At 39.4% G+C, this 109967-nt stretch overlaps 1 protein-coding gene across 2 annotated transcripts; it reads right to left on the bottom strand.

The window, feature by feature from the left end:
- Positions 1–13835: 13835 nt before the first annotated feature.
- On the bottom strand, positions 13836–87056 carry rps6kc1 (ribosomal protein S6 kinase polypeptide 1). 2 transcript variants are annotated; one of them, XM_084091120.1, is made up of 16 exons: positions 86852–87036; positions 86245–86280; positions 85771–85891; positions 85394–85509; positions 53070–53163; positions 52286–52345; positions 34370–34720; positions 32105–32226; positions 30534–30626; positions 29488–29535; positions 24304–24436; positions 23018–24211; positions 21199–21288; positions 15616–15698; positions 15312–15407; positions 13836–15158 (listed from the first exon to the last, which is right to left on the bottom strand). In XM_084091120.1, the coding sequence occupies exons 1-16, from the start codon at positions 86951–86953 to the stop codon at positions 15057–15059; spliced, it is 2841 nt and encodes a 946-aa protein (XP_083947246.1). In that variant the 5' UTR covers positions 86954–87036; the 3' UTR covers positions 13836–15056. The 2 variants fall into 2 exon arrangements, with proteins under 2 accessions (XP_083947246.1, XP_083947247.1); XM_084091121.1 differs by lacking the exon at positions 52286–52345 and having other exon boundaries at positions 86852–87056.
- Positions 87057–109967: the final 22911 nt, after the last annotated feature.

The raw sequence follows: 109967 nt of genomic DNA on the forward strand, positions 1-109967 counted from the left end.
TATATATAGATATATATATATATAGATATATATATAAAGATATATATATATATATATATATATAAAGATATATATATATATATATATATATAAAGATATATATATATATATATATATATCTTTATATATATATATATATATATATCTTTATATATATATATATATATCTTTATATATATATATATATATATATATATATATATATCTTTATATATATATCTATATATATATCTTTATATATATATCTATATATATATATATATATATCTATATATATATATATATATCTATATATATATATATATATATCTATATATATATATATATATATATATATATATATATATATATATATATATATATATATATATGTCTTTATATATATATATATATATATATATATATCTTTATATATATATCTATATCTTTATATATATATCTATATATATATCTTTATATATATATCTATATATATATATATATATATATATATATATATATATATATATATATATATATATATATATATATATATATATATATATATATATATATATATATATGTCTTTATATATATATATATATATATATATATCTTTATATATATATCTATATCTTTATATATATATCTATATCTTTATATATATATATATATATCTTTATATATATATATATATATATATCTTTATATATATATATATATATATATCTTTATATATATATATATATCTTTATATATATATATATATATATATATATATATATATATATATATATATATATATATATATATATATATATATATATAAAGATATATATATATATATATATAAAGATATATATATATATATATAAAGATATATATATCTATATCTTTATATATATATCTATATCTTTATATATATATATATATATCTTTATATATATATATATATATATATCTTTATATATATATATATATATATATCTTTATATATATATATATCTTTATATATATATATATATATATATATATATATATATATATATATATATATATATATATATATATATATATATATATAAAGATATATATATATATATATATAAAGATATATATATATATATATAAAGATATATATATATATATAAAGATATATATATATATATATATATATATATATATATATATATATATATATATATATATATATATATATAAAGATATATATATATATATATATATATATATAAAGATATATATATATATATAAAGATATATATATATATAAAGATATATATATATATATATATATATAAAGATATAGATATATATATAAAGATATAGATATATATATAAAGATATAGATATATATATAAAGATATATATATATATATATATATATATATATATAAAGATATATATATATATATATATATATAAAGATATATATATATATATAAAGATATATATATATATATAAAGATATATATATATATAAAGATATATATATATATATATATAAAGATATATATATATATAAAGATATATATATATATATATATATAAAGATAGATATATATATATATATAAAGATAGATATATATATAAAGATATAGATATATATATAAAGATATAGATATATATATATAAAGATATAGATATATATATAAAGATATAGATATATATATAAAGATATAGATATATATATATATATATATATATCTATATATAGAATAGAATAGAATAGAATCGGGCATTTATATAGCGCTTTCATATGTACTACTGTACACCCAAAGCGCTTTACAATCATGTCAGGGGATCTCTCCTCAACCACCACCAGTGTGTAGCATCCACTTGGATGATGCGACGGCAGCCACAGTACAACGGCGCCAGTGCGCTCACCACACACCAGCTATAGGTGGAGAGAGGAGAGAGAGTGATAGAGCCAATTCAATGTAAGGGGATTATTAGGAGGCCATGATTGGTAAGGGCCAATGGTGTGTGGCCATGACACCGGGGTTACACCCCTACTCTTTACGAGAAATGCCATGGGATTTTTAATGACCACAGAGAGTCAGGACCTCGGTTTAACGTCTCATCTGAAGGATATATATATCTTTATATATATATATATATATATATATATATATATATCTTTATATATATATATATATATATATATATATCTTTATATATATATATATCTTTATATATATATATATATATCTTTATATATATATATATATCTTTATATATATATATATATCTTTATATATATATATATATATCTTTATATATATATATATATATCTATCTAGCAACACACACACACACTGTGACTAGATCAAATTCACCATGGATGTCCTTTTTATATTTTTTTAAAGTTTAGTTTTTTAAATGAAATACCCACAGATATGAAATGCAAATTAAAAAGGCAGTTTGTGTTCTCGTAACACATTCTTTTATGTGGTCTGTGACTCATAGGGGTCAGTGATTCTGCAGGGTCTCCAATAAGTATTATAGTTTATCTCAGTTGCTTTGGTGCATTTCTCAGATCACACCTGAAATCACATCATCTTGCACTTGTGCACATCATAAAAGCAATTTCTCATTTTATACAAATTGCAAATGCTTTGGTACATTCATGCAATTCATAATGTACAACTGTCTGCTGTTTCCTACATTATCAACTCTTTATGTCATGTTGATCAAAAAATAGGCCTATTATACTAGTTCCTTGCATAAGTCATTAAATGCAAAATGGCTGACTAGTTGTCATAAACTGTTAAGCATGTTTTCAATACATTTCTATTACACTTTATTTTGTAAATGTGTCCTGAATTGATGAATTGCGGAGGTGTATTTAGAATTTCACTAATGAAGGAAAAAATGAATTGATATAATAAATAATGATGAAATGTACCAAAGCAACTGTGATAAAAAATTAAGGATTCAGGAATTTTATACAAAATTTAAGAGGGAGTCCTGCTGCTTGTGAATTTGACAAGATCAAATTCACCATGGATGTCCTTTTTACATTTTTTTTATATTTAATTTTATTTGTATTTTTTATCAGCGAGCAGAAGCACTTTGACAGGAGGATAGAAAAACAGTTAAAGCAGAGTGGCAAGCCATAGGGGAGTCATCATAATTCATAAATGGTGTTGATAAATAATGTTTTTGTGAACAAAAATATTGTCTCTTTCTTATAAAATGACCCTTGGAATTTTAGAAAAGGGATAAATTGTGTTTGTCTTCATAAAATGCTATGTAGGACACTGTTTTGTAGCTGTATGACGACCAATAGAGAATAGTACAGCAGATATTCAATCGAGAATCCATATGATTACACGGTGCTGTATGTCTAATGGGATAAATATGTTTAATATCTAATTGTAACTTTATATAAATTCACAACAACATATTTCACTCAGTCTCCTGTATAAAAACATACAGTGAATATTCTATTAATTATTTTTATTATTTTTATTATTTTTATTATTATTATTATTATTACTACTACTACTACTACTATTTATTCAATATTAATGTATTCAATATTCAATGAACTATTCTACAGTAGGTCATATATCATTACTTGTCATCTGATCCAACTACGTGTGTTATTTTTTAATTCATGAAAACAAAGTCTTCTGTATAGGCTGAGTGAAGCCCAACCTAATATCTAGAGATATTTTAATCCATAGTGCAGTGCAGATTTATACTAAAACGTTTAATATTTAAATTAACAAAAACCACAAATTCGGGCAAAATCTATGAACGGGACGGTTATTAATGTGTAAGTTTTGAGCGTCGATTTAATGGTGTTATTTCGCAGTATATCCCCCCTACTGGACGCATCAGGAACAGCAGGGGCGTAAAACTGCTAGGGGCGTATATCTACCGGCTCCAGGTCTGCAGCCTCCCCATATAGCCTCCTGAGCCAATTTCACCTCTTCCACTTTTTGTTGCATTCTAAACGTTTCAAATTTGCGTTCTTGTTCTCGCTCTTGGCTTTTCAATTTCTGTAATTCAAGTTGTCGGTCCAATTCACGTTCTTTATTTTGTATACTAAGGATTTCTAACTGTTGTTCATAGGTTAACCTGTTAGGATCTAACAACGCGTGAGGTGTCGAACAGTCTAAGTACCTTCAGGTGTCACCTCTTCATCAGACTGTGTCTCTGAAGTCAAAACTAACATCTCTCTTAATTTCTCCTCTACAGCCCCTCGCAGAGGTTTTACCTTAGTACTTTTTGTTAAAGCCAATTCAAACTCGAAATGTTCAGCTACTTTAAACAATTGCTCTTTTGAAAGACGCTCTAATTTACCCATTGTAGGAGCAACAATAAAATCCTGTAACAAATCCATTTTAATTTTACTTTACTAAAAGAACGTTTGAACAACAAAGTATGTAATACTCACCAAAGCCAACAGTTCACACTTCAACTGCCAGAAAAATTTGTTAAAGCCACCCCGTATCTAAATAATATACATACACAACTAATTATACTCAACCCTGGTCTTCGGCACGCCCACATGCAGCTCAACTGCTCAGTCTACCCGCGTCCGACGCACCAAAAACAACAAACTAAAATAACAAAAAGCGTTAAGCGCTCTTCAGCCTAACACGGGGTTATTTTTTGGCTTATGCAGTCTAAACCGCAACATCTGAGCAATTTAGTGTAACTATTGGACAATTCTAACTCTCTCTCTCCAGTCCAAAACCATTAACCAAATCAAAAATACTTTCATATGGCACTCCCCAAAACTTATTTTACCCAACCAATAATTTTACCTAAAGAATAAACCAAACTGTAATTTTAAAGAATTACCCAAATCACAATTCTAATAAAAGAATCATCCAAATCACAACTCTAATTAAAGAATTGTCCAAATCATAATTGTGTGTGAGAAAGTCAGCATGTCCACCAAGCAGCGAGACCAGCAGAGACCAAGCCCAATTGTTCCTCTCAAGGGTGAGAAAGCCAGCATCTTATAAGCAGCATGGTTAATCACCGTCAATTTTCCACACCTGCGTAGAAGCATTTAACCTGAAGACACAAAAAGTGTTACCTAGAGACACCTACTGGACAAAACAAAGCACCACAGCCCCTTGGATCGTCACAACATATTTATATCAAACTCTTATAATGACACATAATTCCTAATAGTTATTCAAGTAATATTATTTGAATATCAATATTCAATATTAAATAAGTAAATAAATAAAATAACAAAAAACTAGAAATAAAAGGGAGGGAGGGTTATATAAAAATGTAGTTAATGTAGGCTAATATATATTCCTTTATTTTATGGAATATTCTTTGATTTTAGAGTTGCACATATCTTTTCAAAATGTATACATTTGTTCTTAATGTCATGTTATCCTCTCCATTATGTACTTTAGAAACTAAATCTACTCATTTAAAACTGGGGATTCTTGCTTTCTCCAAAAAATTATTGCATTAAAAGCTGTAATTCTCAGCATTCTAAATAAGTATACATCATGTTTATTAAGTAGCATAGGTCCTATACCCAAAACTATATTTTGTATCTTTATATAGGCTATTTAGTTTCTTAAAAAAAATCTTCCCTGAATTATACTTCTGTTCACTGAAGTACTTCTGTTCGCTAGAAGTTCACTGCAACTTATCCAACATCCTAAAGATAAATTATTATAATTAGAAGATATTTCTAGTGTTATAAAATATCGCATATTAATTTTCCAAGCAAAATGTATACATGGATTTCTCGGCGACGTCATCACTGCTTGCGCACGCAACCAGGAGGCAGAAAGACCCGCGGTCTTCGTACTGGAGTAAAGGGTTTAGGCTAGTAGCATAGTGGTGGTATTGTCGCTAAGTCAAAATACCAAGGAGTTGTTGCGTAATTTATTTACATGCAGGTCTATCTGTTGTGTTTTATCTGCTCATTTAAATTATACATGTTGCAAGTAATTCCAAATCTAGGCAAATGGAAGAGTGGGACAGAAGGAGGAAGTTGTATTAGCTGCTATATTCTTTATATTCATAATTTGACGAGCTGCACGTGACCACATATAGCACGTAGTTGTATGCATCAAGGGATTTGTACGCTCTAATCATTTCTCTTGTATACACACTTGCTTGAATAAGATAATTATGGCTATATATCAGGCCATACAATTGCTGGCCACTTCTTGTCATCCACAATCCAAAGATCGTCATGTATTGCGTAGGGATCCGGCAAGATCTCACCATTGCTGAGAGTAAGTTTTATTTATTCTTTTTGCGGCGTAGTTTTTCACCTATATTTAACAGCGCTTCGTCAGAAGTACAAATACAACAGCCGTTTTTTAAATCCTATCCAATGGTTGAAAGGAAAGGAGTAAACACGGTCACTAGGTTGTGACGGCTGTCAATCAAAATGTGGAGCGGTGTATTCATTCCATGTGTTTCCTGTCAGAAAACAAATAGATAATTTGGTAAATTTAAATTTAACAGAATTTATCAACTTGTTGCCTGCTGTGGTTGTTTTAATTCACATCCTTTCTAAAAAATATGAACGTTTTTGGTTTAATATATTCTTAATATATAAGACTGTCAATGATCTAATTTCATGTTTTATATTTTATTTGTTCATTGTTTATTTTGTTGGGTTTTAGTTGGAGTTGGTCAGAACTGTTTCAAAAATAATAATAATAATAATAAATTATATATATATATATATATATATATATATGCGCATGATGCCTGCTGCCTTTGGGCTCAGTGATGTTGAATTTAAATGACATGTAAAATAAAGACATGTTATGTTACATAGTGATGTAATGGTGTTTTCTGGAAGGAAAGGAACTAAAGAACAAAGAATTTTTATCAGCTGAAAGGCAGAATACAAATGTTTTTATTAAATTAGATAAACATTATATAGGCCTAACAGTTTCAGGTTATGTTTTGGTGTTGATAACATGTCCCACATTGTCCCACACAAATTTATAATCGTCCCACATTTGGTTTGTTTGATGGTGGTCACCCTAATTACATTACTAACTTAGTCTAACATGATAATTCATACATACATCACAGTATGTCCGGATTTTGATTCGTAAACAGTTGGACGTTTTACATAATGTTATATTAATATGAAACACAAACAAACAGATCCAACTCTGAAATTGCAGTTTATTATTGAGTCAACAAGAAATTACAAACAATGCGAAATCTACGTTAATTACAATGTTCTTTTACAGAACTCGGCATAACAGCTAGCGGTTTTCTGCCTCCTGAGGGTTGTTCCATAAAACAAGATTAGAATACAAGCCAGGCTTATTTTGGTTAGTCAGACTTATTGTCGGTGGATTCTGTTTCATAAAGCAAACTTAAAATAGTTCAAACTCAGTTACCCTGGCAACTTATGCTGGGAAACTAGCCTGGTCCAGGGCAGGCTAACTGTCAGGCTAAGCCTCAGCTGTTACACGGATCCTCTAACACTGACCGACAAGAACACAATGATATTACCACTGACACTCTCTCATACCATTATTGGACTTTATTAACCACTATTAGTCCAAAAATAAATACACAGTAGGGTTGCGCGATATGCTCCATTTTCATATCGTCCTATCGTCAGCCTGTGAGATCGGCGATACACGATATTATCGTGAGGGGGCGGGGCTTACTTATTTGATTATTAACTTGCTTATTTACTCATCAATTTGCTTGTTTTATTACTTCGTTTTAAATGAGAATCTTTTTTCTATTTTGCTAGCAAAGGTGGAGTGTTTATTAATAGGCTAAATCAGGTTATTTCCTGGTATAGTGAGGTAAAAAAAAGATCCTAATCATTCTTGTATCTGACTCGGAGTATTTCAACATGTCAGCGGGAAATTTACGGACACACATTATCCTCTCATGCCGTTACAGATCTGCAGCATTTTGACTGTTTGACGAGATGTGAACACGTTTTAATTTCTTGATTCAAGAAAGAGTCGGAGTCTGCGATATATGTCCTCCTACCAGTGCTCTCTCTGTCTGGATGCACTTCACATGCGCACCGCACTTCAATAACGCAGGTGTTAAATGCCGGGAGAAATCAGAGGCAAAAATCTAAAAGTCGATCGGTTATACGCCGACTTAAACTTATGACTTGACTCTGATAAAGGAAAACGGGTTAATCCGTTTACATGACCACATGCATTGTCAGTTTATTCAGCATAATCGAGTTAATAACGTGCATGTAAACGCGCTCAATCCCTGAAAACGAAAGCAGAAACGGACTGAGCTTTCGCTGCATTAACGGCGCGTTCTCTCAGAGTCGACGGTGGATAACGGTAGGCTACAGCAACTATCTTAATTTACTGGCTGAATATTTCTCTTGTGGACTTACATTATTAAAAGCGAAAAAATTAGAAGAATATTTCTTGTTAAACAAGTTTGAAGTTGCTTGTGATTTTCACAGATGGCAGAGTTTCACAGATGCTTCGTGAACTAAAGACTTTTATTAGGCCTAGGCGGCCTATATCATTTTATTGATATTATTATTATAATTAATATTTTGTAATTGTATTGTTTTTAGTGTTATTCGTGTCATTAAATATTTTGTTAATGTGCTATGGAAACAAAATACTGACGAACAACGATGCCGCGTCTTCATCTAGGCTCTGTATAAAAATTATGCGTCTGTTAAAGCACTCTTGACAATTTGTGAATGGATCACCTTGCAATGAAATTTCGTTGTGGGATGTAGTTTTTGTTTTGTCTGTTTTAAAAACATTTTCTTTGAGGAGTCCTCATACGCGCGTGATATGGCGCAAGTGTGGTTATGTGGTGATGTCGTTATGAATTTAGGCAAGGCAAATATAATTGTAGTTCCTAATTAATTTAATAACTATACTAGCTTCATAATAATAATAATGATTTAATACATTAATGGAAAAACGAGCCAATTATCGTATTGATATCGTCAAAGGCATCTGTCATCGGCGATATCTCGGTCTATCGTCGATACACGATACTATCGTCTATCGGCACAACCCTAATACACAGTATACAGAAAATCAACTTAAATAAGGCTACAATGATAAATTAGACAATATAGACACATATATATATAGGCCTAAATACAATATATATACTACAGGTTTTCTTTTTTTACTGGCTGAATGTTTTGTGCCCAAGATTTAATTAGATTGTTTTAAAGATTTATGAATACATTTCTCTGGTTTTGTTTGGCAGCTGTAGTACATGTTTATGATTATTAGAAGAACATTAGAACACAATCTAAAAAAAAAGCTTTGTAATGTGTAATGCAGAAGTTAAAATCACAAAATTAAAAATAAATAATTACAAAAGCACAGTATAAATTTTAACTGATAAGATGAATCTGAGCTTAGTAACAGTATATTAGCCTACATTTGATTTACCCCATTAAAATAGTCCCTTTACAGTTATTGCTATCATAAAAATACACTTATAGGTTTAAAATTCTAAATAAGGCACATCTAATGTCCAAATAACAAATATTTTTGCATATATATATATATATATATATATATATATATATATATATATATATATATATATATATATATATATATATATATATATAAAAATGTACTTTACTGTGTCTTTCAATTCAAACACATTTAACACAATTATACAAATTGACAGTTCATCAATACATCATATTTTCCCCCAATAAATATTCCTTATTTTTCCTTCTACTTTTTTTCTTTTGTGATAATACCCACCAACACACATGATTAGAACAATAACCAAAAAGTACATAGACACTTTTACATATGATTTAAGGGGTAAAAGACAAAAAACAATAAATAAATATGAATAAAAATTTAACATTCACATATTTATATCAAACTCTTATAATGACACATAATTCCTAATAGTTATTCAAGTAATATTATTTGAATATCAAATATTCAATATTAAATAAGTAAATAAATAAAATAACAAATAACTAGAAATAAAAGGGAGGGAGGGTTATATAAAAATGTAGTTAATGTAGGCTAATATATATTCCTTTATTTTATGGAATATTCTTTGATTTTAGAGTTGCACATATCTTTTCAAAATGTATACATTTGCTCTTAATTTCATGTTATCCTCTCCATAATGTACTTTAGAAACTAAATCTAACCACTCATTTAAAACTGGGGATTCTTGCTTTCTCCAAAAAATTATTGCATTAAAAGCTGTAATTCTCAGCATTCTAAATAAGTATACATCATCTTTATTAAGTAGCATAGGTCCTATACCCAAAACTATATTTTGTATCTTTATATATTTAGTTTCTTAAAAAAAATCTTCCCTGAATTAGGCTACTTCTGTTCACTGAAGTACTTCTGTTCGCTAGAAGTTCACTGCAACTTATCCAACATCCTAAAGATAAATTATTATAATTAGAAGATATTTCTACTGTTATAAAATATCGCATATTAATTTTCCAAGCAAAATGTATATTTTAGTCAGAATTATTGCGCTCCTATTTGGCGCGCATGCGCGCAGCAGCGCTCGTTCAATATGAAGATTAGCAGCAAAATGGATACATTTGCATGACTTTCTAACATTTACAGATGGAGAATATAACTGTAAAATGTAAGTTTTGCACTGAGGAAAAAAAAAAACGTCACAAAGGCATAAAACAGCACAAAATATACGCTGTTTGATGGTGGATCGATCTGATCCACGATCGACCTCTAGGGCTGCTTCAGAAACGCGTGCACACGCAATTATCTAGACTTGATAAACCTGGATCAAATTAGTGAGATTGCGTGAACTTCAATTACCTTTTATGGAACCACTTTAGCCCCAACTTATTTGTTAGGCTCATTCAAGTCCGGTTTTGGAGTTTAATCCCCGCTTTTCTAAGCGTCTTTTATGGAACAACCCTCTGGATGCGCGCGCATCCGGTATTGTTTGTATACAAGAAACCCGTGTATATTTTAGTCAGAATTATTGCGCTCCTATTTGGCGCGCATGCGCGCAGCGGCGCTCGTTCAATATGAAGTTTAGCAGCAAAATGGATACATTTGCATGACTTTCTAACATTTACAGATGGAGAATATAACTGTATAACTGTAAAATGTAAGTTTTGCACTGAGGGGAAAAAAACATGTCACAAACGCATAAAACAGCACAAAATATACGCCGTTTGATGGTGGATCGATTTGATCCACGATCGACCTCTAGGGCTGCTTAAGAAAACCTGGATCAAATTAGTGAGATTGCGTGAACTTCAATTACCTTTTATGGAACCACTTTAGCCCCAACTTATTTGTTAGGCTCATTCAAGTCCGGTTTTGGAGTTTAATCCCCGCTTTTCTAAGCGTCTTTTATGGAACAACCCTCAGATTTGTGTGTGTGTGTTTTGTTTCCTTTCATTTCATCTTTGGTCTTCGTCGAGAGGGGGAAATAAAAGAGTATCTTTTGTGGAAAAAGTCTTCTCATTATTGTAAGAAATCACGGAGTTACAGATGCCAAAACCGCCAGATGAAAAAAAAGACTTTATTGCTGGAGACAATAAAGCGATACCTGCAGAACATCTAACAACCTCAGTCAAGACTCTCACTTTTATAGTTTCTTACACCTCGCCCCCAACTTTGCTCGGCCAATGAGCGTTCATTAGGTCATTTTTAATTACTGTTTACCCATCCTCCCCAATCATTCATCTCTTTTCTTGACTCCATTCCTAATAGTGGAGAGCAATCACCTGGTTTATCATCAAAGCAACATATATATATATATATATATATAAAACTATTTTACAGTGTCATTTGCATTAGTGCGCTAGATATATAGATATTCATATCAAAACATCTGATATTCCATTTTTGGCTGGTGCAGCTGGCTGGGTGTTTTGCTCAGAGCTGCTGAAGTGAGACATAGTGAACTCTGTGACCTGAGGCCTTCTCTGAGTTTTACACTACAGGCACATCAAGAAATACACTAAATATTCCAATAAATAACTGTTCTTGCCTTGCGGACATTCATATACTAAGCGGACATTCATATACAAATTTTTTTTTTGACAAAATTGTGAGAATAGAGATATTGAAGTATGTAGAAGATAATTTAGATCCACTCCAGTTTGCGTACAGAGCAGGGAGGGGGGTTGAGGGGGGTTGAGGTTAATCACTCTTGTACACTTAGTAGCCCAACATCTGGAGACCCCAAAAACAAGGGCACGGCTAGCTTTTATTGATTTCTCATCTGCATTCAACACAATCAAGCCACATGTATTAGCCTAAAAATTAGTTTGATTATTTAACCTTGATCTTAATCTAGTAGGATGGATCGTGAATTTTTTATCAAATAGAACCCAGTGTGTGAGAGTCAACAGTCTGCTTTCTTCTAAATTATGTTCTTCTATTGGCTCGCCTCAAGGGTGTGTTCTTTCCCCTCTTCTTTTTATTTTGTATACTAATGATTGTAGGAGCACATTTGACAATAGGTATATGTTAAAGTTCGCGGATGATACTGTGATTGTGAGTCTTCTTGTAAATGAGGAGACATCTCATGGCCCAGTGGTGGAGGATTTTGTCTCCTGGTGTGCAAAATGTAACCTAAATCTAAATATATCAAAGACCAAAGACATGATCATAGATTTTGGAAAATCTGCCATTTCAGTCTCTCCTACTGTCATAAATGGAAAAGATATTGAGTTTGTGGATGAATATCGTTATCTGGGTACAGTTATTGATAATAGATTAAATTTTAATGCTAACACAGATGCCATTTGTAAAAAGGTTCAGCAGCGTATGTTTTTCTTAAGAAAAATGAACTCTTTTAAAGTATGCTCAGTGTTAATGACACTGTTTTATCGGAGTTTTATTGAATCCGTAATTTCTTATTGTGACATGGTTGGATTGATTGTATTAGCCTGTCCAACAGAAATAGAATAACCAAACTGATAAAGACTGCTTCGAAAGTGATTGGAGTTCAGCAGATACTGCCCCAGGACATTTTTAAAGGACGTGTTGTTAAAAAAGCCGTTGCGATAATCAATTGCCCAACACACCCATTACACAAAGAGTTAGTTATTCTTCCATCAGGACGTAGATATAGAGTAATGGGAGGGAGAACAAGGAGGTTTAAGAACTCATTCATACCAACTGCTATTCTAATGTTAAATAATCTGTAATCATGAGTGTTTATTATGTGAGTGTTTGCTATGTGAGTGTTTTTTGTGATGTGCAGCACCTGTGCAAAACCAATTTCCTAAGGGAAAAATAAACTCGAACTGAACTGATACTAAGCGTTGCTTACACTGTCGAGGAAATCCACTGGATTTTCTTTCCTGGTGAAATTGAGAGAAACTCACTGCACAAACAATTTTCCTGATTTTAATTTCTTTGATTCTGATTGTAATTAACAGAAGGGAAAAGAGGTTATACAGTGAAATAAGAATTTAACATATGCTCAAAAGGATTTAACTAAAACGATAGGTGATACAAATATTAATGATTAAACTGAAATCTTAAACTTGAAGTTAAACTACAGGGTCAAATTAGTACTTAAAGTTCCATGAATTATATAATCTTAGATGTGAATTTCAGATAACCCTTCTTTTTCCAGTGATATTCCTCTGACTTTTTCTCTTTTGTAATGTCGCTCAGCCATCTCTCTTCCCCACTGATGATTGGCTAGAAGTGTTGTGGTGCTCGGTTCGATCCACTTTTAACAGTGTTTCTCAGAAATCGCTTGCTGCACCCTTTAATGTAATACTCAAAGTTAACTGATTCACAAGTGCTTTTTAAAATAGCTCTCCATTTCATTGAGCTCCATAGTTGTATTTGTCTGCAAGAATATGAACCATCCTTGAGAAAGTAAAACATCAAGTGAAAGAACCAATAAGCTCATTGACAGAGCGTTTAATAAATAGAGCATTAGATGGGTTAGTGAAGAATATTTAGTGACGTAATGATAAATCTGATCAATTTAAATCAAGCAATCGCATCAAATGTGTTTTAGCCCATGCTAAAGATGTTCATGCAATGAAATTTGCCAGCTTCTTTTTATAAAACACACTAAATTAAACACACCCACACAAGCAGTTGGATTTATATACTGTTACATATAGCAGTGGTTCCAAACCCCGGTCCTGGAGGATCCCCAACTCCACACATTTTGGATGTCTCTCTAATCTGACAACCATTTCAGGTCAGTCACCTTTATTTATATAGCGCTTTAAGGCCAATGACAGTTATTTTTCATAAAATGCTAAATCCAACGGCCAACCTGGTTGCTTGTGTTTGTTGGCGCTTGTCTTTGAACTGGCCTTTATACAATACAGATTATTTCAAAGCAGCTTTACAGTGATAATCAGGAAAATTATGCATTTCGGCTATTGTTCAGCTGAAGTCAGTTCAGTGTTGATTCAGTTCCGTTGTAAAGATACTCAATTCTTAAATGAGTTCCTTTCATCTATAAAGCAGTTCTGTAGAAAACAGTGATGTTAGGAACCACGTTTAGGCTGCATCAGAAATCGCATACTTTTCTACTATATAGTAGGCAAAAAACAGTATGCGACAAAAGTAGTATGTAAGAATTCACAGTACTCAAAAGAGTAGGCAAAAAGTACCTGGATGACCTACTTCTTCCGGCGAGAATCAACACAACTGACACTGGTAGGTCAAATAATAATGACAACATGGCAAATGTAGTATGTCCTTATTGCATTCACACTACACAGCGGCAGTGAAGTAATTACTTGTTCAAAATAAGTACATACTCAAGAGAGTATGCGATTTCGGACGAAGCCATAGTATTGATAGTTCTCATCTGTTATGAACAGGGACACATCCTCAAACTCTTCCTATTATTTCAAGTGGCTCTTGAATCTTAATTGCTAACCCTGGTTTAAACATTTATTTTTATTTATTTTGAAAACAGTAACATCCATTTTCCTCTCACTGCTATAGACTTCCTCACTCAACAGTGAGCTTTGGCCATTTGTAGGCAAGAGTATTTGTGAAATAAATGTGTCCTGCAGCATTTATGACATTGTTTTTGTACATATAGACACATCTCAGACAGTTTAAATCTTTCATCTCATACTAGTAAAGCATCTGATAGTTCAATTGGTCCAGTTCACATGAGAAAAGAAAGGATGAGCCTTAATATCCTCCACACCGGCTACTCCCGCGCCAAGCCGCTCCACTGGATTATACTGCAACAACTACAGACAGACCGACACAGAAAAAGAGAGAGAGATCATTACAGTCAGACTATTTCTTTTAGGCAATAGCTTGAGCCTTGCCCAACCACTTCTGTCACTGTGTAATCTCACTTCTGGTTGCATATATAATTTTTCCACCATGGTAATATGTACCTGTTCCAGCAGAGAGCGCGCCTCCTCCGACACAAACTCTGGGATGTTTAGGGATGAGTGTCTACCAATGCCAGCAGGATGACACTGATATAGAGACTAAACACACACAGCAAACTACACATGAACAACAACAAACTTAAACAATAATAGTGTTAACCTTTAACATTAAGATGTTGAAATTACATGAAAATACAATTATAACAATACAATTATCCCTCCAATATAATTTCACACTCAATCCAGTGCATACATTCTTTTTTTAAATTATTCACTGAAAATTATTCAAGTGTTGAAATACTCCTACCTTTCCAACTATGAGCTCAAATAAAAGGGCTCCCAAACTCCACCAATCACACGCTAGCGTCTCCTCACAGATTCCGCCCACTTCTACATGTCATAGAGAAAGAGAAGTTATCGTAAGTGCAACAAAATATTCAGAAGATGTGTAATAGGTGTAAGAATATTAACTCATAAACCAACCAAATTAGTAAAGTAGCTTTATTGCTACTCATCAACAGCGTATAAATAATTAGCACAATCAATCGACATTACCTTATGAGGCAATAAAGCTCCTACTTGTGAGACAAGAAGGTATTACAATGTCACCATGCTGATAGAAAACAAAATATGGAAGGACTCAAATCCAAACAAATACTAAACATTAAAAAAAAAAAAAAACAAAACTAACAACCAACCAAATGCTCTTGTTTCTGTTGTACCAGTGGATAATCTGAAATGTATAAACATTCATATGATTTATGCATGGTACATGAAAAAAAGGAATTAAATTACATAAAAAAAACAAAAAAAAAACCCCCACAACGGTTGAGTCAATGACTTTATATTGCTTGTATGAAAGCTCTTCATATACTAACAACTAATATTAACTGAAATTAAAACTGAAATAACATTACAAAGTCATTCACTACTATCTACTGCACAGTTGCATTCCATCGTCTTTGACATCTTTCCACTTTGGTATGACAAATTAAGATTTTCCCTCTAGTAAATAAAAACTTCTTTGAAAATACAAATTATTGACATGACATGAGAATTTGTGCTGAGCCCAGAAGCCCTCATTGTGATGTAGCCCTCAGGAGATGCTAGAGGTCTATCTCTCACGGTCTATAGCTCTTACTTTGAGATTGCATATAACACTACTGTCTAAGCTGTGTAGGACTATGCCAGCACTCAGTAAGTCTTAAATGGCTGTGGATGCAGAGCTGCATACCATGGCGGTTCTGCAGGTGTACCGTCTTTAATGCGCATGTGCGTTCTCACAGGTTAGCGTTTTTAAAGTTTGCGCAGAGAGAACTTAAGAGTTTTCTGTTAAAACGGTGTCGTGTTAGCGTGTTAACTAATGATCGTTGCGACGGAAGTGAATCAATCAAAACTAACTTTAGCTGGACAATAACTTTATTCGAGAGCTGCTAAAAAGCCAAAACAATCTCTGTTACTTTAATTTCCTATTATCACTGTAAAGCTTGACTTGACTTAAGGACTTACGATGAGAGGGCTGGCTTTACTTCTGAGGAAGTCAAGAAGACCAAACGGGTGATTGATCTGGAGGTTAGTGCCACAAAGCACATAACTCATGCAATCTGTCACTTCATGGCCTTACTCCCCTTCAGGCTTAATAGCTTGCGGCTCAAGTAGTCCGTCCCTTAATGGCTGGTCAGAAAACGAAAGGAAACGCATCTCGAAAACGCCACGCTGATATTGATCCTCGTTTTAGTTCTCCTTTTGTCCTAAAGTCTGCTTGCCATTGTCCATAATGTTTGAACGAAACAACAACAGCGTGCCGCTAGACGTTACTCACTATGCAGTTGTCCATGGCTGTCGCCATGGTTACTATGGCAGTACAAGCGGAAACCAGGGATAACACGGATATTATATCATAGACAGGCGACAAGTGAACAGGGATGGGCACTTTTTAAAATTGTGAATTTCTCTGAATTTACAAATTCTTGGAAACATTTATGATAATCACTGAGAAGCTCTGGTAATAATTACTTTATCCCACCTCTCCATGTTCAGTGTTGGGAAGGATACTTTCAAAATGTATTCCGTTACAGAATACAGAATACATGCCCACAAATGTAATTTGTAACGTATTCCGTTACTCAATCTGAGTAACGTATTCTGAATACTTGGATTACTTCCACATTGAATTGCATTTTATAAGTGTCGGACATCAAATCCTGCTTAATAAACAGGCCTATTCTTGTGTTTCTGAATATTATAGTTTGGTTCCAGAACGTGATAAATCCATTTTGATTAATTTTCTTTCTACCAATCACAAATAAAAATGTCACTGAACTTTTGCTGTGTAATTGTAACAATGAGCACACAAACACACCAAACCAACAATTACTAAAAACACACTCAAAAACTGATTTTGCACGGGCATTTTGCACTAGCACTTAGAAGGTTGTGGTATACATAAACACTCAGTCAGCTACACTGTTTACTTCTGAATATTATAGTTTATTCACAGCCATCATTTGTAGTAACCTAGCCTGCTCCCTGAATTCAATGCGTTCACAGTCTCTTTCACGGGCACCAAACCAACAATTTAAAACTGATTTTGCACAGGCATTTTGCACTAGTTTAATTAAATTAATTTATGATGGTATTACTACATTTTATTTTATTATATGCACTTATGGTGAAATTACTACATTTTCAGCTCAATCTGTGTTTATTTTGACCACGAAACATGCGCTGTCACTTTAATTCAGCTTTTGCAGCACAGCAGAAATAGACTCGGTGCGGAAACGATCGCTGCTGCACTGCTGTATACGCACCGCTCCTGGAACGGATAAACGGACCGCAGTGTGAAAGCTCTAACCTGTTAACATGGGTACGGGAGAGAAAAAATACGCACCGCATATGCACTGCAAACAGAGTAGGCTATGTGTGAAACGGGCGTTCATTTATGAGTCCAGCTCCAGTTCACGCGCTGGCGCCTCCGTGATTATTGTCTGCTATATTTACTTCTTATTAAATCCTGGCAATTGATTGATGAAATATTGATTAAAATTAAGATACAATTAATACAAAACGAAATTCACTTTAAAGAAAGGCTTTGTGCTTTCTGTTTGAGGTCTCTGTGAAAGTTTTAAAACAGTCTTTTAGTGCCGCTTTCAGAGTGCTGCTCACGTCCAGGGCCGTTTGAAGGAATTTGGGGGCCCCAAGCAAAATGGACATGGAGGCCCCCCTAACCCCCTAATCGGAAAAGTAACAAAAGAGGACATTGAGGGCTGAGGCTGACTACTTATCATCATTTCTGTCATGGCAAGACTGCGTCATGTGTTTGTTCATCGTCGAAGTCCCCGTTTTTTTTTCTTTCTTTTTTTCTTTTCTGTCATAGGCGAGCAGCGTGCCGCATTTAATGCACGAGACAAAGCCAACTCCTATGTTGTCACCCACGACTAGTTTAATATGTTTCCATACCTCCGATTTTCCTCCAAACTTGCTCAAAGTTAATTCTCCTGTTTTAATTTTTTTTCTTTGCTTCTTCAAGCTCCATGTTGCACTTAAGCTACAGAATAGTACAGCACGCACAGCAGGTGTGATGCATCACGCGTGCGAGACGAGTGACTGCGAGTCGTATTTTTGTATTTTGCCGGCAGCAGAGATCACGTGGTTGGCTGGCTGCTGTCAGCGACTACTGAGGGGGGCCCCCTTGAGGGGGAACCCGATAAGAGTGTCATTGCACTTTACTGCATTGACTATCAAAGGGGCGCTCACACAGTTTGTCGTTGCATTTTATTCTTAACCAGTCATTGTCTTGGGGCCCCTGGCCAGCTCGGGGCCCCAAGCAATTGCTTGGTTTGCTTGCCTTGTTGCGACGGGCCTGCTCACGTCCGTAACGGAGAACTGTCACGACCGTAACATTGTATTTTTTCCTCATAAATGCGAATACTAAAAATAAAATAAATATGTTCTGTGGAGAGCCAACCCTTATTCATCCAGTGAGTAGGCCTACTATTACTTTTGGTTTGCGCAGTGTAATTCACAGATTGCAATGAAGATTTTTTGTGTCACGCATGTTTTATTTCCCTCATATTAAATATAAATCGCATGTAGACCGATATTTTTTTCTAATGTCTGGACTCCTTTATTAAGGGAGTATGGATATATACAGACGTTTCACTATTGGTATTAATGCATTTTCGGAGAACTTATATTTCAAGTTTTGACTGCACGTATTTGGAAAAAAAACGTAGGCCTACTTTAAGATGCTTCTTCAGGTTGGAGGTGGAGTCTTTGGACGACGCCGAAAGGAGGTTTGCTGGCAAGCAGAGGTTGCACTGCACAGTTATATTTCGTTCTCCCTTCTCTTTCTTTAATGTGAAATGCTGTTTGAATTTCCAAGATAGAAACACATTCTTGCCCTGCTCTGTTGTTCTGGCTCCATCTCTACCTCTAGCTCCTGCTGCTCCTCTTCCGACTCCATTGTGACTGATCACGCAAACCGCGCTTTTTTTTTTTTTTCATATTGGGGCTTCTGGGAAATGCATGGAGTTGCCTTAATTTTTTTAGAGAGTGAATAAACTCTTGAAACAGAGAAGTATCGTCATGTAATCCATTGATTTCAACAATGTAACTGTATTCTAAATACCAACTATATAAATGGTAACTGTAATGGAATACAGTTACTCATAATTTGTATTCTGAATACGTAACGCCGGTACATGTATTCCGTTACTCCCCAACACTGTCCATGTTAAACTAGTCCCTTCAGAATAGGGCTTTTTCTTGCCTAGGAGATGCGTGGACTGTCTCCGCCTCTCTTAGTAGTCAGGCTAATTCTACTATGGGTGTTGCTTCATCACAGGCATTATTTAAGTGTACGCCTTTGGAGGATATTTGTGTGGCGCTAGCCTGGGCATCTCTGCACACTTTTATCAGATTTTACAATCAGGATATGGATTTGACTCCTGGTTTCAAGGATTGATCTGTTTGAACAGCAGTCGGTTTATATCCTGTGTCAGTGCATGGGCTGATGTGAGGCTACAGGCTGATAAACAGCAGTTGCACAGTAGCATGGCACTGTAGCACAGTTCAGTCTGAATGGATGCGTTTTGGTCTTAATATGAGTTTTGATGATTATTAAATTCTGCCTTAAAGGGGTGGTTGATTATGATTTCACTTTTCTAACTTTAGTTAATGTGTAATATTGCTGTTTGAGCATAAACAACATCTGCAAAGTTACAACGCTCAAAGTTCAAAGCAAAGGGAGAAAAGAAAAAAAAAATGCTTTTTAAGAACTACAACAAACGGCTGGTAGGGACTACACGACATTCATCCGGGTCAGTGACATCACAAACCCTAAAATTTACATAAACCCCGTCCCCGGTGACGCGATTTATAGATTATCATGACAGAATATGCTAATCAATGACTAGAAGATAACTACACATAAGCTACCTAAATTCATCAACTAACCAATTCAGAAATGTCCTGTTGCATTCTACATGTTGTCTTTGAAATTTTCAGTGCATGTCTGTGTGAGGTAAAAGGACACAAGTGGTTGAAGCTCCGCCCTCTGTGACGGGAGCAGCAGCTCATTTGCATTTAAAGGGACAGGCACAAAAACGGTGCGTTTTTGCTCACCCTCCAATGACAATTTTAACATGCCATCTAAAAATATCTGTGGGGTATTTTGAGCTAACACTTAACATACACACTCTGGGGACATCAAAGACTTATTTTACATCTTGTGAAAGGGACATTATACCACCCCTTTAAATTATTTTTTATAAAACTCCATAATTGATTGTGGTGGATGGTGAACTCAAAGAAAGATGACATACAGTGCATTTAAAGAAAGAGCACAAAAACAGTACAGAATGTGTCTATAATGTTAAGACAAGCTGACCTGGTGCGCAGTACATCTTCGAGAAGGCGTTAGGGTCACATGACTCCTCTACATCACTCCAGCTACAGAAATAGGTCAGCTGCACACGACCTGAGTGAGAGTGAGTGAGTGAGTGAGAGAGTGAGAGAGAGAGAGAGAGAGTGAGAGAGTGAGAGAGAGAGAGAGAGAGAGAGAGAGAGAGAGTCAATCCAACTCTGATCAAATTACATCACGGCCTTAAAGTTTTTCTGTAATGTGCACTAGTCTTACTTATAATTCAAGACTCCAGAGAACTTGGCACATGCATTTTAAACTAGATTTTTAAAACATTTCTCCTTTTAAGATAAAGGGGGGACAAACCAATATAATAAAAATACATTTAAATAGTAGATCACAACATGTTAGCTTTCGTCGTGTATTGAATCACTTCTGACATGAAAAAGTCTCACCTTTAAAATACTGTCCATTTTATAAAAATTCAAACAATAAATGACATTTGACACTCTCAAATGTGACGTATCGCTGTAGCACCTCAGTTCAAGTGGCAGTGCAGAGCACTTTTTTATTTTCTTCCACTTTAATACAACTTATAGCATTAAAAAAGTCATGCATAAACATCAAATGGTAGGTTGAGTTTCAAACGAGGAAAGACACCAATAAAACAGCTTGTGAACAATGTCACTTAACATTGCATTTACCTCAGAAAAGTTATCCAATGTTCACATTTTGTTAGTTAGCTATAAAAAAAAGCACTAGAGAGGAGCTTACTTACTGTTAATTATATAATGATACTGTATGCTTGAATAAGCCTGCTATGAATATAAGTGTTTATGAAAACTACCTTATGTGCAACTGAGATACACTGATATAGTCACACTATTTCAGTTTTTATTTGAGTGTAATTATTATATCTAAAAACACATAGCAGTTGAATAAATAGCTCTTAATTTCAACCTCTAATATTATAGTAATGTGCCAAATGAGTATAATTTACAGCATTAGTAGTAGTAGTATTTAAGTTTATTGCCATCACCGGCTATTACATGGCAGATACATTAAACATTTAACAACATAATATTATAAGTACAAAATAATGAAAACAAACTTAGGCAAAAAAATAAATTAAATAAATAAAGTACATGTACAAAATTAGTATAATTCTATAAAATATTCTTTAAAATGTACTTGTTAAAAATTGTTTAAAAAAATCTGGATCCATAAATAAGTCCTTAAAAGTGTGTCCTGATAAAAAGCGCTGTCTCATGTTTACAGCATTAGTTAAGAACGATTTTTCAAACTATCTGAATCGGCAGAGGTCACTCTGAATAATTGGCAATGGTTATCGGCAGAGAAATGTAATATCGGTGCATCTCTAATCGTTTTAATAGTACAATGACCCTGATGAAAGAAAGGGGGAAATTTGATTTCTCAATTAATGACTGCCTAATTTACTCCATTAATTTACTTCATCCAAACAATTTTTACCATCAACCACAGACAGAGGGAGTTCACAGGCATTGAAGGATGAAGTTTGGCACAGATATATTTTCACTTGCCTACATTTGAACACGGCCTCGAGCATTTGATAGTTTCACTCTTTTTATATCAATGGATGTGCAACGTATTCTGAAGCAATGTAAACTCTAGTGTGTAGTCACTTGAATCACCGTGCTCAAAATAACTGAGTTTGTAAATATTCAGCCTTTGAGAAAAAGCAGATGCCTCTGCCGGAACTAATGCGCAAATACTATTCTCAAAAGCCGACAAAGTAAAAAAACATTGGGCCTTGAATAGTGTAATGAAGCACATTTCAACAGTAGGCAGTGAGTAAGTGATTCACCTGTGTCGTTTAGCAGTATGTTGCTGGGGTTCAGGTCTCGACAGATGACTCCCTCCTGATGCAGCGCATCCAGAGCCACAACCATGTCAACAGCCCAGCTCCTCACCATCGCCTCTGGGATACGTGTGTCTAATGAAACAGCAGCCAACCTATCCAACTCTTGAAACAACTTTGACACTTTCTCTACCTCCTGCTCTCCTGAAGTGCCCTCTGATCCCAATCCCACATCTTCATGTTCAGCCAAGCTCTTCTGAGTTCTGGGAACAGCTGCGTCCAGCATAACCGAGAGCTTAGGGGAAGACGGAGTCAATAAGTCTGCTGTTTTTGATGGTTTCTGTGGAAGTGGAAGCATAGCCACATCAACAGACGGGTCAAACTCTGCGTTCTCTCCTCTCTGTAGAACATCTGGCCTGTCAAATGTGGGAGAGGTTTTGTCTACAAAAGGGAAAGCGTTGCCTTCAGGGACAAGCACTTCCTCTAACACATCTCCTGTGCCTCCTTCGAGTGCCGGCAGATTGACCAAAAGATCAGGCGGTTGTCCCTCAACAGCACAGCTGACATTCGCATCCTCCGATACAGCCTCTTTAAAGGAAATTACCGGCAACTCATTTGAGCACTGATCACCGTCAGACCTCCAGAGATCCGACTCTTCCTGTAGCTTCTCCAGTGGCTCCTCTGTGACCTCTATACTGGCATCTGAGGGTAAAAACAGTGGCTTGCAGACGTCTTCAGCCTCACTGTAGAAGAGCTCCTTGGGCGGTGATGGGTTCAGATGGTCAGATGTGCATTGATCCATAAAGCCAGCCAGTTGATCCTCCTCAGTGAAGAAGCACAGCTCCTGCATTGAAACCGGAGAGCACAGACTATCGGTGTTTAACGCTGAACATGCATGTTTCTGTGTGCAGGGGTCTTCCTCTGGCTCCAGCTTCTCCTGCTCGTACTCGTTGCACAGTGTCAGGTAGCTGTTGGTGCACTCCTCCTCCGAGGTGGCTCCTGAGTCTGGCAGTCGGGCTCCTAAAGGACACTCTCCAAAGCTTAGGACCCGGGAATCTACACTGCTGGAACCGGTGGGCACAGGGTTCAGGGCTGAATGTATAGCTATAGAGTGAGTTTTCTGGATGAAAGGTATGTTGAAGCTTTCGTCGGGACTGCTGCCATGCAGATACTTGCAGATATGAGTCCACAGTTTACCACCTGATGAGACAAAGAGGAAGTGCTAGTCAACATCCTGTTTACACACTTAGGCATTTAGTAAAAAGTAAAAATGCAGTGAAAACAATACACACCCTCAGCATACTCCAGTAAAAGAAAGATGGAATCCTCTGAGACGATGTATTTCTCCAGTTGTACCATGTTGGGCAGGGAACGAGGCACAACGGTCTTCTTAACACGTCCACACGCACTGCTTTTCCTTAAACCCTGAACACACACACAAATCATATCAGTACAAATCAGGGGTCTCAATCTACAAGACTGCAGTCCAAAAAGAGTTTTAGAAAAACCATGTTAATTGTACAAATACAGCAGCCGCACACTCAAACACTGTGCAAGATCAATTTATTAGCAAGCTTTCGGTCTTGCGACCTTCTTCAGGCAGCAAGACCGAAAGCTTGCTAATAAATTGATCTTGCACAGTGTTTGAGTGTGCGGCTGCTGTATTTGTACAATTTTCATGATGATTTAGTTTAGCAGCACCTCACTACAAGACTTTATTGACGGATGAGCGGTGGCTTTTTCTATTTTCTTTTTTCTATTTTCTATTTAGAAAAACCATGTTAAAAAAGTTTTATTAAATTGTTTATCTACCCCTACTGTAATAATTACCAGAGCTGTCTACAATGGAAGCATCTGTTGAGTTCAGTTGAGATCCATTTTTAATTTGCTGTACTGCTAATCCAGCCACTTTATTTTGGCCGTCAAACTGAAAATGTTGCAAATATAATGTGTAAACTGATTGCTATATATGTCAAGACCTTGTACAGTATATTCCTATTACATCTGACCACTACATCAAAGAAAGCTTGAGATATTTCTAGTCTCTAAATGGGACTGCTCTCTAGGAAATCCCTCTGGAAGTAGCAGTGAGTCCCCAGAACCAGGATTGAAAACCACTGTAGTATTGGACATGCTGTATGGTAATACCCAATTTAATAATGGGCAGATGTTCAGAATACTTTTTTTTTGGTAGGTAGTCAAGTTTTTTTTCCTCAGGAAAATCAAAATGGGGGAAAAAAAATCTTTGAGCTTTGAACCCTAATAATACTAAAAAATGAGTATATAGAAAATAAGGAATATTCTCACAGTTTTTCACAATATTACAGCTATTTCATAATCAATAAAAATTAAATATTTTAACAAGTATAGTACTATATATACCATCTGGCCATATCTTGTCATTAGAAAAGGTTCACATGACACTTTAACCGTTGTTGAACTCAGCAAATGAGGAAAACAAGTTTCTGTTTAAAAGCAGCTTATGTTCCTCTTTTCTCTTTTAGTTGTGCAACCCATAGTTTTACACCCTTTTGAGATATTTATCATTTAAAAAATTAGGACGGATCACAAAAAAAAAAATGCATTTAGTTTTTTTTTAACTATCCGAATAAGTTCCCTCACACAACAGATATGTACATTCCACAAGACATGCTAATAACTGAAGTCACACAAATGAGCTAATCCAAAAGCTTAAATCTATTGGTCCTTATTATGGTGTGTAGTTTCCTCTATGATTTATCATAGTATTATTTTCGGTGAAGTTGTTCGCTGTTCTGCCATTCATAGTTATCTAAATGTAAAAATAATAATAGCCTGATAAAACATCTCATTTAACTTTTTAATATTCATATCCAATTGGGCTGAACTGATGAAATATATATTTTTTTTAATTCTCAGACACAACTTTGGCTCTTGAGAACCAATATCCTCAACTTTGATGACCGTTTTGACTTTAGGATTTTTTCCTTTTACAAAGTATTACTGTTGCCCAGATGAAAATGTATATAACGATTCCAAAAACAAAGTCTGGACCTCTGCTGGGAAGGAAATATAGAGACTGGACCTCTTGGAACTGCAGCGTGGATGTCCATGTCAGAGAGAGAGTGAATCTGTAGGTTCAGTTTCAATCTCTCCCGAGCAGAAGACAAAAGAGTGTGGGCTGTTTATGAGAGCTGCTGGTAAGCAAGAATGATTCCCCTGTGTTCCGGTACATTGAGCCGCTGCATAGCGCCGAATTTCTGATACTGCGTACCGGTGAGCAACGGCCCACTTTAAGCACTTCATACAGATCAAAAATACATTTTCCTTAATAGTTATGGTTATTGACATTTTTGTAATTTCAGGTCGAGTCTGAGTCAAGTCCATTAAAATTACGAGCCACTAACTCGAGTGCCCATCTCTGGATGAGAGTATGGTTACATAATTGTGCCACACAATCTCTCCAAAATAGACTAGAATAAGTCTGTAATATGAACACTTTTTAAAATCTAATTTAGAGGGTAGAGATTTGTACTTCCACAGGATAAAGAGGAGATAAAATTTTAATGATGACTGTACTTTATTACATATTTTTAAAGTAACTCTCGTCCATTTACCTATTACAATATTGTCACAATGGGTCTCTACAAAGGGAAGTAAGGTTGACAGAGCCTTTTCTCTATGTTTAGCTAGTGTTTATTGACCGGTCTTGGTCAATTGGTTTCAGCTGTCAGTAAAAATACTTGAAATTTGGAAGACTCACTTCTCCATCAGTCTTCATAAGCTGTAGGGTTTCGTACTTAATTCTTGGCCTCTACCCTGCCCAAAATACATTTCTCTAATTTGACGAATGTACTTTTGGGGATATCTACAGGCAACATCTGTGGGCTGTGATAGAAATATTTTTTGTAATGGGTATTTTCAACATTAAATGTACAGAGAAATGCAGACTAAGGATGCTCAGGTCAAAGGCCATATATACTTAACCAAAAAGTGCTTAACACAGTAGAACTAACAGTCATATGATTAGCTTAGATCAGTACAAACCAATCACCAGAACAAATCACAGTGAAGAAGACTTGAGTGACACAGATTTTTACTCAACTGTATGATTTAAATGTACATGTATCTTTCTATTCAGGAGACTCACTTGGTTGTTGTGGCCAGTGATCTCCCGGCCGTGAATAAAACTTCAGGTATATGCTGCGCAGCTGAGAAACAGATTCTATTGTAAGAATTGAGAAATTACAAAATGCCGGACAGTCTGTTTCTGGGGTGACCAGACCCTGAGAGGAAAAAAGGACCTCTCTGGAGATTACCATTTGAACTAGCCCTCATGCACTATCGAGATGAAAGTCTCACCTCCGAATCATCCTAATCTACATCTCTTTCCCTCTCCCCTCACCCCCTCTCTCTCATGCTCAGATGATCACCTGAATTCACCCAAGAAAATGTATAGTTTAATGTGAATGATTATCACAGAGTATTTTTTCATGTTTGGTATCATTTAAAATGTCACAGTGCGACTGGTACAAATGTCTAATTTCCAAATAAGTAAAACAAAAGGTAATAAGGTTTTTAAGAGTTTAAAGATAACTGACACACAGGGAGGGGTTGGCCTCTAGACAAATGGTCTCCCTACACTCAAAGGTGTAACCTCTGAACGCAAATTTCTTTTGTTAGCACGTTTCCATGTGAAAGGTTTGTCTATATAATGAAATGCAGCAGGGAGATCGAGGCCTTTTCTGTAACTCAGATTCGCCTGTGAGGCTGAGAGAGAGATCTCTCAGCCTCATGTATTTCTTAATGTTGGGTTGCATCTTTTCTCTTTATTCCAGAGCATTTGATGTTTTGTATCGATTATCTTTGAATTGATTATGAAATTGGCATGATACTTTTACCTGACATAATAAATTGTTACATTTGATTATTCTAACTGACTTTGACATTATTTTCATTAAAGAGTTAAAAGGAATAGTCAAACATTCGCTCACAATTAATGATCCAAAGATCATCATTAAAACCTTTTCATTTATGGAGTCAGATGAAATAACGAGAGAATACATATTCAAATGTATTGCATTTAATCAAAAAATACTTTGCCTCAAGAAAAGGACAGTAACACGTTAAGACCTTCCGCGCTGGTCGGATGCTGGACTTTAGGCTGATTTAGCGCGAGCTTACACTATGCTCAAAAGACAACAACAGAACATCTATGTGTGATTGAGGTAGTGATAGAAGTACTAAATATTCTGCGCTCAAAAGACAGCAATAGAACATCTATGAGTGATTGAGGTAGTGATAGAAGTACTAAATATTCTATGCTCAAAAGACAACTACAGAACATCTATGTGTGATTGAGGTAGTGATAGAAGTACTACATATTCTGCGCTCAAAAGACAACAACAGAACATCTATGTGTGACTGAGATAGTGATAGAAGTACTAAATATTCTACGCTCAAAAGACAACAACAGAACATCTATGCGTGATTGAGATAGTGATGGAAGTACTAAATATTCTACGCTCAAAAGACAACAATAGAACATCTATGTGTGATTGAGATAGTGATAGAAGTACTAAATATTCTACCTTCAAACGACAACAATAGAACATCTATGTGTGATTGAGGTAGTGATAGTAGCTTCTTGACGGGACGCCGTCACCTTACTTCAGGGAAGTATTGTATTGTATTGTAAGTATTCAGGTAATTACCTCGAGATACTGTACTTATTATTTTAACAACTGCAAGTTGTTTAAATTGTCCGTGGTGAAGAAGTCAGATTAAGTAGGTTGTATAACGTTGTATACGTATTAAGAATTTCCACGACAGGGCCCTTGAAGCCACTTATATTCACTTAATATTCTGTTTATGCTATCACCATAATACCTCCCTTTTATAAATCCAATTTGATCTCGATTTATAATATTGGCAATCACCCTGTTTAATAGTTGAAATAAGATGGTTATTTATATACGAAGATCCTCATTTAAAAGAAGATCCCTGTATACACAATATTCCTTGTGCATTACAGTTTTCAAAAAGAGACGATTTTCATTAAAATTCTAAATGGCAAAGGAAAGCATTATTACCAACCATGGCAAAATTGGTAACACTGTACCCTGCATGACTCAAAGAATGTCAAGAGAAAGGGCTTGTGACAATAGGCCAAATTAATCAAAAGTTATGTCTTTTCATATATAGTTTAATTACTAAGTATGTTCACCAAACCTCTCAGGTCCCTATTATTAATTTCAAATCCATCCATTTGGCCCCCTTTTTTTCAATATTTAATTATTTATCAATTTGTAATACTTCAGTCCTCGATATGGTTTAGATATAGCTTTTCTGGTATTTACTCTTACTGTAAATAGTTAAATCAAATTCAAACAGTCAAATTAAACAGAAGCAAAGCATTACAGCTTTTAGGGGAGTAACTCACTGTAAGAATTCCTATAAAATCATTAGGTGTTATTAACTCTAAATGGACCACTTACTTTCAAAATAAAAGTTTCCTGCGTTCTCTTATCCATCACCAACAACACCTGCACATAAAACACACATATAAATAAAGGCAATGTTTAAACAAAAACACTTTTGAAACAGTGTAACGTCACCCTCTAAACATCTTTTTGTCAAGGGAGTTATATTTACAGTAAATATGGATCACGGAGTCACTATAGCCTACAGACTTCAACAAATTAATCCTTTAAACCTTTTTAAAGAGTTTAAAAGACAGATCCTTGTCATGAAAACAGTAACAACAGGGAGAATATAGGTACGAGCAGTGATGACGAGCCCAAGCACTACCGTGCCATCACCACCAGAAGGCTTTAGGAAAACACTGCGATTCAAGGAAATAAAAGAGGACTTCTTAAAAGTTTATCATAAGTGCCACATTTCCGGCTGCCAGCTGGTGGCGCTATGACTGTGACCCACAATAACTACAACCAACTGATCAGCACCCATCACCAAACATACAACTGCAATTTGATCTAATTTGATAGGAGAAGATATGAGACTCTTTCGTTTCCCTTTGGTGCTTTTTTTTTTTTTTTTTTTTTTTTTTAATTGCAACACTGTTCGATATATCTAAAATCCTGTGCTCACTGTGCATTGTTTTTATAGAGACAACACATTGCTTGCAGCTCTATATATACTTTTCCCACCAAGATTTTGAGGGCTTTTGGAAAACATGCTTAATTTATAATGTCACAGAGGTGAGAACGGTGCGAGGAAAGAAAGCTCTCAGATTTCATCAAAAATATGTTAATTTGTGTTCCGACGATGAACGAAGGTCTTATGGGTTTGGAACGACATGAGGGAGTAAATGATGACAGAATTTTCAAAACGATAAATCTCTGAATTGAAAAGCAGAATCGGAATCGTCAAAATTCAAACGATACCAAACACAACAGGCAATTGTATTAAAGTTTGTTTGTTTCTGATTCAAATTCACCCTGTTAAGTGTGACATATACTGAGATGATTTTGGTCATAACTGCCAATCTTAGAAAAGAGCTTGTGAAGATTGTGATGTGTACCTTATCAATAACGCCCAGCACTCTGTAATGCTTCAGCTCATCAAAGTGAGTCTGCTCAGACCACGAGACGCCACAGCACTGCGAGCCTAACGCCTGAAGAGACACCAAACAAAGAGACACATGATGGACATGGAAAGGTTGTAATTCATAAAAATGTGCACAGAATAATCCAATATGTGAGTGCACAATGTTTTAAATGTTCCTGTGAATGAGATAAAACATTCATATGCAAAGTGAATGTAAATATTGTTCACTTATTCACTTTTACATCAATTAAAATTGTAAAAATCAAGTCAGCATACACTTGAATGAAGTAGCAGTACATGACACAAATACTGCACACGTCTTTTCTGTTGCCATATAAAAGAAAATTTACTTCAGTTTCTGCTTAAGATGCACTGAAATTAAAATACTTAAACCTGAAGCCAAATGCAGAAATTCTAACTTTACATTAGTTTTTAGATGTACATGTATATCACGCATGCTTTTCAAAACATTTCACAAAATTAAGCCTGTCAGGTTTCAAAATATATTGTTCAAAATGAAGTTTATCCAGTTTCTGTTCATATTTTCAACCTATTTACTTTCAAAAATATTAAAAAAACAAAACAAAACATTCTCTAGTTTATGCCTTCATTAAAGGGATAGTTCACTCAAGAATTAAAATTAGCCCATGATTTACTCACCCTCAAGTCATCCTAGGTGTATATGACATTCTTCTTTTAGATGAATACAATCGGAGTAATATTAAAAGTGAATGGCCGTTTCTGAAGTCCATAAAAATGCATCCATCCATGATAAAAGTGCTCCACACGGCTCCGGGGGGTTAATAAAGGCCTTCTGAAGCGAAGCCATGCGTTGTGTAAGAAAAATATCCATATTTAAAACTTTATCAACTAAAACAACTAACTTCCGACAGACGGCCGTACGCATCGATTTACGGTGAAAGAGTAACATTTGAACTGACGCACAACGTAATGATGAACACGGAAGCGCAGAGGATAGTGCAAAAAAAAACACCAGTCACGAATTAGAAGTCTAAAACGAGAACTTTAAAGAGAAATGTCGGAGGAGCTTGAGTTTGTTACCCAGCCCTGTTCGTTTGAACCAGGAGAGGCGTCAAAGCTTACGCTACTCCTACATCATACATCGTCAAGTGAGTCTTTTTGTGCAAGTCGACTTGCGTAGGCCATCTAACGGAAGCTAGTTATTTTAGTCGACAGTTTTAAATATGGATATTTTTCTTAAACAAACGCATGGCTTTGCTTCAGAAGACCTTTATTAACCCCCGCAGAGCCGTATGGAGCACTTTTATGATGGATGGATGTGCTTTTTTGGGCTTTAAAATCTCATCCTCCTTTCACTGCAATTATAAAGCTTGGATTAGCCAGGACATTTTTTATATAACTCCGAGTGTATTTGTATGAAAGTCATATACACCTAGGAAGGCTAATTTTCATTTTTGGGTGAACTCGCTTTAATCCTGATTTGTTCCTCACTTTATAGAGGATCAAATATGCATGTGCATTGTATTAGTGAGGTCTCAGGTGAAAAGTCAGACACACACTGACCCTGCTTTGAGTGGAGCTCTGGCCCATGCTGTCCTTGAGCTTTGCAGAAATGAGCTCGGCACGCATCAGATATTCTGCCGTCTTTCTCTTCACAGCGTCCCGTCTGCTGGGACTCACCTCTCCTGAAATACACAATAAATGCACACGCAATAAACACTAGGGGTGTGAATCTTCAGGCACCTCACAATCTGAATATCTGAATATTCTTTTTTTACTTTATTTTTTATTTATTTATTACTTTTTTAATACTTTCATAATATAATAATACTTTTGAGAATAATTACTAATTATTTAAAAACAATTGGATTTTAAAAATTATTAACCAACTAAATATAGCTTCTTAACAGCAAATATAAATTAATAAAGGGAAACAAAGAAACATAAGCAATCAACAAAAAGTGCTTTCAGTCAGTATCTGTGAGTGCTTTAAGTATGAAAGTTTTCCAGACAATGGCAGTGAGGGATTTTTTCTCTTTCTCAGCATTAATGCTGTTGCTGTTTGATTATTATGACAGCTGCATGCCACACGCGTTCATTTAAATGAACAAACACAAAGCACATGCGAGTATTTGCAATTCTAACAGGTAAAAAAGGCTTTAACCATGAAACCTTATGAATGTTTATATACTAGTTTGATAGTTTTGTGTGTGTTTGTTATTGGCAGCAAGCAGAAAACAGGACACTAAATGTTCAGCAATATTATTGATCTGAATGTATTGACGCAGTTGTATGAGAACTGCTTTATAGATTAAATGAACTAATTTAATAATTGACAATTTTTACAATGGAACTGAACCATCACTGAACTGACTTCAGCTGAACAACAGCTGAAATGCATATTTTCCTGTTATCTCTGTAAAGCTGCTTTGAAACAATCTGTATTGTATAAAGCACTATAAATGTGACTTGAATTGACTCAACAAACAAATGTCATGATGAAAAAAATCATTTAGCTCACAATTGATTCTGAAAGCTTTGGATGCATCGGCGAAAAATATTTTTTCCTCCTACCTCTAGTAAACATGTTTGTTTGTTGGTCTGAACCAAAAGTTCATTTGCTTGGAGTGAAAGGTGTTTTTCAAACATGGATGTGTTTAACCACTACCGATGATTATAGAAACTGCATAAATTACAACTTATTGGTTGACAGTAACAAGTGCAAATATTTTTGTGCAAAAAAGTTTTTGCTGTGACAAATCATGAGAACGCTCATCAACGCTTCAAAAACATGTTGTCTTCACCGAGCGCTTACACAGATACACATGGGAGAGTTTGAAAGCAGGCGTCTATGAGTGGATCCCTAATAAATCCACCGATAGACGGATCCGCCGATAGACGCCGATTTCAAACGCTCTCGTGTATCTGTGCAAGCGCTCGGTGAAGACAACATATTTTTGAAGTGTTGATCATTGTAGCCAATCACAGGCATATACGTATGTTGAGCGCGTGAACACAATGGCCAATCAGAAGCATATATGTTGAGTGTGTGAACACAATGGCCAATCAGAAGCATATATGTTGAGCGTGTGAACACAATGGCCAATCAGAAGCATATATGTTGAGCGCGTGAAAATGGCCAATCAGAAGCATATATGTTGAGCGCATGAACACAATGGCCAATCAGAAGCATATATGTTGAGCGCATGAACACAATGGCCAATCAGAAGCATATATGTTGAGTGTGTGAACACAATGGCCAATCAGAGACATATATGTTGAGCATGTGAACACAATGGCCAGTCAAAAGCATAGGCTATATGTTGAGCATGTGAACACAATGGCCAATCAGAAGCATATATGTTGAGCGCATGAACACAATGGCCAATCAGAAGCATATATGTTGAGTGTGTGAACACAGTGGCCAATCAGAGACATATATGTTGAGCGTGTGAACAATTGCCAATCAGAAGCATATATGTTGAGTGTGTGAACACAATGGCCAATCAGAGACATACATGTTGAGCATGTGAACACAATGGCCAGTCAAAAGCATAGGCTATATGTTGAGCATGTGAACACAATGGCCAATCAGAAGCATATATGTTGAGCGTGTGAACAATTGCCAATCAGAAGCATATATGTTGAGCTCAACACAATGGCCAATCAGAGACATACATGTTGAGTGCGTGAACACAATGGCTAATTAGAAGCATACATGTTGAGCGCATGAACACAATGGCCAATCAGAAGCATATATGTTAACATGCGACCAATAGGAGACAATTGCAGCTGTGCATGTGTAAATACATGCATTTAATGACATACCTTGTACACCCTGCAGCAGAAGATCCACACCTCTACGATAGTAGGAAAACGCCACTGCAAATTCCTGATCCACCTCTTTCTGGACAGCTAGAGCGATCAGCCCACTGGCCTTTTCCAGGTAGTCCTCCTCCTCTGTGGAGCTCCTGAGACTGGAGGCAAAGCTCAAAGTCCCACTGGTGTGGCTGGACTCTACTCCCACCCGGCTCGGGGACGTCACTGGCTGTGGGATTGGAGACGAGTTGCTTTGTGTTGCTTTGTGCTTGATACTGCCTGATGCCATTCCATCGTCCACAGCAGCCAGAAAGTCTCCATCAACCTCCAGAGAATTCAGCTCACTGTGACCGCTGCCACCTGCCATTAAAGACACAAATTCAGTATGAACTACACGACTGGATATGATGCAAAAAAAAATTATATAGCTGCAAACAGCAACAAAAGGGCCAAGCATTAAGGCGCCACCACTACTAAATAGCTTTAAGAAAACAATGCACAGTAGGCCCATCCATGTGATCAGCCTCCTTGACCAAATTTACATCATCAATTTGATCTAAATCTGACAATGCACAATGAGACTCTTCTTGCATCCCTTTCTTGTCATTAATTTGGCTTATCGAAAACAATAACTGTACTGGTGGAGAGTCTGGTGACTGTAGTTAAAACTGTTTAGTCAAAAGGGGGCGCTACAGAGCCCAACTGCACGTCCTTGTTTTAGCTTTTGCCTATGCCTCCTAACAGCCAACAACTCTGATATGTTTGGATGACAAATTTCATGAAATTTCAAGCATGCTAAGAACTTTAAAACACCAGAACATGCAAAGAAAAGAATTTTGAAGTTGGTTTTATTACCATGGCAACACTATTTAAGAGATCAAATATCCCTTTGCAATTTTACATGAGCAATGTCTTGAAAATATTCTAACAGCATCTGAAGCAATTTGGGTAAATTGAAGAGAATATTTCAAAGCCTGTTGTGTGTGTCATGCTTCATGCTGCCAGTTGTTGGCACTATGACGGTGACTCACAATAGGCCTTTATGACAGTCAGCGTGTCGTCACATCCGGCTCTGATTAGTAGCGTAAATTAATTTCCGCCTGCATTATTGTCAATGGACAGATGCCAGTTTTGAGAAGAAAATGAAACTAATTTAGTTGAACTTAACAAAAAACATTAATATCTAAAACTGTTTATTTAGACTTACAAGATACCCTACCATGTGTCATATTTAATTTTATTGTGTAACATTATCTGAGAGACGCGATTGTTTGCGCTGCTGGTGTTGCCAGTCATGAGATTCAAATCCAAGATATGTATCGAACCATAATTTCTGTGTGCCGTTATACCACTAATGCCTGTAAGAATCAGAAGTGTTACAGTTGGTCAGAGTCCGCTCAATATCACTCAAGACTGTAGTTTTGTCATTGTTCATTGAGTTCAGCACGTTTGCGAATCCCTGCATAATAACCAACAGGAGTTGGTGCAAAAGTACAGAACTCAGTGAGTCCAACAGCTGCAGTGATGGGAGCGTTCTTTTCTTACTTTCTGTATATAATCCATTTACAATTTAAATAATAGTTTTATTTTTTATGCTGCCCATTACACCCCCCCCCCACACCAGCAATTATTATTATTTTTAAAAACGTATATTTTATCAAATGAAAAATAAATAAATAAATAAAATAAAATATATTATATATATATATTATATATATAGCACAGACACATACTATTTTACTGTAAAATTAAAAAATCGGGTATAATCATCATGATATAATATAGTATAATACAATGTTATATTACAAGTATTAATAACATTGTTATTAATGATAACTATTCTGACTATTATTATCATTATTATTTTAGTTTTATTTCATTTTACAAAACAATAGAAATTACAATACTAACATTTAAGGTAATTTCTTTGTTTTCAAACTTTAAATTATTTTTCCAGCTTTTATTTTGGTGGAAAACGTACTCGGTTACTAACGTAACCTCGGTTCTCTCTAGAAGAGGGAACGAATACTGCGCAAGTATCTTACGCTAGGGGAAAATCCCTTTTCCGCGAGATATTGAAGCCAAAAATTATCCTTAATTTTGTAATAATGTAAAACGCGTTGTGGCAGCATGCAGACATAGGCAAGACGGCTCGCGTGCCTATTGGCTGACCTGCGGCAACTGCAGCAGCCTATCGAGCGAGGCCACCGAAACAGGCGTGGCTTAGACCTATAAATATAGCTCGAAGGCTGATAGAATCTGGTTTTTCATCGCCAAAGCGAACCAGAGCGTGTTGCATGCACGGCTAAGATACGCAGTACTCGTTCCCTCTTCTAGAGAAAACCGAGGTTACGTTAGTAACCGAGTACGTTCTCTTACGAGAGGTCTCTCGTACTGCGCAAGTATCTTACGCTAGGGCAGGGGTGGGCAAACTACGGCCCGCGGGCCACATTTAATCCGGCCCGTCGAGTATTTAAAAAATTGTCTTAAGATCGCATTCATTTTGCATTTTTCTTGCAATACTTTGCGTTATATATTGCGTTGCATATATTTGACAATCGGAATATCAGATATTTCATGTGTTGTAAAGTTTTCTTTCTTCGAAGCAGAGACCAGTGAGACAGTTGGGATCGCGTTCAACAGAAGTTGTTCTTTATTGAGAACTCCACTGTATGCGGCTGTAGAAACTTCCAACATGATCTGACTAACTTAACTTTACATGGTATCTTATAGGCATTTCAGTGGGCTGTCCTTAATGGTGCTGACCATGCACACAGCCTTAGTTAGGGATGACCACTAAATCTAATCATCTAAAGACAATAGAGGCAATTGCCCTCAACTGAGATAATGGTACCCCCCCCAAATGGTATAAACAACAAATGGTCACGAGACCCAAGTCTATGTAACATTCACACACAGTTCAACTAACCCCTGACTATTACAATGTTTAGACAGCTGACTTACAGCTGACTTCTGATCAGTAAATTGATGCCATCATGTTCACCTTGAATGCCCAATACAGTGTAATTTACCTTAGTTTTTTTATGTGATGTTATGTAGGGAAATAGGATCAGCAGATCTAAAAACATATTCTTAAATTTTAATCCTTCACATGCTATAGCTAACAAATGTAAAAAAGGAAAAATGACATGAAAGCAGATCATCATTCATTCAGCGCTGTTGTGGCTGCGGTGTGTCACGTAACAAGCAATGACGCGTCACCATGGAAACCAAACAGACAGCGACTTGAGTGCATAGACTTGTTGCACGTTAATGTTTTTTCCTTTTTTGGAAACTCACAGAAAAAAGAAAAAAAAAGTTTGATAACCGCTTGCACACCTGTTTAGTTTTTCCTTTGATTTGTCTGCTATTTCTTTGCTCCTCTGGATTTGTGGATGTATCCTGACTGATTCCGTTTACCGACCTTTATCGCCCGGCTTTCGACTACGCTCCCCTGTCTGCCATGTACAGAACCCGGTTTTGTTCATTAAATGTTCTGATCTGCCTTTGCTTTTTATGTTTTATTTTATTATTCTTAAAATAAATATGTATATTCGTTTATTTCGTTTTTTTCCACAAATGTATGACTTTTGGAAGTGCAAATTGATTGCCATATGCAGTTTTAATAAAGTTGAATTAACGTAACCTTCTGTCATTTTTACTCTTCTAAGTGTACACTTGCAGGTGTTTTGTTTCTAATTTACTGTTAGGCCCATTAAATAATAATAAGGATAAACAATATTTAAAAAGTATAGGCTATAATTATCTAACATCTGACTAATTAAAAATTAACCTCAAAACATAACATGCTAAATGGGGGATATCTAGTATAAAAAATGTATTGTCAGAATGTCGATCGTCTCTCAGTTGTTGAATTTCGCGCAGATGTTGACACAACGTGAATGTGTGCTCAGCCAGATCTCATGAAAGTGCGAATAACCACGAATTGTATTTGTAGTGCTTATGATACGCAGTTTTCGCGTGCATATGATACGCACTTTATGGCGTGTAATAGGCACGCACTTTATGGCGTGTAATAGGCACGCACTCCGCACCCCTAATCCTAACCAAGGGGTTTACAGTGCGTAGCATATGCACGCAAAAAAACATTTTTGGTGTATAAATGGCACGAGAAATAAAATTCGTGGTATAGATACGCACTTTCATGAGATCGTGTTTCATAATCTGCTACTGGGCCGGCCCTCTGTCAAATTTTAAAACCCAGTGTGGCCCTTGAGCCAAAAAGTTTGCCCACCCCTGCGCTAGGGGAACCCATGTAAAACGCCGTGCGTGCTGAGATCCAACACCAAAGTCCCAAGGGCAGGTGCCCGGGGCTCATATAGTGCACGATCACCAGGGAACTCACAGGGAGTCTGGGAAAAAAGGGGCTAGAACAGCATTTTTTCCCAGATTTAGTAGCGTCCTATAAAGCGCAAACTACATAAATAGTATTCCATACAGATAGGGCGAAAAACTCAGCCTGAACTGATGAATATTGTGGGTCTTACACACTGCCCATAGAGTTATTCAGTCGATCAGCGAGCAGCGCTCAGCAGCTCCAGTATTCTGAGCCGATAACATCAGAACAGACAATACTGGTTTATTAGACCGACAGCAGCTTAGCCTGTAAGGCGGGAACCTCTAGGTTATAAAACCTTATAAATGTAGACGGGGAGGCCCAGCCTGCCGCCATACATATATCTTGCAAGGCAATCCCACTGGACCAGGCCCATGACGAGGCCATGCCTCTTGTGGAGTGCGCTCTGACACCTAACGGGCACTGCAGGCCCTTAGAAGTGCAAGCCAGCGCTATAGCATCAACTATCCTATTTCGATGCGGCTAGTCCCTTAGAACGCCCGCTGAATGAAACAAAGAGCTGCTCCGTCTGTCTGAAGACAGTTGAGCGAGACACATAAGCCCTTAATGCCCTGATCGGGCAAAGGAAGCTCGCGTCCTTCTCCTCGTTAGAGACTGGCAGGGCTGACAGGGAAATGAACTGTGCTCTAAACGGTGTGTTGAGGGATTTTGGAATGTACCCGTGCCTTGGTTTGAGTATGACTTTCGAGTCATTTGGCCCAAATTCCATACACATCGCGCTCACTGAGAGCGCTTGTAAATCCCCTACGCGCTTCACTGAAGCGAGAGCCAAAAGAAACACTGTCTTGAAAGACAAGTGTTTAACATCTATCGTTTGGATAGGCTCGAATGGGGCACCTTTCATGGCTTCCAACACCGTAGAAAGGTCCCACACAGGGACTGAAGGAAGTCTAGGAGAATTCAGCCTCTTAGCTCCCCTAAGGAAGCGGATGACTAAATCGTTCCTCCCAAATGACTGGCTGAGCGCCGGTTTAATAAACGCTGCTATGGCCGCCACGTAAACCTTGAGCGTGGATGGGGTCCTACCCTTATCCAGCAGCTCTTGTAGGAAGAAGAGAACCTCCGTCACCCCACAGTCTGGGGGTGATATGCCACGAGCTGTGCACCAGCTAGAGAACACCGACCATTTTGAGGAATAGAGCCGTCTGGTAGACGGGGCCCTAGCCTGCGTGATCGTGTTTAACACTCCCTCTGGGAGGTTAGCAGGTACCCGTTGATAGCCCACACATGTAGGGACCATAGCTCTGGGCGAGGATGCCAAATCGAGCCCTTGGCCTGAGAGAGGAGGTCCCTCCTCACTGGTATTGGCCATGGGGCAATGCTTGTCAGCTGCATCAGAACTGGGAACCAGGCCTGGTTCTTCCAGAGCGGAGCCACGAGTAGCACTGAGCATCCCTTTTCCCTGATTCGCTCTAATACCTGAGGCAGGAGCGAGACGGGGGGAAAAGCATAGAGCGGGCAGCGGGGCCAGACATGGGCCAGCGCATCCCTGCTCTTGGAGAAAAACTCCGGACAGTGAGCGTTTTCTTGAGACGCAAACAGGTCTACCTTCGCTCTGCCGAACCTTTTCCACAGCAGTTGGACTGTGGACTTGGTCTGTGGGTGTAGAGACCATTCTCCTGTCGGAACATTGTTCCTGGACAGTCTGTCTGGTCCTATATTTAGAAGACCTGGCACGTGCACCGCTCTCAGCGAGCGCAGGTTGTGCTGAGCCCATACCAGGAGGCGTTCCGTCAGCCTGTAAAGGTTTCGGGACCTGATACCCCCCTGGCGATTTATATAAGCCACCACTGACATGTTGTCCGAACGGACCAAGACGTGGTGCCCTCTTATCTGGGGACAAAAACGCGTCAGCACGTTGTCTACCGCCAGCATTTCCAGGCAGTTTATATGCAGAAGCTTCTCCCGTTCTGACCACTGGCCGAAGAACGGTCTGCCCTCAAGCAGCGCTCCCCATCCCGAGGTGGAGGCGTCCGTAGACACCACCTTCACACTCGAGGAAGTCCCCAGGCTTACACCTGATCGGTACCAGTCGGTTGCTTTCCAAGGTTTCAGAGCTGAGGTGCATTTCTGATCGACCTGGAGACGAAGCAGACCGGAGGTCTTTCAGCCAGAACTGCAGTGGGCGCATGCGAAGCAGACCCAGCTGAAGTACTGATGATGCTGAGGCCATGAGACCCAGCATTCTCTGAAATTTTCTGAGCGGGACAATAGTGCCGCAGCGGAAGGATTCCGTCATGCGCTGAATATTCAGTGCGCGCTGTGGCGATAGCTGCGCTGTCATAGACAGCGAGTCCAGCTCTGTGCCCAGGAAAGATATTTTCTGACTGGGAGACAGTGAACTCTTCGCCCAATTGACTCTGAGACCCAAATTCTCGAGGTGTTCGAGTAAAATGGTCCTGTGCTTAGGGCTGGGTACCGAGTTTCGATACTTTTTAGGTACCGATCAAATTGCCTCGATACTATCGAGTATCGAAAAATGACATGTTCGGTACCAGATTTCGATACCTAAGGGGTTAACTTGTCAACGTCAGTGCTCAAAAAAATACATATGAAATGCACAACGACACTCAAAAAGTCGCTCACGCACATACACGCAAACTCTACACACACGAGACACGCGAAACTCTCCGCACACATACTCATATGAGACGCGTGCCTGCACGCACAAACTCTCCACGCGCATACGAGACGCGAGCACACACACAAAACTCGTGCACATACTCAATGAGACGCGAGCACACACACACAAACTCTCCGCGCACATATTCATGAAACGCGAGCACACACACATAATACCTTAAAGATGTGGAAAAGTCGATCAAAAGTGTGGGTACATTTCTCCAGGCTCGATGCCATTAGCGCGCGATGCAGTATTTGCGGTAAAATAATTGCTGCAAAGACAAATATGAAGACCTTGACAGTGCACGGCCACGGAGTAAACATAATAGCAGAAAGTTGCTTCGCCTTCGACTGGTAAATGAAGAGGTACCTTGTTGATCACTCTGACAGTGTTTATATTGCAATAATGACCTACTGAATGTGCACTGCCGTTCAAAAATGTGTTGGTTAGTCAGAAATTTTTTTTCAGTAAGGATGCATTAAAGTTATCAAAAGTGACATTAAAACGTGTAATGTTACAAAATATTTCGTTTTTAAATAAATGCTGTTCTTTTGACATTTTTATTCATCAAAGAATCATGAAAAAAATGTACCATAGATTCCAAAATATTAAGCAGCAAACTGTTTTCATATTTCTGAAGGATCATGTGACTGAAGTAAGTTAATGATTTTGAAAATTCAGCTTTGACATCACAGGAATAAATTACATTTTGAAATATATTCAAATAAGATTTTAAATTGTAATACTATTTCACAATATTACAAGTTTTACTGTATTTTTTTATAAAAAAAAAAAAAAAAAAAAAAAAAAAAAAATCAGCTTTGGTGAGCATGAGCTCTTTATAAAACTTTTTTTGTTCCTTTGTGCTTTTTTTGTTCCTTTGTGCACTGGCTAAGGAGCATGAGTCAAACTGAAAAAATAAAATCAAAATTTTCTGAGGTAATGTGTTATGTAATCTTGTTAAAATGGATTTCATAAAATTGGTATCGAAAAAAGTATCGTTAGGAACCGGTATCGAAACTGGCACCGGATCGAAAGATTTTGAACAATACCCAGCCCTACCTGTGCTCTATGAGCTCCGAGTGTGATTGAGCTAGAATCAGCCAATCGTCCAAGTAGTTCAACACTCGCATTCCCCGGAGTTTCAGGGGTGCGAGCGCCGCATCCATGCACATCGTAAATGTACGGGGTGCCAGGGACAAGCCGTGAACGCTGTGCTTACGACATTCGAGGCGGGGGACGCGCTGATCACAGCGGGCAGTCTGCCCGCGCTCGACTCCTCTGCGGCGGTCAGCAGAGAGGGGGAGGGCGGGACAAGCCCCGTGGGGCTTGTCATGTCTGTGAGTGAATGTGGGCGCGGGACAGCGGGCACATTTACTGCACTGAATACACCGTCTGCCTGGGCAGATTGAATGTGTGCTGGTTTCGTTTTTACAGAAACCGTGAGACATGCAGAATGTAGTGTTTGTGGGTACTGGGTCGTGGCCACATTTACTACTTTTTGTTTTGTTTTTTGAGTACTTTATTTATAACCATTTTTATAACAAAATATGCAACAAAAAAAAGACAACTGCAACAAAAAGAGACATTATAACAAACATCCTACAATACTCCCTCATTTCCCTCGTGCGACTCAACGTGAACACATAGCTTACAGACATCATACACTATCCTCAAAGACAACAAACAGATACATTGCAGTAGTGTGCATATTCAAGGTATAAGGTGCATATATCATGTAGGTACAGCAATAATAAAAATAGATAATAATAAATAAAAAAGAAAAAAAAAGAAGAAAAAACCCCAGATAAATAAATAAATCAATAAGTAAATGAAGGAAGGAATCAATCACCTTATATTTGCCTCAAAATTGTCCATTCAACCAGAATTGTAACTGACGTGGAAGGGTATGAAACAGACACGTAAAAGATCATCAAATAAAGAGAATAAAGAATACAATAAAATCTCTAGGTCCACATCTGTACAGGTGTTTAGGTGGCCCCTCCCTATAAAAATTGCAAGTCATCAAAATACGCTAGGAAAGGTGACCACGTTTCAAAAAATTTTGAATTTGATTTTTTCAAGCTGGATGTAATACATTACTTCTTTAATCCATCTATTATGTGTTGGGGGCTCAGCTTTTTTCCACTGGAGAAGAATTAAGCATCTTGCCAACAGAGTGGTGAAGGCAATTACCTTACACATTCCTTTCTTAAGCACAATATTTTCCGGGCTAGTGCCGAAGACAGCTAACAGGGGGTCAGGTTCAATAGAGACACCATACATGTCACTGAAAGATTTAAAGATATCTTTCCAAAACCCCTCCAGTCTCGGGCATGACCAAAACATATGGGCTGTTGTGTCTGGCGAATGTAGGCATCTGTTGCATGCAGGATTAATAGTGGGATAGATCCTAGCTAATTTTGAATTGGTGAAATGTAACCTATGAAGTATTTTAAATTGAATGAGAGCATGTCTGGCACAGGGCGATGATGAATGTACTTTGTCTAAAATGCGACCCCATTCCGCATCAGTAAAGTCTCTACCCAGGTCAAGCTGCCAGGAGTTTTTAACATGGTCTGGGCTTCGAGGATTTATGGTGCTTATAAGAGAATATATGCAAGAGATTAATCCTCTGCTCTCTGGTTTTAAATCCAGCAGTGCATCAATAACTGAGGGAGCAGGAAATTCAGGAAAAGATTAGAATACTGACTTAATGAAACTCCTTATCTGTAGATATCTAAAGAAATTGGTTTTAGACAAGGAAAAATTGTGTACAAGCTTCTCAAAGGAACAGAAAATATTATTAAAAAATAAATCTTTTAAGGATCTAATTCCCTGTTCCTCCCACACCAGAAAAGCAGCATCCATATAAGATGGGGGGAACAAGCAATTAGAAACAATGGGACCAGCAACTGAAGCAGCTTGTAACCCAAAATGCCTCCTAAACTGCGACCAAATTTTTAACGTGTGCGCAACTACTGGATTCGGTGATGTAATGAAACTCTTTCCTGATATCGGAAGAGGTGCACAGACCAAGGACTTAAGAGCAAATTTGGTGCATGCTTCCTCCCCCTTTCACCCATACAGGAATTGATTGTGAATCCCAAGCAGACACCCAATGTATGATTTTTTGAATATTGCTTGCCCAATAGTAAAATAAAAAGTTGGGCAATGGCACTTGGGTTTATGTAAAAGAGATTTTCCAATACGAGGGGATTTACCCCCCCACAAAAAGGAGCCAATTAACTTATCTAGATTGGCAAAATAACATTTTCTTATGAATATAGGTATATTTGAAAATAGGTATAAAAGCGTGGCAGAACCGTCATTTTAATCAAATTAATACGGCCAGCCAAAGACAGAGGTAAAGCAGACCACTTCTTGAAATCTTTCTTACAACGTTTTAAGAGTGGGGAGAAATTGGCCTTAAACAAGCTATTAAAGGAACGTGTTACTGATACACCCAGGTATTTAAACGCATTATGAACCACTCTAAATGGAATACTATGGGGAACAAAATCTGGAGGTACAACAATCGGAAAATACTCTGTTTTATGCATATTAACTTTATAGCCTGAAATTTTCCCAAAATCCTCTATAGCTGACAATATGTGTGGTAGTGATGAAGAGGGGTTGGAAACATACAAAAGAACATTGTCCGCATATAAGGAAATTTTATGCTCTATGCCAGGGATAGGCAACTCCGGTCCTGGAGGGCCACTGTCCTGCAGAGTTTAGCTCCAACCCTAATTAAACACACCTGAACAAGGCAATCAATGTTTTCAGGATTACTAGATAGATACAGGCAGGTGAGTTTTTATCAGGGCTGAAGCTAAACTCTGCAGGACAGTGGCCCTCCAGGACCGAAGTTGCCTATCCCTGCTCTATGCCATTTCGAGTGATTCCTCTAAAAGCAGGGGACTGACGGAGTAATATAGCCAATGGCTCGATAGAAATTGCGAACAACAAGGGTGAAAGCGGGCAACCCTGCCTTGTACCTCTATGTAAAGAGAAATATTCTGAGAATACATTATTTGTGCGAACAGAGGCTACTGGGGCGGAGTATAAAAGCTTAACCCAGGAGATCATATCTTCAGGGAAGCCACATTTTTTAAGGGTAAAAAAAAGATATTCCCACTCTACCCGGTCGAACGCCTTTTCGGCGTCAAGAGAAACAATGACTTCTGCGTCCGAGTGTGAATGTGTGTACATTACATTAAACAAACGGCGCAGGTTGTTAAAGGGATTACACCCCCGGATAAATCCAGTTTGATCGTTGTGAATTATTGCGGGCAAGATGGGTTCTAAACGCACCGCAAGGGCCTTAGCTAATATTTTAAAATCGGCATTTAGTAGCAAAATTGGCCTATATGATTCACAGATAGTTGCGTTCTTGTTTTCTTTTAACAAAAGCGAAATTGATGCCTGCCAAAGAGTAAAAGGAAGGAAACCTTTCTCAAAAGCTTCATTATATACCGCTACAAGAAGTGGGCTCAGCAGAGCTGAGAACTTCTTATAGAATTCTATAGGGAAACCATCGGGTCCAGGTGCCTTACCACTCTGCATAGCCACAATAGCTTCCATAACCTCCTAATAGAATCACCAAGTTCAGGGCCAATACTCACAGTAGGCAGATTTAACTTAGAGAAAAAGGATTCAAGGAAAGCCAAATCATTAGTATATTCTGAGGAGTACAGAGATGAGTAATATTGAACAAATCTATTATTTATATCTTGGGCAGTGTGTAACATAGAACCAGTGGGGGACTGAATTTGAGTGATCACTTTGGAGACATCAGATTGGCAGGCTTGATAGGCCAATAATTTACTAGCCTCATCACCAAATTCATAAAATTGGTGGCGGGTCTTCAGTAACCTTTTCTCTTCCTGCGAGGTTGTCAACAGGTTAAATTCGGTCTGGAGCCGCAGCCGTTCTTTATATAAAACAGGATTTGGGTTTGTAGCATATTGCACATCCAAATTGCTGTGGGGCCCACGTGGAGGGGGCCGGCGGTTAGTAGAGCGAGAGCGCGGTCTTGAGTCCCGGGTCTGTCGGCGCTGCGAAGTGGCGGCGGTGGGCGGAGGCTGTGGCTGTGAGCTCCGAGCAGACAGTTTCGCACGGCCTGCTGTGGAGCTGGAGCACTTCGGTAGGAAGTGCTTCATGGCCTGTGACGCTTTCTGCACTTCAGCGAATCTTTCCACGAAGTCATTGACGGAAGATCCGAAGAGGCCGGCAGAAGAGAGGGGAGCGTCGAGCAACGCAGAGCGCTCTGATTCGGACATCTCCGAGAGCGTCAACCACAAATGTCTCTCAGCTACGGTGAGAGAGACCATGCTCCGTCCTATGGCCTGTGCAGCAGACTTAGTGGCACGGAGAGCGAGGTCCGTGGTGCTCCTTAAGTCCGGCACGCAAATCGCTTCCGGTCCATTCTCATCCAGCTTTCGGAGGAGATCGGCCTGGAAGATTTGCAGAGTGGCCATTGTATGCAACGCCGATGCAGCCTGTCCAGCGGCAGTGTAAGCGCGGCTGAGCATGGTTGACGCCGTGCGGCAAGCCTTAGAAGGTAGCGCCAACTTAGTGCGCCGTCCAGCGGAGGGCGGGCAAAGATGAGCCGCTATGGCTTCTTCCACCGGCGGAAGAGAATGGTATCCTCTTTGGCACAGTCAACCGCGGAGAATGCTAGCGAGACAGAGGAACGCATTCTGGCTGAGAGGGGGGCGTTCCATGACGACGACTTCGTGAAGCTCAGGAAGAAAAGCGCAGGTCTAGAAGACGGCGAAGTGCAGTCCCCTTGAAGGAAAAATCCATCCAGCCTGCTCAGGTGTTGACCACTCTAGGCCGAAGGCTCACCGCGGCCTGTGCGAGTACACGCATCAGCTCTGCCTCGATGCTGGCTCTTTTCCCCGACGGCTCGCGAGCTCGCCCAATCCTCACTGCCCGACGCCAGGATAGAGCAGGTATCATCCCTTCTTCGTTGATATCCTCGACGGAAGCGGCAGCAGCTGTCCATCAGGAAGAGACTCTAGCGAAGCAGGTGAAGCAGGCGGGTGAAGCAGGCGGGCGAACCGGCGAGCTTTTGCGGGTGGGGGGAGGTTCCGGGACCCACTGAGCACGGCGCTTTTTACGGCGCGGTACCGCGGCGGTGCAGTCTCGGAGAAAAATGCCAGGCGAGTCCTCAGAGTCACCATAGGCAGTAGCTCGCAGTGAGGGCAGCCGCCGTCAGGGAGTGCGAGAGCTGCATGATCCTCACCCAGGCAGGAAACGCAGATCACATGGCGGTCCCCGTCACTGAGTGGGGCTCGACACGAGCCACAGGAAAGGAGCATCTTTAAAAAGACGCCCGGCTCTTTAATGCAAAGAGAGTGTGTGTTGCGGCGGCGAACACACACACACACAAAACACAGTGAAGAGAAAGGATATAACACCGGATAACACAGCAGGAGCGGCGACTGAAGGCGGCACGGCCAGCGACTTCAGATGTAGTGGCTCGTCCCGCTGAAGAGCTTTTTCAAACGGCGCGGCTTCTCTCTCCGGATCCAGCGATGCGTGAGCTTCGCTGAAGAGATGAAAAATCTGATTCTATCAGCCTTCGAGCATGGCCGTAGCCAGCTATGAGGTCATTTTTTTATATTCAAAAATAAAATTTCAAGCTCTCTGAATGATTAATTAGCCGTTTAAACCGCGTCATATGTGTGTTTGCAATTCATGTCGCTGCAAGAAGGTAGAACAGTGAACGGGGCTTGAGAGTGTGTTGTGAGTGAGGGCGCGGGTGCAGCCTCCGTGTTGCCAGATCCACCTATTATACGTCTTTTTGGATTCGTTTTTCCCATTTATTGTGACGCTTTAGGGCAGGCAGTTAATAAAGTGGGAAGTTGAATGTTAGGGATAGTGATATATTAATTTTCTTTTCCAAAACACAAGCTTTGAACTTATTTCAGATTATTATTATTTTTTTGTTTTTTAATGTTTTTCGTGGCATTAATAAAAAAGAAGAAGCTTAGACAAACTGTAATTGCTGACAGGAAGATACCACATTCGGTAAGACAAACGCAATGATCATCGTGATTATCTGTAAGAAATGTACAACACTATCAAAAACAATAGCATAATACAGATCTGTATCATTATTCTAACGTTATTTGTAACTTGTTACGAAATAAAAAGTTTCCTGTCCCGTCAGTCTCGTTGCGCATCCTCTTCAATTAGCCTACACGCGCAAATGCGGCAGAGCGCTTTATGTCACTTTATTATAAATAAAGCGCAAAAGAAACTACAAGCATGATGCAACAACATCGTAGTTGATGTCAATTTGTAAGTCATGAAATTACCAAAAAGTGCCAATAAATTCCGCAACTTACTTCATGTTTGGAATGATTTACATGCAGGTTTATGTTCATTCAATTTTCATTATATTCATCAGGATCAGTGGTCATGTTCATTAACAGCTCATGTTAGTATTGTGTATTTACCATGGTAACTGTTGTTTCCTTAATCCCAAAATGCCACTTTATTTTCACTGTGTTTTTGCACTATATTTCTAAATGACTGTGGTCTGATATACCAACTTATTTGTATTTACAAAAACTATTTTGGAACTGCTATTTAATAGCCTTATACTTTATTCATCATCAGTAGGCCTAGGCCTATTGTGTCATATTCTTACACATATAAATATAAATAAATTATATAAATAAATTATATAAATAAATTATATATATATATATATATATATATATATATATATACACACACACATATACACACACATATATATATATATATATATATATATATACACACATATATATATACACACATACATACATACATACATACACATACATATATATATATATATATATATATATATATATATATATATATATACACATACACATACATATATATATATATATATATATATATATATATATATATATATATATATATATATATATATATATGTATGTGTATGTATATATATATATATATATATATATATATATATATATATATATATATATATATATATATATATATATATAAAATTGCAAATTTTGTATGTAAGCAATTAGTTATCATATTGTATTTTCAGAAAGTTTTGGAATATTATTCCTCTCCCCAAATTTGTCACTACCGAAACACAATAATAAATAATTTAATAAGGCTTATGACCTATTCATATTTTGTTTACATCTACCTTCTTTGCTATTTTTAAAAAAAAAAGTTTTCACAGGTAAATCAATAACAATTACAATTTTGACAATATTTCAAGTGTAATTTATAAGATTTGTTGTATTTTGAATCCAATCTTTCTTTGTAAAAGGCATTGTTAATCATACTGATTTCAAAGTTAAGGATTCATAAGTTTGAATAAACATTGCACCAAACACACTAACATCTTAGTTGATAATTAGTTGATAATTCAATATACTTTATTTTTTAGACAAAACATCCATGTTCCGGTCGTGACGGCACATTTTCGGTAGTGACAGTAGCCTAATGTTTTTGTAGCAATTACAGAATTTTAACTCTCATACTAAAACACTAGTAAAACATACTAAGATACTAATGATTTGAATAACTGTACAAAAATTGTGTTTATTTTTAAAAAGACACCCACTACTAAATAGCTACAGTGGCATAGGTTGTTGGGTGTGCGTGAGGTGCTTGAAACAAAGTAGCTTTTGACGCGTTCGACTCGAGTTCGAATCCTCCTTTTGCCGAACTCGCTCTACTCCCTTTTCCCAACACATGAGATGTTAAATGTATAGCCTAACATAAAGGTCTCTAGCATTATTTTGCCAACGAACTAAAATCGAAACCGTGATATGGTTTTGTGCTTTATAAAACAGCACAAGACTTTAATTAAGTATCCTATATAGGCATTATGTTTGTGCTGCGTGATTTAAAGAAATGTGCACACATTGCTCATGCGATCAAAGGGTTTATTTCTTGCAAGTGAAGACATTAGGACAAAAGTATTGTAATTTTCCTATAGTGTAATGTAAAATATAATTTTCATTTATTAGGCTATATGGATTTTATGTCATAGGAATAATTATATAAATCATTATTATATTATTATACTAATTGTTTGGCATACTAAAACACCAGTGATAATGTAATGTAGACTGAAACTCTATCATAACTAAAAAATATGTTTGAGCCCCCTTTAATGTCCAGGTACAAGTCAATGTTTTTTCTTTGTGCACAGTTCATGGGTTGAAGCCCGTTGAAGCTCTTAATTTTGAGCTCTCAAAGAGCACCAGATTGATGCATTTAACCTTAAAATGTACAAAATATTCTTGAGGGGGAGCATGCCCCAAACCCCCCTAGAGGGACAGATGTTTACCCAACAAAGTTTTACAAAATCCTATGGGAAAGAACGATGAATCATAACTTTACTCCAGCATAGTACAACAAAGTTCCTTTTAAGTCAGTAAACTAAAACTGTTAATGCAAAATTAAAATGTCCTTGGACAAACTATACATTTGGCCTGCCTAAGGGGGGGCCTACAAGACATTGTGCCCAGGGCTTCTGAATTCTTAATCCGGCCCTGCACCTCACCCCGGACCTCACTAATTTTCAAACCCTGGTTATGGCCTTGCCTTCGAGCTATATTTATAGGCCTAAGCCACGCCTGTTTCGGCGGGACGTGACGCAGTGGGCGCGGAGCGCCCTCATTGGGTCTGACGTCACGAGTGGCCTCGCTTGATAGGCTGCTGCAGTTGCCGCAGGTCAGCCAATAGGCACGCGAGCCGTCTTGCCTATGTCTGCATGCTGCCGCAACGCGTTTTACATTATTACAAAATTAAGGATAATTTTTGGCTTCAAGATCTCGCGGAAAAGGGATTTTCCCCTTAGCGTAAGATACTTACGCAGTACGAGAGACCTCTCGTAAGAGAACCGCAGGGAGACCTCATCACTTCCCTTTGTTGACAACAGATTTTTCAAACAATTCTCATGACAAATGTTGCGTTCACAAATGCAAATTATAAGTGACTCAAACACAGCACTTGCAGAGTAACATTTAATGCGAATCGAAACTGAAAACAGACTGTTACAGTACTCTGAATCAAGATTATATATTTATATAATTACATCACAACCGTTGCAATTTGATGATCGCACTAAGCCATCTCACATTCTCACCAACCATGCAGTATCAAAATTCATAAAAAAGTACTTTCAATGGCAATTTTTACTCGCATTTAAATGTAAACTGACTGATGATAGCAAAGACAATAGCAAAAGATACAACAAAAAAATCTGATGTAACAAACTTAGACTAATAGGCTACATTACTTATATTTTAAGCATTAATAATTAGCTAATTCAATTTCTTTATTTCTTCTTTTTTTCACATAGTTAAAGGGTTAGTTCACCCAAAAATGTTTTCCATCCGCGTTCACGAGTCCACATTGACGCTGCTGACGTAAAAACGCTGCTGATGTGTTATCTGGTGCGTCAATGTGGACTCGGATGGAAAACAGACCGGAAGAGAATACAACGTTGAATAAAGTCGTAGTTTTTGTTAATTTTGGACCAAAATGTATTTTCGATGCTTCAAAACATTCTAAATAACCCACTGATGTCACATGGACTACTTTGATGATGTCTTTATTACCTTTATGGACGTGAACAGTGACACGTCCATTGACTTACAATGGAGGGACAGAAAGCTCTCGGAATAAATCTAAAATATCTTAAGATGTCTTCAGAAGAGAAACGGAGGTCTTACGGGTTTGGAGTGACATGAGGGTGAGTCATTAATGACATAATTTTCATTTTTGGGTGAACTAACCCTTTAAGTAAAATAGTTTTTACAGAGAACCATGAAATTTTTACTGGTATTGGTACAGACTACTGAAGTTTTGGCTTTGTGACTATTTACACATTCAGAATCTTGTCACTTACACTCATGTTTAGATGGGTTGGCCACTAGTAAATCATCCACAAAACTGATATGTTTGGGAACTACAGAAAAACAACATCGGAAAAGAAGAAGAAAAAAAAAAAAACATCAGAGAAAACTATCAATTCAATCAATAAATTAATCAGTGTAGAGTCATGAAATAGCAAGATAACAAAAATATCCAGATACTAAACTAAACCGAACAACTAACTGAACGGATAACATGGACTGCATTCATGCAATCATCAGTGTTTGAAATTAACACCCGCCAAATGCAAACACTTTCTCTTTCCATCCACTGACTGTTTTTCACGGTCTTTTTCACAACTTTTTCACTGGAGTGAGCTTTTTTTATTTTAATGGATATCAATAAAGGAGAGATTTTTTTTTTACTTACATTTTATTTGAATGGTATCCGCAAACAATGACTGACTGTCGTAAAACTGAAAGCCATTCAATGATTCAGAATCAGATTTGCAAATAAATATAAGCAGTAATTTTGATAATCTGGTTTATTTCCGATATTTTTTATTTTGGCTAGTAGAAGTTTTCAACGGCAGGTAACTTAATTTTAGCTGGTTAGTGAAAAAGTTAATTTCAAACACGGAATTTTTAAAACTGTGGCTTCTCACATAACAGTTTTTTGCAGGTGTTTTATACTATGTTAAAATACATTAGGGTATTTTTTTTTGTTGTTGATACTTTTCATTCATGCTAACTCTATTGGGTGTGGGATATATTTTATGTGTGTCTAATTTAAAAAAGCAAGTTTGATGAAGAACTTACCTTCAGAGCTGCTATCCAAGAGACTGTCAGCTAGGAAATCAGAGAAGGGCACGGCTGGGCCGATGAGCTCAGAGGTGTCTTGCACCTCACCACCCTAAAACACACAAAAACACAAAACATTTGAGATCACCATGTTTAATTACTGCAAAAAGGGGAGGAAATGATAAACAAGAAAAGCATGAAAGGAAACAATGGTTACTCTATACATACTCTACATGCCTATACAGGTCTTCCTTCACAAAGTTCTCACTCTTGGTTTGATTAGCTGGTTGATTACCCTGGATTACCTGGATACCTGAGTTTGATTCGCTGTCAGTGAACACGCGCAGCCAGAGGAAAAAGGCAGAGCAGAAGACAGTTGCCGGGTGCGGGAAGTGATGATGTCTGTCACATGTGTTGAATCTGCTGATTGTGCTGGAGTTTCTACTGGACCATCATCAGACACCATGAGATATCACTAGACCCAATTTCTAAACCACTCTCAACACTTTCATGAAATTTGTCAATTTACTTTTTGGAAATAAATTAATGACAAATTTCTTCAAAACAAAAAAGCATGTTGAATTGAAGTACTTAAAAAAAAAATGCACTTATTAAAAAATATGCATTGCAATAACAGTGCTTGCATTTTACAAAAAACTGTTATGTGAGAAGCCACAGTTTTAAAAATTCCGTGTTTGAAATTAACTTTTTCACTAACCAACTAAAATTAAGTTACCTGCCGTTGAAAACTTCTACTAGCCAAAATAAAAAATATCGGAAATAAACCAGATTATGAAAATTACTGCTTATATTTATTTGCAAATCTGATTCTGAATCATTGAATGGCTTTCAGTTTTACGACAGTCAGTCATTGTTTGCGGATACCATTCAAATAAAATGTAAGTAAAAAAAAAAAACTCTCCTTTATTGATATCCATTAAAATAAAAAAAGCTCACTCCAGTGAAAAAGTTGTGAAAAAGACAGTGAAAAACAGTCAGTGGATGGAACTTAAAAATGCACTTATTAAAAAATATGCATTGCAATAACAGTGCTTGCATTTTAATGCATTGCACTCTCTAGTAATATGGCACATAGTCTTAGAGCTCAAACATGAATTGGGGCTCAGGTCAGGAAGCAGACAGACTGGCTAAACCGACCGTCTGCTAGCTGTCTCACGTCACCAAGGTCAGATAAATCCCATCACATAGAGCCTCTTTCACCTAAATATCATCATATAGAGACTGTGACTGTTCCCCGAATTAGGAAATTAGGAAATACAAAAGACTTCCAAACCCATCTAAGGGTAAAATTTTTATTGATGTTCAACAAATAAAAAACAGAAATAATACAAATGAGCAAATGATAAAACTTGGGTTGCTGAATATTCGATCCCTTACTTCAAAAGCACTTATTGTTAATGATATGATTATAGATTATAACCTAGATGTGCTGTGTTTGACAGAAACCTGGCTAAAACCAAACGATTACATTACTTGAGTCCATTACTTGAGTTACTTGATAATGAGTCCACCCCACAAGATTACGGTTATAAATTTGAACCTCTTACATGAACATGAACCTATTACATGAACCTCATCTGAAAGGCAAAGGGGGAGGTGTTGCTGTAATTTATAGTAATATTTTCAAAATTACTAATAAAATTACTGGTGCTTAATGTAACAATATATAGTGTGAATGATAAATCACGTTTGAGATTTGTGCTGGCTACTGTATACAGGACACCAGGGCACCATTCAGACTTTCTCAAAGAATTTGCTGATTTTCTATCAGAGTTAGTACTGGCTGCAGATAAAGTCCTAATTGTTGGTGATTTTAATATACATGTAGATAACGAAAAAGATGTATTGGGATTGGCATTTAAAGACATTCTTAACTCTATTGGAGTTAGACAACATGTGTCAGGACCTACTCGTTGTAATCATACTCTAGATCTAATATCACACGGAATCGATGTTGATGCCGTTGAAATTCTGCAGCAGAGCGAAGACATCTCAGATCATTATCTAGTCTCGTGTAAACTTCATTTAGCCAAGGCTGCAAAGCCGACTCCGTGTTACAAATATGTTAGACCTATCACTTCTGCCACTAAAGATTGCTTTATTAATAATCTTCCTGATCAGTTTCATCATCTCAGAGTCCCAGATAGCTTAGAAGAACTCGATATAGCGACAGAAATTTTTCACTCTCTCTTTTCCAGCACTTTAGACACAGTTGCTCCGTTGCCCTTAAAGAAGATTAAAGAAAATAGTTCAACGCCGTGGTACAACGAGCACACTGCTTAAGAGAGCAGCCAGAAAAATGGAACGCAACTGGAAGAAAACAAAACTATTTCACTATTGCATTTCATGGAAAGAGAGCTCGATTGCATACAGAGAGGCTTTAAAAGCTGCTAGATCTGCTTATTTTTCAACCCTATTAGAAGAAAATAAACAAAACCCTAGGTATTTATTTGAAACAGTGGCTAAACTAACGAAAAATAAAGCTTCAAGCCCAGAAGTTTCCAAGCAGCACAGTAGTAATGACTTCATGAACTACTTCACTTATAAGATTGATATTATCAGGGAGAAAATTATAACTATGCAACCGTCTACTACAGTATTGCATCAGGCAGTGCATTGTAGTCTCCCTGAGGAAAAATTTGATTCATTCATTGCTATAAGAGAGGAAGAATTTTCTAAACTTGTTAAATCATCTAAATCGACAACATGTATGTTAGACCCTATACCGACTAAGCTACTGAAAGAGATGCTTCCAGAGGTCATAGATCCTCTTCTTAATATCATTAATTCATCTTTGTCATTAGGAAACGTACCAAAAACTTTTAAGCTGGCTATGATTAAACCGCTTGTTAAAAAAACGCAACTTGATCTTACAGAATTAGTCAATTACAGGCCGATCTCAAATCTACCTTTTCTGTCAAAGATACTACTTTACTTTATTGTTTATTTTTACAGGGACAATGCAGTTAAAGGCACAATATGTTTTTTTTGCTTTAAAAATATAAAAAAATCACTATATCTATGTTATATATTTTTTAAAGTTGTGTATTTACATTATCCCGACAGTTCCAATTAACTTCTAAATCCAGAGAAATTAATATTTTAATTCGAAGACACGGACCGTGTCTTTATTTCCGTTATGTCGCAGTCAATGGCGTCATATCCGCGTTGTCCCTGGTTTCCGCTCGTGCTGCCATGGTAACCAGAGCTATGAACCAGAGCCCTCTGATAGTAACCAAGACGACAGACGTGGACCACTGTTGTTCACAATGTCTATCTGCACGCTGTTGTTGTTTCGTTCAAACATTATGGACCATGGCAAGCAGACTTTGGATAAAAAAGGAGAACTAAAACGAGAATCAATATCAGCGCGGTGTTTTCGAGATGCCGAGAGCTCCCATAGACAGTATACAAACGAGAGCTCCACGTCCGAGACTTCGACCGCTCCTACATGTACTTTATTAAACAGGTGAGCACATTTACATAAAACTAATCAATGTTATATAGTTCAACAATGATAAAATGTCAGAATATGATCTGTATGTTATTCTAATGTTGATCAAGCTTAACGTTACTGCTAACGTTAGTCTCATACAGACAAACTAACACATAAGTTACATTTCAACACATTCAAATGCAGTTTAGTGTGCTAGTGTAATGTTAGACCAAGTGAAACAGCGCTGCATTACCTCACAAGTTTAATTTGTCTAATAAACTGACCTGTGAGTAGTAATTCTGCGTGTAGTTCGGTAGAATGAAATGTCCATATTCCTTTTATATCCGCGGGACTCGCGTCGCGTGTGGAGCTGATAGCTGTCTCTTAGCAATCCCGAACTGCTTCATATCACAGTCATGATAAAAGCATCGATGTATTCAGTCATCCATAAACATTATTAGATCGGTCGGCTTGACGTTGACGACAAGATCCATAATTCTTAGCAAATGTTGCGTCATCAAACTACGCCTTTGTTATTGTAAATAGGTTAGCGACCCCTAGTGGAGAAAAAATCCCATACTGTACGTTTAAGAGTAATTGCACCAGAGTTAGCTAACATCTAATTTACATCTGCTGACCCTGGGCAGGTAAACAAATAAAATAACATACAATATTACATATACACCACACAAAATCAAAATACAGAATAAGACTTACAAAATCAGTATATAAAAACAAATAATTTACAACAGTCATTAGTGGTTGCAGATTTGTTCTGATAGTAGCCAGTACTTAGGTTTGGTTTTAAAAATTGTGAAGCTATCAATGCTTCGGATGTTTATGGGTAAGGAATTCCATAACCCTACTACTATAACTGAAAAAGTTTTTTGACCAAAGGCTGTTTTTCTATACTGCGGTACCAAATCTCCCCTAGCAGATGCTCTAGTCCTACCGGCACTTCCGTTAAGGGCCAGGCATCCCTTAAAGGAGAACTCCGGTCAATTTTAACATTGAGCTAATTTTTTTGTAAATTTGGAGTGCTGTCAGTACAGAGAACAACGACAAAAATCGGTGTTGCCTACACCGTGTTATCCTCTTTTTAAAATTTGCACCCTGTTGACTTCAATGGGGCAAGTTTTAAACCTGCTTTTAGCCTCTTAACATCCTTGATGTGTCATTACAAGTGCACAGCCAATGTGAGTGATTCCTTCAGAGTGAACACGGTGAATCTGACTGCAGTAGATGTGAAAGATATGAATAAAAATGAAGTTAATTCGGCCAGCACTCATACCTGTATTTCTTTCCTGTTTTCGGTCGAAGTCCACAGTAGTCGATTGTCGAGTTCTCCACTGTTGCTTAGTTACCTATGATCACGCGCGTGAACTCGACAATCGACTACTATGGACTTCGACCGAAAACAGGAAGTAAATACAGGTATGTGCGCTGGCCGAATTAACTTCATTTTTATTCATATCTTTCACATCTACTGCAGTCAGATTCACCGTGTTCACTCTGAAGGAATCACTCACATTGGCTGCGCACTTGTAATGACACATCAAGGATGTTAAAGGTCCCGGTCTTCGTGATCCCATGTTTCAAACTTTAGTTAGTGTGTAATGTTGTTGTTAGAGTATAAATAATATCTGTAAAATTATAAAGCTCAAAAGTTCAATGCCAAGCAAGATATTTTATTTAACAGAAGTCGCCTACATCGAACGGCCCGTTTGGACTACATCCCTCTACTTCCTTCTTTAATGACGTCAGTAGAACAGTTTTTTGACTAACCTCCGCCCACAGGAATGCTCCCCCAACTCTACCAAAATTCGTTTATGTACTTGCGCAGTTCTTATAACTTACTGTGTTTACTCAGCTCTTACAGTGATTTTCTGAAGTAAAACTGACGCTTCATCTTTTGTGTGATGTACAATAAACTTTATTAAACTCATCAGTATTATGTTTGATCATCATTCGGACCTGGTCCGAAACAGCAGACTTGTAGGCTATTAATAAATAATGGATACATACAAGCAGATGACAAATACATTATAATAACCGTAATTAAACTACTAAACTATACCTGTTCCATCTCTATACAGCACTCTGACTCTGTAGGCATTATTGTCCGACTCGAAATGAACACCGTTACTGAAAGTTTCTGATATTATCATCATTCTGTGAGATGAAATTGTCCTGAGAGACTGAGCGCGAGCTCATGAAGCTCCGCCCCCTGGGCCGTCCAGCAGCTGCTTATTTGCATTTAAAGGGCACACACTAAAACAGCGCGTTTTTCTGAGCCCCAAAAAATGACAATTTAAACATGCTGTAAAAAATGATCTGTTGGGTATTTTGAGCTGACACTTCACATACACACTCTGGGGACATCAGAGACTTATTTTACATCTTGTGAAAAGGGGCATAATACGGGACCTTTAAAGAGGCTAAAAACAGGTTTAAAACTTGCCCCACTGAAGTCAACAGGGTGCAAATTTTAAACAGAGGATAACACGGTGTAGGCAACACCGATTTTTGTCGTTGTTCTCTGTACTGACAGCACTCCAAATTTACAAAAAAATGAGCTCAATGTTAAAATTGACCGGAGTTCTCCTTTAAGAGGAGGGGGAGCAAGATTATGGATAATTTTGTACATCAGGCATACAACAGTGTAAAATACAAAATTATTAACATTTAAAAAATGTAACCTTTTCAAGATAGTCCCTTGTTTTTTTTGTCTAGCACTTTCATAATTTGTATCATTAATACAATAACTATTATAATCAATTACTATATAATATAATATTACTATTATAATAATAATAATTATTAATAAATATAATTATTATATATTATTATAATCTATTATCATAATCACTGTTATACTAGAAAAGGCGGTATCCTCACAACTGTTCCTTTTTAGAAATAAATGATATCTGCGAGGATTTTCAGTCAGGATTTAGACCGTACCATAGTACTGAGACTGCTCTCAGAGTCACAAATGATTTGCTCTTATCATTCGATTGTGGTTGTATCTCTCTATTAGTGTTACTTGATCTTAGTGCTGCATTTGATACTATTGACCACAATATTCTTTTAAATAGACTCGAAAATTATGTTGGTGTAACCCATATGAAACATAGGGCTACTAAAACCATATATGTTGTTTAGAGGTGTAGTTCTATGTTTTCCCACCAGAGAGCGCAATACACTAGAGCGTCATAAACGGACTGTATCAGGATTGGTAGAGAGTGCTACGCGCAGTTTTCATGTTTTGGTAGATCTCTTCCTGAAACCGCGTGTAAGCTGTGAACAATTGCTGGTATGTAACGCAACATAATAGTGTGAAACTTTGATTATATACACGCATCTACACTGATAAGCTCCTTCATTAGTAGAGCATCAACTGTGAGCACGAGAGGAGCAGCCTCAGTCGGGTTGTTGCTGTTTGAAACTCCGGTGAGTTTAAACATTTCTTTTGCTAGCCTGTCGTTAACCACAGTGAGCAGAAAAACCACTGTAAAGTTCAGGGCCCGTATTCATAAAGAATCTAAGAATCCTCTCAGAAAACTCTTAATTTAGCTTAAAAACTTTTATGTAGGAGTCTTAGCTTAAGAGCGATTCGGGACCGATCTGAGAGCAACTCTGAGCAAGGAAAAGACAAAAACTTTTATCTTAGTAAGGAGGCGGGGTTGACCCCGTTGCTATGTATGACACAATCTTTTGACGACTGTGATTGGTTGGTTGTCCAAGAAGGAAAAAAAAAAGTGATTTTAAGTATAGGGTCTATTCTAAGCTTTCACTTTGAACTTACATGCGTAATTTTTCCTATTTGATCGTTCTCTCACACACACACACACACACACATTATATATGTGTATATAAATCCTTTTTTTATTTACCATGCTGTTAATTTCCTATAAGGTATTTGATTGCTTAGAATGATAAAAATTGTTCCACTCTTTCCAATTACACTGATTACTGGCATGTCTATTTAAGTGGTGGTTTGAATGTTGGTTTTAATGTATCAAACATGGAATTTTCCCAGTGGCCAAATATCGTAATGTAGTGATTACTTTCATTTCAGGCGCTATGGCATTTCTGCGCTGTGTTGGAGATATTAGCGTGTCTCTAAAAAGATCAGTCACAAACATGGTCCCTGCACGATCTAATCTATAGATCTTATTAACTCACTGTTATCCATCATCTGCAACACATTTCTTCTCCCTCTTCGTCTTTCTGCCATTTTCTCCTCTGCTAAAGAAACTCTTAAGCCTCTTAAAAGTCCTCGTCCGTGCTCCTAACAATTTTGACCTTAAGACCTCTTTTAAGGGTTAAGATGCTTTCTGAATTACTTTTTTCTTTACTAGGACTTTTTCTTTAATTTTAAGAGTAAACGCCCACATTTCTAAGAATTTTCTTAGAATTTTGTCACTAGGAGCTACTCTTTGCATTAAGATTCTTTATGAATACGGGCCCAGATACTTAACATAAAAAAACAATCGGGGTTATAAGACTGTTGTCTAATGTTTCAGTGTACTTTGGTGCATATTGTATCATTGTATTTATGCTCTCAAAAGATCGCTAGCTAATCGCTAACCGTTAATCATTAATGGCTAAGTGCCAAGCTAATAGTTTGCATTGTATTAAGGAGGATTTATAGCTTGGTTGAAGTGTTTGAAACTAAAGTGCAATACATTCATTTTTGTTGGTATTAAAACATTTAGTTAATGGAGTTAAATACTAATGGCACACTAATGATTTGTAGCCAACTACAGTGTTTGATTTGGTTTATTACAATGTTAAATGTGTTAGCACTGATAATTTAATTCAATTCATGTTGAAAAGCGTTAATATTAAGATGTGTGTTACCTTAAAAGCACCTAAGGAAAAAGGATGTTACATATAAATGTGATGATAAATAATTAATTTGTCAATGTTAAGTGCAAATTGTGATATATAGAAGTTCATGATATGTATTTAGTGCTAAAATACCAGTTGCCATTACATGTGGTAATTCATTTTACAGTAAGCAAGGTATGTCTTTAGCCATTGGTCATACACTGTAAGATGCACTAAATGACAGAAATAAGTTAATGAGATCTCATGTTGGAAATGGAGAAATAGAACAGAATAACTTACTACTTTACACTGCTTGTGTAGGTTGTTTTTTTTTGTTATTTTGATCGCTACGAGAGAAATAGACGAATCAAAGATGGCGAGCCCAGCCCAGAGTGACGGTGGATGGTCGTGAGAACGGTGTGGCCAGCCGTGGGACCAGCCACCGAGGACGTCGGACTAGTTTCGTTCAGACAGGATACAGATAAGAATACACTTACGCTATTAACTCTACCCGGGTAGTAGTACTGGACTTTATACACACACACACACACACACACACACACACACACACACACACACACACACACACACAAGGACCAGGAACTGAACTCTGAACTCAATTTCACACTCCTCAACTTAAAGGAGCATTGAGCTGAAGTGTCAGCTCACACGGACATTTTCTTTTTCTTTTATTATTGAAAGAGCTCTATTTTTGTTTTATTTTATTTTCATTCTTGGTACATTATAGTACTGTGTTCATTGTTGTGTTTCCTGATGCAATAAAACTGTCAAGTGTTCAACTCAATACTAACTCTTTTGTGAGTCACTCAAGGCAGACCACACCCCGGACCTAGATAGATGTTAGTTGCCCTGTTCTGGTATTGGTTAGCACCAGGGGGCGCTACACAAAACTTGGCGAGCCAGCCAGGAGTGGTTTTGAGTCCTTATTCAGTGAAAGTTGAACAGTTTGGCACTTCTATTGCATTCCATCTGTGAACACTGGTAATTTGCCTGAATTTATCTTGCTGTCAAAGGGTAAATATGGATGTAATTCAGTCCCAAAACGTAAAAGTACCTGATTCTGTCTTAGTAGGAGGTGTAACTGGTGATGAGGCAGACAATGAAGTTATGGAGTATTTAGGGCAGTTTGGTTCAATTGGAAGGATAATTCAGGTGATTAGCTCTGAGCCCCAGTTTAAAGACACAGCCATTGTGAAATTCAAGTCAGGCGAAGCCGTTCAGTTCCTTCGGGAAACCTTGCCGTGTAAAAGACCCAGTAGTAATCCAAATGTTGTCCACCATATTCGGCTTCTCTCTGAGCTGTATGCTGCTGACAAAAGTTCAAGCTTAACCCAGTCTTACTTAACTGAGCTGAGGTATATTGCTAAGCTAAGTGGAGCAGACTTTGAGAAGGTTTTGATAGATGAGCTGGTTAGAATTCAGGAGTCTACCCAGAGCCATGACACAACTGAATTAAATGTGCCAAATGTTAGCCAGGAACCCCAGCCTGCTAGTAGCCCAGACCAAACTGAACCCCCTGCCAATGTTAACCAACCTCCTATGAAAAAAGATGGTGATCTGATCCACCCCCTTGCACATGACTCATTTCCATTTGCTGCCGGTGCAGGGGCATCACCATCACCCTCACATGGGAAACAAACCCTCTACTTACCTTCAGAGCAGCTCATCACTCCGGAAGTGCAGAAGATAGTGGTCGAACATATTAAGAATAGCGACATATCTTCTCAGTATCATGGCCATACCAAACTCAGACCATTCTCAGGAAAGGTCCCTTGTCCCTATTTAGAGTCTGACTATGACACATGGCGCAACAATGTTGAGTTCCACCTCACAGATGCCACCGTGTCTGACAAACACACTGTCAGGAAGATAGTGGAGAGCCTTCTTCCGCCTGCTGCTAATGCGGTTAAGCACCTTGGGCCTTATTCTACTCCCCATGACTACCTTTGCCTTCTCAACTCCGCTTATGGTACTGTCGACGACGGGGATGAACTCTTTGCAAAATTCCTGAACACCAATCAGAACTCGGATGAAAGGCCTTCTGGGTATCTGCAACGTCTGCAGACAGCCCTGAGTCAAGTAGTCAAAAGAGGTGGCATTGCGGCCAGCGAGTCAGAGCGTCAACTGCTCAAGCAATTCTGTAGAGGTTGCTGGAATAACAGCTTAATCACAAGTCTCCAGCTTGAACAGAAAAAAACAACCCGCCCCCGTTTTCTGAGTTACTTCTTTTGCTACGTACTGAGGAGGACCGGCAAGCTGCTAAGTCCAGCGGCATGAGACAGCACTTAGGGGTTCCTAAATCCAAAGCCCAGTCAAATTCTCTTTCAGTAGGAGACCATGTCACTGATGACATAGACACAGAAACTGCTGCAGATAGGACATCCCCCATCAATGCACCTAAGCTGGAAAAGCAGCTTGCAAAGCTACAGGCCCAAATAGCTTCTTTGAAAGCATCTTTAAGCAGCAGCTCAAGACAGGCTTCTGCTAAGCCAAGCCAGAAGTTAAAGTCTAAAACCAAGGCCTCAACTGAAGAAAAATCCTCATCCTCAGGTGAGTCAAAGCTCACAAGAATGCCTCGCCCAGGATATTGTTTCAAGTGTGGCGAGGAGGGCCACATTGCATCCTCCTGCAGTAACAAACCAAATCCTGAGCTAGTTGAGATAAAACATAACGAGTTGAGACAAAAACAAGAAGCCTGGGAAGAACAAAACAGGCATGATTTAAACTGAACTCAGTTTCTGAGGAGGGACTATCAGGAACTGAAATAAAGTATGAATGTCCCAAAACAAAACCCTTGACTAAAGCCTTCAGTAACCCTCACAAAGTGGAGCGCCAAATTAAGCTACCTAAAGGACTTGTAGGACAGAAATGTACAGCTGATGTTATTGTGTCAGGGGTTAACTGTAATTGCCTCCTTGACACTGGGTCTCAAGTGACCACTGTATCTGCTTCCTTCTACAACAGCAATCTGTCAGAACACCCCATTCAGCCCATTGACGATCTGGACGTTGAGGGTGCTAGTGGCCAAAATGTTCTGTACTTGGGCTACGTACCTCTCATCCTCAAGTTTCCAAAGAGCTTTGTTGAAACTGAGCCTGAAGTTTCTACTTTAGCGCTAGTAGTTCCAGACTTACGCATTAACTATGACTTACCTGTACTGGTTGGGACAAATGCACTTGATGTCTTGTATGATGAACATTGTCACGGAAAAAACCCAAACGACCTTTCTTCTGTATATGGCTATAGACAATTCCTTCGCACACTTAAGCTCAGGAGAGAAGTGAGCTCTTCAGGGAGAATGGGTTTAGTGACCCTTAACGACAAAGTGCAGCCAGTGATACCTGCTCAAGGGAGAGTCCTTCTTGAGGGCAATGTCAAGGCTAGTTCCTTTGAAGAATGCGCAGTAGTTGAACAGCCAACATTATCTATCCTGCCGGGTGGGATCTTTGTGGAGTGCTGTCTTGTCACCTTGCCTAAGCAGAACCCCCACAAATTACCTGTGTGGATTAGGAATGAAACTGAGCACGACGTGACACTCCCCTCCAACTGTGTCCTTGCCGAGCTTTTCACTCCTGAGGAGATCTATGACAGCTTACCTGCTTCAAACAAAAATGTTGATCCTGTGAAATGTTGCACTGCCGCTTCTCAGTCAGTCAGTGAACCTACCAAGGAAAAACTAACATTTCACTTTGGTGATTCCCCTCTCCCAAAAGAGTGGAAGGATAGGATAACCCAGAGTCTACATGCTTATGCTGATGTTTTCGCCCAACACAATCTCGATTTTGGACACACATCCAAAGTGAAGCACCACATAAACCTGAAAGACGAAACACCCTTCAAACAAAAGTCCAGACCAATTCACCCAAACAATTATGAGGCAGTACGGAAACATCTGAAAACACTCCTGGATGCAGGAGTGATTCAAGAATCATAGTCCCCTTACTCATTGCCAATCGTGGTGGTCCGGAAAAAAAAAAATGGAGAAGTCCGCCTTTGCATTGACTATCGCAAGCTAAATGCGTTGACGATACGAGACGCATATGCTCTCCCTAACCTCGAGGAAGCATTCTCAGCCCTTGCTGGATCCAAGTGGTTTTCAGTAATGGATCTCAAGTCTGGTTATTATCAGATTGAGATGGAGGAACGTGACAAGCCTAAGACTGCTTTTGTGTGCCCTTTGGGTTTTTACGAGTTCAACCGTATGCCCCAAGGCATCACCAACGCTCCTAGTACTTTCCAACGATTAATGGAGCGGTGTATGGGCAGTCTCCATCTGAAGGAAGTACTCGTATTCTTGGATGACATCATTGTGTTTTCAAGTACATTAGAAGAACATGAAACCAGACTTTTACATGTCCTTCAGCAATTGAGAGAAAATGGCTTGAAACTTTCTCCAGCAAAGTGTCGGTTCTTCCAAGGCTCAGTGCGCTATCTAGGGCACGTTGTTTCCAGCAAAGGGGTGGAGACTGATCCCGAAAAGGTCAGTGCACTCCGCACTTGGCCAAGACCACAAACCCTCAGCGAGCTCAAGTCCTTCCTAGGCTTCGCAGGGTATTATCGCCGGTTCATAAAGGACTATTCCAAAATAGTCAAACCCTTGAATGACCTCACCGGGGGTTACCCACCTTACAGGAAGGGTAGAAAAGTAACACCATGCCCTGGGAGGTTCTTCAACCCCAAAGAACCCTTTGCCGACCTTTGCAGGTGGACACCTGCTTGCCAAGAAGCTTTTGTGGCGATTATAGACAAACTCACCTCCTCACCAGTACTTGGATTCGCTAATCCAAAACTACCATATGTTCTTCATACAGACGCAAGCACTTCTGGTCTAGGGGCTGCCCTGTACCAAGAACAGGATGGTGAAATGCGAGTAATTGCCTATGCTAGCAGAGGGCTTTCGCCAAGTGAAAAGCGGTATCCAGCCCATAAGCTGGAATTTCTAGCTTTGAAGTGGTCCATTGTGGAAAAGTTCCAAGACTACCTCTATGGAAACACATTCACGGTTGTAACAGACAACAATCCGTTAATATATGTGCTAAAGTCAGCTAAACTTGATGCTGCCAGTTATCGCTGGCTAGCTTCACTTTCCACCTTTGACTTTAACAAAGTATCGGGCCGGGAAAAGCAACCAAGACGCAGACGGCCTTTCCAGGCGGCCCTGTGACACTCTGGCCGATGACCATGTTTCTCTTGAGGAAAGAGAGCGAATTAAACAATTTGCTTCTCACCATCTGTCTTCATCTCCTGCCCAAGCAGACATTCCAGCTGACACAGTCAATGTCTTGTGGCACCGCCATCTTTTAAGTGAGGCTGACAACAACCTACCTTCTATCACCTTGGTAGAGTCCCTTGCCCTTCACATGGACGCAGTGCCTGACATCTATGCAGATGAGGAAGCGGTGGGTTGTTCTACCATACCTACGTACAGTGAGGCAGAACTCCAGCAACATCAGAGGTCTGACCCAGTCATTGGTCATGTTGTCAACCTGTTGGAGGTTGGAGATGAAGCAAACCCCAATCCCAGTCCCGATTCTCTGGAACTTAAGTTAATGCTTAAGGAATGGAAACGGTTGGAGATGAGAAATGGTCTCCTCTACAGAACCCGCCGATCAGAAGACGACATCACTTACCAGTTTGTGGTTCCAGAGCCCCTAAGGGCCGCTATTCTTACATGCCTCCACGACGATATGGGGCATATGGGTCTGGAAAGAACTCTCGACTTGGTCCGATCAAGATTTTATTGGCCTAAGATGGCTACTGATGTGGAGAAAAAGATCAAGTCATGTGGACGTTGTGTAAGGAGAAAAACACCACCTGAAAAATCAGCACCTCTAGTGAATATCCAGACAACTCGTCCCATGGAATTGGTATGCATGGACTTTTTATCTTTGGAGCCTGACAGTCGCAACACCAAAGACATCTTGGTCATAACAGATCACTTTACCAAGTATGCTGTTGCCATACCAACCAAAGACCAGAAGGCTACAACAGTTGCAAAGTGTCTTTGGGAGCAGTATTTGGTGCACTACGGGTTTCCAGAGCGTCTGCTTAGTGATCAGGGCAGGGATTTCGAGTCTCAACTCATCAAAGAGCTCTGTACCCTAGCCAGCATTACCAAAGTACGCACAAGTCCCTATCATCCGAGGGGAAACCCGGTCGAACGATTCAACCGAACACTACTAGGCATGTTAGGAACCTTGAGAGAAAAGGATAAAAATCACTGGCGTGAAACCCCTAACTCATGCCTATAATTGCACCAAGAATGAGGTTACCGGCTTCGGTCCGTATGAGTTGCTGTTCGGGCGCCAGCCAAGGTTACCAGTAGATATTGCCTTTAGCTTACCTGTTAAAGATGGTGCTCCTAAATCTCACTCCCAGTATATGAGAAACCTGAAAGCACGTCTTGAGGAGAGTTATCAGATCGCCACCAGGAATTCACAAAAGGTTGCTGAGAGAAACAAACGTGGCTTTGACAAAGCAGTAAGAGAATCAACGCTAGAGGAAGGTGACCAAGTGTTAGTAAGGAACTTGTGGTTGAGAAACAAACACAAGTTTGCGGATAAGTGGGAGCCCACTATGTACAAAGTTCTGAAAAAGATGGGCGACTTACCTGTGTACACGGTACACCCCCTGAACGGAGATGGTCCCAGTCGCACCCTACATAGGGATCTCCTACTCCCTTGTGGTGACTTATCCGAAACAGAGGAAACGGAACGGCCCGAACCAAAGGCCCGTCGGCCAAGAACTAGGCGTAGTCAAACTCAGCCACTTGAAGAGCACTCAGAGTCTGAGGATGATTCACCCTTTTGTCCTACCCAGCTGTCTGTCATTCCTGAGGGAAGGTTCTTTCAGGTGTATGAAATTCCCAAAAGGCAGCAAACCACTTTAACTCCAGCCGCAGGGGGTAACAATTTACCAGTCATGCCAATGACCTCCTCAAACTCCCAGCCTCAGGATGAGCCTATTGTAGGCAGTCCCCCTGAGTCACCTGCAGAACCTGATGGGACACCTTCTGAGATGATTGAAGGAAATGAGCCAGAGATTATGGATGAGCAAACTGCTACCGGGAAAGATGTAACTTCACCGGACGTAACGAATGTAATTCCAGCGGTTATTGAGTATGACAGTGATGTTTCTCCTGTTAGTCTAGAGGACCCTGGAAATGGAGAAGCTGTTGATGAAGTTCAGCAAAATGAGTTGCCTCAAACACAAACCTCTGAGACAACTGAAAAAACAGAGAAAAGTGAAAATATTGAGGATGGAGAAACAGATGACCCTACACGCAAATCTGAGAGGTCACGGCGACCACCAGACCGTTTCCAGTACATTCAATTGGGGAAACCCTTAATATCCCTTTAACCAAGCATTTGACATTGTTGGGGGAAATGATAGTTTCCAAAGGGACCCCATATCCAAGCATGAAGGGACCCATGCAGAGTCAAGGGGGGAGGGTGTAACCCATATGAAACATAGAGCTACTAAAACCATATATGTTGTTTAGAGGTGTAGTTCTATGTTTTCCCACCAGAGAGCGCAATACACTAGAGCGTCATAAACAGACTGTATCAGGATTGGTAGAGAGTGCTACGCGCAGTTTTCATGTTTTGGTAGATCTCTTCCTGAAACCGTGTGTAAGCTGTGAACAATTGCTGGTATGTAATGCAACATAATAGTGTGAAACTTTGATTATATACACGCATCTACACTGATAAGCTCCTTCATTAGTAGAGCATCAACTGTGAGCATGAGAGGAGCAGCCTCAGTCGGGTTGTTGCTGTTTGAAACTCCGGTGAGTTTAAACATTTCTTTTGCTAGCCTGTTGTTAACCACAGTGAGTAGAAAAACCACTGTAAAGTTCAGATACTTAACATAAAAAAACAATCGGGGTTATAAGACTGTTGTCTAATGTTTCAGTGTACTTTGGTGCATATTGTATCATTGTATTTATGCTCTCAAAAGATCGCTAGCTAATCGCTAACCGTTAATCATTAATGGCTAAGTGCCAAGCTAATAGTTTGCATTGTATTAAGGAGGATTTATAGCTTGGTTGAAGTGTTTGAAACTAAAGTGCAATACATTCATTTTTGTTGGTATTAAAACATTTAGTTAATGGAGTTAAATACTAATGGCACACTAATGATTTGTAGCCAACTACAGTGTTTGATTTGGTTTATTACAATGTTAAATGTGTTAGCACTGATAATTTAATTAAATTCATGTTGAAAAGCGTTAATATTAATGTGTGTTACCTTAAAAGCAGCTAAGGAAAAAGGATGTTACATACAAATGTGATGATAAATAATTAATTTGTCAATGTTAAGTGCAAATTGTGATATATAGAAGTTCATGATATGTATTTAGTGCTAAAATACCAGTTGCCATTACATGTGGTAATTCATTTTACAGTAAGCAAGGTATGTCTTTAGCCATTGGTCATACACTGTAAGATGCACTAAATGACAGAAATAAGTTAATGAGATCTCATGTTGGAAATGGAGAAATAGAACAGAATAACTTACTACTTTACACTGCTTGTGTAGGTTGTTTTTTTTGTTATTTTGATCGCTACAAGAGAAATAGACGAATCAAAGATGGCGAGCCCAGCCCAGAGTGACGGTGGATGGTCGTGAGAACGGTGGGACCAGCCACCGAGGACGTCGGACTAGTTTCGTTCAGACAGGATACAGATAAGAATACACTTACGCCATTAACTCTACCCGGGTAGTAATAGTGGACTTTATACACACACACACACACACACACACACACACACACACACACACACACACACACACACACACACACACACACACACACACACACACACACACACACACACACACACACACACACACACACACACACACACACACACACACACACACACACACACACACACACACACACACACAAGGACCAGGAACTGAACTCTGAACTCAATTTCACACTCCTCAACTTAAAGGAGCATTGAGCTGAAGTGTCAGCTCACACGGACATTTTCTTTTATTATTGAAAGAGCTCTATTTTTGTTTTATTTTATTTTCATTCTTGGTACATTATAGTACTGTGTTCATTGTTGTGTTCCCTGATGCAATAAAACTGTCAACTGTTCAACTCAATACTAACTCTTTTGTGAGTCACTCAAGGCAGACCACACCCCGGACCTAGATAGATGTTAGTTGCCCTGTTCTGGTATTGGTTAGCACTAGGGGGCGCTACATTGGCATTAGTGGAATTGCATTAGCATGGTTAAAATCATACTTATCTGACCGTTATCTTTTTATAGCAGTAAATGAAGAGATGTCTCATTGATCACAAGTTCAATATGGAGTACCACAAGCCTCAGTACTAGGACCCTTGCTGTTCACTCTGTACATGCTACCCTTGGGAGATATCATTAGGAAGCATGGAATTAGTTTTCACTGTTATGCTGATGATACTCAGCTCTATATTTCTTCACGCCCTGACGAAACTTACCAATTCACAAAATTAACAGAATGCATAACTGATATAAAAAAAATTGGATGACTAGTAATTTCCTACTACTTAATTCTGAAAAAACAGATTCTAATTATTGGACAAAAAAACTTCCTCACGTAATAACCTAGAATACCGTCTAACACTTGATGGCTGCTCTGTCAAGTCTTCGTCGTCGGTTAGGAACCTGGGTGTGCTCTTTGATACCAATCTTTCATTTGAAAGTCACGTGTTTAGTATCTGTAAAACCGCATTTTTCCATCTTAAAAATATATTTAAATTACATCATATGCTCTTGAAGGGGGTGGATTGGAATCCACTGCTGCTTCAATGTATATGTAATGAGTGATTATCATCAAGGTATTAATCAATATTTTTCCTTCTAAATATCACATGAGTTGAATGACTTCTCTGGAGATTTTATTTTGTTATAGAAGTTACCAGTGTGATCACTGAAATGTACTTTTCATGTATTCTTTAATGTCTGTATTTGATATTTGAATACAGTAACATTGCTTGCCTATTTATCCCGGCTTCCAGAAATGAAATGAGGACTTGTTTTGTGTTTGAGAAAGGTCTTCAACATGTTAAAACACATAGGGGTCATTGAAGTCTATAGTTTAAGGGACCATTTCTCAGTTAAAGCCTATAGTTTCCATTTAGACTAAAGTTTCCTATCCTTGAGAGAAAGAACTTGTTACCTTGATGTTTTGAGACGAGACTCCTGTTTATAGTTAGAGCCTGGCCAAATCCAAGCTTGGAAAAGATGTGTGTCAGTGTGTGTGTTAGTCTTCTTGGTTTCAGGTTAAGGAACCACTGGCATTGTTGGAGATTGACTGAGTTGTTGTTCGGGACATGCTGGCACCCAGCAACCCAAATCCCCGACCTGGAAGGTCACGACGTGCCTAACTTCAGGGTCCGAGTGTCAGCCGCATAATCTATGGAGATATGCTTCTGTCTATCTGTATATGTGTGGAAAATTACTATGTTTATCAATTTCTTAGCCAATCAGAATCATTCAGCCTGTAAGCAATGACGTAGCTTAGACCTTGGAAATGGTATAACTGCTGTGATCTTTCTAACTGTAAGTGGGGCGGCCTACGAACTCCTGTGTGAGTCTTGAAGCTGACTTCTGCTGATGAAACTGCAAACTATCTTCAGTAAATCTTTTCTTCAATTTTTTTATAATTCTGACTCCGGGTCTTCTTTCAAACATCTGGTCCTTGGGTCCTAAACTGTTAACCCCTAACACTCATTGACAAATGCGGAACAATTAGTTAATGCGTTCATGACATCAAAGGCTAGATTATTGTAATGCTCTACTGGGTGGTTGCCCTGCACGCTTAATAAACAAATTACAGCTGGTCCAAAATGCAGCAGCTCGAGTTCTTACCAGAACCAGGAAGTATGACCAGCCCCGTTCTGTCAACACTGCATTGGCTCCCTATTAAACATCATATAAATTTTAAAATATTGCTGATTACTTACAAAGCACTAAATGGTTTAGCTCCCCAGTACTTGAGCGAGCTCTTAACGCATTATAGTCCTTCACGTCTATTGCGATCTCAAAATTCCGGCCAGTTGTTAATACCTAGAATATCAAAATCGACTGCTGGTGGAAGATCCAATTCCTACTTAGCACCAAAACTTTGGAACAGTCTTCCTAACATTGTCCTGGAAGCAGACACACTCTGTCAGTTCAAAGCTAGACTAAAAACACATCTCTTTGACCTAGCATACACATAACACATTATAGACTTCTATAATTCAATGTTAGTGTAAGCCCGTCTATTGGTCCAATGGGGGTTTCCAATAATACGGGGAAGGTTTCTCTGCGTATTACTTGTCTTTCCTTTTTGCAACACAACAAGATTAAATGCAATATGTTTTCTCACATATATTAACTCGTTATTTCATCTGTCTGTGCATCATCAAACATGAACGAATATTTGATTATTCTTTTAAACTGATTATATTTTACCCACTTAGATCAGGAAACTATATCGCTCTGAGGTACCTTTTTCTCACAAGGCCTCACGGCACAATTTCGCCAGTCCCAGTCATCAAAACAGGTAATTGGCTAAATATCTGGGATTTGCCGTATTCACACGTACACAATCGAAGATACTTAAATAGCCCCCTTGAATGCCTCCTCAGGAACTTAATTCAATCGTTTTACTTTAGTAGAGGTCTTGACCACCATTAAAAGACGTTAGTCGATCAACTTTACTTTTCTTAAAATGGCTTTGGCTTGGCCAAGCTCGTGGCATTCCACATACACTTATCTAAAGTAACATTAAATTAGAACAGAGGTAATTAGACGCACCCAAATCTAGGTTGATCAAACAGCATTTGCTGATTCTAGACGGAAAATAACTCATCTCCTCATCCAAGCACACTTGAATTTGATACCAGGTATTAGTCGTCACTAATCTCTGATGCAAACTTGTGGAAATATACGAATCCGATAATCTACTTGGGAAAAACAAATCTGAGTCAGTCAGAATAAAATCAAACGTTTACAATTTATTGACCAGGTAATGAAGCAATAATTCAAAATCCAATTCATAAGAATAAAATCATCAGTTAAGCATATCATAACAACAATTCAGAAATAGAGGAATTTGTAGAAATTATTACCTGGCAACAAAAATTACACACAGAGGTTGTGTGGGAAGTCAACCTACAGACTCCCCAAACTTTTCTGCTCCTTTTCCTTATATACCCAGATAATTCAATATTCTTACCAAATGGTGGCGTCTGTCATTATAATTAGATTTTGGTTCCCTATTGAGGGATTCACACTGTGAGATCAGAATTTTTACTTGAATGGGTTCTTGTTTTACATAAAGGAGGTATAGTCTGAATGGAGGATCTGGGGGAGGGAACACCTTTTAGAGACACATCACTTTTCTCATATTTTATAACTTCTTTTAGCTTTTCATTATGGTTGGGAGAATGAGACCATTTTACCAGGCGCACTGAGACACTTTAAGTGATATCAAACACGCATAGTTACTTCTTGTACATACTTAACATTGCATAGGTTTTCAGTGTATTTTAGGTGAGGAGGAGGAGGGGGATGAGGGGGAGATAGTGTGTGTGAAGTGTGAGCTGCACTGTGTGCTGCGTCTCGGAAGTTCCTGTTACATATGCAGGAGATAGTTCAAGTGTTAATTCTCAGGAGGGCCTTTCGTTTCATCGAGGGGTCGATCAGACATACTGGCACCAGCCTTACATTAGGCTGCATAGATTAGGTCAGCCGGAACCGAGAACACTTCCCATAAATCCTAATGTTCTCGTTACATCATAAGAAGAATGGAGTCTACGCTAATGTTAGTCTCTCTGTTTATCCCGAGGTTTACCGCAGTCCGCCGGATCCAGGCCGTATCCAGATCTGATGAAGGACCTGTGCCTGGATGCGACAACAACGCAGTCATGAAGTGTCAACTAGTCTCTCTCCTGTGAAGGACTCCCTCCCCTCCCTTTACCTCTCTACAGATAAAGCGTTGTCGGGATAATTCCGGTTCACGTGGCTACGGGGAAGCGATAAAAATTCTGTATTATAAATTAAGGCCAGACAAGTAGTTGGTTGAGGGTTGGTTTGTAGGGAAGGACTACACGCCTGCACACTACACGCCTGCGCACATATTCAAACGCGCATACCTATAGACTGAACTCGTAATACGCCCATCAGCGTTCTCACAGGTTCGCGTTTTTAAAGTTTGCGCAGAGAGAACTTAAGAGTTGTCTGTTAAAACGGTGCCCTAAGTTAACTAATGATCGTTGTGACGGAAGTTAATCAATCAAAACTAACTTTAGCTGGACAATAATTTTATTCTAGGGCTGCTATAAAGCCAAAACAATCTATGTTACTTTAATTTCCCATTATCACTGTAAAGCCGCTTTGGAACAATCTACATTGTTAAAAGAGCTGTATAAATGAAGATGACTTGACTTGACATTGCATTTTCAGGGCTTGCATTTTTTTTGGGGGGGGGGGGGGGGGGGACAGTGAAATTCACTGTGGTTGGTTGTGAATATTTCAACTTAAAACATTAAAAATTAAAAACTCCACATCCACCTTCCAGACTTCACTTCCAAAATATTCATGCTGTGGTTCTTTTTCTAACTCTTATAGACGGTACATTTGATTTTCACCAATCTCCGTTCTAGTTCATCCCAAAGGTGTTGGATGGGGTTGAGGTCAGGGCTTTCAAGTTCAATCAGAGTTCAATCAGCCAGTCAAGTCAATCAAGCCAGTCAAGTTCTTTCACTCCAAACTCATCAAACCATGTCTTTATGGATCTTGCTTTATGGTCATGCTGGAATACAAAAGGCCCATCCCAAAACTGTTCTCACAAAGTTGGAAGGATAATATTGTCCAAAATGTCTTGGTATGCTGAAGCAAGGGACCATGCCCAACACCTGAAAAACAACCCCACACCATAATCCACCCTCCACCAAACTTCACAGTTGGCACAATGCAGTCAGGCAGGTAACGGTTTCCTGCCAAACCCAGACTCGCTCATCAGACTGCCAAACAGAGAACCATGATTTGTCACTCCACAGAACACGTTTCCACTGCTCTAGAGTCCAGTGGCGGCGTGCTTAACACTACTCTATCCGACGCATGACATTGCACTTAGTGACGTGAGGCATGGCCATGGCATGAAGCTCCCATTGCACCAGGGCCGTCCATAAGGGGGGATAAAGGGGAACGTTTTTCTGGGGCCCAGCCGCTAGAGGGGGCCCATGCAGTCCAGCTATAATTATGTTCATCCTAAATATAAGCAAAAGTTACCATATTTTATTTTGAACCAAAATAGCACCATTAATTGTTGAAAGTGAGAAAAAAATGCATTTTATTTAATGTTGCTTGAGTAAAATGTAGCCTGTGTCATAATGAAACACCCCTTTCCTGAAAATGGTCTGAGTAAGCTATTTTTTGTTGTACTTAATATCGCGAGCGGGCGCGGGCGCCGTGAGCGCTGAGCGAGCAGCAGGTACGAGTAGTGAGTTGTCGTCGAAAAAGATGGATAAAGCAAAAAAGCTGGCGGGGGCTAAAAATAGAAAAAGAAAGAGGGAAAAGGAGATGGCATGTCAATTGATGAGACAGCAGCTAAATAAGTGGATGAAAGGCAACAGGTAGGATTTAAAGTGTGACGTCCAGGCATGTAGATCCATCTGGCCATCGGGACTACCGGGAGATTCCCAGTGGGCCGACGTGCTTTTTGGGCCAATGCATCCCATACTTTTTTTCTTTTTTTGTCTTAACGGCCCATAAAACTGTACATTCGTTTTGTTTTGTTTTGCTTAATCGGCGGCGCTGGGTTAGTGCCGGTGTAATGCATTGGTCAAAAAAAGTCAGCGTTAGTTTTTTTTCTGAAACACCGGCCCATGAAACAAGTAGATCAGCGGCCCATTGGTTCTTTGGAACTATACGGTTATCCGGACCAGTGACGGGTAGGTTTAGGGGCGGGGTAGGCCATCGTATGGTCCAGATAACCGTATAGTACCGGTTCTTTTCTTGATGGTCACTGGGCTGGCCCAATCACATCTTTAATGTGAAGTATAGAAATATACTCTTTCAAGTATAGAAATTAGTACAAAACTAATTATGAAAGTTTCCTTTATTTTTCAGTGCATTTGTTTTACAATATATGGCTATTATATCATGGGATTAATATTATAACTATTATCATAGTGTAATGTAGACAGACACTGTAACTAAAAGAGGCTTTAATTTTTAATTTGCACACTGAATATGGGTTGGAGTTTTTAATTTTGAACTCTCAAAGTGCACCAGATTGATGAATTTAACATTAAAAAACACAAAATTTTCTTACAGGGGGTGCCCCCCAACCCCCCTAGAGGTACACAGGTCCACTCACCACAGCTTTACCAAAAATCCTGTAAGAAACACTGGAATTGCTATGGCAATGCAGTTTTTATATATATATATATATATATATATATATATATACAGTGAGGAAAATAAGTATTTGAACACCCTGCTATTTTGCAAGTTCTCCCACTTGGAAATCATGGAGGGGTCTGAAATTGTCATTGTAGGTGCATGTCCACTGTGAGAGACATAATCTAAAAAAAAAAAATCCAGAAATCACAATATATGATTTTTTAACTATTTATTTGTATGATACAGCTGCAAATAAGTATTTGAACACCTGAGAAAATCAATGTTAATATTTGGTACAGTAGCCTTTGTTTGCAATTACAGAGGTCATACGTTTCCTGTAGTTTTTCACCAGGTTTGCACACACTGCAGGAGGGATTTTGGCCCACTCCTCCACACAGATCTTCTCTAGATCAGTCAGGTTTCTGGGCTGTCGCTGAGAAACACGGAGTTTGAGCTCCCTCCAAAGATTCTCTATTGGGTTTAGGTCTGGAGACTGGCTAGGCCACGCCAGAACCTTGATATGCTTCTTACAGAGCCACTCCTTGGTTATCCTGGCTGTGTGCTTCGGGTCATTGTCATGTTGGAAGACCCAGCCTCGACCCATCTTCAATGCTCTAACTGAGGGAAGGAGGTTGTTCCCCAAAATCTCGCAATACATGGCCCTGGTCATCCTCTCCTTAATACAGTGCAGTCGCCCTGTCCCATGTGCAGAAAAACACCCCCAAAGCATGATGCTACCACCCCCATGCTTCACAGTAGGGATGGTGTTCTTGGGATGGTACTCATCATTCTTCTTCCTCCAAACACGTTTAGTGGAATTATGACCAAAAAGTTCTATTTTGGTCTCATCTGACCACATGACTTTCTCCCATGACTCCTCTGGATCATCCAAATGGTCATTGGCAAACTTAAGACGGGCATTGACATGTGCTGGTTTAAGCAGGGGAACCTTCCGTGCCATGCATGATTTCAAACCATGACGTCTTAGTGTATTACCAACAGTAACCTTGGAAACGGTGGTCCCAGCTCTTTTCAGGTCATTGACCAGCTCCTCCCGTGTAGTTCTGGGCTGATTTCTCACCTTTCTTAGGATCATTGAGACCCCACGAGGTGAGATCTTGCATGGAGCCCCAGTCCGAGGGAGATTGACAGTCATGTTTAGCTTCTTCCATTTTCTAATGATTGCTCCAACAGTGGACCTTTTTTCACCAAGCTGCTTGGCAATTTCCCCGTAGCCCTTTCCAGCCTTGTGGAGGTGTACAATTTTGTCTCTAGTGTCTTTGGACAGCTCTTTGGTCTTGGCCATGTTAGTAGTTGGATTCTTTCTGATTGTATGGGGTGGACAGGTGTCTTTATGCAGCTAACGACCTCAAACAGGTGCATCTAATTTAGGATAATAAATGTAGTGGAGGTGGACATTTTAAAGGCAGACTAACAGGTCTTTGAGGGTCAGAATTCTAGCTGATAGACAGGTGTTCAAATACTTATTTGCAGCTGTATCATACAAATAAATAGTTAAAAAATCATATATTGTGATTTCTGGATTTTTTTTTAGATTATGTCTCTCACAGTGGACATGCACCTACGATGACAATTTCAGACCCCTCCATGATTTCCAAGTGGGAGAACTTGCAAAATAGCAGGGTGTTCAAATACTTATTTTCCTCACTGTATATATATATATATATATATATATATATATATATATATATATATATATATATATATTAGGGGTGTCGCAATATACCGGTGTTGACGATAATCGTGATATTCAAAGCATGAAATATCGACATCGTGTTAATTTAGAGTGTGACAATATACCGGTATTGGCGATAATAACCACAATGTTTAAAATGAATAGGACTCTTATGATAACATGACACGTAAATACTACAGCGCCAGTACCTGGTTGACCTCTCAAGTGGCAGTATTGCACCCGCGAACACCTGTCAAATAAGAAGACGACACAGCGCTCGTCCGCGCTCGCGTAGCTAGAGTGAAACACTCTGTCCACAACCGAAAAAAGTAAGCTCACCAGTAATAAGAAAAGGGTTCTTCGACTTCATCAAAGAAAACAGCACATTAAAGATGGTCGCACACCGGACGAGAAGCGCAGCGCCACGTATTTAAAATTAGAACACATTCTGTATGAGTGTACACCTTTTACAGTCTATGGTGTACACACACCGGCGGCGCCCAGCAACGGCTCAGGACCTTGTTCAAAATCCTGCCGCGACACAGAGCGCCATTTACATCGTTTTATATTAAATTTACATTATATTTGTCTCAAATCATCCTAAATTATTTCACCCTGTGCTGCAATATACATTTAATTTTACATTTATTTACAGAAATCAGCTGCTTGAATGAAAATTGCTGATGTTATCGGATTTTCAGGTGATATTCTCAATGCATTCAGTTAACGGACGCTCTGAGGTAAAGTGTTCAGATGACAGACTCAGCAACTATTGTATTTAATTGTACAGTATAATCATAACATAGTACAGACATTATCTCAATTCCATAATGTCCTTAAACATAATGATATTGCTGGCCATAAACTGAGAAAGTGCGCGTCCGGTGTGCGATACCTTGAGTTGTCATAGACGCGACGTGGCTATTATTTTACTAGTCATGGAATGGGAAACGTGATATTAACTGTTAACAGGGGGTTTCTGTGTTCATATATTTAATAAAGGGTGATTATTAAAATTAAGAACCCTGTTTTCTTTACTCATCTTATTTTTGTATTTGTATTTGCACTTGATTTTTTTGTTCAAATCTGCTATCTGCATGACTTTATTGGCAATAGGTTTAAGAGCTTTTCAGTTCTTCAGGAAACCTTCAGACAGTGTTTGGCTTCAGTTTAAATTTAAAACCAGATAAACTTCACATGCTTGTCTTCCTTCACAAAAATTTGCCATAGATTGAGTACGCAAGAAGTAAAAATGCATGTGCCTTGTGTTTATCAGTATCCTTATGTTTGTTGGGTAAAAAAGAAAAACTATATAAACAAAGTAAAAATGAATTTGACTGATAACTACTACCCCCCCGCCCCCCGCCCCATAGATTCTATAGATATCGCGATATATCGATATCGTGAAATCTTTTGGCCACAATAACCGTGGTGTGAAAAATCTAACATTGTGACAGCCCTAATATATATATATATATACAGTGAGGAAAATAAGTATTTGAACACCCTGCTATTTTGCAAGTTCTCCCACTTGGAAATCATGGAGGGGTCTGAAATTGTCATCGTAGGTGCATGTCCACTGTGAGAGACAAATCTAAAAAAAAAATCCAGAAATCACAATGTATGATTTTTTAACTATTTACTTGTATGATACAGCTGCAAATAAGTATTTGAACACCTGTCTATCAGCTAGAATTCTGACCCTCAAAGACTTGTTAGTCTGCCTTTAAAATGTCCACCTCCACTCCATTTATTATCCTAAATTAGATGCACCTGTTTGAGGTCGTTAGCTGCATAAAGACACCTGTCCACCCCATACAATCAGTAAGAATCCAACTACTAACATGGCCAAGACCAAAGAGCTGTCCAAAGACACTAGAGACAAAATTGTACACCTCCACAAGGTTGGAAAGGGCTACGGGGAAATTGCCAAGCAGCTTGGTGAAAAAAGGTCCACTGTTGGAGCAATCATTAGAAAATGGAAGAAGATAAACATGACTGTCAATCTCCCTCGGACTGGGGCTCCATGCAAGATCTCACCTCGTGGGGTCTCAATGATCCTAAGAAAGGTGAGAAATCAGCCCAGAACTACACGGGAGGAGCTGGTCAATGACCTGAAAAGAGCTGGGACCACCGTTTCCAAGGTTACTGTTGGTAATACACTAAGACGTCATGGTTTGAAATCATGCATGGCACGGAAGGTTCCCCTGCTTAAACCAGCCAGTCAAGGCCCGTTTTAAGTTTGCCAATGACCATTTGGATGATCCAGAGGAGTCATGGGAGAAAGTCATGTGGTCAGATGAGACCAAAATAGAACTTTTTGGTCATAATTCCACTAAACGTGTTTGGAGGAAGAAGAATGATGAGTACCATCCCAAGAACACCATCCCTACTGTGATGCATGGGGGTGGTAGCATCATGCTTTGGGGTGTTTTTCTGCACATGGGGCAGGGCGACTGCACTGTATTAAGGAGAGGATGACCAGGGCCATGTATTGCGAGATTTTGGGGAACAACCTCCTTCCCTCAGTTTGAGCATTGAAGATGGGTCGAGGCTGGGTCTTCCAACATGACAATGACCCGAAGCACACAGCCAGGATAACCAAGGAGTGGCTCTGTAAGAAGCATATCAAGGTTCTGGCGTGGCCTAGCCAGTCTCCAGACCTAAACCCAATAGAGAATCTTTGGAGGGAGCTCAAACTCCGTGTTTCTCAGCGACAGCCCAGAAACCTGACTGATCTAGAGAAGATCTGTGTGGAGGAGTGGGCCAAAATCCCTCCTGCAGTGTGTGCAAACCTGGTGAAAAACTACAGGAAACGTTTGACCTCTGGAATTGCAAACAAAGGCTACTGTACCAAATATTAACATTGATTTTCTCAGGTGTTCAAATACTTATTTGCAGCTGTATCATACAAATAAATAGTTAAAAAATCATACATTGTGATTTCTGGATTTTTTTAATAGATTATGTCTCTCACAGTGGACATGCACCTACGATAACAATTTCAGACCCCTCCATGATTTCTAAGTGGGAGAACTTGCAAAAGAGCAGGGTGTTCAAATACTTATTTTCCTCACTGTATATATATATATAAGTAAAAAAATGTCATTTATTAATACAATTGAACTATACTCCACAGTGATGAATCAAATAAATAAATAAAAAAAATAAAAATAAATAAAAAATTATATATATATATATATATATATATATATATATATATATATATATATATATATATATATATATATATATATATATATATATTTTTTATTTTTATTTTATTTATTTATTTATTTATTTGATTCATCACTGTGGAGTATAGTTCAATTGTATTAATAAATGACATTTTTTTACTTATTTCATCTATTAACTCTCACTCGTTCCTACTCACTCATTACATGGCACACTTATTTATTTGTTGTTTGTTTTGTTTTGTCACTCAGTGACAGCAAAATTGTTGCTGCATACCCTTCTGACACTGGGTAGTTGCGCCCCTGAGTCTCTCTCAGTTAAATGTATGTGTTAATGTAGGAGAGAGAGAGAGAGAGAGCACACGCATGATACGAGTAGCCTATAGCAGATTTGGGGAGGGCCCATTCACTGGACCTTTTCAGGGGCCCAGTCATTTCTGTGGGCGGGCCTGCATTGCACGGTTTTGTTTTTGTTTGTTTTTTTGCTGATATTAATGCCGGAAGTTCGGATCTCTTCAGCTGTGGAATTAGCAGAGCGTTGCTGACTTTTACGACCTATACGCCTCAGTACTCAGTGAACCGTTCCGTGACTTTCCATGGTCTTCTGCTTCAGAAGTTGCTGCTGTTCCTAAACGCTTCCACTTTCCAATAATATCACTTACAGTTATTCGTGGAATATCTAGCAGGGATGAAATTTCACAAACTGACTTTTTTTCAGGGCCTGTTTACACCTGATCACTTCATGTGCCTTCTGATTTGATATCTATTTGATTGGAAATGCCCTCTGAAATGCTTTCGAGACCGATTTAAATTCAATCGCTCAAACCACTTTAGGAGGTGGTTAAGACGCATTCCAAATTAACCTGGAAAAGTGTAAATACATCTGGTTGTTGAAACCATACGTAAGCCGTCGGCCATTTTGGAGCGGTCCGTGAACATTCGAGAGCAAGTTGACTGAGCGTCTGCAACCGTAGTTAGACGCATGAAAATCTATATATAAAATAGACTTCAGCAGATGATTTTTATAAACTAACAATACAACAAGATGAAGGCGACAGCTGACATTAAAAAGTTACCATAGTAAAAGTAAAAACATTAAAAGTACTACAGTTAACCATGTATTGAGTTAATATTTATAAAAACACATTCTATCCTGTGAAAGGTTATCCCATTTCTTCTGGAATTAAATCTCGACAGTTTCACAACCAGAAGCTGTGCATGTTGTGGCATCGATTCTTACTGTGAGTGACGACACGTTGACCGTTGCAAGATGGCCGGCGCGCCTACGAGTCTGGAGCAGTTAAATGAGGCATTTACGTATACATCTCTATAGTTGAAACCACATACTGTACGTACATTTTACTCCTCCCAAAATGGTAAAAAATACAAGTGTGAGAGTGTGTTATAGGCTATGTAATGTTATAGACAGATATAACGCACTAGTGAAACACACATCTCCACAGTTATGGCCCGCCGCAGAGGAGTAGCTGAGCATCTCTTCAGCAAGCAGATGCGCAAACAGCCACAAATTAAACTGAAAGTTCAGCGTCGCAGACGTATTCAAAAAGTTCCAGGACAATGACATCTTGTGGTAAAAAAATATGTTTTTTATGCTAATAGCTTGATTAATTTTACTGGTTTTAATATATTCATTGAATCATAAGAACAATTATACCAATTATGCCATATTCGGTTGAACTTGCTGTCAAACAACTCCTAGATGGTTGGTCCATTTTTTTTATATTCAGATCATCTTCTGAGCATGCTTGCAAAAATGTATGGATTTCGTGTACATATACCAAACCATTATCGTTTAGCGATTCTGCGTGTTTATTAATGAACGGCTTGTTATATGTTGTTATATTATATGTTGCAATGCAAAAACGGAAGTTAAAAGACAATATTCTAAAGATGGCGGCGCCCTCGTTTCTCTGGTGCATAAGGTCTAGGAGGCATGTGCAAATTTATTAAATTCAAATGCATGCCATTATTCTGGGTCATCACTGAGATGTTTCTACACTTGGACTGGAGCTCAACTTCGGCTAAATCAACTGATTGGAAATGATTTGGAAAGGCATCCACCTTTCAAAAGTCTAATAGTTGAAAATGCATATCAGAGAAAAACCATCCAATGATGTCAAAGAAACCTGACAGGATTGTATCAAGGCACAGATCTGGGGAAGACTACAAAACCGAAAGTTCTCAAGAGCACAGTGGCCTCCATAATTCCTAAATGGAAGAAGTTTGGAACAACCTGTCCTTATGGAACAAAAATATATGGGAATATACTGCAAAATATAATGTGATGTATTATATAATACATTTCCATATATGGAAACTAGTGCTTATATTTTTCTATATACTGCAATATATGCATTGACCATGTATGGCTATATATTACTACATATAAAATATTTAAAAATGAAAACGAAAATAGCATTACATGTAATATTCACAAAGTTTTATCATTTATTGTGTGCATATATTGCACATACATGTTCCAATATAAATGTAAGTTCACACATATATACACACATTCACGGAATGAGTTACAACAGATTTCTAGTTCCCAGCATGCTTTGCTTCTGACTGTTAAAAGAGAGCAAATGTTAAAATTAAGTGTTATTTCATTTGTTTTGCTCAATATTAATATTGGGGGAGATCTGTTAGTGTTTAATGTTCTATTATTTAGGAATTTAAAAGGTTTTCTGGTATGACTGAGTTTTTGGGGTTACCACTGTGCTGAAGAGTAGAGCCTGTGGTTCGGTTGACGATTGGCCGAAAACCTTGAAGGCTATAATTACTGTGTTTTAAAAGTAATGGCTGTGCACTCTTCAACACAATGATAGTCTCTTGGCTAAATACTTTAGTACATGCAGGTATGCTTGTGCTTTTGTTAACTAGCTTGAAAATATGAAACATTTCTAATGTAAATAATTATAAAATATAAGAAATATATTAGATTATACATTTCTCTATATATGTGTTTATACAGTAAATATATCTGCAATATATTAATACACATGCAGTATCGTATCTGATCACATATTCACCTATATATTATGAAGTTTATTACTGAATATAAAATTACATACATTATGATATATTAGTAAATATATTGTTACATATTTTTCAATATATGAAAAGCAGCAATTGCTTATGTATTATTCAATATCTTGTATTATATTAACACAATATATTATTCTGTATATTTTCAAATATACCGTTAAATCATTTAATATATTGATCCTTCATTCTTATAAGTAAATATGTTTTCTTTGAGTAGGTTGGCCTATTCTTAGAGTTGGCTGAACAATCTGAGGAGAAGAGCCTTGGTAAGAACAAGATGGTCAGTCTGTTTGAGCTCCAGAGATCATGTGTGGAAATGCAGAAGGACAATGCAACACCGATCTGGGCTTTATAGCAGAGTGACCAGGCGGAAACCTCTATTCAGTTTTAATAAAAAAAATAATTATAAAAGTTTTTTGCATGAGGCTGCAACATAAAAAAGTGAAAAATTAAAGGGGTCTAAATACTTTCTGAATGCACTGTAGTTGACCGTGAAATAAGGCAAGTTATGTGTGATGTCCAGAGGGTGTCCTATAACTTATGAAACAGTTTCTCAATGAAATTCATAAAACTGCAGGCCCACAGTTAAAATGCACATGACTGTAATTGATAGATGAATAAATGTAAATATCCTCAACCTGACACCTTTGATAGTATATTAGTTAAAATATATACCTTAAAGAAATCCTGTATATATTGGCTGCCATACAGAGCAGGAATATTAGCACTGAACTGCAGCAAATCCTCTGAGCACTGTCTTCTCTTTTCAATCACAGAATCATCAAAACGACCTTAAAACACAAAAGCACAAGATATGCTGTAATGCAAAGAATAAACACTTGCTTTCAGGATATTTCTGTGATTTCAAATCTGCACAACCAGTCAAAAGTTTGGACAACTACTCAATCTCTATTATTACTATTTTTTTTACATTTTTTTTATTTTTATTTATTTAACAAATTTAAGGAATTTCCATGTATGCTGACACACACACACACACACACACACACACACACACACACACACACACACACACACACACACACACTTACCAAAGACTATAGCTTTGGCGAAGGGGGGGAAGAGCTCTGGCTGCCCAAAGAGGTTTCGGTGGATCTGCCAAAGGTCTTGATGAAGCTTTTTGAAATCACTATACCTTTTCCACACTGTGATCTATTGAGAACAAGTCAGACAAATAAAGGCAGCGTGTGTTAGTAACTCAGTCCAGTGCTCAATGAACATACTGTGCTTTGCACAGTTTCCCAAACATTGTTTCTAGTTTGTAACAAAAGTCTTCTTCGGCAATGTGGCAATTTTATGAGTGAAACAAGATTTTTAAATCTATTGTTATTTTAAATGGCAAATTATTTTAATTACATTAACCTGTATTCATTACTATAAACATTCTGAGGATTTTTCCCCCAGAGGAATAATGTGCACTGATGAATCATTCACAATAAGACCGGTGACATGTATTAATATGAGTAAATAAGGTCATTTTTATTGGCTTTGTTAAGGATTCTCACCTCCTGAATGTCCTCTGGGTTTTTCCGTGAGATAATCTGGAAAGAAACAGAATAATATAGTCATCAATAGAGAGCAGCAAATATCTTTGAACTATATTATGAACAATAATGCAGCTTTAGTCAGCTCTTTATTGTGTATATGTGTGTGTTTGTGTGTAAGAAGAAAGAAGAGAATGCAAAAACTGAAACAAGCTGCATCATCTAAAAAACATTCATTTGTTTTATATTAAATAACATATTTACTGTATTGACATTACATATTTTTGTTTATGTCTATTTTTGTTCAGTCACATCTGATCCGATGCTTTTGTTGACATGTGTCTAAGTTTGAGGAATATAAATAAGAAAAACAAATCACAGGTTTATGATTATGAAATTACACAGCTGACTGTGACTGTTAAAGATGAATTAGATTTACTTGATATCAGTAAACACAGCACATACATACATACATACATACATACATACATGGCATGGCATTACAGATGTGACATGACCAATAAAATCATCCACTGACTAATGTTTTCCTAGTTTGTGTTGGTATTCCTGATAAACATTAGCGTTAGCACATGGGCACTACATCCTGGTAAAATCCGTCAAGTCTTACCCGGGCCGTGACTTTATACACCGTGTAGCCTTTCTTGTGTGTCGTAGGGTCGGTGACCGTGTAGAATCGCACAATTTCGTCTTTGTTCCGCGCGGAGATCATCCTGAGACAAGCATCGCCATAGCAGAACAATTACCCGTACAATAGACAGCTACAGCTGAGCTCATGAATATTAATCAGGCCGTGCTTATGACGCTGCGTGCGTAGCAACTTTCCGGAAAGCGTCACATTTAAAGGGACAGTTCACTTCAAAATAAAAATTCTGTCAAGGTCAAGCTTTATTAAGGTCCCTTATGGGCAATTCGGATGCAGCACAAATATACACAACTGACACATACAGTACATCTTAAAAGTAATAATAATAAATTAGGAATTACAAAATACAAAAGTATATATAAAAATAACCTAAGAAATTCCTTTAAGACTATTTAACAATCGAATTGTACAAGGAACAAAGGAGTATTTGTATCGGCTATTTTTCATTTTTAGTAATCTATAACGACGACCTGAAGGCAGCATAGAAAACTCTGGGTATAGGAAGTGGTCACTCGTCACTATCTAGAATCACAGAGTGGACTCGACTCAAAACATTTCTGTTAAACAGAAGCTCAGAACTGTAAAACTTCTTTGTTCTCTACCTATGATCTTCCCACTGTTTGTGATTATTTTATTGAATGCATTTTTATTTCACACTTTGTTTCACACTAAGATTTCCAAACCAGCAGCTAATAGAAAAGAACAGCACCGGCTCTACATAAGACTTATAGAACAATTCCATCAATGTCTTGTCTCTATATTAAATTATCTTAATTTTCTAAGACAATATAGGTGCTGCTGTCCCTTTTTACACAAAGCCTCTGTGTTCACATGAAAATCTTTTATCAGTAATTGTCCCCAGATATTTATAACTTTCCACACATTCTACCTTTTCGCCCTTAATACTGTAATGCATTTTAATAAGTCCAATCATCTGGTTGTCATGAGAACAAATTGTCACTTACTGCTGCCCTCTGCTGTCTGGTTTAAATCATGCTATTATGTTACAAAACAATGGGTTACTTGCATAACCCTGGTTCTCTGATAGCAAAGTGAGGTGTCTCACTAGGTGTCGCCCCTTCCGCGTATTCCTCAGAAGCCCTATTACATTACGCCAGCCCCAATTGGCTGGCAGACATGACGTAGTGTCTGGGAGTGGCTACCCCACCCCTCAGTATAAGAGGAGCAACACTACGTCATTACAACGTTCAAAATTAATTATACAGAATTTTATCGCTTCCACTTAGCCACGCGAACCGGAATTATCCCGACAACGCTTTATCTGTAGATAGGTAAAGGGAGGGGAGGGAGGCCTTCACAGGGAAGAGCCTAGTTGACATTTCAGGACTGCACTTTCATTGCGTCCAAGCGCAGGTCCTTCATCAGATCTGGATACAGCCTGGATCCGGCGGACTGCGGTAAACATCGGGATAAACAGAGAGACTAATATTAGCGTAGATGCCATTCTTCTTATGATGTAACGAGTACATCAGGATTTATGGGAAGTGTTCCCGGTTCCGGCTGACCTAATCTATACAGCCTAACATTGAATTATAAAAGTCTATAATGTGTTATGTGTATGCTAGGTCAAAGAGATGTGTTTTTAGTCTAGCTTTGAACTGACAGAGTGTGTCTGCTTCCCGGACAATGTTAGGAAGACTGTTCCAAAGTTTTGGTGCTAAATAGGAAAAGGATCTACCGCCAGCAGTTGATTTTGATATTCTAGGTATTATCAACAGGCCGGAATTTTGAGATCGCAATAGACATAAAGGACTATAAGAGCTCGCTCAAGTACTGTGGAGCTAAACCATTTAGTGCTTTGTAAGTAATCAGCAATATTTTAAAATTTATACGATGTTTAATAGGGAGCCAATGCAGTGTTGATAGAACTGGGCTAATATGGTCATACTTCCTGGTTCTGGTAAGAACTCTAGCTGCTGCGTTTTGGACCAGCTGTAATTTGTTTATTAAGCGTGCAGGGCAACCACCCATAATAGCATTACAATAATCTAGCCTTGATGTCATGAACGCATGGACTAATTGTTCTGCATTTGTCAAAGAGAGCATATGACGTAATTTAGATATATTTTTAAGATGGAAAAATGCGGTTTTACAGATACTAGACACGTGACTTTCAATTGAAAGACTGGTATCAAAGAGAACACCCAGGTTCCTAACCGACGACGAAGACTTGACAGAGCAGCCATCAAGTGTAAGACCGTATTCTAGATTATTACGTGAGGAAGTTTTTTGTCCAATAATTAGAATCTCTGTTTTTTCAGAATTAAGTAGTAAATCAACATTGATTCCGTGTGATAATATTAGATCTAGGCTATGATTACGACAATGAGTAGGTCCTGACACATGTTGTCTAACTCCAATAGAGTTAAGAATGTCTTTAAATGCCAATCCCAATGCATCTTTTTCGTTATCTACATGTATATTAAAATCACCAACAATTATGACTTTATCTGCAACCAGTACTAACTCTGATAGAAAGTAATAAACAGGGATAAAGCAAAATTCTTTGATAAAGTCTGTATGGTGCCCTGGTGGCCTGTATACAGTAGTCAGCACAAATCTCAAACGTGATTTATCATTTACACTATATATTGCTATATTAAGCACCAACACTTCAAAAGAATTATATTTGAAACTAGACTTCTTAGTAATTCTAAAAATATTACTATAAATTACAGCAACACCTCCCCCTTTGCCTTTCAGACGAGGTTAATTTAAAGTAATGTAATCATTTGGTTTTAGCCAGGTTCTGTCAAACACAGCACATCTAGATTATAGTCTGTAATCATATCATTAACAATAAGTGCTTTTGAAGTAAGGGATCTAATATTCAGCAACCCAAGCTTTATCATTTGCTCATTTGTATTATATCTGTTTTTTATTTGTTGAACATCAATTAAATTTGTACCCTTAGATGGGTTTGGAAGTTTTTTGTATGTCCTAATTCGGGGAACAGACACAGTCTCTATATGATGATATCTAGGTGAAAGAGGCTCCATGTGATGGGATTTATCTGACCTTGGTGAGGTGAGACAGCTAGCAGACGGTCGGTTTAGCCAGTCTGTCTGCTTCCTGACCTGAGCCCCAGATTGTCATGTTTGAGCTCTAAGACTATGTGCCATATTACTAGAGAGAAGAGCAGCACCATCCCAGGAGGGATGAATACCATCTCTTTTCAACAGGTCAGGTCTGCCCCAAAAACTTTTCCAATTGTCTATGAATTCTATATTATTTTGCGGACACCACTTAGACAACCAGCCATTGAGTGAGGACAATCTACAGTATCTCATCACTCCTGCGAACAGGAAGGGGGCCAGAGCAAATTACAGTGCCTGACATCGTACTTGCGAGTTCACACACCTCTTTAACATTAATTTTGGTGATCTCAGACTGGCGGAGTCGAACATAATTTGTGCCGACGTGAATAATAATCTTAGAGAATTTTCGATTAGCATTAGCCAGCACTTTTAAATTTGCTTTGATGTCAGGCGCTCTGGCTCCCGGCAAACATGTGACTATGGTGGCTGGCATCGGGTGAATTTTCCCACCCTGTCCTCTGACAGTCACGCTCTGAAGGTAACCGAGTCCAGTGACAGCCCCAGATTTGTTATAGACTGTGCGGGAATCAAAACACTCTTTTCGGTGTTTAATTTTAAGCCCAGTTTCTGTATGTGTTCCAGAAGCATGATTGTGTGATCACTCACTTCTTGCTCTGACTGAGCTATCACCAACCAGTCGTCTATGTAAAGGCGGGCGTACACGGTGCGATTTTTGCTGTTTTACGAGCTTGCAGATGGTCGCGTGGAAATCGGTGATGCTCGCATGGTCGCGGCTTGCAGCGTGTGAGAGGAATTACGAGCCGAGCGGACCACGTTACGAGCACCTCCCGACCTCCCGATAATTTTTAAACATGTTTAAAAAATTCGCGGAGTCAGCCCGATTTTCACCAGTGTATAGGCTGTCCCCTATTGCCAAATCATACACAACCACACAGACTAGATCAATGGGGCTATACTCAGTGGCAGCAACCATACAGGCGTGCGCATACAGTCTCTCACACACACTCTCTCTCTCTCCTCTCTCTCTCTCTCTCTCTCTCTCTCTCTCTCTCTCTCTCTAAATTTATGTTGAAAGGAATGACTACTGTTCTCTGCTTTTCAACAAATCATTTGCACACACATTTCTGTAATTTTTCTATCTGAAGCTATAATTGCTTGCAACATTGAAAGCTCCGGTCTCTGTGTTTAGTGCGAAAGCTCACGTGATTGCCGCCGGCTCGGAATAAAATTCGTGCAGGACAGTCGTGCCGTGTACCAGCTGCTTTGACGCGATTATCAGTTTAACTGACTCATAACGTGTGCAATATCTCACGATCTCCCGAGTGTCCGAACTCACACCGTGTACGCCCGCCTTAAGTAGCGAAATGGTAGAACCAGGTATTCATATGTCACTCCAAGGAAAGCAAACCTCAGGAATTTCCTGTGTTTATGTGAAAATATGCATCTTTTAGGTCGATCGATGTAAATCAATCGCCCGGGCGCACCAGTTTTAGGAGTGTAGAATGAGTGAGCATTCTGAACTTGTATTTCCTTAAGTATTTGTTCAGTGTACGAAGATCTAATATGGGACGAAGGGCACAAGTTCCTTTCTTTGGGACGAGAAAGTATCTCGAGTAATTTCATCTTGAAGAACATGCTTTAACTCTCCCCGCACCTGAGAATGAATTATCCCTTTGAAATGCAGGGGGGAAGTGGCAAGCTGCAGTCTGTACCCGAATTGTATTGTCTTTAATACCCAGCGTGACTGTGTGCACTCTCGCCAATTGTTTATTCACTGTGTTTTGGTGCCATCGTGTGGCTGAGTCATGAACGAGTTTGTGGTCTGTACTGCGCATGCGTGGGCACAGTGTCAGGCACTGGGGACAGTGTGGAGTGGCTCATCACCTCTAAGGGATTGATAGCTCCCCGAGGTGATGTTATAATGTGTTCTATGAACATGCAACATTTTTTGGGGCATTATGTTTTGCAACATTCTCTGGGGGTACAGTGAAAACTTTATTGAATTTTGAACATGAAAAGTGCTTGTGACTAGTGGGTGGGTGTGCACCACTGCACCACTGTTCCTTTTCACCGCTCTGCTTCCCCTTGGCCCAACCGGGCGCTGTTTTCCCCATAGAACATCTGTGAACAGTGGAACTTGTGACTTGTTGAACCCTGAATGACTGAGGGTCGGGAGCTAGCAAACTGGGGGGCTGTTGACTCCCTTCCCTGGGGAAGACCCAGTCAAACTGTCTTCTTCTTCCTCCTCGCTCCCTGAAGATGGGTCTGAGGATGAGGAGCTGGCTGGACCATCTGAGCTGCTGCAGGTGGATAGTTCTTCCTAGGCCAGGCAGATCTCTGTTCCTGTACTCCGCTCTGACCCATTGCACTCACGTTAGGTCTCTGCCATTTCGGAATGCGAAAGTTGGGGGGTGGGCGGGCCATAGCTTGTGCGAAGGTTTGTTGTCGTGGCAGAGGTGGTGCAGTCTGCATCTTTCTCGGTATACAGAGTTGCAAGGCCTCGTCATCCCTCTTTTTTTCTTCGCATTTCTTTTGCATCAGTGTCAAAGCTGAGCCAAAAATGCCCTCTGCAACAACCGGTGTGTCCAAGATGGCTTCTTTTTCCCTGTCAAAGAGATTAGCCAGATTAAACCATCGTCCTCTCTCTTGGATAACCATTGTGGCCATGGCTTTCCCAGCGGCTTGAACCGCGCATCTCTGAAGACGCTGACAATACAGACCTCTTCCCGGTGTGTCTAACCTGGCATGGTAGACACTTCGTCCTGCAGCTCCGCTTGGTATGTGGTCAGCAGAGAGATCGCATTCATAGCCCTGACAGTGAGCGCGACTGCTTTATAAGCGTGTTCCGTCATGCTCGACTGGAAACGGCCAGCTTTAGATGGCAAGGTCGTATTTGCAGCCGCCGTGCGCTTCGGTTGCAAGTGCGCGGCAACTAATGGCTTCATGGGGGGCATTCGGAGAAGGCCTTCCTTTTCCATACCCTCCACATCGAGAACGGAGCCACCCTGCACTGGCATCTTGCTGGTAAACGGCTTGTCCTTCCACGTAACCGTGACCTCCTCCAGGAGCTCTGGGAAAACAGGAAGGAGCTGTCGTGCTGCCCATTTTGCACTCGGCAGCCTCTTGCCCTCATAGCAAGACTTTGCAGTCTCTGCTACCACAGTCGGCCATGGAATATTTAGTTTCACATCTTGCAGATCAACACTGACAAACGGGGAGGATGGTGCCCCGCCCGCCTCTTCCGTGGATCCCGCCGCAGCGAGGAGTTGTGCCGGGTGCGCAGGGGGGAGGAATGGAGAGTCCTCAAAGTCTTCTTCTTCATCAGAGAGAAGGAAGTCCGATTGCCCCTCTTCCTCGAAATCAAGCGCGTCCTCTTCCTCGTCTGTGCTGAGCAGACTGGGCAGAGGCATGCACATCGAGCTGCTCACTCCAGGATTGAGCTGCCATGGCGGGCAGCTCTACAGGAATGGATACCTGCGGAGTGGCAGCTGGCGTGGGGCTAGGTGTCATAAGGGGATCCTGGCCCGACAGGCTATCTTGGCGTGCTAGCCTGCGACGAAGGCTCTTCATGGTGAAGCGTGCGCAGTGTTCACATGAGCCGGGGTTCTCGTTCGCCATTTGAGCATGTTTCAGCCCGAGACAGGCAGAGCAGACCTGGTGTGTGTCCTTGCATGAAATTTTGTTCCCGCATGAACAGAGTCGCACAGAATCTCCCTCACTAGCCGGGATAGTCTGCATTGCTGCAGCCATCGTAGTGTCAGACAATCCTTGCAATCGGCTGGAATGCGAATCAAAGGAGCCAGGCTGGTGGCCAGTAATTCGTCCAGAAGTTAGCTGAAAAGTTTGTAGGCTTCTGGTGTGAAGCAAGAAGAGGTTTTTGAATGTCATAATGACGTAGTGTTGCTCCTCTTATACTGAGGGGTGGGGTAGCCACTCCCAGACATTACATCATGTCTGCCAGCCAAATGGGGCTGGCATAATGTAATAGGGCTTCTGAGGAATATGCGGAAGGGGCGTATCCCATAGTGAGACACCGAAACGTATGCTTGAAAGAGAACTCTAGCACTGCAGAGGCGAGAACTGAGTGAGTCTCGTGCTGAACACTGAAGAGATGATAAGAAAGAATAAAGACAGACATGCAGGAACAAACCAAAAACTCCTTCTAACACATTTATTAGCCTAGGATTCAAAGTCAGATTATTGATGTGAACAAACTTGGAAAGAGGCCTGAATCTTTTTTTGCGATGGTTTTCAATTTCAGGTAAGAAAAAGTACAAATTTTTAGGTTGTTAATAGAACTTAAAATTAACACTTTTTTCCCTTTTGTTATTGATATATTTCAACATCAAGCTGCAACATTTGATGAAATTAAATATTGAGATGAAATATTGAAGGAGGCTTGAATCGTTCTTCAATTTCAAATTAAGTTACACAAATACAAGATAGGCTACAATAAGTAGCTACAAATGATGTGAGGATTTATGTAAATGCACTTTGATTTTCATGTGACAAAATACCAGACATTTTAGACATCATATTGTTTTTTTTTTGTTTTTTTCTATTGAAACAATAGTTTGAGTTAAGGTGGAAAGAGGCCTGAATTTTTATTGCAATGGTTTTCAATTTCAGGTAAGAAAAAGTATCTATTTTTAGGTTGTTAAAATAACTAATAATTAACAATATTTTGCCCTTTCATTATTGATATATTTCAACATCAAACTGCAAAATTTGGTGAAATGCAGGAGATAAAATATAGAAGGAGGATTGAATCTTTCTTCATTGTCAAGTACAGATGTGAGGAATTGTGCAAATGAATGCACTTTGATTCTCATATGATAAAATAACCAAAATATGACTTTTTTTTTTTTTTAGTTGTGCAGTGTGCACTCAATATGACTTATAATTAACACTATTGTTTTTTTGTTGTTGTTTTTTGTGTGTGTGTTGAAACAACAAACTGCAGCATTTAAATGAAGGTGAAAAGATGCCTGAACCTTTCTTGTGATGATTTAAAATTTCAGGTATGAAAAGTACCTATTTTTAAGTTATTAATTGTCACTATTATGTTCAGTTTGTCACAGTAGTCATTAGTCACAGGTTTTCCTTTGTTCAGTTTTCCCGCCACTCCTTTGTTACCATGGTCACCGTCATTATTAGTTCATTTGTACCAGCTGTGTTCTGTTAATCATCTCGTTTATGTTTGTTACTTAAGTTGTGCCCTTGCCTTCATTTGCTGTTTAAAGTTTAAAGTAACTGTTTTTCCCCCTATTTAGCAGGGTTGCAAGAAGAGAGCATTTGAAGCGCAGTAGGATCCACAGAAGCTTATCCATGAAGACCTGCTTTGCATCCTTGATGTTACTGGGCTGCCCAGAACATAACTACAAGTGGGCCATTCAGGAAACAGCAAGGATTGTTACTGTACTGCCCCACGTGGGCCAGTATCTCCATCTTATGGTGTGTTGTGACCAGGATGAAAAAATTAAAATACATAGTGTTCAGTTATCATATTGTTTGCAATTTTATTGCTATTTTACACTGATCAGCCACAACATTAAAACCACTGACAGGTGAAGTAAATAACATTAGCTACATTTACTTTTTGTTTCAGTCAGAATAAAATGATTCTGATTGATGAATCTAAACCGTGTTTACATTTGGATTCTTACCTTGCCTTGTCCCTGCTCAAACGTCACAATGTTCATGTTGTTAAAAATAATAATAATAGTAAGACAGAGTATGTGACATATTTGTTGTCAACTATACTGAGCTTGAAATTCAACTGAATCATATGAAATTCAAGGTAAACATTTAATACAAAGACTTCAATTAATAGTCCCAACTAATAATCAACTTAAAACAAAAACTGTTGACTCTGAAGCCCACTGTATCATGGTATTTATGCAAAATAGCCTCAGTCATCCCTGAAAGCATAAGTAATATGATTAATATTAATAATATTGTTACGCTCAGGCTGAGAAACAATGACCAGAACTGAGGTAAAACTCAAACTGGTATGTTAATTTGCAGATATGGCAGGAACACAATGCATAAAAAGGTAAATGATGATACTTGAGATTATTAGCAGATGAGATAGACTTGAATTGTTAACCTTAGGGTCTTTGGCTTACAAAACTGTTGGAGCACAAACACAAGGGAATGACTGGAAGATGACTTGGATGACACGATGACTGGAAGATAACTTGGATGACTGGAGATTGATTTGGATGATGTAACAGTAGTAGTTTGCAAGGTAACCAGGAACATTAAACAGGTAAGTAGCAGGGCAAGCAGTCTGTAGCATCAGATAAGGTCAGGCCAGACCAGGTGTGTGTGGTTAGGTGTCAGGGAGGATGATGGAAAATGCAGTCCATGACATTTATCCTCCCTCATGTATGGCGGATCTTGAAGCAGTGACAGGAGAAAGACAACAGAACAGTCCAAGGGAGGAGCAAGGTAGGACATGAAGGAGTGAGTGGCTATAGTGTGATGCAGAGCAGTGCCAAGATTAAGGCCTACGGCAGAACCAATGGAGGCAAGAGCCAAGGTGGAGCCAGGAGCCTGCCCAACTGAGGTAGAGCCGATAGAGGTAGAGACCCCGGCAGAGCCGAGAAGCTGATCCAGGGTGACATTGATGGACTGGTGGGGCGAGGTGAAACCACAGGCTCACAGGACCAAGGTGGAGACAGGGGTTTTGCAGACCGGGGTGGAACCAGTGGGAGTGAGGACAACAGTGGAGCCTGAAGTGGTGGAGGGATGAGGCGTAGCCAGAGGACCAGAATGACAAAGGTGAAGCCAGAGGGATGAGGGAGCCTGGCGGAGCCTGAGGGATGACGGACCAGTCAAGCAGAGAGAGCCATGGTGGAGTCAATGGGTCGGAGGGCCGAGGTGGAGTCTGGGGCTTGGAGGCTAGAGGTGGAGCTGAGGGATCCACACACCAAGGCAGAGCTGACATCTGGTTAGTCCAAGGTGGATCCGAGCAGCACATTGGAACCACTGGATGAACCGAGAGGCTGAAGGGAGACAGGTGAGGCCAAGGAATTGGCTGTCTTTGGCACCGGAGGAGGGAGAGGGAAGCTGGGCAGGACCATCCCCAATGAAGCAGAATTGGAGATGGGCTTGATCATCGACGACTTGGAGCTGGGCAGAGCCCAGGTTAAGAAAACGATGGGACTGGATGGGACCAATGGTGGCAACAAGGTTGAAATGTAGCAGGGAATTATTGTATTGAGGAGATTATTGTCCATGAGGAGATACAGACTTGATGAGGGGTATGAGGATGAGAGTAAGGCAAGGCCAGGGAGGAGTTCCAAGGCAAGTGGGGTCACCGAAACGAGGATAACTGTTGACTAGATGATGGTGGGAGTGGGCTGGGGAGGGCTGAGTGGTGATGTCCTCATCTTCTATATCTCCAACCGTGAATGGGGAGCCACACAGCCACAGTGCATAATCCAAGTGCTGTCCCAGCGTGCAGGTGCCAGGTGGTAGCTCCAACTGGTAGTAGTCGAAACAGGTGGTCATCCAGCCCACTCCAAAAACAGGTCTTTAGATTGCTGTTGCTACAGGACACCAGCTACAGGAGCTCAAAGAACTCCTTCACATGACGGCCATTTTGTGAAAGGGAGAGGAGAAGATCTTAGAGGGAATGATTGGAAAATCCTGCTGTGCTTATCTTGTTGCGTGTCACACTCAGGCTGTTAACTCTAAATACGTTAACTCAACAATAAGTAAATCAACTTCACCAGCTAATTACTCTTCGACAGCAATGCCATAGAAATATACAGAGCTACTGCAAAAACGGAAGTTCAAACTCAAAATTCTAAAGATGGCTGCACGCTTGTTTATTTGGTGCATAAGGTCTATAGGAGTATCACACAAGAAAGTGTGCTATTTTTCTTAACATCAACACAATGTCAAATGTACCCCCGACGAAGACCTACAAGGCTCAATTCCTGCGCTCTCCTGCTCAGAGCAGCAAATCAGCCATACAGAGCACAGAAACATTCCAGTCGCTCACTCATTCACATGATGTATGCAGTCTCCTGTATTGAAGCAGCGGTCAGGGTGTACAGAGTGCAGAGAAGCTCTAATAGCTCACTCATTCACACGGTAAAAACAGACCGCATAGCAACATTAGTTGATAGTGATATCCCACATAGCAACAAAATAACTACAACTGACTTCAGCCACAGCCTTAGATGAAATCAACTGAAGAGAAAAGAAGACATTAAATCTCTCAAGATTTTAGCAGAGAAGGATTAAATAACTCCACAGACAGCATTACCAGCAAAAAAATAAAAATAATTTATTGAGAATTAACAGGGGTTTAACTCTAATGTGTTTCATTTGAAGTCACCACAACAGTGATTAGTGTTTCCATTAGTTGGGCTCTTAACACTTATTATATATTTTGTCTTTTTTGGCCACTGTGACAGTGTGTTTGTCAAACACATTTGCAGCAGCAAAAAAAGCTAAAGTGAAACGAGATCAGGTGATGATGATTACCTGTTGATGGTTTTACAATCATCATGGAATAGACTGATTCACTGATGTCTTTTGAATCTAACAATTGTGTTGTACCATTAATATATTCACATCACAAACCCTGTGTAACTGCAGCATGAGATCCAGCAATATTATAAAAATCAGTTAGAAGATTTTAACAAACATGAGCACGAAAAGGTAATCTACGATGACACACACTAGTCGATCGGCCCTTTCGAAGCAGTGTCCGCAAAACCACTATGGCAAACCCATTCATATAATGGGCGAGTGGGATTTTTATAGAAAGGTCCCAGGGGCCCCGAATTCTGCACAGTGACCCTTGGGCCCGCCACAAGCGACATACCGAAAGTGCCAAGCTCTTGAGCAAAGGCAAAACTTTTTCAGCCTCTAACCGGGACCCCCCGATCGACGTACCGAAAATAATTTTTTATCATTTTTGATCCATCTCTCTGTCTGCCATTGAAGTCAATGGCAGACACATGGAAAAAGGCCCGTTTTCAGCCGAAAACTCATCCGGACTTGAAACGCTTGGCAAGCGGCTAGGGCCCTCAAACTCTGGGGCCCCACTCAAGGGCCCTAGACGGAACTCGACGAGTTTCGGGGTCCTACGACCTTCCGTCTCCTTTGACCCCTGTCAGCTTATGACATTTTTTTAATGGTGCCTCATTAGTTTTAAATACTAAAAACGTGTATTAAACCACCTCAACTGTACTAAGCACACTCAACTGGACACATAGGAGCTAAAAAACATTTAAATAAATACAAGTTAATACGTTTCTGTTCCTTTGTCATTTCTATTGAAAATCAGACACCAAATATCAAAACTAGAACTAAAACTAACTACTGTAAGCTTTCACATGAAATATATACCGAAAGCGCCGGGCTCTAGACCGAAGGCAAATTTTTTTAGCCTCTTTGCATAATCTCTCCCTCAAGGCTATTTCACTCTCACACTGAAAGAGCCTTTCAGGCCTTTAAATGATTTTATGGTGGGGGAGGGGCTCTTTTTTCTGGAAGGTCGTAGAGTTTCACGCTTCGGGGCCGTGCGTCGGGGGCCCCTGGAGAGTCAGAATCTCAAATCTCAAGGTGCCAAGAGCCTCCTTCTCCATATGGGGGCCGTCCCACGCTCCGTTTACAGGCATAATGGTTTCACGGACATGCGGTCCTTTTTTGGCCTTTCGGCCCCTGAACTAAGTGGTAGGGCCACCAAATTTTTCCGCCGTGACGAGACGGAAAATGGTGCCCCCTAGTTGATCGGCCCCTTTGACCCCATTTTTCAAAGACATCCCACTTTCACATTAAACTATTCTTTTAATTCTTAAAGTCCAGGTGTAGTCCTAATTCGACCTAGAGGCGTCGAATGCTTGTTCGTGGGGCCCTCGGTTACAACATCCAACATCAACTTCCGGGTGAACGCTGGTGCTATTAGCTGCCACTGCTCAGGGAGGGAATTTTAAAACTTTTAGTACTTCTAAATCTTCCTGCACTTATGAATGCATGAATACATCTATGAACTGTTTTAAACCATTTTAAGGAGTCACTTTGACCTTTGTATCCACGCTGATTCGGCGGGTTTGTACGCTGGTTGATCTACGTGTTGATACTTTCTGCGGTTGCTGGTTTGCCTGCCGGTTACTGACTGTTCTTCGTGGTACCTCTGGTACGGGGATCAACTATGAAGATCACTGAGCTACTGGTGTGGATGAACTACATCTGGGTCGTTCTTTCTGCTGTATACCATTCTGTGGCATGGACGATGCTCCAGTATTCGGCGGCAGAACTTACTCAGCTCCGTTTGCGTTCTTTTAATCTTTCGTCAGCTACACATCTTGCCTTGGATATTGTGTACATACCACGTCGGAAATATATACATTGCGGGTCTTGGCGGAGTTATAACATTGATGGCTCATGTCAAATATGGTCCTTTTGGTCATCTAAACCTCACTTGCCTAGGAGGCTCACACGGACTGTTGATTACAGTGTATTAACCAACCTGGCCAGATCGGTTGGCAACGATTCTGATAAAAACAATTTTTCCTTTGGATTACTTAATATATGATCACTTTCCACTAAAGGACCTCTGGTGTACGATCTACTGTCTGACCGTGAGTTTGACTTTCTCTGTCTAACTGAGACATGGCAGAAACCAGATGACTTTTTTCATCTAAACCAGTCTGTTCCCCCAGTATATAGTTATGTTTGTAAATCCTGTGATACGGGACGGGGAGGGGGGCTAGCAATACTTTATAAAGATAAATTGAAAGTATCTCAGTTAACTTTGTCTTCATATTCTTCTTTTGAATCAATTGCCTTAAAAATTAATGGTGCGATTCCTACCATCCTCACAACTATTTAGCCCTCCCAAGAACAATAATGCCTTTTTAACTGAACTATCTGAACTTTTGACTTATCTATGTTCCATGTCTCCAAATGTAATCATTCTGGGTGATTTTAACATTCATATAGATAATGTCAGTAACGCAATTACAAATTAATTTTTATCATATGCTTTGGCATGCAACAATTTAACACACTACCCACTCATAATAAGAGGCATACTCTTGATCTTGTTTGCTGTTCTGGTATAACACCTTATAATTGTACTGTTTCTGATCTGTCCATATCAGATCACCTGCTGGTGTCCTTTTGTGCCAAACTGGCAGTTTTTAAGGTAAACCCGTGTCGTCCGATCACATTTCGGAATATTAAGAACATTGATGTGCCTACTCTTGCTGATGAACTTGCCATCTTCTCCAGTAAATCTGATTTCTCTACTGTTGATGAACTGGTTACATTCTACAATGATGGACTGAACATGATTTTAGATGAATTCGCACCTGTGAAAACTCGAACTGTTCCATTTGTACATTCAGCTCCTTGGTTTACACCTGAACTGTGTGAACTTAAAACTAAAGGCCGTAGGTTAGAGTGGTTGTACGTCAGGTCTGGCCTTACTGTTCATAAAGAAATGTATGCTGAACATATTCAAAATTATAAAAATGCACCGTCCAAGGCTAAATCTGATTACTACTCCAACATAATTGAAGTTAGCAATGGGAACTCCAGGTCTATGTTCTTGGTGGTAAACAATATTCTGCAATCACCTGATTCTTTGCCATCTGATATGTATTCCACTGACTTATGTGATCGCTTTTTGACTTTTTTTGCATCTAAGGTTGAAAATGTACATCAGCAATTACTTACTGGTACTCTCCACAATGACTCCTGTCAGTCTATCACTCACACACCTCCCCACTCTGTTTTCTCTACCTTTACACTACCAACTACTTCAGAGATAGTGGGTCTGATAGGTAAATCTAAATCTTCGACTTGTCAGTTAGACCCTCCACCAACTCCTTTAGTGAAAGCTTGTTTACCAGCCCTGTTGCCATTGATTACTAAAATTGTTCACGCTTCACTTGTTTCTGGTTCTGTATCTCCATCTCTTAAATCTGCTATTATTACTCCCATACTTAAGAAACCAGGGGGTGATCCATTTAATTTTGATAATTTTCGTCCAATTTCAAATTTACCATTTATCTCTAAGGTAGTGGAAAAGTGTTTTGCAATTCAAATTCATGAACATCTTTCCAATAATAACTTGTATGAACAATTCCAATCTGGTTTCCGTCCCCACCATAGCACTGAGCAGAATAACCAATGATCTACTGTTGGCAGCTGGGCTCTAGGCTTTTAACCATACTTGTACTTCTTGACTTGAGCGCTACCTTTGATACTGTCTCACATAAGATAAATGGACTGCATTTATATAGCGCTTTCACAGACCTATGGCCACCAAAGCGCTTTACATAGCCTCACATTCACCCACTCATACACCAACGGCGGTGTCAGCCATGCAAGGCGCCACCCAGCTCGTCGGGAGCAGCTGGGGTTAGGTGTCTTGCTCATGGACACCTCGACACTTGGTCAGGTGGAACCGGGGATTGAACCACCAACCTTTCGGTTTGTAGACAATCTACATGAACCACTGAGCCACTGCCGCCCCCTACTTCTTGACAGGTTAGCTTCTATTGGTATTACTAGCACTGGTCTGTCTTGGTTTAGGTCATATCTATGAATGCATGATTCAGCGTCAGTGCAGTTAGCGTATTCAATTCAAAGGTTTTTCGATCAAGAACATCTACAGTCACCACTGGTGTTCCCCAGGGTTCTGTTTTGGGCCAGCTTCTTTTCATTATTTATATGCTCCCTCTTGGTTATATATTGAGGAAATGTGTATTAATTTTCACTGTTATGCAGATGACACCCAACTTTACTTGTCTGCCAAACCCACTGGTTCTTTTCCTCCACCATCTTTGCCCAGCTGTTTAGCTGAAATTAAAGATTGGCTTTCAGCTAACTTCTTGAAGTAAAAATGGCAACAAAACGGAGGCTTTGCTTGTTGGCACTAGATCTGTTATGTCTAAATCTAATTGTTTTTCTTTGTACATTGACAATACTGCAATCTGTCCTTCCTCACAGGTTAAAAGTTTGGGTGTCATCATGGATAGCACACTATCCTAAACTCAAATTAATAATATCACGCGGATTGCATACTTCCATTTGTGTAATATTAACCGTCTCCATCCCTTTCTTTCAAATAATAATACTGCAGTTCTTATTCACGCACTAGTCACTTCACGTATAGACTACTGTAATGCTCTTCTCACAGGTGTTCCCTCTAAACTGATGTTCGCAATAGTGATTGCTTGACTTTTAAAACGCGTCTTAAATACAAAACCTTTTATACAGGCTTTTTTATAACATATTTTTTTGAGTCTTTACTGTACTTTATCTGTATATGCGGCTTGTTTGTTGTGTGTTTTGTCTTATGCAGTGACCTTTATTTTGCTTGTGAGGTGACCTTGGGTGTTATGAAAGGCACAATTAAATAAAATGCATTATTATTATTAACATATTAAAGAGACGAGTTCCTCAGAGTTGGGAAGGCCTTTAAAAAAAATCAGCAAAAATATTCAGTGAAAAATACAAACGTGGAAATTGCAGTAATTTGCAAGAGACAATTTCTCACATTGACCACACGAATGCGCGTGTCGTTTATTTAAAAGGAAAAACACAGAGTAAACAATGGCGTTGTCAAGTGCCCCACGTCATCACCAATTCAGAACATTTTAAAGGGACCGTGATCCCTGAACAGTTATGAAGAAACACGCTAAGAACAAAGTGCTGCATTTATAATCAACAGTGTATAGAACTACGCTTAACAACAAAGGTGAATTATGTATGTGACAATCACTACACACGTCCCCCCAGAATTCACCATATCAGAAAAAAGAACCAGTCAACGGGGAGGGGGGCGTATCAACCGGCCACAACGGCTGCGCTGTACCGGAGGTCGAGGAGACCCCACCGCAGTAGGTGTCCCATCATGACCCGGGCGTGGGGCATTGAGTGTAGGAGGCTCGGGAGGAAGGGGAGCAAGGGGAGGGTGCAGAGCAGGGGGCCGTCCGTGTTGTGGGGGCTGGGCCAGGTCAATGGGCCTGGCCACGTCCAAGTGAGCTGGTTTGAGCCGGTCAATGGAGAGTCACTCTGGTTTACCGCCCCTGTCCACCACAAAATGTTTGTCCCCCGTCTCCAAAACCCAGAATGGGCCCTCATAGGGCGGGCGTAGCGGCCCCCTGTGGGCGTCGTGGCGAATGAAAACATAGTCAGCCGTCTGAAGTCCAGTGGGGATGTGTGACTGAGGGAGGCCGTGACGGGAAGTAGGGACAGGTGCGAAAAGCCTCGCATTGTCCAGTAGAGTAGACCGCTGGAGAGTAGCAGACCAGGGAACCGTGGTGCTAGGAACAAAATCCCCTGGCACCCACAGCGGCTGTCCATAAACAAGCTTTGCGGATGAGGACTGAAGGTCCTCCTTTGGCGCAGTCCTGATGCCCAGCATCACCCACGGGAGCTTGTCGACCCAGTTGCTGTCTTTTAGGCTGGCACGCAGGGCAGCCTTCATCAACCTATGAAACCGTTCACATAGTCCGTTAGCCTGCGGGTGATATGCAGTTGTGCGGTGGAGTTTCACTCCGAGGCTCTGTGCGACAGCGTTCCACAGCTCAGACGTGAACTGCGCGCCTCGATCAGAGGATATGTCCGAAGGAGTGCCGAAACGGGATACCCAGGTGCCAATAAATGCCCGTGTCATCTCGACGGACGCCACTGACGTCAGTGGCACAGCCTCAGGCCAGCGGGTGGTCCTGTCAACCATGGTTAACAGATATGTGAAACCGTGAGAGGAGGGCAAAGGACCGACCAGGTCCACGTTGACATGGTCAAAACATCTCTCTGGAACTGGGAACGACTCTAACGGGGCCTTAGTGTGGCAGTGTATTTTAGCCCGTTGGCACTCAACACAGGTGTTAGCCCAGTCCCTAACGTCCTTCTTGAGGCCGTGCCAAACAAACTTTGCTGCAATCAGTCTCTGTGACGCTTTCGAACCTGGGTGGGAGAGACCATGAATGGCATCAAAAACTGGTCGTCTCCATCCCGAGGGAACGACCGGCCGAGGACTACCTGTAGAGATGTCACACAGGAGCGTGGTGCCGGCGTCACCAAAAACCACGTCCTAGATCTGAAGCCCTGTAGTCGAGGTCCGAGTCGCCGCCATGCGGTTGTAATCCAAACCAAGATGGTAGCCCGTGATAGGCAGTCCGCCACGCGGTTGTTCTTACCGGCAACATGCTGTAAGTCCGTGGTGAACTCTGAAATATAGGACAGATGCCGTTGCTGGCGGGCGGACCACGGCTCAGCCACCTTGGCCATGGCAAATGTCAGTTGTCCACAAAAGCAGTGAAGTGTCGGCCTTCCAGCAGGGAACGAAAGTGTCTGATGACGAGGTAGAGACCCAGCAGCTCCCGGTCGAAAGTGCTGTACTTCCGCTCACAGGGGCACAGCTGACGGCTAAAGAAAGCCAGCGGCTGCCAGGCCCCGCCTACCAACTGCTCGTAGACAGCACCGACAGCGTAGTCCGAGGCGTCTGAGGTGATGGCAATGGGGGCTGTAGGAGAAGGATGCGCCAGCATGGTGGCGTTCACTAGGGCTGCCTTAGTGGCAGCAAAAGCCTTGTCTCTGCTCTCAGTCCAGTCCACAGCGTGCTTGGGTTTACCTTTCAAGGCCTCGTGCAAGGGCCGCATGAGCTGAGCAGCTCGAGGGATGAAGCGGTGGTAAAAATTCACCATGCCGAGGAACTCCTGCAGGGCTTTGACAGTGAGCGGGCGTGGGAACTGTGTGACTGTCTCCACCTTTGATGGGAGAGGGACTGCCCCATCCTTAGTGACTCTGTGTCCTAGGAAGTCAATGGTGGAGAGACCAAACTGGCACTTGGCGGGGTTGACAATTAGTCCATGTTGGTTAAGCCGCTCAAAAAGGGTTCGTAGGTGCGCCAGGTGCTGAGACTTGGACATGCTCGCTACCAGGATGTCATCCAAGTACACAAAAAGGAAAGGCAGGTCCCGCAAAACAGAGTCCATGAGGCGCTGAAAAGATTGGGCGGCATTTTTAAGGCCGAACGGCATGCGCAGGAACTCAAACAGACCAAACGGCGTGATCACTTCCGTTTTGGGAATGTCCAGTGGGTGTACCGGCACCTGATGATATCCCCGGATGAGGTCCACCTTGGAAAAAATCACCTTGCCAGCCAGGTGTGCTGAAAAGTCCTGTATGTTCGGGACTGGGTATCGGTCAGGTGCTGTTGCCTCATTAAGTCGCCGGTAGTCGCCACACGGACGCCAGCCGCCGCCAGGTTTGGGGACGATGTGGAGGGGTGATGCCCACGGGCTGTCGGATCGGTGGACTATGCCCAGGCATTCCATGTTTGCAAACTCAGCCTTTGCAATGGCAAGCTTGGTCGGGTCGAGGTGCCGAGCGCGGGCGTAGACGGGTGGAAGCTGCTTTTTTCTCTAACATGGAAATTGGGCAACCCACATCTCTTTTCAAGCCTGAAGTGAGCAGGTTTTCGTGCAGGCGAAGACGTCGTTGAACTCCTTTTTCCATCACAATATTTTAGCCGAGTGCATCCTCTGCTGCTCACATTCGCATTGATGGTTGGACCCGGTGTCATCTGTTGCTCACATCCAGAAAATAAAATAGCATGTAACCCACTGTCAGGAGTAGTTGTGGCCGAGAGGTTAAGGCGATGGACTTGAAATCCTTTGGGGTCTCCCTGCGCAGGTTCGAACCCTGCCGACTATGTGGATCTTTACCTGTTTGCGACAAGAGCTGTGTATGAGCTGCTTTTTTTCTCTAACTTCATATGCAGCACATAAATTAAGCAACCCAAATCTCTTTTCAAGCCTGAAGTGAGCACCGTTTCGAAAGGCCCAGATCATCTGTGATTTTGGCCATTCTATTCAGGCAATCGGAGCAATTGCTTTGGCATCCCCGATAACTTCAAGGCCTTCACAGTGTGCAGCTCAAGAGTTGCCGCATTCTATTTTGTGGAGAATCCTGCATATTAGTGTTTTGAAATGTCGCATTTGTTCTCTCTTAGCATAGTGAAACAGAAACCTACTCATTATGTACCAATTACTTGTTTGTCCAAACCACCTTAGAGTTAGCAACAGGCCATGAAAAAAAAACACTGTTTCAATGTCAGTGTTCCTAGCTTGCCAGGAGCAGCCTATCTCTCTCATCCCTTTATAAATTGTGGTCTTCATCATTTCATGCCACAAACTTTAAGCTGACAAAGCATGAACACTTTATGGAGAGAGTGCTGTTATATCCCCAGGCTGGCTGTACCTTGGCAAGAGCCTGGATAGCTCAGTCGATAGAGCATCAGACTTTTAATCTGAGGGTCCAGGGTTCAAGTCCCTGTTTGGGCAAAGGTCTGTCAGTTTGTTGCAGACCTCCCCTAATCACTTGCTGTGCTCTTACCAGCCTTTGAGGGAGGTGGTCTTCCTCTTCAAGAAAAGATGTGGTGGTGTTATTTCCCAGCATTTGGTGTTGTTATGCCTTCTGTAATGCTTGGTTGCTGGCTCAGCAAGCAGTGGTGGGGGATTTTAGAGAAATGAGCTGAAGCTTGCCGTTGACTCTCTATGTTCAGTCACTTCTAAGCGGTGGTGTGCAGGCCCGAGTGAGTGGTTTGCTTTCTCTGTATAGCGTTTAGTACTTTGTGTTGTGCCCGCAGCATCCCCAGTCCAAATCCGGATCACGACAGTCTTTTCGTGTAGGTGAAGACGTCGTTGAACTCCTTTTTGCCAACACAATATTTTAGCCGGGTGCAACCTCTGCTGCTCACATTCACATTGATGGTTGGCCCAGGTGTCCTATGCTGCTCACATCCAGAAAAGAAAATAACATGTGACTCGCTGTTAGGTGTAGTCATGGCCGAGAGTAGCCTGGATGCCAGCCGAACTTAGCCCCGCCCACAAAATTTTTAGGTCGGGAAGTTCGGTCTGGACTCGATCCGTTGAGGAGCTATTATGCCAGAACAAAAATTGTTCCGACCAATCAAATTGTCAGGGCGGGCTTTATACGATGATGGACAGATGAGCAACGGTAACGTAATCATCCACGTCATCAACGAGCGCTTGGGTTGAATTCAAATGACTGCCGCTGGACAATTGAGATTTCACGAGTTCACGCTTACAAATAAGTCAGATAGAATAAATGCATATTTGGCGTGCTGTCCGAGGAGAGGCTCCGGGTTCGGTATTCGGCCCGAACCCTAGGCTACTCCCCCCGTATTCCAGGCTGTGGAAGAACAAGCCGAGAGTGAGTGGAGGGATGCTGAAAACTGTTAAGGAATGTTAGGTGAGTTGACAGAGTGAATAAATATATGCTTCCTCTCATGCTGATAGTGTAGACTGTAATTGTTTGATGACAAGTTGATTGGATTGATTATTTGAACGTGCTCCTCCCGAACTTTGTTTATAAAACATCATGTGTAGATTCCGCCATCGCGTCTGTTATAGAAGATATCGACAGCATATTAATTTTAAAAGAGGAACAGAGAACCGTGATCAAGTCATTTGTCGATCGGAAACATGAATGAAAAACATACGTCACTTACTCCTTTGCTCTGATTGGTTGTATGTCTATCCAATTGAGTGCAGAGGCATTTTCCTTCCTGATTCAGTTGAAACACGCCCCATAATCACAGCTCAATGGAGCAGTATCAGACTCATATTCTGACTAGAATCTGAGTATGATGACGTCAGGCTAGGCTGAGAGGTTAAGGCGATGGACTTGAAATCCTTTGGGGTCTCCCCACGCAGGTTCGAACCCTGCCAACTACGCGGGTCTTTGTCTGTTTGCGACAGGAATTTTGTCGCTGTCGGGCGGAATCCTCGCATCTCCAAAACCATTATTTTTCAGGAAATTTAAAAAACGGCACTTTTTTTTTGAGTTATTAAACATTGTATCGTTAAAGTTGGTATTATACCTTATATTTACCCAAAATCATGTTTAATTGGAGATACGAGATTTATGACTTGGGAGCAGGGAGATACGAGGTTACGCTGTCATTGATAAGAATGGTACGGACACAGACGTCGCTGCTGCCAGCAGTGTTCATCAAAGTCTGTGGTTGCGTTGAGCCTTTTGACAAGAGACAAGGCTTTAAGAGCTAATCAAAGCTAATGATTGTGGCAAAATACATCTTCCTAAACTCTATTTTAAACGTTTAAGAGCTATGAATGATGCAATACCAAAATAAAACGATAAGCTGACTAGGCTGTCTAATAGGCGGAAATTATGCCGCGTTCCAGGCAACCTGTAACCCGTGTTTTTCCAACTCGTAACTGGGAGTACATCGATCTAGTACGAGTTCACGGGTGGGAAGTCACGGGTTTGACTGCTGTTCCAGTGCACTTTCACGGGTATAAGGTTGGAAAAACACGGGTTACAGGTTGCCTGGAACGATGTACTCCCAGTTACGAGTTGGAAAAACACGGGTTACAGGTTGCCTGGAACAATGTACTCCCAGTTACAAGTTGGAAAAACACGGGTTACAGGTTGCCTGGAACGCGGCATTAATCTGCACGCAAAGTCGGCGGTCACGTTGAGCCTTTTGACAAGAGAAAAGGCTTCAATAGTTAACCAAAGCTAACGACTGTGGTTTCATACATCTTCCTAAACTCCATTTTAAAGGTTTAAGAGCTATAAATGATGCAAAACAAAAAACAATGAGCTGACTAGGCTGTCTAATAGGCGGAAATTAGCCTAATCTGCACGCAAACTTACAGCATTACAGCCATCGATTTTTAACAAAACAAGCCTACTCAAATGTATCTAACCTAACAATTTTCACTCATTATTGTCTAAAGTTATCCAAAGATAGGCTTACTTGGCGCCAGTAGACAGCCCTTTTTTCTCCCATAAATAAAAACCTTGCTACTTGGGGTATTTTACATGCACAGTGCCAACTTCGAGTCAGTAAAATAATAATGAAAACATTAATTTAATGGTGGTATCCAAAACATTTAATTCAATTCAAGTATTTTATTAGATGCATTTTAAAACTTCAATGCACATGTAGAATAAGCCTAGTA

Source organism: Abramis brama, assembly GCF_963993115.1.
Source record: "Abramis brama genome assembly, chromosome: 18".
NCBI classification, from domain to species: domain Eukaryota; kingdom Metazoa; phylum Chordata; class Actinopteri; order Cypriniformes; family Leuciscidae; genus Abramis; species Abramis brama.

Excerpts from the sequence above, each read along its gene's own strand:
- rps6kc1 (XM_084091120.1), bottom strand. The coding sequence starts at position 86,953 with ATGATCTCCGCGCGGAACAAAGACGAAATTGTGCGATTCTACACGGTC. Across the intron at positions 24,212-24,303 it reads TTTACTGGAGTATGCTGAGG|GTGGTAAACTGTGGACTCAT; the intron begins GTGTGTATTGTT and ends TTGTCTCATCAG. Across the intron at positions 15,408-15,615 it reads TTGAGCTCATAGTTGGAAAG|TCTCTATATCAGTGTCATCC; the intron begins GTAGGAGTATTT and ends GTGTGTGTTTAG.